The sequence below is a fragment of the Cheilinus undulatus genome, linkage group 16 (genome assembly GCF_018320785.1).
Source record: "Cheilinus undulatus linkage group 16, ASM1832078v1, whole genome shotgun sequence".
Classification (NCBI taxonomy): domain Eukaryota; kingdom Metazoa; phylum Chordata; class Actinopteri; order Labriformes; family Labridae; genus Cheilinus; species Cheilinus undulatus.
The window spans coordinates 5,415,782-5,559,960 of record NC_054880.1 but is presented as its reverse complement, the minus strand read 5'-3'; the positions used below and the strand labels follow the sequence as shown (position 1 = coordinate 5,559,960).

The window sequence follows — 144,179 nt, the reverse complement described above, 5'->3', positions numbered from 1 at the left end:
CTGAGTCAGATTATGATAAACGAGAGACGCTGCACAATATCGACAACAAAATCACATTTGGATGTTTCTGCTGAGCGCTCAGAGTGTGACGTGAATTTTTAAACACCTGGTCGGCCCTTTGTCACTCTCCTCTCCTCCACAATGACATGATCTGCTCCAGGCTTGTTAAAGATGCAGAATACGGCTCAGTTAAACACTGACATGTCTCCTATATCAGTCCTAATGGGAGGAAATGACAACAAATGACTGTCACTGCTAACTAGAGTGCTTGAATGAAACTGCTGGTTTATAATTACCAAGCATTCATTGATAAACTCCTAATGATTTTTTCTTAGCCGGACCTCAGGCACTTTGAAAACGAGCTCGACCGCTGAAGGCAAATTCACTCTAAACACATTTTTCTGTCAGCGCCGTGGAGTGTTATCCCGGGATAACAGTTGGAGCAAATGGGTGGGGTTGCTTAAAAAAGGGATCAGTATGAGTGAGGTGGTGAGGATAATGAGGCATGGCGAGAGATGCCGGGGATGCAGGACGGATCAGCACAGGTAAGCATGGAAATAAGGGTCGTTTTATTCTGCAGATATGTCGTCGTGTTTTTGTTGGCACCACCTGCACAAAGGCTGTTTTCACTTTTTCCAGCTTCTTACGTCTTTATGATGATGTTTCTTCAAATACAGGAGAATAAAACTACAGTTGAACAGCAACTGTCCTCAGGTCAAAATGACCCGCCACTGAGTTGAAAAGCCAAGAAAAATCACCTTAATGATACTTTTCCAACTTGAAAGTGGATGACTTTTCTAGATTTGGCTCTAAAGACAATCTGTCAGCAAGTCTCTGAGTTTTTAGTCTCAGACTGAGATTCTGCAAAGACTGGGGGTCACTGACTACAAGACTAGAATACGATTTCTTTTGAGATTATTTCCCATCATGCATCAGGTGGAAATTCACAACAATTTTTGAGCTGAGAACAAGATGTAGAAGGAGACGGAGATCACATTTGAGTTAATATCTCTTATAATCTGATGTCTTTAAATCATTTATATCGAGTAGGAACAGAGGTAAAGTTAAACATCACCGTCTCACAATTAAAACATTTAGCAACAATGGCTCGTAGATTTCCATGAAAATGGCTGAGGATCAAAATTAACAGTAGAATTTCTCTGAAAACTGGTACTAAATGTGATGTATTTTCCCCTGAGAAATAAAAATACTAATAGATAAAAAAAGCTTGTGTCTTTAGTGGAAATATAGTATCCATTTTTGTGTGTAATGTAACTGATTTTTGCATAAAGATGATGGTCTCATGTCTTGTAATCCTCAGAGTTACTCTGTTTTAAATCTTTAACATTTTTATACAGATTTGGACAAAACCAACAAACAAAAAAGTATTAAATAAAGTTTTTATATGTGTTCTTGTTCTCCTCTCGTTCGTCTGTCATGTTTGAGAGCAGCAACCGCTATGCATGATGGTAAATATTGCTGGGCTAGTGAGCATCGGTTGTTCTCTACTTTTCACAATGCATTGTGGGATAGAATGAGCGCACTATATAGTGAATAACAATGCTCACTCAGAATTCAGACATCACTACAAAATGGCGTATTCACTCTATATTGCACTCTAAAGTGAATAGGGAGTGATATCGGACACAGCCAACGACACTGTCATAGAAAGGAGAGGTGTCTCCTGAGTAATTGCAGCATGGGAAGAGGAAAAACTCGGGTATTCACACAATCTTCCCATGATTTGCTTGTGTTTTCTTGGTGTTCTAAACTGGATTAATAAAACTCCTCATCTGATCCTCTGAGAGATACTCGTGCGTTTCTCTTCATTAGATTTTTGGTTCCAGTTAAAAGCTACTTTGATTTTAATTCCCTCATCTGTGAGAAATATTAGATAACTCACAAACTCCATTTTTCTGCAGCAGGATCCCACAGCGACGCTACAAACGACTCCATTATTGTGTTTGCTTCCAGTTCCCACCGTCCCACCGAGCTGCGGTTCAAACCAGGAGGAATAAATGTCCTCTGACTGACTCAGTCGCTGAGACGCTGTCAGACTCGTAATTCAACACGTCTCAAATTAAAATTATTCCTCCTAGACCAGGGGAAATTTGAAAGAGTCTTTCTGCCAAGGTTTTATTCCTTTGATGAAAGAGCAGATGAATCCTGACCAGAAAACAAAAGGACGTGTTTGGCTGAAGCAACTATCGGAAACTTTCCTCTTTAAAATATTCCTTCAAAGCCACCAGATTATATGACATGCACACATACTGGTTACCATTATTTATCTGTGTTTCCCATCATTCTTATGCTATATTTAGGTGCTTAACCAAGTAAGAGAGCTGGGCTTGGCATCGATATAACCTCACCGATTAAAGCTGCGCCCTGTTACAGAGTTGTCTCTGCTGAAGACCAACATATTAAGGCCCATTTATACTCCCTTTACGTACGAAAATGTATACGTCCTTTACAAACGATGTTACCATCACTGCTCCCATACTTTTATGCGTCTTTTACGTTGTCATGGATGTTGACCAATACGTCCACCGGGGGGCAGCCCAGAGCTAAAAGTTTATGATAACAACAAACTCAAAAACAAACATGGCGACTGTGGAGGAGGTATTGATAATGTACCTCTTCCATAAAAGACAAAATGGAGGCAGCGTTTCTGACCAATTCGCACAACTTTTCCTCAAAAAGTTCCGCCGTTGTTATTTCTTCTTCGTGTCTCACTAGAGCTATGTATTGGGTCGTGACAGCAACACTGCCCCCATGGTTTCTGGTGGTACTGCTCCGTTTGGCCCGTATCCATAAGTTTTATGGAAACGTGCAGAAATACGGACGAAATGAACGCGAAGCACGCACAGAAGGCTTCGTCCGTATCCGTATCAGTATTTAACGGCTACTTCAGGCCCCCCAAAGCTTCCTGTCCAGCACCCGAAAGATCATTAAATTCAGAAAAGGAGGAAAAGAAAATGTTGTTGGCTTTAAATGTTTGCAGCTGTTAAATCCACCCCACAAACAATTTATATTGAAATAGTTAGAGAATGACTTCATATTTGATCAGTTTTTATGGAAATGTACTTTTCAGTCATACTTATTAGATACTTAAAGAAAGGGGTAAGGTTGGTAAAAGTGTTACAAAATAATGGGTGATAAATGGTAAAATGGGTTGTGGAGTGGCACAAAGGGACAAAAACTGGAGATGAAAACAGGACAAAAGAGGTAAAAGATAAAAAAAATGGGTTAAAAGTGTCAAAAATAGAAGAAAAGTGGAACCAAGAGGATAAAACATGCAAAGAAGTGGTTTAAAAGGGGTTAAGAATGGAAAAAATGGGTTAAAGAGGCTAAAAGTATCCAAAATGAGTTAACAGTAGCAAAAATGGCAGAAATAGCCTGGCAAAGTAGTGGAAGGGGTTAAAGAGTGGCAAAATGTGTGAAGAGTGGAAAACATTTATTTAAATGTTGAAAAAATGTAAAGACAAGGGGTTAAAAAGTGGCCAAAAATGGTTAAAAGTGGATAAAATGCAGGAAAAGGGCTAAAGAGGGGATAAAATCGTGCAAAAATTGGTTAAAAAGGAAAAAAGTTTCAAAAAGTATTAAAAATAGGTTTAAAGTGGCAAAAATAATGCAAGAAATGAATCACAAGAGGTGAACAAGTGGAAAATAGAAGGAAAGGGGGCAAAAATGAATAAAAGAGTGGTCAAAAGAGGATAAAACATGCAAAAAAGTGTTTTAAAATTGGCTAAAGAATTGAAAAAGAAATGAGTTAAAGAGGCAAAAAGTATCAAAAATCGGTTAAAAGTGGCAAAAACAACAGAAATAGCCTGGCAAAGTAGCAAAAAAGGGTTAAAGAGTTGCAAAATGGGGGAAAAGTGGCAAACATTTATATAAAAGTTGCTGCAATTACTGAAAAAAAATGTAATGAAAAGGTGTTAAAAATGGCAAAAAATGGATAAAAGAGTGGGTAAAACATGCAGGAAAAGGGGTTTAAGAGAGGTTAAAAGGAAAAAAGTGGCAAAAAGTATCAAAAAGGGGTTAAAAGTGTCAAAAATGGGGGCTAGATAGGGATAGATCTCACCGCTAATGACTAAAAATGTCCTGTTTTTTGAAAGAAAATACAAATACTGCTACAATAATACTTCAATCAGGCAAAATGTTTCTTTAATTGTTGTGTATTTGAAAGTACGGCCCCCAGGGTCTCTGTGGAGAATAAATCTGGCCCTTATCCAGATGTACCTGATGACCCCTGTGGCTCTTTTTTGTCTCTAGGATCTGGACTTATTTTATTCACAGCTTGACTGAGCACAATGACGAGACAGCCTGCCAGTGGTTGCCACAGTCCAAACACAATGTATTGTGGGATACAAGACAGACAATATTGCAAACAGAATTAGCCGCTAGCAGCAGAAGCGATCAAAGGTGGATTAAAAAAACTCATGTAAGGGTATTCAATATCAGACTTGCTGGCATGGATTTAATCTACAAATGTCCCAGCAGGTCACCTAAATTCCAAACTCACTAGAGAAGCCTTTGTAAGAGCTATGAAAGCATGGATAACATCATTAGAATGGCAAATTGAAGGGATTAAAGAGGAGGAAATGTAAGCAGACATGGTTTCTAGATCAAAAGTCATTCATTCCCTTCTTGTTGTATATGATGTCTGTCTCAGAGGGTGAGCTCAGCATTGTTGTATACAACAAGAAGAGACACAAAGCTACATGTTTTTCCCCTTAAAGACCTCCATTGTGCCATTCTAAGGACGCCATCAAACATTCATAGGTCTTACAGAATGTCTTCTATAATTATGATTTTAAGCATCCTTTTGTCCATTTATAATCCATTTGAAAGTTCCCTGCCACTAGCTTCAGTCTTAGCAATTTCCCATGGTGCATTGTGACTGGCTGTGACAACCAATGGCAGGCTGATCCGTCATCACATTGTGTTTTACCCCACAGCACATGTGCAAACACTCTGAGACTGCATGGGACAGCCTGACTCATAATGAGAGAAAGAGAGTCTGTGATGTGTCCCTCTGTGTCTCTGCAGACAGGAGCTTTAAAAAGAATAAATAAGATAAGCCAATTCCAAAATACAGAAGGACTGTTTTTATAAATATGTGAATATCTTGAAGACTTTTTGTCTTAGAATTACTACTTTTTACTTTTTGGTCCCCAAGAGATGATAGAACAAGCTAGGCTCATGCATCCAAAAAAAACGTTTCTTTTCAGGGAAGGCCTTGACTGTTTCTGCAAGACAGTGCTAAACCACATACCACATCTATCACAACAGCATGGCTTCACAGGAGAAGAGTCCGGGTGTTTATTAGATATTGATAATCAATGCATTCTGTTTTTGTTTGCTTTTTACACACTACACCAACTTTTTTGGAACTGGATTTGTAGTGAAAACACATCAGCATCGGCCCTCATTTTACAACCAGCGCATCTCTAGTAGACTAAGATAAACACTTAACATGAGAAAACAGGCCCCCCTTACTGTTTTTAATCCTTCCACTTAGTGAATCAAAGACATTAACCACTGGGAATCAAGAGTAGTGCATGATGGGTAAAAACGGAGCTCCTGGAATCACTATAGAGGAGACGTTTCGAGGTTTGTTTTCTCTGTTCTCTGACTCTTTGTTATCGCTGTTCATCTCTGTGTTTTCTCAGCGGTCGTCTGTTGTTCTCTTCATCATCGCTCGCCATCGTCCTCCCACCACACGCTGTCGATGCTCACACAGGAGAGAGAGCGAGCAAGCATCAGAGAGAGAGAGAGAGCGCGAGACGGAGGTGAATCGACACTCCACCCTGACTCCTGCTGCTCGCTGGCTGAATAACGAGTAGCCGCTCGGCATGCTGGTCACATCGCCTCCACTATCAATGAGTGAGTGAGTGAGCGAGCGAGCAGGGGAGTGACAGAGGAGAGGGGGGAGAGAGGCAACAAGGTGAATTAAAGAGGGAGGGGGAGGCGAGCTAAGAGAGAGAGAGATGCAGAGGAAGAATGAGGCTAGAGAGAGAGAGAGAGGAGTATTTAAGGGAGTGGAAGGGAGGAGCAAGGTGGAGAATTAATGAAAGATGTGTGTGTGAGAGAGAGAGAGAGAGAGAGAGAGAGGGAGAAGGGTATCAGGAGGGAATAGGTGAGTAATAGAAGGACAAGAAGAGAGAGGCTGAGGGAATGAATGATGGAGAGAGAGAGAGAGACAGAGAGAGAGAGGAGATGAAGGGCAGTGATGTTGATGCAGACAGAGGAAGAGGAGACAGAAGCTGTGAGGACGATGACTAAAGAATTTAAGGAAATCAGAGAAACAAACACTGTAAATACACACACACGTACACCAGCAACAGGCTGTGAGGAAGATTGAATCCGCTGTGAATAAAAATAGACAAGAATATTTATTTTTGGTTAAACTGTAGAATAACAATGCAGCAGCTGGTAATACTCTGGGTGTTTGTACAAAAGTATGGTATCCATATGTACCATTAAATAGCTAGAGAGGAGCATTGTTGTTTGTTGCAGATGTCTCAAATACCACCTTTTTACATAATGATGTAAAATAAAAAAAGAAGTCCAGACCTAAAACTTCAGTCCCTCAAAAGATCTTTTAGAAAGTAGGATAGATAAAGACAAATACTTCAACAAACAAAGGTCTGTTGGTCTGTACTAAGACTCCAACATTTACAACCAATATAGACCAATATTTCGACTGATGTAGGCCCACATTTATGGCTGACATGCATCAACATTAACAGCTGATATAGGCAAACATTTACAGCTGATATAGGCCAATATTTACAGCTGATATAAACAAACATTTACATCTGATGTAGGCCAATGTTTATGGCTGACATACGTCAACATTTAATACTGATATAGGCCAACATTTACATCTGATATAGGTTAACATTTACATTGGATATAGGCCAACATTTACAGCTGATATTGCCCAACATTTACAGCTGATATAGGCCAACATTTACAGCTGATATAGCCCAACATTTACAGCTGATATCGCCCAACATTTACTTCTGATATAGGCTAACATTTACATCGGATATAGGCCAACATTAACAGCTGATATAGACCAATATTTACAGCTGATATAAACAAACATTTACATCTGATGTAGGCCAATGTTTATGGCTGACATACGTCAACATTTACAGCTGATATAGGCCAACATTTACATCTGATATAGGCTAACATTTACATTGGATATAGGCCAACATTTACAGCTGATATCGCCCAACATTTACAGCTGATATAGCCCAACATTTACAGCTGATATAGGCCAACATTTACAGCTGATATAGACCAACATTTACATCGGATATAGGCCAACATTAACAGTGAATACAGGCCAACATTTACAGCTGATATCGCCCAACATTTACTTCTGATAAAGGCTAACATTAACAGCTGATATAGACCAACATTTACAGCTGATATAGGCCAACATTTACAGCTGATATAGACCAACATTTACAGCTGATATAGCCCAACATTTGCAGCTGATATAAACAAACATTTACATCTGATGTAAGCCAATATTTATGGCTGACATGCGTCAACATTAACAGCTGATATAGGCAAACATTTACAGCTGACATAGGCCAATATTTATGGCTGACATACGTCAACATTTACAGGTGATATAGCCCAACATTTACAGCTGATATAGGCCAACATTTACAACTGATATAGCCCAACATTTACAACTGATATAGCCAAACATTTACAGCTGATACAGCCCAACATTTACAACTGATATAGCCCAACATTTACAGCTGCTATAGGCCAACATTTAATACTGATATAGCCCAACATTTACAGCTGATATAGCCCAACATTTACAGCTGATTTAGCCCAACATTTACAACTGATATAGCCCAACATTTACAGCTGATTTAGCCCAACATTTACAACTGATATAGCCCAACATTTACAACTGATATAGCCCAACATTTACAGCTGATTTAGCCCAACATTTACAACTGATATAGCCCAACATTTACAGCTGATATAGGCTAACATTTACAACTGATATAGCCCAACATTTACAGCTGATATAGCCCAACATTTACAGCTGATATAGCCCAACATTTACAGCTGATATAGGCCAACATTTACAGCTGATATAGGCCAACATTTACAGCTGATATAGGCCAGCTGATATCCAACATTTACAGCTGATATAGGCCAACATTTACAACTGATTTGGGCCAACATTTACAGCTGATATAGGCCAACATTTACAACTGATATAGCCCAACATTTACAGCTGATATAGCCCAACATTTACAGCTGATATAGGCCAACATTTACAACTGATATAGCCCAACATTTACAGCTGATTTAGCCCAACATTTACAGCTGATATAGGCCAACATTTACAGCTGATATAGGCCAACATTTACAGCTGATTTAGCCCAACATTTACAACTGATATAGTCCAACATTTACAACTGATATAGCCCAACATTTACAGCTGATATAGCCCAACATTTACAACTGATATAGCCCAACATTTACAGCTGATATAGGCCAACATTTACAGCTGATATAGGCCAACATTTACTTCTGATATAGGCCAACATTTACAGCTGATATAGGCCAACATTTACAGCTGATATAGCCCAACATTTACAACTGATATAGCCCAACATTTACAACTGATATAGCCCAACATTTACAGCTGATATAGGCCAACATTTACAGCTGATATAGGCCAACATTTACAGCTGATATAGCCCAACATTTACAGGTGATATAGCCCAACATTTACAGCTGATATAGCCCAACATTTACAGCTGATATAGGCCAACATTTACAGCTGATATAGGCCAACATTTACAGCTGATATAGGCCAACATTTACAGCTGATATAGGCCAGCTGATATCCAACATTTACAGCTGATATAGCCCAACATTTACAGCTGATTTAGCCCAACATTTACAGCTGATATAGCCCAACATTTACAGCTGATATAGCCCAACATTTACAGCTGATATAGGCCAACATTTACAGGTGATATAGCCCAACATTTACAGCTGATATAGCCCAACATTTACAGCTGATATAGGCCAACATTTACAGCTGATATAGGCCAACATTTACAGCTGATATAGGCCAACATTTACAGCTGATATAGGCCAACATTTACAGCTGATATAGGCCAGCTGATATCCAACATTTACAGCTGATATAGGCCAACATTTACAGCTGATATAGGCCAACATTTACAGCTGATATAGGCCAACATTTACAGCTGATATAGGCCAACATTTACCACTGATATAGCCCAACATCTACAGCTGATATAGGCCAACATTTACAGCTGATATAGCCCAACATTTACAACTGATATAGCCCAACATCTACAGCTGATATAGGCCAACATTTACAGCTGATATAGGCCAACATTTACAACTGATATAGCCCAACATCTACAGCTGATATAGGCCAACATTTACAGCTGATATAGGCCAACATCTACAGCTGATATAGTCCAACATTTACAGCTGATATAGCCCAACATTTACAACTGATATAGCCCAACATCTACAGCTGATATAGGCCAACATTTACAGCTGATATAGCCCAACATCTACAGCTGATATAGGCCAACATTTACAGCTGATATAGCCCAACATCTACAGCTGATATAGGCCAACATTTACAGCTGATATAGCCCAACATCTACAGCTGATATAGGCCAACATTTACAACTGATATAGCCCAACATCTACAGCTGATATAGGCCAACATTTACAGCTGATATAGCCCAACATCTACAGCTGATATAGGCCAACATTTACAGCTGATATAGCCCAACATCTACAGCTGATATAGGCCAACATTTACAGCTGCTATAGGCCAACATTTACAACTGATATAGCCCAACATTTACAGCTGATATAGCCCAACATTTACAGCTGATTTAGCCCAACATTTACAACTGATATAGCCCAACATTTACAGCTGATTTAGCCCAACATTTACAACTGATATAGCCCAACATTTACAGCTGATTTAGCCCAACATTTACAACTGATATAGCCCAACATTTACAACTGATATAGCCCAACATTTACAGCTGATATAGGCTAACATTTACAACTGATATAGCCCAACATTTACAGCTGATATAGCCCAACATTTACAGCTGATATAGCCCAACATTTACAGCTGATATAGGCCAACATTTACAGCTGATATAGGCCAACATTTACAGCTGATATAGGCCAGCTGATATCCAACATTTACAGCTGATATAGGCCAACATTTACAACTGATTTAGGCCAACATTTACAGCTGATATAGGCCAACATTTACAACTGATATAGCCCAACATTTACAGCTGATTTAGCCCAACATTTACAGCTGATATAGGCCAACATTTACAACTGATATAGCCCAACATTTACAGCTGATTTAGCCCAACATTTACAGCTGATATAGGCCAACATTTACAGCTGATATAGGCCAACATTTACAGCTGATTTAGCCCAACATTTACAACTGATATAGTCCAACATTTACAACTGATATAGCCCAACATTTACAGCTGATATAGCCCAACATTTACAACTGATATAGCCCAACATTTACAGCTGATATAGGCCAACATTTACAGCTGATATAGGCCAACATTTACTTCTGATATAGGCCAACATTTACAGCTGATATAGGCCAACATTTACAGCTGATATAGCCCAACATTTACAACTGATATAGCCCAACATTTACAACTGATATAGCCCAACATTTACAGCTGATATAGGCCAACATTTACAGCTGATTTAGCCCAACATTTACAACTGATATAGCCCAACATTTACAACTGATATAGGCCAACATTTACAGCTGATATAGGCCAACATTTACAGCTGATATAGGCCAACATTTACAGCTGATATAGGCCAACATTTACAGCTGATATAGGCCAACATTTACAACTGATATAGCCCAACATTTCATTTACAGCTGATATAGGCCAACATTTACAGCTGATATACCAACATTTACAGCTGATATAGGCCAACATTTACAGCTGATATAGGCCAACATTTACAGCTGATATAGCCCAACATTTACATCTGATATAGTCCAACATTTACAACTGATATAGCCCAACATTTACAGCTGATATAGGCCAACATTTACAGCTGATATAGGCCAACATTTACTTCTGATATAGGCCAACATTTACAGCTGATATAGGCCAACATTTACTTCTGATATAGGCCAACATTTACAGCTGATATAGGCCAACATTTACAGCTGATATAGCCCAACATTTACAGCTGATATAGGCCAACATTTACAGCTGATATAGCCCAACATTTACAGCTGATATAGGCCAACATTTACAGCTGATATAGGCCAACATTTACAGCTGATATAGGCCAACATTTACAGCTGATATAGCCCAACATTTACAGCTGATATAGCCCAACATTTACAGCTGATATAGGCCAACATTTACAGCTGATATAGGCCAACATTTACAGCTGATATAGGCCAACATTTACAGCTGATATAGGCCAGCTGATATCCAACATTTACAGCTGATATAGCCCAACATTTACAGCTGATTTAGCCCAACATTTACAGCTGATATAGCCCAACATTTACAGCTGATATAGGCCAACATTTACAGCTGATATAGGCCAACATTTACAGCTGATATAGGCCAACATTTACAGCTGATATAGGCCAACATTTACAGGTGATATAGCCCAACATTTACAGCTGATATAGGCCAACATTTACAGCTGATATAGGCCAACATTTACAGCTGATATAGGCCAACATTTACAGCTGATATAGGCCAACATTTACAGCTGATATAGGCCAGCTGATATCCAACATTTACAGCTGATATAGGCCAACATTTACAGCTGATATAGGCCAACATTTACAGCTGATATAGGCCAACATTTACAGCTGATATAGGCCAACATTTACAGCTGATATAGGCCAACATTTACAGCTGATATAGGCCAGCTGATATCCAACATTTACAGCTGATATAGCCCAACATTTACAGCTGATTTAGCCCAACATTTACAGCTGATATAGCCCAACATTTACAGCTGATATAGGCCAACATTTACAGGTGATATAGCCCAACATTTACAGCTGATATAGCCCAACATTTACAGCTGATATAGGCCAACATTTACAGCTGATATAGGCCAACATTTACAGCTGATATAGGCCAACATTTACAGCTGATATAGGCCAACATTTACAGCTGATATAGGCCAGCTGATATCCAACATTTACAGCTGATATAGGCCAACATTTACAGCTGATATAGGCCAACATTTACAGCTGATATAGGCCAACATTTACAGCTGATATAGGCCAACATTTACCACTGATATAGCCCAACATCTACAGCTGATATAGGCCAACATTTACAGCTGATATAGGCCAACATTTACAGCTGATATAGCCCAACATTTACAACTGATATAGCCCAACATCTACAGCTGATATAGCCCAACATTTACAGCTGATATAGGCCAACATTTACAACTGATATAGCCCAACATCTACAGCTGATATAGGCCAACATTTACAGCTGATATAGCCCAACATCTACAGCTGATATAGGCCAACATTTACAGCTGATATAGCCCAACATCTACAGCTGATATAGGCCAACATTTACAACTGATATAGCCCAACATTTACAACTGATATAGCCAAACATTTACAGCTGATACAGCCCAACATTTACAACTGATATAGCCCAACATTTACAGCTGCTATAGGCCAACATTTACAACTGATATAGCCCAACATTTACAGCTGATATAGCCCAACATTTACAGCTGATATAGGCTAACATTTACATCGGATATAGGCCAACATTAACAGTGAATACAGGCCAACATTTACAGCTGATATCGCCCAACATTTACTTCTGATAAAGGCTAACATTAACAGCTGATATAGACCAACATTTACAGCTGATATAGGCCAACATTTACAGCTGATATAGCCCAACATTTACAACTGATATAGCCCAACATTTACAACTGATATAGCCCAACATTTACAGCTGATATAGGCCAACATTTACAGCTGATTTAGCCCAACATTTACAACTGATATAGCCCAACATTTACAACTGATATAGGCCAGCTGATATCCAACATTTACAGCTGATATAGGCCAACATTTACAACTGATTTAGGCCAACATTTACAGCTGATATAGGCCAACATTTACAACTGATATAGCCCAACATTTACAGCTGATTTAGCCCAACATTTACAGCTGATATAGGCCAACATTTACAACTGATATAGCCCAACATTTACAGCTGATTTAGCCCAACATTTACAGCTGATATAGGCCAACATTTACAGCTGATATAGGCCAACATTTACAGCTGATTTAGCCCAACATTTACAACTGATATAGTCCAACATTTACAACTGATATAGCCCAACATTTACAGCTGATATAGCCCAACATTTACAACTGATATAGCCCAACATTTACAGCTGATATAGGCCAACATTTACAGCTGATATAGGCCAACATTTACTTCTGATATAGGCCAACATTTACAGCTGATATAGGCCAACATTTACAGCTGATATAGCCCAACATTTACAACTGATATAGCCCAACATTTACAACTGATATAGCCCAACATTTACAGCTGATATAGGCCAACATTTACAGCTGATTTAGCCCAACATTTACAACTGATATAGCCCAACATTTACAACTGATATAGGCCAACATTTACAGCTGATATAGGCCAACATTTACAGCTGATATAGGCCAACATTTACTTCTGATATAGGCCAACATTTACAGCTGATATAGGCCAACATTTACAGCTGATATAGCCCAACATTTACAACTGATATAGCCCAACATTTACAACTGATATAGCCCAACATTTACAGCTGATATAGGCCAACATTTACAGCTGATATAGGCCAACATTTACAGCTGATATAGCCCAACATTTACAGGTGATATAGCCCAACATTTACAGCTGATATAGGCTAACATTTACAACTGATATAGCCCAACATTTACAGCTGATATAGGCCAACATTTACAGCTGATATAGGCCAACATTTACAGCTGATATAGGCCAGCTGATATCCAACATTTACAGCTGATATAGCCCAACATTTACAGCTGATATAGGCCAACATTTACAGCTGATATAGGCCAACATTTACAGCTGATATAGGCCAACATTTACAGCTGATATAGGCCAACATTTACAGCTGATATAGGCCAGCTGATATCCAACATTTACAGCTGATATAGGCCAACATTTACAGCTGATATAGGCCAACATTTACAGCTGATATAGGCCAACATTTACAGCTGATATAGGCCAACATTTACCACTGATATAGCCCAACATTTACAGCTGATATAGGCCAACATTTACAGCTGATATAGGCCAACATTTACAGCTGATATAGGCCAGCTGATATCCAACATTTACAGCTGATATAGCCCAACATTTACAGCTGATTTAGCCCAACATTTACAGCTGATATAGCCCAACATTTACAGCTGATATAGGCCAACATTTACAGCTGATATAGGCCAACATTTACAGCTGATATAGGCCAACATTTACAGCTGATATAGGCCAACATTTACAGGTGATATAGCCCAACATTTACAGCTGATATAGCCCAACATTTACAGCTGATATAGGCCAACATTTACAGCTGATATAGGCCAACATTTACAGCTGATATAGGCCAACATTTACAGCTGATATAGGCCAACATTTACAGCTGATATAGGCCAGCTGATATCCAACATTTACAGCTGATATAGGCCAACATTTACAGCTGATATAGGCCAACATTTACAGCTGATATAGGCCAACATTTACAGCTGATATAGGCCAACATTTACCACTGATATAGCCCAACATCTACAGCTGATATAGGCCAACATTTACAGCTGATATAGGCCAACATTTACAGCTGATATAGCCCAACATTTACAACTGATATAGCCCAACATCTACAGCTGATATAGGCCAACATTTACAGCTGATATAGGCCAACATTTACAACTGATATAGCCCAACATCTACAGCTGATATAGGCCAACATTTACAGCTGATATAGCCCAACATCTACAGCTGATATAGTCCAACATTTACAGCTGATATAGGCCAACATTTACAACTGATATAGCCCAACATTTACAACTGATATAGCCAAACATTTACAGCTGATACAGCCCAACATTTACAACTGATATAGCCCAACATTTACAGCTGCTATAGGCCAACATTTAATACTGATATAGCCCAACATTTACAGCTGATATAGCCCAACATTTACAGCTGATATAGGCCAACATTTACAGCTGATATAGGCTAACATTTACATCGGATATAGGCCAACATTAACAGTGAATACAGGCCAACATTTACAGCTGATATCGCCCAACATTTACTTCTGATAAAGGCTAACATTAACAGCTGATATAGACCAACATTTACAGCTGATATAGGCCAACATTTACAGCTGATATAGCCCAACATTTACAGCTGATATAGGCCAACATTTAAAACTGATATAGCCCAACATTTACAACTGATATAGCCAAACATTTACAGCTGATACAGCCCAACATTTACAAATGATATAGCCCAACATTTACAGCTGCTATAGGCCAACATTTAATACTGATATAGCCCAACATTTACAGCTGATATAGCCCAACATTTACAGCTGATTTAGCCCAACATTTACAACTGATATAGCCCAACATTTACAGCTGATTTAGCCCAACATTTACAACTGATATAGCCCAACATTTACATCGGATATAGCCCAACATTTACAGCTGATATAGGCCAACATTTACAACTGATATAGCCCAACATTTACAGCTGATTTAGCCCAACATTTACAGCTGATATAGGCCAACATTTACAGCTGATTTAGCCCAACATTTACAACTGATATAGTCCAACATTTACAACTGATATAGCCCAACATTTACAGCTGATATAGCCCAACATTTACAACTGATATAGCCCAACATTTACAGCTGATATAGGCCAACATTTACAGCTGATATAGGCCAACATTTACAGCTGATATAGGCCAACATTTACAGCTGATATAGGCCAACATTTACAGCTGATATAGCCCAACATTTACAACTGATATAGCCCAACATTTACAACTGATATAGCCCAACATTTACAGCTGATATAGGCCAACATTTACAGCTGATATAGGCCAACATTTACAGCTGATATAGCCCAACATTTACAGGTGATATAGCCCAACATTTACAGCTGATATAGCCCAACATTTACAGCTGATATAGGCCAACATTTACAGCTGATATAGGCCAACATTTACAGCTGATATAGGCCAACATTTACAGCTGATATAGGCCAACTGATATCCAACATTTACAGCTGATATAGGCCAACATTTACAGCTGATTTAGCCCAACATTTACAGCTGATATAGCCCAACATTTACAGCTGATATAGGCCAACATTTACAGCTGATATAGGCCAACATTTACAGCTGATATAGGCCAACATTTACAGCTGATATAGGCCAACATTTACAGGTGATATAGCCCAACATTTACAGCTGATATAGCCCAACATTTACAGCTGATATAGGCCAACATTTACAGCTGATATAGGCCAACATTTACAGCTGATATAGGCCAACATTTACAGCTGATATAGGCCAACATTTACAGCTGATATAGGCCAGCTGATATCCAACATTTACAGCTGATATAGGCCAACATTTACAGCTGATATAGGCCAACATTTACAGCTGATATAGGCCAACATTTACAGCTGATATAGGCCAACATTTACAGCTGATATAGGCCAACATTTACAGCTGATATAGGCCAACATTTACAGCTGATATAGGCCAACATTTACCACTGATATAGCCCAACATCTACAGCTGATATAGGCCAACATTTACAGCTGATATAGCCCAACATTTACAACTGATATAGCCCAACATCTACAGCTGATATAGGCCAACATTTACAGCTGATATAGGCCAACATTTACAACTGATATAGCCCAACATCTACAGCTGATATAGGCCAACATTTACAGCTGATATAGGCCAACATTTACCACTGATATAGCCCAACATCTACAGCTGATATAGGCCAACATTTACAGCTGATATAGCCCAACATTTACAACTGATATAGCCCAACATCTACAGCTGATATAGGCCAACATTTACAGCTGATATAGGCCAACATTTACAACTGATATAGCCCAACATCTACAGCTGATATAGGCCAACATTTACAGCTGATATAGCCCAACATCTACAGCTGATATAGTCCAACATTTACAGCTGATATAGCCCAACATTTACAACTGATATAGCCCAACATCTACAGCTGATATAGTCCAACATTTACAGCTGATATAGCCCAACATTTACAACTGATATAGCCCAACATCTACAGCTGATATAGGCCAACATTTACAGCTGATATAGCCCAACATATACAGCTGATATAGGCCAACATTTACAGCTGATATAGCCCAACATCTACAGCTGATATAGGCCAACATTTACAGCTGATATAGCCCAACATCTACAGCTGATATAGGCCAACATTTACAACTGATATAGCCCAACATCTACAGCTGATATAGGCCAACATTTACAGCTGATATAGCCCAACATCTACAGCTGATATAGGCCAACATTTACAGCTGATATAGCCCAACATCTACAGCTGATATAGGCCAACATTTACAACTGATATAGCCCAACATCTACAGCTGATATAGGCCAACATTTACAACTGATATAGCCCAACATCTACAGCTGATATAGCCCAACATTTACAGCTGATATAGGCCAACATTTACAGCTGATATAGGCCAACATTTACAACCAATATAGTCCTACATTTACAGAAAATATAGGCCAACATTTACAGCTGATATAGGCTGATATATAAGGCCAATAAAGGCAGATTATTACATTTGTTATAGGCCATCATTTTAAGCCACCATAGGCTGATTTATATAGCAACAACAGCTGTTATTTACAGTTAATTTATCAGTTATAAATATCTGCAGACATCTTCATATCTTCCAATACTGTGCATATGATTTTGAGCATACCTAAACATGTCGGTAACGTATGGTCAGGTGTGCAGCCAGCTTGTGTGTTCCAGCCATAGTTGTGTTTAAGTCCATTTCAGGGTCTGTAAAATTAGTCATGTGTAACGGGTTTTTGAAATTTCTTTTTCACAAACAGAAGGACATCTCCTTGTCTTTACAGCTCTAATCACAGTTCAGTACTGATCAAATCATCCAGACTTTAGGATCAAGTGTCCTTAGATCCAGACCCAGGTGCCTTATGTGAACCCCCCCACACACAAAACTGCTTTGTTATCCTTGTGTGATCATCTTACACCAAAAGGCCAAGATCACTGGAGCAGCCATCTCTAACAAAACTTTTATGCTTTTATTCTGACTTTTGAAACTTGTCTGACTTTGAAGTTGAAAATTGAAAATGTTTTTGTAGAAAGGCCAGCATTAGAATTTAAAGTTGGCTTTGAATGTTCATTGTTATTGAGAGAGGTTGTTTTGATAGAAGACAATCATCAGAGCAGCAGGTGGTACGATTACACATGAATTCAAGAAAACTGACAGAAAGTTCAAGGACTTAAACAAAGTTTTTAAAGGGGAGACAAAGGGATCTGGGCAGTAAAGACAGAACCGTGGGTTAAATTAAAACATGAATTATAAAGTGTGACGCACATTGACGTCAGTATTTAACACACCAGATGCTAATTATAGGACTATAGTGTTTAAATGTCACTCACTCTGAGTTTGATCAGTATTCAGATGCCATGTGCTCGCAGCTCGTGCATTTAGGAGGAGGCAGTGAGTGAATCTAATCTGCACTCGATGGGAGGCGGACGATTAGCAGAACTGTTAGACGAACTGTTGATTCTCATCGCTGTGAAATGAGCTGTGACAGAGAGAGGAAACATGAGTGACTGTGGAAAACAATACAGCTCATCTGAAGTCATCTGCTACAACACTGAGAGAATAATAGAATCCAATCTTAATGCTTGTTTTCTTTCTTTATACAGAAATTAAAGAAAGAAATGTTGAAATAAACATTTTATTTTTGTATGAACACTGTAGGAGGAATGTTGACTTTAAATGAAGACAGATGTGTTTTGAGTTACAGCAGCATTTATGACTTTCACCCAAACACTGTTGGAAAAAATACTGAACAAAGCCCGAATGATGTCAGATATTTGGTCCCTGATAGGGTCCTCAGATGCCATCTGAGTATTATAAGCAGCCATATTGGAAGGCTGTCTCACACTAACACACTACCTTTAGATCAACAAAGGACTAAACACAGCGGCAGTTTGAAGAATGGTGTCAATTTCAAGTGTTTCAGTTTCAACAATTCTTTCAGTTTCAATCATTATATCAGTTTTAAACATTTCAGTTTCAAGTGTTTCAGTTTCAACTATTCTTTCAGTTTAAGTGTTTCAGTTTCATTTATCATTATGAATTATTTCTCAGTTTTCCATCATTCTGATACTTTCTAGTGTTCCAGTTTCAGTTTTAATTGTTCCATTTTTTCAATTCTGCTTTTATTTTCAATTATTCTTTCAATCTCAAGTGCCTCAGTTTCAGTTATCCCTTCAATTTCAATTATTTCTTCAGTTTCAAATTGTTCAGGTTCAAGTGTTTCAGTTTTAGTTGTTTCAGTTCAAAATATTATTTCACTTTTAATTATTTTAGTTTAATTTATTTTTTAGGTGTGAACTATTTTTATTTTACCAAGTTCTCTTTTGTGTTATATACTTATTGAGCTATATTTTATTGTTTTTTTTCCTTATTTTAGTATCCTCTCATTCTGTTTTTATTTCATTTACTGTCACTGTGTTTGTTTTAATATTTTAACCTAACCTCCTCATTCTGAATTTTAAGATACCGTTTCCTCGGCACGCACGTTCCTGTGTTAAAGGAATCCATTATATATGACACAGTTGCCAATGTATGAACTACACATTGGGGAAGAGGGTGGGGGTACAGGGTGGGATGGTGGTGGGATGAGGGTTGTGGGTGAGGAATGGGATGGGGGTGAACCAATGTATTTTGTAAAGCACTTTGTGTTACATTGCATTGTATAAACATTTTTATACAAACAAAGATTGATTGATTGATTGATTCAGTTTTAATTATTGTTGTAGTTTAATTTATTCTTTTAGTTTTAAGTATTCGTTCAGTTTTAATTTTCTCTCAGTTTCCAGTGTTTCTGACTCATTTATTTCTTGTTTCATTTTCAAGATTTCAAATTAACTGTTCTTTGGTACACATTGTTCTTTCAATTTCATTGAATCTATCAGTTTCAGTGTTTCTACTATTTCAACTTTAATTTCAAGATTTTTAGTTTACACTTTCAATAAAACTTTTTTTCAGTTTCTTTATCTTGCTTCATTTTATATTCTTTTCATTTTTTTCAGTCTATTTTTGTTTTTTTCCTTTCTCTGCTGTTTCAGCTTCAATTATTCTTTCAGTTATTTATTTTCTGTCATTGATTCTTTCAGTTTCAAGAATTGTTTCAGTTTCTAATGTAATTTCAGTTTCTAGTGTTTTAAATGTTCTTTCAGTTTAAGCGTTTTTTTCAGTTTCAAGGGTTTCAGTTTTGATTATTCTTTAGTTTCTACGGTGGCTGAGAGGTCTCACACAAATGCAAATTCAAAACGGTTTGCAAAAAAAAATAAAAAAACACGACGCCATTTGAAAAAACACAAAAACAAAAGTCCACAACACAAATACAACATCTTGCTGCAGTGCATGAATACAAACACTTTGCGCCGCGCATGGATACATAAACTCGGCACAGCGCGGAGGCAAACAGATTCCACAACTGCAAAAAAATACAACAACTTGCGCTGAGTGTTTGTATTCATGCGCTGCAGCATTTTTATATTTGTGTTGTGAACTTTTGTTTTTGTGTTTTTCTCAAATGTCGTCGTGTTTTTTATTTTTGCAAAGCGTTTTGAATTTGCATTCGTGTGACACCTCTCGGCCGCCGTAAGTTTCAATCCTTTGTTCAGTTTCAAGTTTAAAGAGTTGTCAGAATAAAAAAAATCCTCTTCAATACTAATACTGACTTTAGAGTCACAACGCTGCTACAAAATCTGTTTCTTTACACTACATTACATTATTTGTAGATATCTTAGGCTGACATTTTTAACTATTAAAGCTTTCTCTGTTAAAGTTGGCACTATGCAGACATTTGTTCTTTAATAGCTGTCAAATCTTCATTTTTTTTTAACTAAAATGTAAAACTAGAACTAGTAGAAGATGGATATTAGTATGAACGTTACCTGTTAGTATGAATCACTGCGCAGAAAGAGATAAGCATGATTTACTGTGTATATTATAGATCACTGCAGGGAATTAGTGGACAAATGTTTTTATTTAGCGCAGTAACAATTCCTTTTTTTCCTCGAGGGACAGAAGTTGTCAGATTTAAAAGGTCAAAGAAAGGGCTGTTAGATTTGATGCCGTCTCAGACTAAATTAGAACAAACCTAGAAACTGGCCAACAGTTACATCAGTTGATGTTTTTAGTTCAAGTATTTCTGCCACCGTCACATAATGTCAGACCGCAGTAGACATCACAGTTTCCCCATAAATCAGCTACAGTATTCGTATATATGCTAGGGTTATTTGGGTTATTTAGTTGTGTTTAAGGAACCTGACTCAGTAACTGTAAAGCTAATTTAGCTACATGAACCAATGGCACAGGGAAACACCAGCACTCAGCCGAATAACATACATGTCTCTTAAAAACGTCCCTAAAAATAAATAACTGACTAATCAACTAAGTGGTTAATATTTCCATCTGTGTTTTCTTCAGCTGCCCAGCCTTAAGGCCGGCTGTGTCCTCACATACGTGTCGGTATATTTATTTATTACACTTAATGAAATGAAAACATAACATTCTTCTTCTCTCAGAGCGCCGTCGGCCCCGTTCTGAAATACAGCCGCTCTCTGGGGGTTAAAAGCTGTGACAAAACATGAAATATGTCTTCAGTATGTCCCTGCGGTTTTATCTGGCTCGTGTAAACATAAATCAGACATTGTGAAAGTGCCCCGGGTTTATACTGCACCCCCGCCTGATAACAGCATCCGTTAAACAGCTGCAGATGTAATGCAGAAGTAATGTCATGAAATTACATTTGAACCACAAAATTCAATTTAAGAGCAGATAAAAGAGCAGCCAGCTTTAATGCAGGTCATTTGGCTCGCTCACCAGCACAACCATTACGCGTAGGTTTGGTCTGTGCTGGGCTCATTACTGCATGTTACTGGGGAGCGGGGAATACTGGGAGGCACACTGGGTGCATTGTTAATGAGGCACTGAATGAAGATGGGACGTAAAAGAGAATCTAAAATGAGTAGGCCCGTTTTCACAGCAAAAAAGGATGTTAAATAAGGTTTACCATCATGGGGTGTCCACAGCTGCCTGTCCTTTATCAACATGTGATAACCGCAGCATTATTAATGAGCTGCCCTCTGGATTATCTGTACTTCATACAGCTGAAGGAGTCCAAGAATGCACTGTTTTCCCACATTTTGCTACCTTGAAGGTGCGCAATCCCAGCTTAAAGGCACAGAGCACGAGAGGAGTGTTCAAGTGGCTCAGTTATCCATGGGTGCATTCTGTGAGTGACATGATTCAAACCAATCAGAGCATTTCAGTTTTTATTCTTTAACAGACAGAACGTCATCCCACTCTTTAACCTCCTGAGTTTTACTTGGTATGCATTTTTAGTTTCTCCTACTTATTTGGGATCAGAAGGACCTGATAAGTTTAAAAACTCAGTTTTGTCTCTGAACAGGAAATAATTTTGACAAAAAATGTCCAATATCACAAATTATCTTGTATCTAAAGTTTCGGTGAGATAGTCATTTTATAAAGTTTTCCATTAAAAGTACCCGAACATTTCTTCAAATATTTATCGAATGGTCGAGTGAAACTTTATCATGAATCTGAAACTTTGATTAAAATGTATCCCCAATTACCTTAAAATTTTCACAAAATCTCACAGCAAATTCCCCAAGACATACAAATGTGTTTCCAACATCCCATGGAAATGATGGATGATTCCCCCAAAAATCCTTACAAATCCCTGAAATTTCCATAAAATTCTAGAAATCTTAAAGGACACAATTCCTCCCAATTTCCAGTCAAATTCCAAAAATTGAAAAACAAATTGCCCAGGTGTCCTTTAGAATACATAGAATTCAAGTGAATTCTCCCCAAAGAACTGAAATAAATTAACCAAAATTACAAATCTATTTCCCAAATTGACAAAAATGCTGTAAATTTTCCACCAAAAAAATTTTTAAAATCCCAATTTTCCACGCAAATACTCAATAATCTTACAATGAAACTCTCTAAAATATGCAAATCTATCCCAAAATCTCAATGAAAAAAATAAACACACACACACACACACACCCCCACCCACACACACACACACACCTACACATATGTGTGTGTATATATATATACATATATATATATAAGGGCTGTCTAAATTAATGCTTTAATGCAGATTAATCCATCATCATGATTAATCTGATTAAAATTTTAAGGCATTTAACACATCTACACCGCAGATTGACTCAAAATCCCTGAAACGTCTCTGGCAACACATTTCGGGCAGTTGGTCCAAGTAGGGTTTAACGTTGAGCACGCCGCCACACATGCGCGGATGGATCATTGATCCGGTAGTGACCGACCAACTCGATATGGAAGATGCTAAACAGCACGTTGGTCCTCTCCATGGAAAATTTGGTTACAAAAAAAAACAAAAAAAACAAGGCAGAACAGTCGATCAACATAAAGTATTATGCACAGTCTGCAGGAAGGAGTTTTCTTTTCACCGAAGCACTTCCAGCTTAAAATACCACATTAACACGAAGAATACGCTCATCAGGGATCCTGCTAGCACTTTGGCTAACGTGTCACCGAGCTTGCAAAATGAAACATAATTAATATAGATTAAAAATGAATGATATTTAATCAGTATTAATAGAAATTAATCCACAGCAACCCTGTGATTAATCTGATTAAAAATTTTAATCATTTGACAGCTATATATATATATATATATATATATATATATATATATATATATATGTATAAAAGAATAGAACAGAATATCCTTGTAAATTCCCCCAAGGTCCAAAGTTAGTTTCTCCTAAATTCACCAAATAACATGTAAATACACTCCCCAAGATTCCATGGAAATGATGGAAAAATTCCCACACATTCAAAGAAATTTCCTGAAATTTTCATTAAAGAATCGGAAATTTCAAAGAACAGCCCCTTTCCCCGACTCCCCATTAAATCCTCTAATTCAAAAAAATGTCAAAGTATTTACATGAGAATACAAAAAAAAATTCTCCCTGAAAAAAATTTGTATAAAATTCCGCCAAATTACTAATTCCATTTCCCAAATTTACACAAAAATTGCCTGAAAATATCCAAGCATACAAAAAAAGGTCCAGATTCCCATGAAAACATGGGACAATCGTCAAACCTATCACCAAAATCTCCATGAAAACTCTTGAAAATGTAAAAGATGTTTTCCAAAAATTATTCATGTAAACTTAGAACAATTTTAATGAAGTTTTTGGACATTTCTGGGTTAATTCTTCCCTGTATCTTAAAGGAACCAAAAATTACCAAAATAAAACTCAGTGCAGACACGAAACGCCACACAAATTCTCATGAAAACCGCCCAAAAATTAACAGCAAAAAAAAAAATCCAACAATGAACCTTTCGGAAATATCCCAAAATGTCCATGAAAATACCTGAAAATTTAAAGACACATTGCCAAAAATATCCAGGAAAAATTCCTGAGAATTGCATTGCAAATTCTCCCAGTTGTTCTGCTGGTGAATCACTTAAACTTCAATGGATATTCCAGACAATTATGTGATCAATTCTAATAATAGAAATGTTTACTATGTTGATGGAAAGTGTGAATGTAATTTCCTCAAAGGTGCATGCAGGGACTTGGAGGGTTAAACTAACACAGGACTCTTTATGAAATATCCCGATGGAGGATTTAAGTTTAAAGCATTCCCACAACATCAGAAACAATCAAAAGATGCAAAGGGAACTTTCACAAGAGAAACAAAAAATTGGCTTCATAAATGATAAAAATCTGAACAGGATGAATCAGGATTTATGTTGATCAATCTTCTGTGAGCTCAACAGGAATTAAATGTAAACATTTACTGATTTTCTCAGCTTTATTCTGAGATACATTTATAAAAGTCCTGGACAGTTTGTACTGCTATCTGTGGCATATATTGGCAGTGAGACTCATAAGAGTAACTTGTGTGTGATGGCTTGTTAATGTTTGTCTCTGTTGTGTGAAAGTGTGTGACTGTGTGAGGTTCAGCATGAAGGCCTGTGTTTCTTAGAATAAAGGCTAAAGACAGAGGAGAGCTCACAATCAAACAGAGACTAATCTTCCTCTGTCTAGACTTCAGACACGGTTTTAGGACGTAGTTCCCAGCACTGAAAGCTAACATTACCAAGAATTAAGGGAACTACAATGCATTCTGGGATATGCACATAAAAATATGCAGAAAGTCTTTACTTCTTTGTACGTTTTCCGTTCTTGATTTAACACTGAATCTGATGTTTTGTGGTCTGAAGTTTTCGGGTAGCTGGTTGGCTCTGCTTGGGTCAGAAATGTTGATATAAGGATTATTTTTAAGTATCAGTGGAGGCTTTGAACGGGGAAATTCACTTCAGGAAGCAGAGCCGCCCTAAAGCTGAGAAGTCAATGTTGAGCTCTATCAAACAGACTAGTTAACACAACTGTCCTTCACTTTTAAATTCACCTTTATTTACAGTACCTCTGTCTGTTTGGTTTAATGGTTTGCAAGAGTCTAACAGCAAGAGTTTCTACAGAACATTTGATCCATGCTTGTTAAAGGATCCTCCAGCTCTATATGTCCTTAAGAAAAGTTGAAAGACTTTGTATTTCACTTTGGCTTTGACTCTAACATCTTATCATGTCACTGTCAGTTAAGGCTTTCCTCGTTTTTGTTGATTTTCATCCTTTTAGATGAGCTGAAAGATCGTAAGCTTCTCTAAAAGCTCAAAAAACCCTCTGACTCAAACTCTTCAGATAAGAAAAATATATCAAAAAGTGTTTTAGACAAGAATGCTTTCCCCGAACTCTCTGAACATCGACGTTTTTGGAGATAAAAGTTTGACAGTTTATTCTCTCTCTGCCTCTGCAATGTGACTCTGGCTGTCAGATAAATTCAGGCAGGTAAAAAGGAAAGCATTCTTCTTTCTGAGATGCTTTGCAGGGAATTCATGAGCCTTTAACTCATTACATATTCCTCTTTTTACCTTCAGATCCGTTGTTTGTGTGCATGAATCTGGACTGTGCAGCAGCTGTTGTCTCTGAGCAGACAGCAACAGGATTGAAAAGGTCTGAATTTAGTCGTTTGCTGCATATTCATAACCTGCAGGACAGAGAACAATGCTCCTGGTGGGGGCTTAAAACCCAGACCGGGGTCTGTTTTTGAAGGCCCCAGGCAACGATCAATATGAGGCCCTTCTTCATTTATCTAAAATCAATCAAAGCAAGTGAACAAAATGTTTGGGAGCATCTCTTTTATATAGAAAACCTGGAGAATGACAGGATATGTCCAAATGTGAAATATTGAGTCTCTCATCAGCTCTGAGAGGAGCATCAGAAATCAAACTCAGCAGCGTGTCTGTAGTCAGGGTGGAACTTAGAAGAGTGAGCATCTGTTTTTATTTTTCAGACACTAGTCAGACAACTGCAGCTGTTTTACCCACCATTGCATGTTTAATGTGTCTATAGGGATCTGTTTTTGGACTAGGGTTTGGTCCTGAGTACCATTATCTGAGTAGGGGATGGGTACTGAATTTGGTACTTTTATACAGGCACTGGTTTACCACCGGGCCGGTGCCCGGGGACCTCCGACCTCTAGGGGGCCTCCTAGCCCAGCCTACTGTGTCATCCTGCCTTTGATTTTATCATATTTTATTTTTAAAACTAAAATAATAATACAATTTCTGCTTTGAATTGTGAGAAAATCTGAATAATTTTTTTGTTTATACATTTTTTTGTAAACACAAGTTTTCTGGTTGCTGTGTGGTCACCAAGTCAGGTGACCCTGAGGGCGGAGAGGCATGAAGGAGAGTAAAATGGATAAGAAACGGTGGAGCAGAGAACGCAACAAAGAAAGGCAAAAAAACAAAAACTGAGAAAGAGACGGAAGAAATAAGACATTTGAAAGATATTTCCACTTTTTTTCATACTTGTCGCGTTGTAAGTGTGAATGAGGAGGACCCAGAACCAGAGGAAGACCCGACGGCTAGCTAGGAAGTGGGAGTTGGGAACACATCGGCGGGTAGGCATTAAAGTTTTAAAGTTATCTCAAACTGTAAGATACAGATATATCTTTTTATATTTCTAGCAGCCACTTTAGAAGAAAACATGTTGAAGCCAAATCTCCGACTCTGCTGCCAGGCGTGCCTCTCATAATATCAGACAGAAATAAATGATTTAGTTTTGGAAAAAAAAAAAAAAAAACATCCAAACGGAAAATGAAGTGAAGTGTTAGAGGAGCAGTGGTGAGTTTGAAATGACATTTATTTTACAGTCTGAGATCAAACGTCGGCGTGGTCTCATTAATATCAGACAAACACTTTTAAATACATCAGCTCATAGAGCAAGCTGACAGACACACTGTACCAAGTCTATCTGTGTATGTGATATCATTAGTTATCATTTACCACACCTGTTTGACTGTGAATTGTTTATGATCGGTTCAATGAAGAGACTCCGCCACAGCGCGTGCACTGCATGTCCAGGACTGAGACTTTTTGATCTCTAGCACAAAATGAGTCCAAAATATTTAATCCAGCTGTCAGACAGACTAGGATCAGCTCAGACTGGTGTTTCTCCAGCAATTTCATTGTTTTCTTGGATTTTCTTGGATTATATATGGATGATGGAGGCATCGCTATTGCGCACAGGGAGATTTGGTGAAAATACACACAACATGGGTCCGAAAATAATTTGTTTAACCTTTAAAAGAGTATAAAGATTACTGTAGTCTCTAGTAAAGACTGGTGCAGTCTTCTATAAACAGCTGTGATGTGAGGAATTGACGGTAATATCTGTGCGTCATCGTCCTCTGTCTCATCCTCTCCATCAAATAAATGTAAACGGTTTTGCGTCTGCATATAATCAGGGCTCATTCTTTAGTGAATTTGTTATAAAAAAAAGGGGGGGCGGTAATTTGTGGGCGCAATTCTCGGGCTCAAGTCTGCACAAATAATCTTAGTGGATCTGCTCATAATATTGACATGCATGCCAATCTGACATTAGATAGTGAATGAATTAGTGGATGAAAAGACGACATTAGACTGGCCAGAGAGACTGTTCCAGTCTGACCAGTGATGTTAAAGAGGCCAGGAGGACTGACTGACTGATGACACTAAAAGTTACTGTCACATAGTGTATTTAACGCGGTTTTATGCAATTGTCGATCTCATAGTGAGAGGAAAATATCCCAAACATCCGGCTGACTTCTAATAATCAATCACATTGATCCTCTGAATCAACTGTTATTAAAGGCACTTTAAGGATACCGGCGGTTTTAATGTTTTAAAAGTCATTTTGAAAAACTCTTCATTTTTTTCACCATCTGTAAAAACATTTGTAAGCTTTCTAAAATGTAGCTCCACTGTCCTCCTATCTCTAATAAAGGCACGAAAAAGCCCAAAAATAAATCTTAAAAAAAAAAAAAAAATGAAATATGCATAAAAACAATGCAGAACACAACCTCCCTGATTGGTCTGCTGGGTAGCGTTGGAAAAATACCTTTTATTTTTACAATAGCTGCAGTATAATCTACTGCTGATCAGTATTCATCATCTCCATCTGAGACAGACTTTTCTTAAATTCAGATGTCTTTTTCTCTACACAAACATGCAAGAAATGTGATGATCTGACACAGAAGCATAAACCAGACTTGATGCTTCATGTTTCATGATTTTTTGCACCCGTTTCAGACGGGTCGAGGGTTTTGCTGCGTGCATCTCTGGCTAGCACCATCTCAGCATTCACAGCATGCTCGTGTGCTTCTTATTGGCTGCATCTTCCCGCTGACCCTCCCTCTCTCCCTTCACAAGTTTTACCTCCATAAATCTCCCAACAAGCGACTTTTCATTGTTCCGCTGAGTCAGCAGAAATCCAGGATAAAAGCATTCCCCATAGAAATGCTAAACTGGGCTTTTATTTTGAAGAGCTTGAACCAGTGTTTCTTTCCTGTGAACTACTCTACCAATGCTGAGACAGAAAGCTTCACTAATGCTAACAGTGCCATTTAGCAGATGTTTTTATTTATAGAGGTAATAACCCTCAGGTACATTATCACCTCTGGTTATTCTATTTAGAACTCAGATTTGAAGAAGTGAAATTAAAACCCAGGGACTTTTTAGGATATGACTATCTTGAAGCCTCGTGCAGCACAAGGATTTCTCTCTAGTAACACATCACATGACTCAGACTTTATTTAACCCACAAACTGCTGCTTCTTGTCTTTAATGAAAATCTCCACACTGAGCTGGGGACCCTAAACACTGATGTCTGATTTTTGCACCCTCCTGGATCTCATCGGTGCAGGCGTGTGAAGTGTGTGAAAGCGGGCGTGTGCGTTGGTGGATGTATAATTAGCTCTCTGTGTGTTAATACTTGCACCATAATAAATCAAATTAACCTTTAATCTGTGCTGAGCTGCACAACATGTGGCTGTGTGTTGTGCTGTGACAGGTCGTCATGTTCTGCTGATTATTTTCTGCAGCGGGGGTCACGGTTCTGAAGATAAGTGCATGTAGCATCATTCAGCTTCACTTCTATCAACAGCACCACTGATTTACATTCATCACGTCTGCATTTACCATCACAGCTGGGATTAATGTTGGTTTAACACATTTGGTTTATATCACAGATAATTAAAGGACATGTGTGGGGGGAAGGGGCTGCAGTTCCCCAGGTGGCCACTAGAGGCTGGCTTCAAAAGTGAGTCAATCCCCATAGATCCCCATGTTAGCGCTAGCACCGTTAGCCTGCCAGGAAACCTAAACTAACCACAGGGCTAAGAGAGAAACAGTACGCCCACCATGCAAACCACAGAAATATGTGAAGATTGTATCAGTTGACGAATGCATGTACCATCACAGTTCCAAAAAAGTTGGCACACTGTATAAAATGCTAATCCTTCTCAACTGTTACGTAAGCAAATACAGCACAACATCAAAATGTTTGATATTCAAACTGATAAACTTCATTGTGTTTCTGAAAAAAATGCACATTTTCTTCATTTGATGTTTACTAAACATTCCAAAAAAGTTGGGACAGGAGAAAGTTTACCGTTGTGTTTTAGCATCTTTTCCTATAATTGTTGACTCTAACAGTTGGAGAGAAATTCTTACCATTGTAGCTCAATAAGCATCCAGTTTCTTTCGTCATATTTTGTAATTTATAATGATCTGTACATATTCATTGGCCAGTCTAGGACCCGTCCACTTTGCCTGTGAAGCCATGCTGTTGTGTAGTATGCAGCTGTGGGCAATGTCTCGCTGAAATAAGCTGAAAAAGACATCTGAATGGAAGAATATGTTGCTCCAAAAGCTGTATCATCAAATTTCAAGAGGATTGGGAGACTCCCTTAGAAAAGTTCTGGAAGGATCCCCAGAAAAAGATTCTCTTTCTAACTTTTTTATTTTAAGAAAAAATCAAAATGCCAGACTTCCTGTTGATTTGGCGACATGGAGTCAGAGGCTATTCTCTTATGCTGAATATGTGTTGGCTGTTATTGAAAAATTTAGTAGGGGGAGCCGTTGAGCTATTAAGGCATGCCAACTAAACCAACATGTAACTTTTAGATTTTTCCCTGTGCTTATTCCCACCAATTTTCATGGCAGTTCACAAACATGAATAGTTCCATTCAGACTGAACTATGTATGGCTGATAATGAGCAACTTCCTGTTTCTTAAAAGATATGCAAATTCGAGGGTTCGCCCTTTGAGTTTTGTACAGAAGCCATGTAAGTTCTGATCATTGACGTCTCTTCTAGCCGTTTACTGAATTTCACATAGCTCTACTGGACAAGTTAATCCAAGAAGGGCCACTGGAAATGGCAAAATTTCAGACATTTTTTATAAAATGGAGGACTTCCTGTTGCATTTAGGGGGCGCTATTGAGCCAATTTCCTACACTCATACTGTGGGCCTGTAACATACCAAAATTTCCAGCAGGCCACATGTCCATGCCTATTTTCATGAGTTTTCCTGCATGTTCAGACACTCAAAAGTCCAACCAAACGTATAGAATAATAATCCTAAGGATTTCATTGGGCTCCAGTGTGATTTTGGCATCTATTTTTAATTTTAGACTTAATTTTAGTCTTTAAATGAAATGCACTTTAGTTTTAGTCACATTTTAGTCATTTCTAACCTTTTTAGTTTTAGTTTAGTTTTAGTCGACAAAAACTCAAAACATTTTAGTCTTTACTTTTAGTCCAAGCATTTATTTTCCTGTCTAAATCTGGTATCAAATCATGGTAGTGAGGTCTATGCAGTCTTCTAAACCTGGGGTCCCTGCTTTCTACAGCTGAGAGGCAGAATAGATACAGATGTATTGTTCTTAGATTTACCCACAGTGGAGAAATATCATGGATTTCAAATGTCTGATGAAAACTAAATAACAATTTAGTCTAGTTTTAGTCATCTTGATGAAAACTAAACTTAGGTTTTATCAGTTTTAGTCATCACAGATCTATTTTTGTTGGTTTTAGTCTAGTTTTTGTCATGGAAAGAAAGGCTGTCAACACATAGTTTTAGTCAGAGAAAACTAACTCTGTTTACTCTGTTAGGGTCCTCGCACCATCGGTGCTAGGGTCCTAATAAATGTAATAGAGAAGAGTAGCCCATGCAAATGTATTTTTAAAAACTGCATGATGTATTTTTTTGGTTCTAGTGAAAAAAAAACACATAACTACTAAAAAGTAGACTAAAATGAAGATTTTTTTCAGAATTGAGACAGAACTAATACCAGCAGGAAAAACTGAAACACTGGTGCCTTCAGAGTTGTGCAAGTGACCCATGCCGTGGGTACTTATACACCCCCACAACGTTACAGATGCAGGCTTTTGATTCTGATGTTGATAACAATCTGGATGGGCCGTTTCCTCTTACACCTGGCGTTTGAAATGTGGACTCATCAAATCATGGCCCTTTTCCGCGTTCAGGCCCAGAGAAGAGCCTCTGAATGCTGCTGATGTATGGCTGTGGTTTGGCCCCAATTAACCTACTAACCTGTGGATTTTTGAGCAGTCAGTTAAGACTTTCCCAGTCTTTCCCAGACATTTCTGATAGGTCTGAAAGGCCACTTTTAACAGCTTTTCTCCTTCAGAATGATGAATTCATCCATGAAACCCAAATGCCAGTTACCTGTTTAGTGCATGTATTTCATGGGCAACAGTTTTATAGAAAAATGCCCTCAAATCACAATAAGAGGTCATCTGTGGAGGTTGGCACTCTGCTCGACCAGGAGATGCCACACTGTAACAAGACACGCCTCCATACAACTAAAGAAATTAAAAACTTCTGCATAGGAGCGGCCATTTTTACTTAAAACAGACATTTCAGTGCAAACTTTCCACACAGTCTAGGTTTAAAGAAGAAGAGGCAATCCCACAACGACTGAAACAGACATCAGGAGAAAGGCTTTGTCCTGTGATCACTCTGTCCATGTCACTGTCAGAAGCCTGACGAGCAGCGGCGAGCTCTTCGGTTAATTTTTCCCGCCATGTTACTGTACCATCTGTGTCACAGTGTAGACGGGAGCTGACAGCGATCGGCTGGGGGTTAAATAGTTCCTCCCCTCATCTGTCGCCTCCTCTCAGCCTCAGCTCCTTCGGGGAGCGCCACCAGCCACGATTAATCGAGTCTGTATCAGTCTCTGTCGCTGCTGTCAGAGAAGTCAAACTCAGCGGCCCGAACAACAGTAGGCTTCGTCTCTATGATGTTTAATTCACACGTGCATGATGCTCTGCAGCACTCATGTCTGAGCAGATTCAACGCAGCGTTGTTTTTGCAGAGATCCTCACAGATCTGAGCGTGCTCCGTCTGAGTGAAGTCCAGTTTGTGTAACAGCCTGAAATCAAACAACAGGTCATCAGCAGATCAGACAGACCCTCCTCTGACTCCCCCGCTCTCTGATTAATGCAATGATTCACCGTTTGACAGCCTGATTAGATCGGCAGCTCCTGAGGCAGGTTCAGGGGCCTCTAAGGGCCCTCCAGAGACCTCCTGGAGTTCACACGCTAAATGAGGGAAAGTTTAATTTCACTGTAATTAAATCCACTTCAAATTATCCCGTAAACAGAATGCATAATGACTGCAGTAATCACAGGTGTCACTCTCACTGACGGCTCTCATTACGCTGATGAAGACGTCTGCAGATACTCTCATCTCTGTTTCATTTTTAAATCTTTACTCAATTTAGGGAATCAGAAAGTGAATAAGTGTCACTAAAACATTTATTTCTTCACAAAAAGGATGATCATTAGACCTGTAGCTGCTCACAGCTCCATCATGATAAACATTACAAGCTCCACCAACAAACAGAAGAGTGATTTTCCCGCGTTCTAATTGTTTTGCATATTTGTCACAGTATAATCATCAAGCTAATTCTAATATAGAGATAACCAGAGTGAACATGAAAGTCAGTTTTTAGAGGATGACTTCATTTATTAAAGGAAAAATCCAAACCAAACATCCCTATGTGAAAATGTCATCCCCTCCTAACCCTGATAACTGGTTCTTCCATCCTTGGCAGCAACAACTGAGTCTTACATCACTGTGGAGGAATGTTGTCCCACTTTTCTTTGCAGAGTTGTTCAGATTGGAGGGTTTTCCAGCATGAACAGCCTGTTTGAGATAATGCCATAGCATCTCAGTCAGATTTAAGTCCAGACTTTGTCTAGACCACTCCAGAACCTTCATTTAGTTTTATTTAGTCCATTAAGAGGCAGACTTGCTGGTGTGTTTGGGATCATTGTTCTGCCCCATAACCAAACTGTACTTGAGTTTGAGGTCCTGAACTGATGGCCGGACATTCTCTGGGACTTTCTGCTAGAGAGCAGAATTCATGTATCCAGGTCCAGGTCCTGAAGCAGCAAAGCAGCTCCAGACCATCACACTACCACCACCATGTTTGACTGATGGTCTGGTGTTATTTAGGGCACATTCACACCAGAGCTAACCTTGCAAAGCAGATGGATACGCCCGTCTCCGTGTTTCTCTCTGGCGAATCCATCTTGCAAAGCTCCCATCTGAACCGTTTGGGCCCGGTAAGAAAGTGACAGGGCCAATCAGTAATGAGGCGCAGTACTTTCCGGCACAGCGGAGTCGTGAGGTGAACAAGCAGCAACAAGAGGCCGGTGCAATTATGGCGGAAGAGATTAGCGTGGTTGCTGCTAAAGCGCCAGTTTATCAGAACTTGACAACTTTTCTTTGTTAAAAGAAGAACAAAGAAAAGCAGTGAGTTGTTTTCTTTTCAAAAATGACAAAAGTGGTGAACTGACATGACTACAGTCGCCACAGTTCATGTTATGCAGCTCTATATGGAGTTTACTCCTCGGTAGCTGCTACGACGTCACATGTTTGGTTTCTCTGATTGGCCCGTGAAGATGTGACAGACAAAAAGTTCATCCAATCACCCTCAGAGTATTTTTTTCAAAGGTTCTGCCCTTTCCCAAATGCTGTCTATAAGTGGTTTTTCAGATGGATGTGTGAACGCATCCATCTGGCGTGTCAGGTTACACCAGAGCTGTTTGGTCAGCTTTAAACGAACTCTGGTCCGTTTTCCTGGATAGTCCAGTTCGTTTGGAGTGGTTTGAAAGCTCACACGAACTCTGGTGCAGACCAAACAACCAGACTCTGGTCCACTTGAAAACAGGGGGTCTCGGTCCGCTTCCAAACAATCCCTGGTGCAGTTCGTTTGATGTGTGAAAGCAAAGCAGACCAACTTGTGAACCAAAGACAGGAAGTGGAATAAAGCCTAATGATATACGGATTTATATGTGATTGAATACACTCAAATACATGTCGGTACTACGCTTGGCATCTGTGTAGCCATAGCAACACGTCGTAGCCGGTGCTGATTTATTTGTCTCATGTAAAGAACAACATGCTGGACAGCTTATCGCCTCGCTGGCTGCTCATAATGCCCCAATCCAAAAGCAGAAACCCGAAGACAGCATAAATTCTGTAATTTTTCATTGTTTATGTGGAAAAAAAAGACCAGTGAAAGGAGATGGATTTTCAGTTTCGTCTTCTTCTACGTATTCTTTTCTTCTTGGTCACAGTTTGTTTGGGACGGCGGCGCCCCTAACGGGCAGAAGTTGTTGGTGTTCAGACAGTTTGGTCCGTTTGACCAAGAGCAGTGTGAATGCGAACCAAACCAAAGGAAAGTGCAACAGTGTTGCCATTTCTGTTCCAAAACAGACAGAGTCCCCCGGACTACCAGGTGTCACTGGTAATGCCTAAAATAATATAAATCATTTCTTTAATTTTTGTGTATTTGAAAGTCTGGCCCCCCAGAGTTTCTGTTGAGACTAAATCCGGCCCTTGTGCAGATGTACTTGATGACCCCTGTCCTAGACCAAAGTCAGCAGGGTAACCCACTCAGCTATCCAGCATCTTAGCTGGATAGCTGAGTGGAAGATCTGTAGAGGAGGGCGGAACTTTCCTCCAAGTGGGGGAGGGCCAACCAAACCTTGGGGCGGGTGCTTACTCCCCATGTGAGGTCAGAAAGGTCAAATCTGAGAATGGCTTGTTTCAGCACACATTTTCTGAAAGGTGGAGAAAGAGAGAGGAGGTGGGAATGGATTTTTCTGGTACTTGAGGGGATTGTGGACAGGCCAGGGGCACATATTTGTGTTAGAAAAGCCTGTAAAAGTGATTTCTGCATATTATGTCCCCTTTAACTGAGTCAGTGCGGCCCGCAGGTCTTTAGATGTTGTTCTGGGTTCTTTTGGGACCTCCTGGATGAGTCGTTGATGCGTTCTTGGAGTCATTTTGGAAGGCCGGCCACTCCTGGGAAAGTTTACCACTGTTCCAAGTTTTCCCCATTTGTGGCTAATGGCTCTCTCTCATGTCTTAATTATCTCTCTAGACTGATAGATGTTGATAGCTTTGTTTCTCATCTGTTCTTGTATTTCTTTCAATGGTGCCATGATGTGTTGGAGATCTTTTAGCCTTCTTTGTCAGTTATGTTCTTTTTAAGGGATTTCTGGATTCAACAGGTCTGGCAGTAATCAGGCCAGGTGTGGATCGTGGAATTTAAACACCACAGCAGCCACTATGAATGCGTTTGTCAGACTAATAAGTAAAATCACAGAGCGGGGACAACGACTGTTAGCGTGTTTGGTGCATAAAAATTCTCATAAAAAGATGTTTATTTTCTGATAACTGTGGCACACAGGTCCACCTAGAGCTTTATGGAATATGTTTTCCTTTCCATCCAGTCTCACTGAGTCCTAAAGATGCATACTTTCACACTGAACAAAGAGCAACTTTACTGGCCAACACAAGAAGTCTTGAAAGATGAAGGCTATTTCTCGACTCCCTCAGTAAACCTTTCCTGATGAGTTCATGGTCTCAGTCTCGACTTTCAGTCCCTCTTATATAGCTCTATGCTCACTTAGTAAATTATGGTCTGCCTTATGGTATTTGCATAAGCCAAAAAAGCAACAGTAATTAACAAATGTGATTTAATTGGAAAGCAGAATTAGTCAGACTGACATTAGACGGCTCAGACCGTCTATCACTGTACAACTCTAATAACAGTAGAGCTTCATACCTCCAACAAAACTCACATTCATTTGCTCTGACATTGGATAATTTCCCTGTAAAAGAGTAATCACTCCAGAGCGGTTTGGTAGGAGGCCAGCTGAAGTGAGCTAATTAAACAACCAGCATGCACAATATGATTTTCAAATGAGGCACGGCCATTAGCTTCACCTGTTCTTTACCTGCTACAACATGTCAACACGTGCTATAAAATGGTCTGTTTAGACGCTCCCACTTCCAGCACAGAGTCCGATCCATGGTACCAGAGCGCTAACATTAATGATGTCCATTTCAGAGTCCAGCGAGCCAGCAGGCACATTAGCTCTGCCCCCTGGTCTGCAGGGTCTGAGAGGAATGAGCCATTATTCATGTTATTGATTCCACCTGTTTGTAAAAATGTCCAGTATGACACGGGGTGGATGGAAACCAGCTGAACTCCTGCACAGTCAGAGCTGCTTGACAGCTGCTGCTTTGCTTCAGTGTCAGGGTTAGAGAGGAGAACCTGAACGCTGATATGTTCTGATGTGTTTCATGATTGATGATGATATGAGTGAAGGAAATCGGAACATTAACTCCAGTTTTATTGCTTTCCTCACTGACCAGCAATGATGAGCTATGGAGAGGCTCTAGCAGCAGTAATATCTGAAGCCCTTACTCGTATCTGCAGCCTCCTGAGCATGTGTGACAGCGTTTTCAGTTGTTGTCATTAGAACTAGGGTTTTAACAGTTCACAGACGTCATGGTTTGGCTGGGATCAGGTGGAAACAAAAACTTGGCCTACAAGACAGTTAACACTTGGCTTCAAGAGCCATTTGAGTCCTCCTATTAAGCAGATAACTGACTTCACATGGGTTTGTCCAGTTCTTTCTACAGTCTATGCTTTTTACGCCCATTTTTGCCACTTGAACCCATTTTTTTTTACCATGGTTTTGGTGACCTCCATGAGCTCAGAAAGCTCTCTCATTTATCCCCCTTTAATGGATGGCCTTGTCTGCACGACTACTCCAAACTGTGCATGGCTGTGTTCAACCACCTTCAGGTACCGTGGGGGTCCCCGGACTCTGGCACCTTTATTTTGGGGGTCACAGGCTGAAAAGGTTGAGAACCACTGGCCTGGGGTACCGTCCAGGTGGATATAGGGTTGCCACAAGCCACTGGTCATGCTGTGGATGTCCCAGGGTCTTGAAACCACCGGGCGTATTTGTGCAGTGAATCCTTAGTGTTGATGCAAAATGTACACACAGGACTGTTTGTTTTTTTAGCATTAATGTGGTTCAATCTGTCCTCAGAGTTCCAGTATGTTTTGTCTTTATAGTCTCTAGAAAGTCCACATGATAACTATTTAAGCTTCCAACGCTGGTCGTGTCGTTCCAGGAACATGGCTTCAGAGTTTTAATTTTGGACGGTTACTGAGACCCAGCCTCCGCCCTGCTGCTATTGGTGGCCTGACAACCAGTCTAATGTGACGCATTATCCTGAGTTTAGGCTCATCCCTCAGATGTGAAACTCTCTCCCCGTGTGTTTCCTCGCTCTGCAGCAGAAAGAGGACGGCGTCTCTGAATCCTGACGTCACCTCTGATTCAGAGTGTGGGTAATGAGCGGCTGGCACGCTGGGGTCAGGATGACACCATTTAGCCTTGGCACGGGTCCCCCGCTATAAAAAGTAATGCCCACACCTATTAAAAAAGACACTGAGTCAACAGTTTGGATGACAGTGTTTTATTCTAAATGGCTCTAAATCTTGGCCACAAATCAAACGCTGTGATGTGTTTCTGTTTCTAAAACTCTAGTTCATATTTCATAAAGAGTCAAACTCCTCTCTTTATTTATAATTTATATAATTCTTCATATCTCAGGTCTCTCTCCAGACACTTTAATTTAGCCATGCTGACTCAGACGTTCTGGATAAAATGACATTTAACGACCTGAAAACAGCCTCTGCTGTCAGACATCAGACAACCTGCCAACAGTGGACAACAATCCCCTCAGTCCCAGACGGCTTGTTAACCGTCTGAAGCGCTCTTTCTCTCGTCTGTGAGGATGTTTTAGCGCCTCGTCTTCCAAACTTCTCACATGGTCTGTTCAGAAGTTCCTGTGAACTTGTCTGAGCACAAAGTTAGAGTCAGTTTTCTAACTTTTCAGCGGAGAGTTCGGCCTTCAGACTCTTTAAAAGACGACCAAGATACCTAGAAATCAAGAGCATGGATTTTGAGCGCCCCCTTCTGATCGGCTACAGTATAGGTTATTTGCTCAGCCTCCTCCATGTTAACAGATGGGACATGGGGAAAACTAAAAAACCTCAAAACAAACCCAGTACTGAAAAAGTTGGGGCGCTGTATGGGTGAATGTGAATAAAATCAAGTTCACGAGGGTCAAATCTGGCCATGTCCCTACTTTTTTGAGATGTGTTGCTGCCTTCAAATTTAAAATGAGCTAGTGTTTTCATGAATGTCTCAGTTTCAACATCTGGTATGTTGTTGATGTTCTATTGTGAAAAAAATACAGATTTATGAGATTTGAAAATCATTGCATTGCATTCTGTTCTCATTTACAGTGTCCCAGCTTTTTTGGAATTGGTCAAATACATTCATCTATGGCAGTGGTTCTGATCCTTGGGGTTGGGACCCCCTTTGGGGTCGCAAGGCACTGAGAGTGGGTCACCAGATGCCTTAACAAAACTAAAAATATGTTTAAATTACACTGTTGCCACGTTTCACCAGTTTGACCAAATCTGAATCCTTTTTATGACTTTGTTACACCAACTCTGGCCACTTTGTGCCTATTGTTGCCTCTACCATCCACTTTTTACACTCGTTTTTCACCCATTTTTGCCAGTTTGTATCGATTTTTTATCCCAGTCCCTCTAATTTCCACCCATTTTTTGCACTTAACTCGTTCCAGCCCTTTCATAAAATGAAAAGTGGCTTGTGCCAGCGTTTTTGGCCATTTTGAGTCATCTTTTAAGACCCACAGAATATTTTGTTCTATGACTCTGAAAACACGGAATAGCTAAAATAAAAGAAGAAACTCTCTATTTCACCATGCAAAAAAACGTTTGTTTGCACCTTGTTCCGTTCTTGAGTAATCTGAAGTTGAATAGAGGCTAGTTTCACCAAAACGACCACTTTTGTTCTAGAAAGCTGAGAAAAATGCATTTTTGTGAAAGAGAGTCCTTCAAGCAGAACTGTGATTTTAATGTTATAGTTTTGCCTTCAATGACATAAAAGACATCTGAAAATGTATTACAAATGTTTTTGTAAAATAAATAAAATCATTACAAAATACAGCACAATACAACTGGACGGCCGCTATAGGACCCCCGACACACCCACGTCCTCTCCTGCTTACGTGTCCCCTGGCAATGCCTGTAAATTATAGTTGTTTTATGATATATAATATGTTCTATATCAATCAATCAATCAAACTTTATTCAGAAAGAGCTTTTCATACATAACATGTAACTCAAAGTTCTTTACATTGACAAAATAAAAACATTCCCTCACATCCACACACCCGCAACCACCCTATCCCATTATCCACCAGCCCACAGACAACAGTGACATGTGCACCGACTCACACAGTTTCACAAACAAGCACAGGTGAATGTACTCATATGAATATATATTTAATATATAATCTATAATATAGACTTTTTTTTGTTGTTCTTACCTCTTTTTCTGCCAACAGACGGTGTTGTAGAACTGCATGGGGCTTGCTCTTCTCTCAAGTCTGCTTCTGAAATCACAGGAGCGTGAGTGATGGTTTCATTGGATAAATCTGGCTGAATAATCAGTTCACATTCACTGCTTAAAGGACGCCATAGGAACGTGACGTTCTTTCTCCAGAACAAATGTGAGAAATCTATGAAGATTTCAGTTAATCTCATCCTTTCTTGTTTTTTAGGAGTTTGTTTGGGATTTGTTGGACAGAATCCGTATAACTCACACCAGGACACAGCAAACAGAATCAGCAGATACTCTGGTTTCTATTCTTCCCCCATCGTCAGCCTTTTTCTCTCCTCCTCCTCCGTTCATACTGCTCTTAACTTTGAGTCACCAGTCCCATATTCTGAGAGGATTCTGAGCTGTGACAGCTCTTTGTGCAGTTTGAACTCCATGCATAAAAACACAGACAGAGAAAGTGAAGCCAAACGACCCTGATGATTGTCCTCTGTTTATCCAGCTGCCAATAGAATCCAGTGAATTGGTGGTGAGACAGATTTCAGCCTGAGGCTTGAACACTTCCTCTCCTGCAGAAAAAGAGAGCTGCACTCATTCAGCTTGTTATTCCACACAGTTAAACCTGAACATCAGCGCTGAATTCAGTGAGGAAATATGGCTCCAATAGCAGAGCCGACACTTTATCTGGTAAAAACCATTAGGACAATGAGAGAAGCTTTGTTTTTCACTCTTTGAGCATCTTTACAGCAGGCTGGGGAGCTTCAGTGGAAATGTACTAGATATTTACTTATTTATTCAAAGATCTGTGCTGCAGCTGAAACTAGATTTAGGTGCACAAACTGAGAGTAAAACCAGATTTATCTACATTGTTCTTAACTGAGAGTTACTGATTACTGATAGGATTCAACAAACTGCAAACTTCCATACACCAGTAACCTCCCCCACTACTGATGTATGCTCAGCAGAACTGAAGGAAGTGAAGCAGGATGTTTGGTTGGTTGCACTGCAAAGACGAGGAAACTGCATGGCTGCTACAGATTGCATTGCATGCCATTTCTGCCTTTGTCACAAACGACAACTGAAAAAAAAGATCAACTTACTGTTTTATGGATTTGAGCATCTCCACCGCCCGTCTGTACCGGGCTATTGTTGTGAACAGGATCTCTCTAGAGGGGCCTGGCTGCTGATGTCCACCATCAGGCTCCAACTCCACTGTCAGGCCCTGTCTCCACCATCAGGCCCCAGCTCCACCATCAGGCTCCAGCTCCACCGTCAGGCCCCAGCTCCACCGTCAGGCTCCAGCTCCACCGTCAGGCCCCAGCTCCACCGTCAGGCCCCAGCTCCACCGTCAGGCCCCAGCTCCACTGTCAGGCCCCAGCTCCACTGTCAGGCCCCAGCTCCACTGTCAGGCTCCATCTCCACCATCAGGCCCCAGCTCCACTGTCAGGCCCCAGCTCCACCGTCAGGCCCCAGCTCCAGGCCTCCATTTACCGAAAGATATGGCAAGGCAAGTCTTGGTGTGCTTTGGAAATTTGTACAACTTACACAAAGAAGTGTAACCAGGCCCCGCCCACAGAGTTGGCCGGAACCCTAAAAAAAAACAAAAAAAAAAAACACAGAATGGGCCCTCCTCACTTGTGATTTTGGATGATATCAGTGCATATGTGTTGGACCAGGGGCATTGGTGCTAGCATCCTGGCTAACAGTAACATCATTTTAGAGCTGAAAATCATTGAAAGCTATTTTATTATTTTTTATGCTACTTCAAACCAATGTAACCACTTTTTTCTACCCATTTTGCCGCCTCTTTTGACACCTTTGACCCAATTTTGCTGCTTTTTGCTACGTTTTTGCAACATTTTTGAAACATTTTTGCAACGTTTGTGCCAATTGTTGCGTAAAATAGCGTCTTCTCCCCACCATTTTAAAACCAATTTTCTTTAATGTTTTATTTATTACCAAATTTTGCAACTTTATCCCAATTTTCTGCCTTTTGCCCAGTTTTGTTACTTTATTAGTCATCATTTTAACCCATTTGCTTCCTTATTGTCACTTTGAACCCACTTTTGTCCATTTTTTTAAATGGAAACTTATTTTTGACACCTTTACATCTCAAATCAGTCCCTAACACAGTATTTTTCAATGAACATTAGATGTAACCAGGCAGACAACAAAGCTTTGGCCCACTTCTGCTTGTAATGGTTTAAGTTACAGAAAGGGGGTCTGACAGTGGAGGTCTGCAGACAGACTGTCCTGGATTTATCAAGAACACTTTGATGGATTTCCATCAAACTTTGCAGAAACGTTCCCCATGCATCAAAGATAAAGTGGTCAGACTTCAGAGGTCAGAACTGCACATATCCTTTGTTTGTGAATATAAAATCTCAGGAATGCTTTGGAGGATATTCTACAAAATTCACTCTGAGTGTACTGATCAGATTTGGGAGGATAGGGGTCGAAGGTCAAGGTCATGGGTCAGACCAGGTGATACTTTTAGTTCAAGATATTTCATTTTTGGGCACAGATGATCCGTAATGGTCATATCTTGGAAATGGAAGCTAGTCATAAAGGCAGGCAAGTTTGACTCATGGCTCCTTCCCTACACTATCCTCTGACCTGTCGTCTCTAAATAAAGGCAAAAAGGCCCAAAAATAAACCTCAAAATGACTGTTGGATGTGTAGTGTCAGATATATTTGGTTTCATTTAAAGAGAAATCAGACGTGTGATAGAGTGCAGCGTCTCTGTCTCTGCAGACATAAACACAGAGGCGCTTTGATGAAATGCAGCCTCTGACAGGACTGTACATTAAGCCATTTAATCCTGACTTATTTAGATACATGGCTGAAGATAATTCAATTTATAGAAGCAAATGTAGTCACACACACACACACACACACACACACTCGGAGCTCTGTGTGCGGGATGAATGAGACGACACAGTTAATGTCTCCGCTGTATGTGCCCATAAAATTGGATGAGTCTTTACGGCTGTGTCATCCTATCACATAATAGTCCTTCAAGCTCCATTTTTCTCCTCTGAGCTGAACTGCAGCTCTTTCAATTCAGCCGATTCGGTCGTTTTAATTCCCTCTGCGGGATGATAGGACGGAGAGAGAGAGCGACCTCCACCCCTCGACTCTCGCTGCTCTTTGTGTTTCTCCTCAGTGGCTTCATTTATCAGCAAACAGGAGAGAGACTCTGGAGCCAACCTCATTAAGAAGGGAGCATTTATAGATGTTTTATCACTTCTACCGTGTTTATGAGATGCATACTTTTATTTCTGGACTTTGACTTCAGCTGGTAAAACAATGCAATATTTTCTCTCCACTAGTTAGAACCCAAGAACAGAGTGGTGCAAAATGCTTCAGTTAAAGTTTGTTATCATTTGTATCATCTGATGGACTTCTGAGGCCCTTAACATATTGGAAAATTAAAGAACTTTGCGGGTGCATTTGATATTTTTCTGGTCTAAAGCATGCCCATAAAGAATTGCCTCAATAGCACCTTCTGACAGTTTTCAAAGTTGAAGCCCCCTCCTTCAACTTTGTCATAGATTTATGAAATTTGGTGGGTAGATGCGGCTTACAGAGATCTACAAAAAAGCCTCTTGGCCCAACTCTCTATCTCCAACAGGAAATCTGCAGTTTTGAAGAAAATAGAAAAAATTGGGGCATTGGGCCCTGCTCCAGGGGTCATATTTGATCAGAGTCCTCCTGGGGGATTTCATCCGATTGACTTGTTCTCTGGCACAGAGCTAAAACAGACATGGCTGACATAAAGTTCTTCATTACTTTGTCAAAATGGTTGCTCAGCTCTTAAATTTGCACATTAAAAAAAAAAAAAAGAGGAAGTTGTTTAGAACTAAGCTGTGCATATTCCAGTCAGACTTAAACTTCCTGCGTTTATGGCGAGTCCATGCCTGCACATGTTTATTTGGTTATAACTGAATATGTGCAGACATGGACAGTTCAGTACACGTTAATGCAGCCCACAACTCCAACATGTACGAATCTTCAGGAAGGTTTTTATCGCCTCGGCTTCATGGCTTTAATTTATCATGATTTCTAAACATTTAGCCTCAAAGCAATGCTCATGCATCGTCTGTGAAACAGTTTCAGCCCCTCAGATTTATTGATTTTATAAATCAGTCATGCTCAATATCATTTGGCAAAAAAAAAAAAACACATCATTAATGTAATAAGTGAGTGCATAAATATCCCCCCCCCTCTGATCAATATTTAGTAGAGTCTCCTTTTTCTGCAGTCACAGCTCTGAGTCTGTGTGGATAGGTCTCATTCAGGCACAAAAATCTGGACTCTGGAATTGTACTCCCTTCTTCTTTGCTAAACTAAGGATGAATTCCATTTCTACCCCTTAGCCCTTAACTTAGCCCTACCCCCTTGGTTTTGCGCGTTCACATCAGGTGAAGTGGGGTCCCAATTCTCTTTTGAATTGAGGGCGAGGGCTACATCGCCCTTGAAACAAAGATCTTCCAGGACCACACTTGAAACCAAGGGGTATGATGAATTTCCTCTCCATGCACTGCGTTCAAATGGCACAGCAGACAACAAAGGAGGTGCATAAGTGAAAAAAATATTTTCGGCATAGTTATTATAGAAAACACAACAGTTGTGTTTTCACAAATATTCAATCTTTAGCCACTGAGGATTGAAGTTTATTGTACTTTTGGTATCTACACGAGTAAATGAGGGTTATTAATTGTATAAATAATTGGAGAAGACCAATGCAGTATGAGCGGGATGGTCGCAGCTTAATAGTCACCTCCAGTGATGCTGCTGTTTATCGGCAATGTGTGATGATGAACTGCAATCAAGTGGCGTCTCATTTCTTAAGGGAAGGTTTTCACCCCTTTCCTTACCCCCTCCCTGTTTTAAGGGGCAAGAGGAAGAGGAAGGGCTAAGGGGTAGAAATGGGATTGGCCCTAAAGCTCTGTCAGGTTGTACAAAGATCAGACATAAACAGCCACAAATCCTCTCTTTAATTGAGGTCTGGGCTTTGACTCTGCTGTCTTTAAACCATTTCTGTGTAGCTTTCTCTGTATGTATCTGAATGTGCTGATTTGTGTCTAATGTCGATGTTTATTCCATCGTTTTGTTTCTGTAAAGGTTCCCTCCGCTCCTGAGAAAGCAGAGATTTGTAGAGGAGCAGAGCCGAGCTGTTTGTGTTTGATTTCATGATTCAGCCGTTGAATAAATGTAACAGCCTCCTCTACTCAGAGTCAAACCTTAGAGGACCCTGTTAGACAACAACATTGTTAGTGTGTGTGTGCAGAGACGCTCAAAGCCTGCAGCTCCATGCGGGTAAACAGCGAGCAGCTGTCACTCAACATGATCCTCATTCACAGCCACAGGTAGCTGCAGGGATCAGAGCTGAGCCGGACTTTACAGCCGTGTTTATGGAGCAGAGATTCATCGAGTGGAGCCAGTCTTTTAAGTAGACTCTACAGGTGAGAAGCAGGGTTTTGTTTGTATGTTAAACTCTTCACCAATGAGCTTTGAGTGTGCTTTGGAGCTGCTGGACCAGGACACCAATGAGGTGTGCAGGATAAGATGAGCAGGAGACCTATGAAGATCTGGACTAGATGCTGAATGGAGGTGGCTGGGGTGGAGGAGGAATGAGGATTGCTGAATGGAATGAGAGGCTAACTGTGAAAGAGAGGACAGATTTAAATTATGACAGGTGTGAGGCTGAGCTCACACATGGGGCGACGGGTTCACTGAGCAAGTCAGCGTGGCGTTCCTGGTATCTGAGGATGCGGAGCAACGTCAGAGTCTCTTGCTTCTTGGTCCTGCGGTCTTTCTGTACTCGTGTGAGGCCTGGACTTTGACTGATGGCTAACAGCACCAACTGGACTCCTTTGGGACAACTTCTCTTCAGCGTGTTTTCGATATCTTTGGAAAAGTCTGTATGTCTGATGCTGCTGTGCTCAGAAGAGTGGGGATGGGAAGAGTTAGATGCTTTATAAGGGTTTTTCAAGGGCACCTGGTATCCTGATCCAGCTCACCATATGCTGGGTGCCCAGGACCCGGTCCAGAAACTGGGGTTGCATCATGGAGGATGGGAGGACACATGGAGAGAAGAGGCGAGGCTTGCAGCAGGCCTGAAGGATGTCCTTTAGGAACCCAGAACAGTACAGGACCAGGGTCGACATGGTGAAGTACCGAACCGGCATCTGCTCCCATACCTGACCTGACCTTTGACACCTAAAGCCCATATAGGCCACAGTTTTGAGACTATTTTAACAACGCAACAAAATGGGTGAAAAATGGGCAAAAAGTTAAAAAAAATGTTTGACAATAGAAATTATGGGCGAAAGGTGCCAAAACAGTGGCAAAATAGTGGAATAAAGGTGTGAAAAATTGGCAAAAATGGGGTAACAGTGGCAAAAAGTATTAGAAAATATAAAAGAAAAATGGCTAAACAGTGGTATGAAGGAGAAAAAGTGGCAGTAAGGGGTTAGAAGTGGCTAAACAGTTGAAGAAAGGGCACAAAACAGCAACATTAGATGAAAAGTGGTAAATTGGGACAACTGTGCCAGAAAGAAGTGGCAAAACAGTGACAAGTGGCAGCTAGGGCAGTTTTAGTTTTAGTCTTTTGCCAAAAATATCTTTTAGTTTTAGTCATAATTTAATCAGCTAAATTGTTCTAGTTTCAGTCTAGTTTTAGTTGACAAAACTTCCCAACATTTTGGTTGTTGAAATTTACAGTGAAAATAGTCGACTGATTTGATCTCTCCCCAATTTACCCCGCCACCACGCAGCAAAAGCCGTTGTGATTGGATCTCCCCCGTATCTCATCCCACCTCTCCACACAGCCAGAGTAGCTGTGATTGGATAACTTTCCCCTTCTCTCTACATGACGAAATTAGATCTGACTGGAAAAAGTCTGTCAAACGTTTTCATTTCATTTTTATTTTTTGATTAAAATGTCAACCAATTTCATTTGAGTTTTTGTCCATGTGCATTTGTTTTCATTTATTTATTTATCTTTATTTATCTTTACTTAAACTCGAAGATCATTAATGGCGAACCCTCATTTACAATGACGTTGAGCATTTATTAGTTACTGTCTCGTTTTCGTCAGGGGAAAAAAGCTATTAACGAAAACTACAACGAAAATAATTAATCAACAAAGTTAACGATGATTTGGGGAATAAAACGGGTTAACAGAAGCAAAAGAAGAGGAAAAGAATGGAATAAAAGTGGCAAAACAGTGGAATAAAGACAAAAAATGGCTAAAATGGGCAAAAATAGGAAAACAGTGGCAAAAATGTTGAAAAATAGTTGGATAAAGGGCAAAACAACCCAGCAAAATTGGGGGAAAGTGGCAAAAATCCAGGAAATGTGGGAAAAATGATTTAAAATGTCACAATAGGGGCCTAAAGGTTTTAAAACATCTAAAAAACTATGAAAAGTGGTACATTTGGAGAACAGTAGCAAATGATATGGAAAAAAATGAAAAAAGCTGCAAAACAGCAGCAAAAAAGTGGTATAAGGGCAAAAAAAAATGGAAAAAAACGGCGTAACTGTGGAAAATTTAGTTGTATAAAGGACAAAAAGACAGCAATACCAGGTGAAAAGTGGCAGAAATATGAAAAAAAGGTGGCAAACAGTGGCATGTTAATGGCCTAAACGGCAAGAAACTGTAAAAATCACTGCAAAGTGGCAAAACAGTGGCAAGTGGCAGCAGAGAGGAAAAGAAAACAGCAGAAATGGGTTAATTTTTTTTTTTAAAGTGGGTTAACAGAAGCAAAAGAAGTGGAAAAGAATGGAATCAAAGTGGCAAAACAGTGAAATAAAAATGGCAAAAATTGTCAAAAACAAGAAAACATGGGAGAAATAGTTGAATAAAGGGCCAAACAACCCGGCAAAATTGGGTGAATAATGACAAAACAGTGGCAAGAAAGTGGCAAAAATTGAATAAAAGTAGCAAAACAGCTGTAAATATGGGCTAACAGTGACAAAAAGATGGGCAGAGAAGTTTGTGGAAACGGGTTAAAGAGCTGCATAGATAAATAATTCCAGGACTCAGTAATTCTTTGACTTTCCAGGCCTAAACTGAAGGTTTCTGTTAGCCAGGATGCTAGCATCTGTGCTAGCGTTAACACTGACATTAATGACACTAGAGGAGAGCTCATTCACTGCGACCCAGTCTGGGCTGATACCAGAGGCTCACTGGTATCTCCAGTTTTTCTGTCTGCATCTCGGCTCATCTCAGTGAGACTGTAAAGAACCAGAGCATGGACGTGTCTGAGCGTTTATCTCTGAGTTCTTCTGGACCTCAGGTCTTTTTGTGTCATGTGCACAAAGCTGATTAATCTTTCATGAATCTCTCCTTCACTCTTTCTCACATATAAAAACATCCTCCACAGTCTGAGCATGGATGCTTTAGATTCTTATAGATTTATTTAATTGACTCGTCAGTGGAAGAGAGAACTGCTCATTTAAAGAGAGTTTAAACAGCCAAGGGAAACTTTTCTCCACATGACACTGGATCAAGGACAGTCTGTTGTGTTTCCTCGCCTCCAGTCTGCGGCTCGTCTCGTCTCAGACGTGACACTCTCCTCCGCAGGAACTCGCTCAGTCTTGGCTCGTTCAAGTCCTCGCCCTGCTGCGACCTCACAGAGAGCGAGGTTTGATGATCCGCTCCGACAGGAAGAGAAAGGGGAGGGTTTCATTTTTTACAGTGCAGGCATCTGACAAAGACCCAGCACTGGCAGAGATTAACACGAGGATAATTTGCCATTAACAGCTTGATCTCGTGCACCAGCTGGTCTGGAGGAGCACCAAATCGCCGCCGTCTCGTCCTAAATCTCTGGCTGCTCCACGCACAGCAAACTGTTGAGAGGACGGCGGCCAAACCGTGTCGGAGCAGGCGGTGTGCTGCTCAGATTGTTCCTCTGGAAACACAAAAGCAGACAGACGCACAGACGCACTGATGACTGTTTGAGGCTCAGCGGACGAGGAAAACAAGCAGGAAGTCAAATCTGTTCTGGGAGGAAACAACCAGAATCACAGATCAGCCATCATCTGTCAGCACGAGACAGCCCAATATAAAATTAAAATATCTCATTACAGCGCAGAAAAAGTATTCACCCCTTTTAAAGTGACTGATTGTGGTGTAAAGACGGTCCAGAGACTGGTTCATCAGTATTCACAGATACCATTACACCATGGAGACAAAAGAACACTCCAAGCAACTCAGAGAAAAGGTGATCGAAAGTAACATTTCCAAGTCTCTGAACATCCCCCAGAGTTCAGTTAAATCCATCATGAAGAAATGAAGGAATATGTCTCATGTGTAAATCTGATCAGACCATCCTCACAACCTGCAAGAAGGAGACTAGTGAGAGAGGACACCAAGACACCTATGACTACTCTGAAGGAGTTCCAAGCTTCAGCAGCTGAGATGGAGAGACTCTGCAGACAACAACTGTTGGCCGGGTTCTTCACCAGTCAGAGCTTTATAGAAGAGTGGCAAAGAGAAAGACACTGTTGAAGAAAACTCAGATTCAATCTGGACTAGAGTTCACCTAAAGGACTGTGGGAGACTCCATGGTCAAGAGGAAGAAAGTTGAGACCAAGATATAAACACTGCCATCACCACAAACACACCATCCCCACTGTGGAGCACGGTGGTGGCAGCATCATGCTGTGGGGATGCTTCTCAGCAGCTGGCCCTGGAAGGCTTGTAACCCACAATTTCCACACAGAATGTGTGCGCTGGTTTTGCTGCACTGCTGCGCACACCTGATCAGAGGGCAGAAGTCATGACAGAACTGCAAGTTCATGCAGGAATTGTCTGTCAACAGTGGACTGTTTCACCTTTTAGGGTCATCTGTCACCCATTCCTGCATGAGTCCATGATATTTATGCTTACGCCAGGGGTCAAACTCTCAAATAAAGCAAATTAATTTCAAAAATAGTCTAGTCAATATATATTTTTATTATCTTTTAAATGTAATCTTTAGGCTCTGACTTTGAGCCAGCAGTCAGCCACAAAGGGGGCGATGGAGGTGTTTTAGTTGAATATTTCTCTGGCTGTCATGTTGTCTGTCACTGGGTTTGATGCTAATATGCTGTGTGATGGGAAGTGAAAAACCCATGAAGGAAAACTGCACTCCCAAAACGCCTGATTCTACAGAAAATGGCAGTTTTTATCAGGAAAGGATGGACTGATAAATATGTGTTTAACATGCATTATATTTGCTAATAATGGCCGGCAGGTGGACTTCTGAAAAATGGGTAAAACAAAGCCAAGCCATTCCTGATTAAAGTGTTTCAATCTCCATTGTTTTGGAGTTGTTTTAATAGCTGTAGGGGGTGTTAATTAAAAAAAAAAAAAACATGTTTTTTCCTCTGCACCTGATGTGGCCCCCAGGCTGCCAGTTTATTTTACCTGGCTTATGCCATTGGGTGAGTACATTAGGAAGTTAAAAGGTTCATGTTTGCTTAAAGGATCTGTGGTTTCATGCAACTGTTTTGGCTAAATGTCCTCAAAAGTTAACTTTTCATTGTCAATGGCACTGTTGTAGCTCTGTGACCCACTGACCTCCTGTTAACCCTTTGCTCTTGCTGCATGATGAGACGTAATGATTTATGATCATGAGTCCGTGCATTGGGTTTTATTTTGAAAGAGCCGGATGTTCAATACCTGTGACCTCCTGTTTGGAGCATTTTGCCCCACAGGAATTGACAGAGTTTAGCAGTGGCCAGTGCTGAAAATAGACCTGCAGCGCAGGGGCGTAGTTAGGGATTTGGGGCCCCCAAATCCCAAGTCTCTCATCTAAAAGTGTTAACCATTTAAGGGGGTAAATGCTTATTATAGGCACGGCATATTAGCATATTAGTCTGTGAGGAGTTACCCGTGGTTGTGGTGCTCCAGCTGTTACTGACATGTTGTTAGAAGACCAGCTTAACAGAAGAGGAGTGACCACAGTTTGTGGTGAACTCCGGAGCAGATTGAGCGATCCTCTCAGCTGATTCCCGAGCGTCGACCAGCTCTCTAACTGGTCGCCGTCCAGCTGTGATCAAATAACTGGATGTTAGCGTCTCTCATCAATCCACGGCTAATGGGCTGTGGAGAGTGCAGCAGAGACTCTTATCACACAGGAGATGGAACTTGAGGATTTCTGGGCTCCAACCCAACCATGGAAGGCCATTTGGCTTCAATTTGCATCACTGTGTGCCCCCATTCAACTGATGGACAGTGAAAGCATCATTTTTCAGCACAACAGGCTCTGGAATAGCTGAAAAAGTCGCTGAGAGCGACAGAATTATTCCCCCGCGAGTCTGAATTTACCAGGATCTGTGTCTGTCATAAAACTTTTCACTTCCAACTTTAGAGGAGTTCGGCTCGCAGCCCGGAGTGACTAACGTTCACTCCTAATGCATTCCCGGCCTGATTTCAACCACAGATTAGTCACCTCTGAGCCCAGCCACAAATTCAATTTTGGAAATGAAGTCGGAGCTTCATAGCGGAGAAACTGAGTTAGAATAAGGACACCAGAGGGAGAGGAGATAAAAGAGCAGCAGGTAACACACAGGTTAGAGGAGCTGGAGACAAGGAGGAAATTTAATCCACCACAGAAGAAGAGATAACTTTCACTACGGCGTGTTCCTACATTTAAGGCAGAAATAATTCAACAAAGGAGACACAGTCTGAGCTTTATTCTAAATTAACTCAGAGATTTATGCAGGTTTTTATGGAGGAAAATTCACTCCAGATGTAAAAGTGATTTGATTTTGGTCACAGAGTCACAGAGGGAATAATGGCTGCAGAGATCTGGTAAAGCTTTCCCTCAGAGATAAGCAGCACCAAACATGGCTGACACAGCAACAGAGCGGCAGCTTCCTGTGAGAGTTCACACTTTCTTTAGCAGATCATTCATGTTTTCAATATGTTGTGTCCTGTCATAGCAGGAAAAGAAATCCTGTCACGACTACAAAAATTAAGAATTTCTCCAGCTTTGAAAACAGAAATATGAGCTCTGGTCTCGCCCAGCTGGTGGACTGGGCACCTGCGAAAGATCCTGCACTGATCATGGTTTTATGGTCCTGATTAGGGCTGAGCGATGTTAAAAATATCTATTTGCAGTTATTTGTCCTCATATTGCAAACTAAATATGAACTGTTGTATTGAAGGGGATGATCATGTTTTTATGCCAATCTTATTTTGATGAAGACAACACAAACACAGACAAGGAAAGTCGACTTTTTTGCCAGTTAATCTAAAAAAATGACCCTTGAGCCTTATTCGCACAGGATTAGTATTACCTGATGACTCCTGGTAATTGGTAGTAATCTGTCTGTGTTTTAATCCAGTGCGAATCGACCACATGTGTAATTTGTGGAGTAAAAATTCCAGGGAAAATGACCGACCACATTTCAGCCTACAGAGGTCCACAGGTAAATCTAATCCTGTGCGAATCAGCATCTCAGTGATTTAGGGTGGAAAGAGGCTGCATCGGATAAGTTATGACACATCTACAGTGCTTAACAAATGTGTTAGACCACCTGTCATATCTGTCTCAGACCCCATCCACCATCATGAAGTGCTTTAATGCGGACTCTTTCATTTTCAGTCAGCTCTCCACATTTTACCATTTTGAACAGGAATGAAGAATTTCAAACTGAATTTGCCTTTTTATACCCAAACTGGCTTCTCACTGAGCTTCTCTGAGAAGTCAGAAATGAATCAAGCATAACATTCAACCACTAAAACTCATTTTTCTGTTCAGGAATGCCAGTAAATAACTATAATTTGACATATTCATCAAGAAATAATAATGTGTTTTACTATTTTTTCAGTTTTTTTTGTAAATCAGTAAATTTGAAAATTCATGGATAACAATAATAATTATATTTTAGCATTAAAAATATCTTTTGGGTTAAAGAGCTTCTACATATTGGTGTATTAACCATTGCAGAAACATAATAAAATGATTTTGGTTTTGCCAGTTTTTACCTATGCTGTTAATTTAGGGCAGCTGTGGCATAAACCTTACTTTGGGTGGTGGTCTAATAAATTTGTTAAGCACTGTATATCGAGGGTAAAAAAACACCTTAGCATGTCTGAGATCTGGGTAAGAGTAGAGGACACATGAAGACAGCAGCTCCTGCAGAATACCTTGTGCAACATCACTTTTTTTTAGTGGATCTTTAGAAATATAATAAAATCACTGAGTTTTCATTCCTCAGAATTGTCTGTAAATTCTAGTTGAGGACAGACTTCACTCATCCTGTGCAAATGCACCTAACGCTGATGTCAGGGAAGTTATTGGAGGTCTGCAGGTGCGAATAGTACTTTGAATTCTTGCATGAATTGAAGAGTATAGCATTGCTGCAAAAACAAACTGCCTGTTCATGTTTTTCACATGTTTTCTTCTTATTCTTTGCACTTCTTTGGCCATGATATCCAAAGGCAGGAAAAATGGTACAAAAAGAAGAATCAATAAAAGAAAGCCGAGCTATGTGGGATAATGTTAGTACTCATCTTAACGCGTGTCATTTAAATAGGGGTTAAATGTTACTATACTAATCCTCAGTGGTCGTGGTTCGGACGCTTGGTTCCCACAGTCACATGTCTGAATGGAGAGAAAGGTAAACATGCTCCTCCAGCTTTGATTTTCTAGTTACTGCATTCTGTTTATACTTTTACTTTACACCACGTCCCAGCTTTTTTGGGACTTGGGGTTATAAGTAAGACATTAAGCCCTCTTCAGCTTGACCTCTTTGTTTATAGATCAAGAGTTGAGAGAGATTTTAATATGGCGGCCACCATTATTCAGCTTCAGAAGGCATCTTTAAAACCAGTGACATCACTGGGGCTACGTCCATGTTTTATACACTGTGGTCATCAACCATCATGGAAGGCTTTTTCAGCAGGAAACACCCTTTATTTATAGTCAGCTCCTCTCAGCACCAGAGATACTCTATAAATGTTCAGTGAGGGAGGATGATGATTTGATGCTTTAAAAACGGGGTTGTTGGCTCAGTCCTCATCTACAGTTTTTATATTCTATTTTAGAGGATTTCTGTGGTTGCAGTCTATATCAGACCTTTATTCCTGACTGCCCTCTTTGTTAAGCAGCATCTCCATGGCAGCATTAATTAATGCTGTCTAACCTCTATGTAGAGAGAGAGAACACACCGTGCTCGGCTTAAATCCCTCACAGTGACAGAGGTCAACAGCTCTACATGATAAAACACGACCCCCGCTCCTCCTATCTCCTCCTCCTCCTCTTATCTGCTAATGAAGCCTCCAAGACGAGCGTGGAGACTTCATTAACACACTTACGCCAAAATAACAAAGCGCTGCCGATGTTTGTGGGCAGCAGCAGCAGCAGAGCCCGGGGCAGGCCACGCCGGCGGGGAACATATGGTGGACCGTCCAGCGGCGTATGGATCCATACTGAAAAATGAAGAATAAACACAGGCGGGCTGCCAGCAGCTGCACTAGAAAGATGAGCAGACAGGCGAGAGGACACTGCATCACAAAGAGCTCGTAAACAGTGAACACCATGTTCCCTCGTCCTTTATATTCTGGGACATGAATAGATATTGTCACCTCAGTGTGATCAGTAAGGCCAGCAGACATCTCAGTCAGGATTTTCATTCCTGAGTCACTTATTTAGAGCCAAGAATGACTCTGGTTTAAGAACAGCTTTGGACTGGATTAAACCAGTCCTCTAAAAGGTTTTAGAGATGTCTGCTTCCATAGAAACTTTTTTTTTTTCTCCAGCATTTCCTCAAGTGTCTTCATAAGAAGCTGGTAGATCCCTGCAGACTTGCTGACACCATATAAAAAAATGGCAGTCACATGATGCTGATGGTGCACAAATGTTCGCCAGAGAATCAGGAAGTAGGGAGCAGGCATTAGGGAAAAGTTAGTACTTTACAGCTCTAAATGCTCTAACAGCTCTCAGTTTCTTCATTTTTGACCAAATGCGAAAGAAACTTCAAAATAAACCATTTTTCAGATTTTTCTGTTTTTGTGATCAAAACAAAAAAACAAAAACGAGCTGGTTTACCTTTTTTTCATTTTGGTGACAAAAACAGGAAAACAAGTAACGACATTTTAAAAAAGGGGTCCAACTGTTTTCTCATTCCGTTATTTTGTTTTCTTCATTTTACAAAATACGTGAGGAAAAGGAAATAACATGACCCACTGCTGTGAGCATTTCAAAATAAAAGCCTCCGTGTCAAAACAAGAAATGCAAGTGCATTTCTGCCCTTTCTGTCTAAACAGGACTTTGGCATAGAAACGAGATGGAGAATGAGATATGTAAACTTAGTCTGTTACACCTCAACCAGGATAATATTATTATTCCTCTGCCCTCAACTAGAGAGGACAAAGTGACCTCAGATAGCCGAGACTAGCATATTTAGCTAACTTTATCAGTGTTGTATTAGTGTAGTCATAGGTCAGGGGTCATCAAGTACATTTGAACAAGGGCCAGATGTAGTCCTGACAGAGTCTCTGGGTGCCGGACTTCCATCCATCCCACTAATCCCATTGAGGGTCATGGGGGGGCTGGAGCCTATCCCAGCATTGACTGGTCGCCAGTCAATCACAGGGCTGACATATAGAGACCAACAATCAGACACGCTCACACTCATACTCACACCTACGGGCAATTTAGAGGCACCAGTTAACCTAACGAGCATGTTTTTTGGTGGTGGGAGGAAGCCGGAGTAACCATGCACGGGGAGAACATGGAAACTCCGCACAGAAAGGCCCTGACCGGGATGCAAACCAGGGACCTTGCTGTGAGGCAACAGCGCTAACCCCTGCGCCACCATGCAGCCCACGGCTGGACTTCCAAATAAAGAAAAATGAAATCAACATTTTGTTCTGATTAACATAATATTTTAATAGTATTTGTATTTTCTTTAAAAAGAAAACACAGGACATATTTAGACATTACCAGTGAGATCCACCCCTATCTACAACGCCGTAGACCAGAAGGAGACACAGAGTTGGCTGGGCTCATGAAAATCCCAGAGACCAGACCCCCAACAATTATGACCTCATGTTTCACACCTGTCACAGCTTCACTGACACATTCTGCCATTTCTGCATTATTTTGTGCCACCTTAAACCCATTTTTGATACTTTTTGCCCTTTTTTGCCTCTCTAAGCATTTATAAACCACTTTTCTTGCCTGTCTGGTCCCTCCTTTACCCATGTTGCCACTTTTTTTGTCTATTTTTGCCATGTTCATTCCTTTTTCTTAATTTTTGCCACATTTAACCCATTTTTTTATATAATTTTTTGCCCTCTTTTCCTCTAATACTAATGTTTTGCCTCATTTTAATCTCTTTTCACCACTTTTCCTGCAAGTTTTTGTCCCTTTGTGCCACTCCACAGCCCATTTTTGCCACTCTCTAACTCCTTTTCACCACTTTAACCCGCCATTTTTGCCAGTTTTAACACGTTTAAAACAAAATAGTTACTAATAACAGCTGACAGGTGAATTTCTGCAACAGAGCTTAATGATCTTCTGGGGGCCTGACAGGAAGCTTTGAGGGCCTGATTTGGCGCCTGGGCCACCAGTTGATTATCAGTGTCATAGACGGTTAGGTTTTGTTAAAGGACTTTGGAAACCACCTTCAGAAAACATTTCTACATTTAGTTTGTGGGGTTGCTGAAAATCTTATTTCTCCAACGTTTCCCACTAGAATGTGGGAGTTATTCTGATACCCAAGCTGTCAACTCTTCAGTTTGGTAAATGTCAAATTTAGTTTCAAGAATTGCTACTGAATCATTTATGTCACAGCTCTGGCTGCTTCTTGTCTGTCTCTGATTGTTTGTGTGCCACACCCTCCAACTGCCTGCAATCAAGCACCTTGCTGGATCACCTGGATGACTCACCTGGATCCCATCAGCTCATCTGCCTCAGTATAAGAAGCCTGGTTTCAGCTCCACTCGTCGCCATTATTACATCCACTCTGTGGTATTTATTCTGTTTATTCTAACAGCCTTTTTCTCTATGCCCAGATTCTACAAATCCAGCCATCTAAACGACTCCTCCTGCAACACAGCTACGGAAAGTCAACAGGACCAGAATTCACCCATCTCCTCTGATACCCAAACCAACCAGCCAGCCTACAACTGCAAACATTAAAGCTCCTTCAAACTGCTCACCTCGTCTGTCTGCTTCTGGGTCCTACAACAAACTTCCACACCTAACAGTTCAGACAGTGAACAGCAAACACTGATGTTAAAGACATTTTAATGTCTTTATTCTTAGTATCACAACCGGAGCAACAGGTGCTGAGTTTTACAGAAAACATAACTTTCAGCTTTCAGGGTGTTTTGAGTTTGATCTTCTAAGAGCTGCAGAAGGACTTTTGGCTATTTGGAGATCTAGATTTCACACATGGATTCCAGCATGTAGATCTACTTGAAAATAATACTGTTCTGTCTCTATGATAGCTCTCAGCCACATGAGGAAAGGCCTCACATTAGTCTCTACCTGGGACCTCCAGATGACTAAAACAGCCCCTGATCTGATGACAGTCTAACCCCTGACAGCGGCACTCTGACCTCCGCGTGGAGCTGCAGTGAGATTTAAAAGACGATGACAAACGAGTGGCTGATTCTGTAAACCACAGAGGAGGATGAACGACGTTTACAGCAGCGTGGGGTCAGGACCTGCAGTGAAAACCAGACTGATCTGCAGTCTCAAACACACATGCTAGTAAAGCAGAGTAATGGGCATCAAACACACACCTGCTCACAGGAGGAGGGCTTTGACAGGAAGTAGTATTAAACCAGAACATCATCAAACACGGTCGCTCCTGTGTCAGAGCTGATACAGTCACAGACACGTCATTTGACCAAAAGAGTTCGGACTCAAGTTTATACAGATCCAGGATGAACCAAAGACACCCCCCACACACATCCACACACACACATACACAAAGTTTTGTTCAATTTTTTTTCACTTTTTGCCCATTTTGACACTGTTTTGTCCCTTTAATGCCACCTTTTCACCCATTGATGTCCATTTTTGCCACTGGTTTTTGCACCTTTGAATCAAATTTTTTGCCACTTTTGGACATTTTGGGACAATTTTTGTCCCATTTTTTTGACAACTGTTGCTGTTTTTCACTCTTTTCATGCCACATTGTTGCTGTTTTTCACTCTTAAATGCCACATTTTTGCTGTTTTTCACTCTTTCATGCCACATTGTTGCTGTTTTTCACTCTTAAATGCCACATTTTTGCTGTTTTTCACTCTTTCATGTAACATTGTTGCTGTTTTTCACTCTTTCATGCAACATTTTTGCTGTTTTTCACTCTTAAATGCCACATTGTTGCTGTTTTTCACTCTTAAATGCCACATTTTTGCTGTTTTTCACTCTTTCATGTAACATTGTTGCTGTTTTTCACTCTCTCATGCCACATTGTTTTTCCTGTTTTTCACTCTTAAATGCCACATTTTTGCTGTTTTTCACTCTTTCATGCAACATTTTTGCTGTTTATCACTCTTTCATGCAACATTTTTGCTGTTTTTCACTCTTTTATGCAACATTTTTGCTGTTTTTCACTCTTTCATGTAACATTGTTGCTGTTTTTCACTCTTTCATGCCACATTGTTTTTCCTGTTTTTCACTCTTTCATGCAACATTTTTGCTGTTTTTCACTCTTTCATGCAACATTTTTGCTGTTTATCACTCTTTCATGCAACATTTTTGCTGTTTTTCACTCTTTTATGCAACATTTTTGCTGTTTTTCACTCTTTCATGCAACATTTTTGCTGTTTTTCACTCTTTCATGCAACATTTTTGCTGTTTTTCACTCTTTTATGCAACATTTTTGCCACATTTTTGCAGCTTTATGTCCGTTTTTTAACACTTGCCCATTTTGACACTGTTTTGCCCTTTAATGCCACCTTTACAGCTCATGTTCATTTTTGCCTCCTTGAATTAAATTTTTGCCACCTTTTTGCCCATTTTGGGACCATTTTTGTCACATTTTTCACCAACTTTCGCTGTTTCTCACTCTTTCATGCCATATTTGACACTGTTTTGCAGCTTTAACTCCATTTATGACACCTTTTGCCCATTTTAACACTGTTTTGCAGCTTTAACTCCATTTATGACACCTTTTGCCCATTTTAACACTGTTTTGTCCCTTTAATGCCACCTTTTCACCCATTGATGTCCATTTTTGCCACTGGTTTTTGCACCTTTGAATCAAATTTTTTGCCACTTTTGGACATTTTGGGACAATTTTTGTCCCATTTTTTTGACAACTGTTGCTGTTTTTCACTCTTAAATGCCACATTTTTGCTGTTTTTCACTCTTTCATGCCACATTGTTGCTGTTTTTCACTCTTAAATGCCACATTTTTGCTGTTTTTCACTCTTTCATGTAACATTGTTGCTGTTTTTCACTCTTTCATGCAACATTTTTGCTGTTTTTCACTCTTAAATGCCACATTGTTGCTGTTTTTCACTCTTAAATGCCACATTTTTGCTGTTTTTCACTCTTTCATGTAACATTGTTGCTGTTTTTCACTCTCTCATGCCACATTGTTTTTCCTGTTTTTCACTCTTAAATGCCACATTTTTGCTGTTTTTCACTCTTTCATGCAACATTTTTGCTGTTTATCACTCTTTCATGCAACATTTTTGCTGTTTTTCACTCTTTTATGCAACATTTTTGCTGTTTTTCACTCTTTCATGCCACATTGTTTTTCCTGTTTTTCACTCTTTCATGCAACATTTTTGCTGTTTTTCACTCTTTCATGCAACATTTTTGCTGTTTATCACTCTTTCATGCAACATTTTTGCTGTTTTTCACTCTTTCATGCAACATTTTTGCTGTTTTTCACTCTTTTATGCAACATTTTTGCTGTTTTTCACTCTTTCATGCAACATTTTTGCTGTTTTTCACTCTTTCATGCAACATTTTTGCTGTTTTTCACTCTTTTATGCAACATTTTTGCCACATTTTTGCAGCTTTATGTCCGTTTTTTAACACTTGCCCATTTTGACACTGTTTTGCCCTTTAATGCCACCTTTACAGCTCATGTTCATTTTTGCCTCCTTGAATTAAATTTTTGCCACCTTTTTGCCCATTTTGGGACCATTTTTGTCACATTTTTCACCAACTTTCGCTGTTTCTCACTCTTTCATGCCATATTTGACACTGTTTTGCAGCTTTAACTCCATTTATGACACCTTTTGCCCATTTTAACACTGTTTTGCAGCTTTAACTCCATTTATGACACCTTTTGCCCATTTTAACACTGTTTTGCAGCTTTTATTCCATTTATGACACCCTTTGCCCATTTTGCTACTGTTTTGCCACTTTTAAACCACTTTGTTGATCTCTTCATGTGAATGTCTTGGATATAAACATGTACGCAGTTATAATGATGGGGATTCTCCTCGTTAGCTTTCATTGAAGCTTCTCTGATGCATTCGCTCCTGAATGCATCAGCTTGTTAACACATTCACACATCTGTTGTTGTGCTCGGGCAGTTTGATGGACAGCCGTGTGTTAAAAGGACCTCAGCGTCCTCGGCGTGCTAATGGAGCAGGTGGGAGCCTAATGCATGAGAAACAAAGAAGAGCCGCCAGCCGGGAGGGAAAAACACACAAAAAGCTACAAAAAAAAAAAAAAACATCAGGAGGGAGAGGAACGTCTGGAATCAACAAATCACGTCTCATATTTCAGTCTAAGCCACATTTGTTTTAACCCTTACCCCCTCGGGCAATTTTTGTACATTTTAAAAACTTTTTTTTAAATGTGTGATCATTTTGTCTTCAGTTTTCTTTCTAGTTACTTTTGAAATCCAACAAGTTTTACTCTTTAATGTCATTTATACTCTGCTGATGCATTTTACAGCCTCTGGACACCTTCATGCAAAAATGTACACGTGCAGAGCGACTGCCATTTAATCATCACACATCTGTAGTTTTTTCTACTTTTTTCATGAATCTCTTAAACAACTTCAGACTTACTGAAAACTACCAAACATAAAATAATTTTCAGAATTTTAACCCTTTGAATGCCAGTTTGATTATCTGAAATATTTCATTTTTTATTGCCAAAAAAAACACCAAAAAATAACTATTTTCCCTGTAAAATAGTAAAAAGATGGGGCTTTGGGGGTGATAAGAGTCTTGGATGGGTCAAAGATTAGCAACAAAACTGATTTAATTGTATTAATATTTTTTAGGGAATGCCAGATAAACCCTCTGGACACCTTTGAGGCAAAAATTCCTTATTGACCTCCATTAAAACCACATTTTTAATCTCACTGTCTCATTTCCCCCTTGTAGGCCCATGCATGAAATTCTTGTATTTTTGCCAGTTATATTATGGACCCATATGGCTACAGAGGGCCCAAAGAGTGTTAATGTGTGTGTGTGTGTGTGTGTGTGTGTGTGGGGGGGGGGGGGGGTGGTACTCTTCCAGTACTCTTATCACCACCAAAGCCCCATGTTTCTACTATTTTATTTTATGTAAAATAATAATAATAATTATTATTATTATTATTATGTTGTTGTTGTTGTTGTAAAAAATGAAATATATCTTTCCATTTCTGCATGCTGTAGGGCCTTTTTTTTTTTTTTTTTTTTTTTTTGAGTATTTGAGTTGGCTATACAGCAATGCAACCCTTAGAAGCCAAATTTTAATGATATGTATGTGATGTGCCAAAAAGAGAAAAAAAAAAAGAAAAATGAAAAGCTTTTTCTTTTTTTTTAAATATTCTTAAATACAAACATGTCATTGCTGTATCCCTCAAAACTGTGATTGTAAAAATGTTGCACAAGATCATTTCAACCCACATAAAAACTATTTTGAGTGTGTTCAAAACTTCACTTTTGAAATTAACTCATCTTTATAAACTGTGGCAAAAATGAAAATAATATGAAATTGTGCAAAATTTGTGTGCATGTGTGTTTGCAGAAGATCATGCTGAAACAATAAAAAGTGCGACTCGTGACCTGCAAGAAAACTACACATTTATAGCCCACATTATATTATATTGTTTTTGATGTGTGCGCTTTGTACTACATTTCTGCTAAAGAAGGAAGGATATTTCTAGAAGGAAACAGAACTGTGGAACAAACTGAATGTGTGAAACGTTGGTGTTATTCCTCTAGAATGGCCGTCTGAGGCGGCAGACCCACGCCTAAGCAGCGTCACCGAGGAACGCTCCCATTGATTACTATGGTGTTCAAAAAGTCTACCTATGGTTAAAAATAGATATGCAAATTAGAGTGCCAGCGATCCCATCGTTTTTAAAGGGTTAAGAGATATACAAAAGAAAAAAGTAGACAAAAATATAGATGTATGGTGATTTAATGGCGGTCGTTCTGCACGTGTCCAGAGGGTAGGACATCCTTCTTAAACTGAAGATCTGTTTTCTATCTTCTTAAAGAGGGAAAATAGAAAATCACTCAAGGCCAGATGTAATCATGAATTTGTAATTTGGATGGATGGTTTTTATTTTTAAAGATACATTGGAGAGGAAGAGCTCAGTCCAAATGGGAATGTGAAAAAGCACAGTTATGTGCTGTAAAGATCATGCCATGTCAGCAGTTTGTTTTTACTGTGGGGGTGAAGCGGCTCAAACTGAAGCAGTAATGCACGCCAGTTTTTTTGTTCATCCCTACAGCCGCTGTTTCACACTCCAGCAGAGATGGCAATCATGCAAAACAGCATGCATCATGCATAATGGCATAAGCAACACATCTGTATAAAAATGTCTTCAGCAGGTCATGAACAGGGCGGCGAGGAAGGGGGGAAAACACGCCCTCCTTATGTCCTACTGTCCCTTACATTATTCAGTCTATGCTGAATGATTTCATTCTTAGCCATGCTGTCAAACAGCTGCAGCAGTGAGTCTTTCACATCACTGAGGAGGAATGTTGTCCCGCTCTTCTCTGCACAACTGTTCAGATTGGAGGAGTTTCCAGCAGGATTGCCATAGCATCTCAGTCCAGACTCTGACTAGACCACTCCAAACCTTCACTCTGTTTTTTAGTCCATGCAGAGGTGGACTTGCTGGTGTGTTTGGGATCATCGCCCCGCTCCATAAACTCACTGTTAAACCGCCACCCTCGTATCTCTAGAAGAATATGCCCTGCTGTGTTTTAAATGCAGCTTGTGTCTTCTTTCATTTTTCCTCTCTCTCAGCCGTTTCTGTCATTTGATGCCGCTCTGCCTGCGGTGTTCTCTCGCCTCCTTGTTATCATAAAAACATTAGTTCTGTCCGTAAATCTGCCCCGCTGTATTTCCATGTGGAACCAATGCAACAAGATTAAACCGGTCACACAAGTTTTGTGAGCTCCGTGTAAAGAGCGTCACCTCTGCTCGTCCCGATTTTAATGGAAAGATGATCTTCAAAGAGAAAGTGCTGTGGCCGTGGAGGATGAAGGCCGCAGGACTAGCCACCTGCTCCTCAAACCGATTCAAACACGTGTATTTAAATATGTGGGAACAAAAGAAGCTTTTCTTTTCCTCCAAACATCAAAGCGGAGAGAGGGAATGAAACGTGGACACACTAGTCAGACTCTCAGTCCACGTCTGAGCGCTGGTCCCAGGTCAGCCCGGCGTGCTAATTACTTCATTACCTTCAGCTGCAGGGAGCCGAGTTTATCTTTCATGTAATGTGGACGAGATTGAGAATGAAATTGCTCTATTGTTCTCTTTTAATGCTGCTTCCTCTCTACCGCTGCATGAGCAGGGAGACTTTTAGAGGAAAATAACTTCTATTTCTGCTAAATGGGCTGACTTTAGAGAAATTAAAGAGTCTGTTCAAGGAAACGTACACAAACGTTAAACCTGCACTGATTAGTCCCTGTTGTCTCCGTTCTGTACTCACTTTAGAGCGTCCACAAAGCTCTGAGATACAAGTTAAGGATTTTAAAAGCTGAAGGATTCTAATAAAAACACACAGGGCTGCATGTTCATCATGACCAGACCCACAAAATGCCTCATGGACATCACTGAAATCCCCACAGGAAGTCCAATGTTTGACTTCATTTTTACTCATTTACTCATTTTCTAATTGGCCTACTGCACACTCCTGCCAAACGCAGTATGCAGTATGTGTTGGGCACTGCGCACTGTGTTCAACAGTGGTATGCAGTATGACTGCCAGTCGTTATTGTGTAGTATGCTTGGCCCGGTTTAGCTGGTTGCCAGTTTACTGAACTACGTCATACCCAGGTCAGTTGTAACCTGATGGGAAAGCTTCAATAGGAAACGTTTGAGAAAAGGCAGAGGCTTTGAAAAAAACTTGGAGTGTGATTGGATGAACGTTCTGTCTGTCACGTCTCTACGGGCCAATCAGAGCAACAAAACACATGGCATAGCAGCTACCGAGCAGCTACTGAGGAATAACGCGAAACATGGCGACTATAGACAGGTAAGTACTCGACTTTTGACGTTTTTGAAAAGAAAACAACTCACTGCTGTTCTTTGTGCTTCTTTTAAAGAAAAAATGTTGTCAAGTTCTGATAAAACTGGCGCTTTAGCAGCATTCACGCTAATCTCTTCCTCCATAACTGCACCAGCTCTTGCCGCTGCTTGTTCACTTTACGACTCTGCCCCTCGTCACTGATTGGTCCTGTCACTTTCTAACCGGGCCCAAACGGTTCAGATGGGAGCTTTGCAAGATGGATTCACCAGTGAAAAACAAGGTAACGGGCGTATCCATCTGCTTTGCAAGGTTAGGTCAATTGTCCATTTATGTACAGAAAAATCTGGGAAGTGTTTTTATTTGAGTTTTTGGGGATTTTTATAGCGTTGCATGTATAGTGCAGTGAAAGGACACACTTGACAGCACCTCCCCGGCTGTTACGAGCCGTAGGACAAACAACAGTGACCTTATTAAAACTTATATGGCTATAGTACATGTTAAAAAGGTAAAGATAAAAAGTAATGGCACTTCCATTTGTAACCGTCAGCTGCTCCGAAGAAACTTTCGCCACTTTCCACCATTACAAACTCTGACCCGCTGCATCATGGGTAACAGTAGGCTAAGCAGACTGGTCTGATGCATACTGGGAAATTTTCCCGAATCAGTGTGTCATCCGGGTTCTATTGGCATACTGCAACTTTTGCATTTGTTCGCATACTGCGTACTACATTTTGGGAAAATCAGTACACACTGCTAGTATAGTATGTACGACAGAGATAGGGCCACACGAAGAGAAAAAAAAATTAAAGATTTTTTTTTGACACAACAAGAATTAAGTCATAATATTACGAGAAAAAAAAACATAATATTACAAGAATAAAGTTGTAATATTGCGAGGAAAAAATTCTTAATATCACGAGAATAAAGTCGTCAAATTATGAGAAAAAAGTCGTAATATTATGAGAATAAAGTTGGAATATTTAGAGAAAAAAGTTGTAATGTTACAAGAATAAAATATTACAACAAAGAAAGTCTACTGGGGCGCCGCCTCCGTTAAAATGAGCAGTGTTGAGCATGTTGTGAAGCTATACTTTCGTATCGGTTTCACAGACAAGGAAATACTTCATCTTTGGCACATCAGCATCAAATTATTATCAGAATCAGGACAATACTTCATCACAGAGCCGTGGCAGACTGTCTTTCTTGTAATATTTTATTCTTGTAATATCACGACCTTACTCTCATAATATTACGACTTTATTCTCATAATATTACAGTTTTATTCTCGTAATACTGTGACTTTATTCTCGTAATATAATTTTATTTATTTATTTATTTATTTTCTCTTTGTGTGGCCCTAATACTCTGTCATAAGTAGGCGAATTCAAAAACAGCCAGAGTTTCTTCTCTGCTCTTTTCTGGATGTTTTACTGAAAAACCCTGAAAGTGAAATCCAAAGTTTTTGTCTTATCACTCTAAAAAAGTTAAGATATGGTTCCTGTAAATGTGAAAAACTCTGAGATCTACATGTGACAGAATCCTGGATTTAGACCATTTCAATCAGGAGAGAATGAATATGAGTTTTACAATAATTTTTTTTACAAATTGAATGAAAGAATCGTGCAAAGGCTTGGTGCAGGATCAGATGAGGAGACTTCTGAGAAGCTGCTCAGGAACCAATTAGGTCGTTTCCACCAAGCGGTCCGGCTCAGTTCGGTGTGACACGGCACGCATTTCTTTGTGTTTCCGAAGAGCAACAGTTGGAAAGGGTCCCAAAAACAGACCCGTACCGTCCCACTTTTCGGCACCCTTCCATAGGGGTACCAATCTTGCCTATCCTGCCAAAAAGGTGGAGCTACACACACAACAATAGGCAATACAGCCCGCCCACATAAGTGAGGGCACGGGTGTCTGTGGAAACACAAACTATTTTGGGGTTTAGCGTACCAAACAGTACTGAATCAAACTGGACCCCCTGATGGAAACACGGCTAATGAGGGGGCATGCAGGAGGAGACTGAGCTCTGCAGAATGAACAGGAGAACTCTGAGGATCTGGACTAGATGCTGGTTCACTGAATGGAGGTGGCTGGGGTGGAGGAGGGTTACACCAGGGTGATGTCACCAGCCCACAGTAGGGAATGACCCGCCCCTCTAACGCTACAATCTAAAATCACAGAGCAGTTCATCTCAGTCCAGTCTGTTGTTAGCTGATGTCACTGCCTTTATTGAAAGTTAACAGTCAGTTAAATGCTGTTTTCTTGTTCATTGTGAGGTAAATTTACCAAAACTATCAGCCACAGTGGTCTATGGATCATTTAACAAAGCTACATTTCACTGCATTCATGTGGAAAGCATGATCTTTAAGCTTTCCTTCAGTTTTTGTTTGATGTCAAAGAGCCAAGTAAAACAGGAAATATGATCATTTAAATGTGATATAAAAATTAATGTTACACATAGGGAATGGTGGACCATGCTGTAACGGACTGGCACTGGTATTTTTTTATAATTTCAGCTTGTAGTAATTTATTTTTCAAAATGACAATATATTGTTTTAAATGAAAAATGTCTAAAAATCCATTTTTGTGGGGTGTTTTATTGTTGGAGGCCCCATATCTGATACATTAAATCAATTTTTAAAATAGTTTTTATTCTATAAAGTTGAGGTGGGGCTGAAAAGATTATACCAAACATGAGCATAGGAAACATTTTCTGATTGGTTTATTTTGTCAAAAGAAAATGAACAAAATGGCAAAATAGCCAGTGGACCCATAAGGCAGTGGTTCCCAACCTAGGGTCGTGGCACCCCTGAGGGGCACCAAAGATTTCAGGAGGGACACAGGAACCTCTGACCTTGCCAAAATATATATTTAAAAAAAAATTATGATTAGAAACATAATGTACAAAGGCATATTAAAGCTGCTGAAGAACTACAAATTTGACCCAAAATAAGGACAGGTGGGAGTCACACATTTAGGGATAGGTAGAATAACCAAATACTGTGATTCCCTCCCACACACACAAACAAAGGCAGTCAAACAAATTTGCTCTTTTTTTTTTTTTATTTAAACACAAAGAGAGAGCCAACTGGTGGTGCTGACTCTCTGACACACAACCAGACTGAAGTGAGCAGCAGCCTCCATCCTGTAAAGCCTCCCTAACCCTAACCCTGCTGATCACCAGCAGGTCTCAGCTGGGAGCAGACACCTCAGGAGCACCAAGGTTCCCTAAACCAGCAGCATTTGGCAGCTACTTTTAACCCTTAGGCATCACTTTAATTTATTACCATTTAAAGCCATGAAGGACAAAAATGGCCACTTCCACAAAAACTGCTATAAAAACTTAACAGAATAATATTTTTCCTGCTTTTTTTTTTTGTTTGTTTTTGCATAAATCTCTTAAACAACTTCAGCTGTGCACAAAACTACTAAACATTCAATCATTTTCAGGACTTTAACCCTTTAAATGCCAGTTTGATTATTTAAAGTCAATGTTTTTTTTCATGAAAAAAAGTGAAAAATGTGAAATCTTCCTCAAACCAAATGTTGGAATCCTGGGGCATTATTTATAAATACAGCTTAGATGTATCAATGGTTAGCCAAAATATTAACTTTGATGCATTTTTAATTTTTGTGTAGCACCAGATTTAAAATTTACTACCCTTTCGATTCATTAAGGACAAAAACATCCACTTCCAAAGACAGCAATAAACAAAGTATACATTCATATTTTTTCTGCTTTTTTTGGTCAAATCTTTTGATTAACTTCAGTTCTAATCAAAACAATTGATTATTGAATAATTTTCAGGATTTTAACCCTTTAAATGCCAGTTTGATTACAGGATGGTCATATTTTTTCTAAAAACAACACACAAAACAGTAAGTATTTTCCAGATAACTAATGTTGGAGGGGTTTTTTTTTTTTTTTAACCCGGGTATGTCAAACATTAGCCAAAATATTGACTTTAATGCATTATTAGTTTTTGTGTAGCATCTGATTTTAAATGTGCTACCCTTTCGAGTCCCTTGTGGACAAAAACGTCCCATTGACTCCCATTCAAACCACTTTTTTTGATCTCATAGCTGTTGTATGATATAATCATGCATTCTGTAATGTTATGGTTTCATTTTTGAGAAAAATAGTCAAATTTGTCATTTTTACTGTTCATCACTAAAATCAGCCTTTTCCCCATTATCAGCCTATGCATAAAAAGACGGTCATTTCATTAGTGTTTACATCTATCTTATACTAAATATTCCTCCTTTAAAATGACTGGATTTATTCAGATTTCTCACTAAAAACCAAAATTCCAATTTTCTCTGTGTGGCATTTGAACACATCATTAAAAGGTCTTAACTTTGTCCCCCCTTTAGTGCTGTAAAATCTGAGCTGTCTTTAAACACATCATAATTTTACCGTATGCTAACCTCGTTTAGCTCCATCTCGCCGATGTTCATGCAGATTTCAACGTTGGATTTTAACGGGACTCACTACAAGGTTTAAGAGTTTTTATCACTGTCCCAGACTGAGGAGGATTACTGTGCAGCAGCAACAGATGATATGACCAGTCTGAGCAGCTGATGGAGAGTTTTAGCCGTTCAAAGGTCGGCTGGCTGCAAAGAAGAGCCACAGTTTTAAGCATCCTATCAACCTATCAGCTCCTCTCTCTGTCACCCAGGCTCGCCCGCTCCTCCTGCTCTCTCTCCTCTGGTTGTTAGACACATGTGAACACGCCTGCAGGTGAACACTGATCAGTTACGGGGGTTTTCTCTCACACAACAACAAACATTACAGAATAAAAGAGTCTTTATGAAAACAACGTTCGAGTCCTGATGCAGTCAAAGCTCGAGCCACCTGTCCTCAAAATCAGGACTCGATCGCTACAACACTGATTGACAGTCATGCATGTTTGGTATTCCTGAATCACGTTTGATCACGTGAGATTCTGTGAAGTCTCGTGTGCAGAATCCTCACTGTGAGCATCTGTCCTGGAAATATATTTTTTATTTCAACTACTTTGTTCTTTTATAAGACACTAAAAGATCATGAGGATGAGAGATATTTCCATTGCACATGAGTTGAAGCGATGCTTAAATCCTCCATAACATGCTCCACTTCTCTGTGTTTGACTTTATTAGGCACACAGGTCACAAGAGGAGGAATTTAATTCATCTTTCTGATGTTTTATTTCCCTCTGAATCATCATCACATAAATTCAACCTTTGACAGCAGTGTGCTTCAGCTTCCTGCTTTTCTCCTGGTTTAATTCAGCGCTTTATATATAAAGGCTAAAAAGTCCAGCTTTGAACTCTCAGTTTTACATTTTCACTCATGATTTGCTTTTCATTTGGAGATGTAGGAGGCTTCCATTGTGACTTTATCACATGATCAAACACAGGAGGTCAAAGAGGCAGACGAGGAGCTCGGAATTCAAAAAGTTACTGAAAGTCAGATAAAGGAAAAGTTCTTAAATTCATATCAGGAATAATTGACTTCCTTCAGAATTTCTGTGTGTGTGTTTGAAAATGTGGAGAATCTACTAACCCACACAAAGTGAATTAAACCGACCCGTCCTTTGTTCATGGTCCTCCTAAGGCCAGAATCCTACTTTCCCATCTACACGATGGCTTCCTCCTTTCTCTGCATCAGGCCATCTGCACGCCCTCTAACATTAATAATGAGAGATGCAGAATACTCAGAGAGGACAGCAGCATGAACAACAGCAGCATAAATATGTGACAAACTGATGAACCAGGTCAACAGTTATCCACATGAAAGCCGAGGCATGGAGAAATGCAGCAGAGCAGAAAATGTCAAAATATACTTTAAGAATGTGTCCCTTTATCTTATCAGGGGTGCAGACTCATGAAAACCTTCCAGCCTATTATGGACTCTAGCATGCTACACTGTGAGACATCAGTCTCATGTGGCATCAGGTTTGAGGGACAGGACAGGTGTCATCTGCTCTGCAGAGAGGGGGATTGGCTGCAGTCTGCCATCTCTCCGTGACCTCCTGCATGCATGCCGCCAGCCCCTCTCACCCCAGACAGGGACGTTATGAGACCATCAGCACCAAAACCTCCCGTCACAAGAAAAGCTTCTTCCTCTCTGCTGTCAGTCTCATGAGCAGTAGTCCGGCCCTCTCCCTACAGACTCTCACTGAATCCCTGAACCAGCAGAGAGAATAACCTGCAATTTCCACATACTGCTGCTGTGCCAGTGAATCGTGCCACTCTGCAGCGCGTTGTTCGAGTTACGCTGCAGGTCTATTTTCAGTGTCAGCCGCTGCCAAACCACATCAATCCCTGTCGATCAGAAAGCTCCAAACAGGAAGTCACAAGTGTAGAATAGCCTGTTCTTTCAAAATAAAACACAATGCACTGACTCCAGATCACAAATCACTATATCAACATTACATCTCATCCTGCAGCGAGAGCAAAGGGTCATCGAGAGGTCAGTAGGTCACAGAGCTACAGCAGCGCCATTGATGAGGAAAAGTTAACTTTTGAGGACATTTAGCCAAAGAATTGTACATAAAGCAACGGATCCTTTAAGCAAACATTAACCTTTTAACTTCCTAGTGTACTCATCCAGTGGTGGAAGTAATAATATCATAGACTCATGTAGGAAAGGATGATAAATGAACCCCAAAACGGTAAAATATTCCACTGTTGACATAATATTCTAGTGTGAACTCACAGTTCTCCTCTGATCAGGGCTGTGGCGCAGCACTTTAGACACGCCCCCAGTGGGCGAGATTGCTCTCCTTTGGTTGGAGCAAACCTGCAGCGCTGCGGTGCATGGCACAGTCGTCGTATGTGGAAATTGCAAGTAATGCATGTTTATATTGACTTTATCTCTGCTGTTTATAAGTAGCACTGTGTTTAAGACTCATTTTAAAAAAATGAAAAAAATCTATTGAAGTCCAACCCCTTAACCCTTTACCTACTGAATCTAAAAATGTTGATTTGGACGTATTTTGTTATTATGGCTGTAAAATAGTCAGGAAATGCCCTAAGTCTGAGAGCTTTGGTCCCTTTTCTCAGGAGTACTTGAACTTGACTTTTCAACATCTGGTTAATGATTATTGCACATTATATGGAATTGTCAGCAGTTTAAAAGAAGAAAACACAAAAACAGATTTGTTTTTTATGGCTTTTATGAGAAGAAATTTTGTTATTGCTCATGAAGTTTTGGTTTGACCATTGAAATGTGAACCTATACATGTTTAGAACATGTTGATCCGGGACAGCCCAAAATCTGAACTCTGGGGATGTTCAGACCCTTAGAAATGTTTTTGTATCCATCCCCTGACTTATACCTTCCAATAACCTTTTCTCTGTGTGTTCTTTTGTCAGCATGGTGTAATGGTAGCCATGAATACTGATTACCCTTATCTTACATGACTTACTTTGATTTAATTGTATTGATTAGTAGAAATCTGTTTTCCCTTTGACATTAAAGAGCTGATTTAGATGTGTTTTTGTCAACAGAGCCACATCATATCGACCATGATTGATTAATAAAATCAATAAAAGTGCTGAATACTTTTATAGTCGCTGTTTTTGGATCTTTATGCTCATGAAGAAGCCAGTCTCACAAATCAACACCTTTTTAATGTGTTATCAGCTCTGTCACTGATTGATGTGTTTTTCGGAGTGTCTGGATGCTCCCGCTGCTTTTTATTCAGCTCACAGAGCAAAATACAGATTAAGATCTGAACTCCAGCTTTAAGAAATCCTCCTAATAACCCCCGTAACACATACAGTCTGTTAGATTTACACCGTGGGCAGAGAAAGCTCCTCGCTGGAGCTAATAAATAAAATCCAATCAACCTTTAAAAGGAAGCCTCGGGCTCCGAGCTGCTTTAAATAATGCTCCAGTGTTGAGGATGATTGATGGCCATGTTAGGCTAAAGGATTTATTAAATCTATAACAGAGTTAATGTTGCGTCCATAATGAGCTTTCGCTGCTTTTAAAAAAATAACATTACAGGAGAGGAGGAGGAGGAGGAGGAGGGGCGTCTTCACGCAGCATCTTCATCTCTGCCATCTGACCTTCTGCAGCCGCTCAGCCTCGCTAACGTCTTTTCATTTAACCTTTATTAGCCGCAGAGCTTCTCTGCACAGGAGAATTACAATCTGAACGGAGAGGCCATGAGCACATCCAGGAAATATTTGATTCCCTCTCTCTTTAAGCGGTGTGCTGCTGCAGCATCTCCCCCTCCTACACGGCTTCTCTCTGCAGCAGCAGAAGCACGCTCCGTGCCTCAAAGTTGGAGCATGTTTAAGTCTCTTATCAGCAGCAGAAACATGTCGCCATGACAAACACGCTGCACAAACTCCACATGTGTGATTGCATGTTTTTAAATCATCTGCCTTTCTGCAGCCAGAGCCGTCCTGATTCTTCGGGATTGGTTTAGAAAAGTGATGAAATAGTCTGATAAGTGTTGCTGTCTCTCCCTACTTTACTGGGGAAGTTTTAAACTTGTCTTAAATTTTAGTGAACCATTAAAGCCTCTATCTTAGTCTCGATTTTCTCTGTTTCTTTATTTTAGTAAGTAAGCTTGTTTATTTCTGAAACTTTAGCTGATCAAAAAAAAAGAACAAAACACAAACTGGGATTTCATTGAAAGGCAAAAGGCGAGGAGTTGATCCTGCCCTCCCAGAAAGAGATTCTAAAAGGCCCCTGGTATAAGAGAAGGTTCAGTACAGAGCTATGATAAGAAATGAGCTTGAGCTTGAATGTAAGTCAGTAAATAATTTCAACATCAGAACCTCGTGAAGGCGCAACACTCTTTTCAGCTCCAAATGGAAGAAACTGTTAGCCAGGGCACTAACGCAACTCTTGACAGACGAATATGTGGGGGTCCAACAAGAAGGTGCATGATGCCCAATGACCTTGCATTTCTGAAGTGTACTGGTCCGTCCCCAGCACCACTCAGCTGCACGTACGATCGTGGTGCCAATATGGAAAGTATTGGCACCCCTGGAATTTTTCCAGAAAATGTTGCAATTCCAAATGTGTTTATTTCTTTTATGTGCACTGGAACAACACACACACACACACAAAAAGAAAAAAGACAAAATTGACATAATTTTACACAAAACTCAAAAAATGTGCCACACAAAACTATTGGCACCCTCAACTTAATATTTGGTTGCACAGCCTTGGGGGAAAAAAAACTGAAACCAATCTCTTCCTATAACCATCAACAAGCTTCTTACACCTCTCAACTGGAATTTTGGACCACTCTTCTTTTGCCAACTGCTCCAGGTCTCTCAGATTTGAAGGGTGCTTCTTGCAACAGCAGTTTTGAGATCTCTCCATAGGTGTCATCTGGACTCATTGCTGGCCACTTCAGAACTCTCCAGCTTTGTCTCCAACCATTTCTTGGTGCTTTTTTAAGGTATGTTCAGGGTCATTGTCCTGCTGGAACACCCATGACCTCTGACCCAGACCCAGCTTTCTGACACTAGGCCCTACATTGCAGCCCAAAATCTTTTGATAGTCTCCAGATTTCATGATTCCTTGCACACAGTCAAGGCACCCAGTGCCAGAGGCAGCAAAACAACCCCAAAACATCCTTGAAGCTCCACCATGTTTGACTGTAGGTACTGTGTTCTTTTCTTTGTAGGCCTCATTCTGTTTTCTGTAAACAGTAAAATGACGTTCTTTTCCAAAAAGCTCTACCTTAGTCTCATCCGTCCACAAAATGTTCTCCCAGAAGGACTGAGGCTTACTCAGGTACATTTTTGCAAACTCCAGTCTGGCTTTTTTATGTCTCTTTGTCAGCAGTGGGGTTCTCCTCGGTCTCCTGCCATAGCGCTTCATCTCATTCAGATGACCACGTATGGTCCCAGCTGACACTTTTGCACCCTGAGTCTGCAGGACAGCCTGAATTTGTGTGGAAGTTGACTGAGGATGTTTATCCACCATTCCAACTATCCTGCATTGCATTCTTTTGTCAGTTTTTCTCTTCCGTCCACATCCAGGGAGATTAGCCACAGCTCCATGGGTTATAAACTTTTTGATTATATTACACACAGTAGACAAAGGAATTTCCAGATCTCTGGAGATGGTCTTGTAACCTTGAGATTGTTCGTATTTTTCCACAATTTTGCTTCTTAAGTCCTCAGACAATTCTGGGCTCTTCTTTCTCTTCTCCATGCTTGGTGTGACACACACAGACACACAACACAAAGGCTGAGTCACCTTTTAGACATTCTAACTGGCTTCAGGTGTGATTTCTAGATTGCCAGCACCTGTTGCTGCCACAGGTGAGTTTAAATGAGCATCACATGCTGGAAATAACATGATTCACCCACAGTTTTAAAGGGTGACAATCATTTTGTCTGGCCCATTTTTGAGTTTTGTGTAAAATTATGTCAATTTTGGCTTTTTTCTTCAGCTTTTTGTGTTATTCCAGTGCAGATAAAGGAAATAAACATGTTTACCAAAAACATTTGTAATTGCAACAATTTCTGGTAGAAATGGTGTATTTTCTGGAAAAATTCCAGGGGTGCCAATACTTTTGTCCATGACTGTAAAAGACAACAACATGAGTATTGTATTTGGGAGATTGGGAAGATGAACACTGAAACCATCCGATCATTCTGAGATCCAGAGAATGACACGTTTCTGATAAAACAGCCATGTAGCATCTGTTTAACATTAAAACATCTGGAGGATGGGCGCTGTCTGCTCACTCATAGAGGTCATTTTTCACTCTGACTGATCCGTCCATCCTCCTCTCAGTAATAACAGTTTTTATCTACTAATTTTCCATCCAGTCTTTTGTTTTTATCTGCCGTATTTTGCTTTAAATCCATCTGATCATTCAGTCATCCAACCATTTATCTGCTCGTTCATACATCCAGCTTTTATGCTCTAATGATGCTTTTAGTCTCTGATGAAGCAGATGGTCGCTAAATGTTTGGCGTACTCTTTTCTTTCCTCTTAACGCACACACAAACACACAAACAACACACACTGATGTAGAGCACAGACCGTAGTCTGCGTGTGTCGGAGAGGTCGCACAAACACATGCAGCAACATTTGTCTATTTTTCTAAACTCCATCTGTGACGATCCTAAGTGTCTCCTTCTTCTGCTGCAGCTTCTGGACATCTTTAAAAAAAAGAAGACATATTTTATGTCCACATGATAACAAAGATGGCTGCTGCTTGGTAATATACACGCATGCTGCAAAATCACACATAGACACAGAAGTAAAGCCTATGCAGGGACTGAGGTAAATCCCGTACCGTGGACTTGTCACCAGTGTTTACCTCGGTGACAAGTCCAGACATCCAGTAAGTATTTCTTTTTTTTTTTAACCAACACCCATAAACGATGGTTTTAGTCCTACTGATCACTTTTCTCTCAATTGTTGATTTTTAAAGAAAGTTAATTTTACATATTTAGGCTTATCTGTTTTTTTTGTTGTTGTTGTTGTTTTTTAACTCCTACATTAACAACATCAGACAGGTTCCCTTATAAAAACAGGAAAGATTCGAAGTAGAGTGCATTCGTCAGTTAAAACATCAGGAACTAAAAGCCTGCTGTTAATGAGCCTTCAGATTAAACACATCCATGATGACATGCTGTCATGTTTAATGAAGATAAAGGTTTGGGGGGCGGCTGTGTTATTTTTACTGCACAGGTCAGAACTGAAAGAGAATTTTCATAAAGATTCAAATACGCACTGTTGTAAGTCGTATCAAATGTAGGCACCTTTAAGACTAAACAATAGAGATGTCAGTGATTGAGCTTCTGTTAATGTTGTTGATCCGACTGAGTGTCAAACGGAGCAGGCGGGAAAGAAGCAGTGGTGGATTAGGAGACTGCCAGACTGATTTAGTCAGTCAGATTTGCCTTTTGGCTCTCTGGCAAACTTTGCCGTTTTCACATGTCTGCTAAATCTGTCGGCATTTAGCCTCCCATGCTAGCGGCCACTGCTGCCTCGTGTTCTGTTAATAGTCATTAGGTCTGTGATGTTCTAACTTGAGGACTTTTTCCTCCCTTCAGGATCTCTGCAGAGCACAAACTCTTCCGTGCTATCTTCCTCTGAAACTCTAATAGGTTGGTCAGTGATGCCATGCTTTTTAACACGCTCATATGTCGCAATGCAGCTTCCTCTTCTCTGAGGTTTACAGTAGAGATCAGGTTTATGGCTCTTTGATGGGAGCCTGATCTTGTTGAGTCGTTTCTTTCAGAGAGCAGTTCAAAAAGCTGGCTCATTTTATGTTGTTTTATTTTTAAGAAGCTAACCTGAGGGTAACTCTATCCAAACTTAGACAACACACCCCACAAATATATATTTTATTGGTGGTAAAATCACTGAAAGCACCTTTAAGAAAGAAGAAAAGAAAGCTTAACCATTTTAACCCTCTGAGCCCTCAGCTACTGTATTTTTAAACACTGTGTCTCTCCTGGACTTTTTGTCCTAAAAAGGATATGAAACATCAACCCTGTGGTGCACAGTCAAGCTCTAAACATCCTTTTCTTCAGGACAACCTGGGCTTTAAAAATATGTGTGCTGCTGATGTATTAAATACAGTAAACATTAATGACTAAGGTTTTTTTCTCACAAACTTGTTCTCCCAACTCTTTGGGGCTAAAGATAAAAAAAAAAAAATCATTCTGTGACAAGGAGCCTTCAGAATATTCACATAAAAAAGTCCTTGCACTTTTGGGAATTTAACTCATTATTTAAAGTGCAGAGACTCTGAAGAACTCATCACAGCCTCCCTGTGTCTTTTCCTCTCTATGAGTCATTCAGGCTCTCTTCTGCGGCTTCTAGGTCTGTGCACAGGCACTGTTCAGCAAAGTATGATGACGGAACAGCCTCCCATTGGCTGTCACAGCCCAGTTGCAATGCATTGTGGGAAACAAAAAGACAATAGTGCAGCAGGCTAACTGGCTAACTGCAAGAACAATAAAAATGGATGAAAAAGACATCCAATATCAGAGTTACTGGTGTGGATTTAATCTTTAAAGATCCGTGACAAGTTCCAGGCTCACTAGAAAATGTTCTGTAAGGGCTGCTAAGGTGGATAGCATCATAAGAACGGCAGAATGGAGGGCTTTAGGAGGAAAAAACAAGTACTTGGCTATGGTTCAAAGATTATTTAACTTTGAAGAACACGTCTGTTCTTGCTGTATACGAATACCCTGTCCTAGAAGGTTAACAAAACATGATTGGCTGGTGGAGTGGAGGTCAGTATGCAGAGGCTGCAGGTGCAGAGGTTTCATGTGCAGAGGCTGCATGTGTAGAGGTCTATGTGTAGAGGTTGAATGTGCAGAGATCTCATGTGCAGAGGCTGCATGTGCAGAGGCTGCATGTGCAGAGCTTTCTATTTACTGAGGTTTCATGTGCAGAGGCTTCATGTTCAGGGGTTACATGTGCAGAGGCATCATGTGCAGAATCTTCATGTGCAGAGGCATCATGTGCATGTGACCTGTCTGGTCTGAGCGCATGCAGGTGGAGCAGAGAAACCGTGAGAGGAGATAACAGACAGAGAGATCAGATCTGAGTCCTCTCTGGTCCTCTGTGTTCGAAAGCCTCGCTGCTGCCTCTGTTTCTGACGCTCTGCAGCTCATTAGGAATAACCTTGGAGAGGAGACGCACTGAGCGTGTGCAGTGTTTCTGCCTCTTCCAAGCAGCAAATCAAACGTCCTTGTCAATTTGAATAAATTACGATCTTAACTGCTTCCCGCCTCTCTGCCCACGGTTTCTGTGAAAGCAGAGCTCTCCTCTCCGCTGCGATGGCTTTGATGATTTTCGCCTTTCTCTTAACACGGCAGCAGCAACAGGAGCAAAAACAGAAAAAAAAAAAAAGAAAACCTTTAAAGAGTTTTAAACAGGGAGAGATGGGGCCTGGAGCTGTTGGCAGAAAACCAACCAGCAAAGCAAAGAAGGAAGAAGGCTGCAAGATGAAGACCCTGTCCTTTAAGAGCTTCAAAAGCTGCAGGTTTGGCTGATTTTTAGTCAAAGAAGAAGAAAAAAGGAGAGAGGGAGATTAGACAAAGTGACTCTACAGGTGGAGTTAAAGAGGCTTTTATCAAAGGTGTGAGAAGATCAAGGACAGAAGGAAGAAAAAAGCTTTGGAGAGATGTGTGAACATGCAGGTTTGTGCTGCAGTCAACAAGTGAAGGAAGATCAACAAACAGAAGATGTGAACAGCTTTTGGAGGAGGAGATGTCTGTTTGTGTGAATCACAGCAGCTGATGGAGGAGGCGGTGCAGTCTGACACTGAACTGTCTTTAATGTACAAACCAGGATTTACCATTTTGTTCTTAATCCTCTAAAAGCTTCTGGAAGAGCGGCCAACTTGGCTGCTCTCTCCCTCTCTGTTAGAAGTGTGACGCTACGATGCAAAGACAGGGTGCCAAAGAGTATACTGTACGTAAACAGAGCAGAGAAGAGCTTTAAACTTACTGGAAGATGTCTGCAGATCATCTTTGTTTTCACAATCTAAAAGCTCAGACTGCTTAAGCATTGCAACAAACTGGATGACTATACACCACGTACCTAATTATTATGCAAATGATATTTTTCTCTGATTTTCCTAAATATGAATGCAAATGACAGTCAGAGTATTTTTCAAGTCATCAGCTGTTAGAGCATAATTCAAATGTTTCTGAATAAACTTCAAAATGATAATTAATTTTTTTAATGATAACCTCAAAATGCACTTCTCTACATTAATAAGCAAAACAGAGTTTAAAACATTTTATAGGTTGTAAAGAAGTGAAAATGGTCATGTGTTGAGTTTGCAGCATTAGGAGGTCATATTTACTGAAATCAAAGCTATTTCAATCAAAAACATCTTAACAGGCCAAGTTCCATGTTAACATAGGAGCCCTTCTCTGATATCACCTTCACTATTCTTCATCCATTGAACTTGTGAGTTTTTGGAGAGTTTCTGCTTGAATTTCTTTGCAGGATGTCAGAATATCCTCCCAGAGCTGCTGTTTTGATGTGAACTGCCTCCCACCCTCATAGATCTTTAGCTTGAGGATGCTCCAAAGGTTCTCAGTAGGGTTAAAGGTCAGGGAAGGGTGGGGGCCACACCATGAGTTTCTCTCCTTTTATGTCCATAGCAGCCAATGACACAGAGGGATTCTTTGTAGCATGAGATGGTTAATTGTCATGCATGAAGATCATTTTGCTACAGAAGGCACGGTTCTTCTTTTTGTACCATGGGAGAAAGTGGTCAGTCAGAAACTCTATATGCTTTGCCGAGGTCATTTTCACACCTTCAGGGACCCTAAAGGGGTCTACCAGCTCTCTCCTCATGAATCCAGCCCAAAACATGACTCCGCCCCCTCCTTGCTGATGTCACAGCCTTGTTGGGACATGGTGGCCATCCACCAACCATCCACTACTCCTCCATCTGGACCATCCAGGGTTGCACGGCACTCATCAGTCAGCAAGACTGTTTGAAAATAAGTCTTCATTTATTTCTTGACCCACTGCAACTGTTTCTGCTTGTGAGCACTGGTTAGACGGGCTGAATAGTAGGTTTATACACAACTGCAAGCCTCTGGAGGATCCTACACCTTGAGGTTGGTGGGACTCCAGAGGCACCAGCAGCTTCAAATACCTGTTTGCTGCTTTGTAATGACATTTTAGCATCTGCTCTCTTAATCTGATGAATTTGTCTGTCAGAAACCTTCCTTATTATGCCTTTATCTGCACAGCCACAAATTTTGTCACAGTACAATGATCATACTTAACCCTTTACCTACTGAGTTTAAAATGGCAATTTGGACATATTTTGTTATTATGGCTGTAAGTCTGAAAGCTTTGGTCCCTTTTTTCCCAGGAGTGCTTGAACTTGACTTTTCTACATCTGGAATTTTTCTGATCAGACAAAATTTGATGGAGTTACGGTAATAATTCTACGGACATATTAAACACAGCACCGGCGCTCTTGCAGTAGTTAAAGGGTTACGTTTTCCTGAAATATCTAATGTTTTCATACCTTGTCCAAGGTATTGCACTCTTTGAGGCTTTCAGCAGCAGAGATCCTTTTTCTTTCCCATATTCTTTCCCATCGCAAGAGGATCAGAGAGGCCAAGAATCTGAGGTGCTTTTAGTCCAGTGTTTCCAGTCTCCACAGTCAGTGATGGTTTAGGGTCCATGTCTGCTGCTGTTGGTCCACTGGTCCTTATCAAGTCCAGAGTCAACGCTGTAAGCCATCTACCAGGGGATTTCAGAGCCTGTCATGCTTCCATCTAGGAAGTGAAGCCAGAACTACCAGAAACTGGTTTACTGACCGTGGTGTGTTTGATTCTGGCCTGAACCCTGTAGAGAATGTCTGGAAGATGAGAGACATCAGACTCAACAATCCAGACCAGCTGAAGGCTATCAGAGGGCTTCATAACAAACCCAGCAGTGCCACGGACTGATCGCCACCATGACACATCACATAGAAGCAGGAATTCATGATAAAAGAAGTACTGTGTGCATAAATGAGCGTAAATTTTCTCTTTCCAGTTTTTTTGTTATTTGACTGACTGTTCAGGTGAGCCAGTGTGAAGGTTTCATCTTTTGAAGACGGTATATTCTAGAAAATCATTGCATGAGATTTTCAATCATTTGAAAAAAGCACAGTAAAAGTCAAATACAAGCAGAAAACTCAACCCAGTTTTCTACTAACACAGATAATCTATAGAGACATGATGAAAAGACTTTTAAAAAGCAGTCTGTCTCCAGTACAAGGTGAATCAAACACCCACATGTGTGATTCAGCCTCCACAGTTTGCAGAGCAGTGAACTCTGGGTAATGCTGCCCTCTGGTGTCCGTGGCGTCCATCTACAGCTCATCTCCATCCCTCTCTCCTCTAAAGCTGAAACACCCTCCCAGCCTCAGTGAAGACAGGTGTGAGTACAGAGGGAGGAATGTGGACGCTCAGCGCCATGACATCACACGTCTCCTGGATACGAGGACTGCTGCTAAATATACACAAGCGTCAGGTGTTTAATGTGTCTCGTTACGGTAAGTATGTACGATGTTAGATTAATCCTCAGAGATTAAATGATCTCGTGTCTGATCCTGGTGAAAGGTTGATGTAAAGTTGCTGCAGCAGGGGGCAGCAGAGAGTAAAGTTCATGGTTCTAGATGCAGGTGAAGCAGCTGGGTTTGTCAAAGTCAGTCACAGAAGGGGTCGGATTCTGAATTAAGGTCTAACCTGAGGGCCTAACAGGGTCCACATTTAACCAGACTGTCAACCTCATTTTCTGCAGTAATAAATTATGGGGAAAAAATACTGATGATAACTAAAAGACTCAAAATCTGAGATAAAAAGTCAAACTTATGAGTTCAAAAGGTCAAAACACAAAATTAGATGTTAAAATAATGCTTTAAAAAGGCAAATGTATCAAAAAGAAAGTCACAATTATGTTTCAAGGCAAAAATATGACTTAATATGTAAAATGGTGCTCATAAAAGGTCAAAATATGAGATTGAAAGTGTAAATTATAAATTGAAAAAGCCTAAATTATTAGATAAATTCATATTTATAAGCTGAAAAGGTCAAAATATAAGACAAAGAGTCAAAATAATATACGTAAAAGGTCAAAATATGAAATAAAAGTCCAAATAATAGATTGAAGTCATAATTGTGCAATGTAAAATTGAAAATATGAAATGAAAACCCTAACTTATTAGTTTTCTCACATTTCTTTTTATCTAATTATTTTTACTATTTATTTTTTCCACATTTTCATGACTTGAGGATTTTTGATATCATCAAGATTAAGTTTATATATATATTTTTTAATTTTACCTCATATTTTGGGCCAGTTATAATAAGAATAAAACAAGATCTTGTGGGCCGGGTGTAAGTGTACCAGGGGCCAGATTTGGCCCCCGGGCCTTGAGTTTGACACCCCTGTTTTATAACCTTCAGTTTCTCCTCATCTTCTCTGTGTTCGGTTCGTCTGCTCCGTCCTTTCACAGCCCCACAGTCACGCTGGGCGGCGGTTACTTCAGGACAGAGTCACTCAGTGGCAGAAAACAGGACTCCACCCTGAGATTCCCACACTGACCTCTGAAATATGAGAGTTATGTTCCATCGCTGAAAACCACTGAGATGTGCATAAAGAAAGGAATTATCATGAGCGCCTAGGTGTTACAGTCGAGGCTAACCAACAATTAAAGGACGCTATGTAACAGCCTCGGCCTCACCCTGAACTTCCTGTGGATCCTTCAAGTCTCAAAGATGCCACTTTAAATTTTAACATCTATTCTAAATGTAGTCGTAGCTCTGAAGAGGTAAAATGACACTGTGCACTTTGAGATTAAAGTACGGTGGCCTGGAAGTACAAAATGATAAATTCTGAAACAATTTTACAAAGCTTAAAACTAATTTTCATTAACTAAATCATGTTTAGATTTTATAACACACATTTACATTAAGCAAAACAGTCCAGTACAAAATTTAAAAAGTGTGAAGCACTTTTTAAATTTCATGAAACAAATTTAAAATTTAAGAAACACTTTAACAAAGGATGAAACAAATCTAGATTAAAAAAAAAAACAAAAAAAAAAACATAATAAACACTTTTAAATGAGCTCAGACAAACTTACTAGTTTTAGAGCACTTTTACAATCTCTGACACAAACTTAAAACCAACAGTACCTCACAGAGAGGCAAGGTACCCAAAACCAGAAATAACACAAATTTCAGGGTTTTATAAAGCGTCTCAGCCGTCGTCATTTTGAATCAGAATTTGTAAATTTGTTGCCAATTGTGTAAAAGTGTTTCAGACATTATATTGAACAAATATTTGTAAATTAATTGCAAGTTTTTCAAAAGTGTTTCATACTTTTTAATGTTGTACAAATCTTTGCAATTTTGTTGCAAGTTTTATAAAAGTGTCTCAGACTTTATCATTTTGAATCAGAATTTGTAAATTTGTTGCAAGTTTTGTAAAAGTTTTTGAGGCTTTATAATTTTCAATTATAATTTGTCAATTTGTTGCAAATTTTTTAAAGCGTTTCAGATTTTTTAATGTTCTACAAATCTTTAAAAAATTGTTGCAAACTTTTTCATTTTGAATAAGAATTTATAAACTCGTTGCCAAATTTGTAAAAGTGTTTCAAACTTTTTAATGTTGTACAAATCTTTGTAATTTTGTTGCAAGTTTTATTCAGTGTTTCAGACTTTTTCATTTTGAATAAGAATTTATAAACTTGTTGCCAAATTTGTGAAAGTGTTTCAGACTTTGTCATTTCTAATCAGAATTGGTAAATCTATTGCAAAATTGTAAAAGTGTTTCAGACTGTCATCTAGTATCATATTTTGTTATTTAGTTGCAAGTTTTTTAAAGTGTCTCAGACTTTATCATTTTGAATCAGAACTTGTAAAGTTGTTGCAAATTTAAAGTTTTTCAGACTTTATCATTTTCAATTAGAATTTGTAAATTTGTTGCAATTTTTTTAAAAGTGGTTCAGACTTTGTAATGTTCAACAAATCTTTGTAAATTTGTTGCAAGTTTTATTAAAGTTTTTCAGACGTTGTCATTTTGAATCACGTTTTGTTAATCAAAGTTTTGTAAAAGTGTTTCAGACTTTTTAAATTTGTAATGGACTATTTGTTAATTTGTTTTGTAAAATGTTTTTTTGTCATTGTTGTTTGTTTGTTTGTTTGTTTGTTTGTTTTAAATTGTTATAGTGTTTTTCTATGACTCGTGCACGGGAAGTAAAGAGGAGCATTTCCTGGTTTGGAGTTCACCTTTCTGTTTTTTCTGTTTGCCACACAGAGTGGCCTTTTAGTGAAATGATAATCTGTGTTTATGAGATCTGAAAATCTGTTTTCATTTATTTTACACCGTGGCCCTACTGTTTTGGTATTGGGGTCTACATATTATATCTTTTATTTTGTGGAATCACTCATGTTTGCTGTAAATCCACACATTTTCTACGACACACCTCACGTTTGGGTTGGCGGGGGGCTGGAGCAATCAACAGCTGCCATTGGTTGAGAGACTGGTTCCATCCTGGACTGGTTCCCAGTCAGTCACAGGGCAGCCCAGTGTTACTGTGAAGTAAGTGATACAGCTTACTTGGTATTATTATTATTATATTATTATAATAATAATAATTGTTATTATTATTATTATTATTATATTACTTAAGCTTATTTGGTAGAGCAGGCACATGTACACAGCAGCCTTCTCAGTCTTTGACGTACCTGTCCCAGGTTCTCCCGGGTGCAGGCCTTCCTGATCTCTCTCCCCATAGTTCCCTCTCTTCGGGTCTCCTATCAGACAAAGGCAACAATCTCCAAAAGTCCTAAAATCACTTTGACCATTCCTGAAATAACTGAGATTCTTTGGGTGTTGTAATGATTCATCATGGGAGGCTGAAAGCGCTCATCATCATTATTTTCATTCTAGTGAAACCTCAAATAAAAATTTGCATATAATACAGAGGAGCTGATCTACACCCAACCTTTGAAACTACTGCAGAGATGCACCCAGTAATTATCCAAAACTCTGAGTGTCACAACAGTCAAGGTGTGCACCCTAGAAGCTCCTCAGCCACAGGCGACACCTGAGCAGGTGTGGTCTCCTCTGATGGCAGAGGGACTTTGCCTCCCTTCTTCTTCCAACAGTTCCAGTGAAGCTTGTCCTGTTTAGGAGCGTTCTAACACCTGATTGGATGGCTTGGTTGAAAGGGACAGAGGCCAGTTTCTATTCTAAGAAGGTACCATTCCTTTAGTGACGCACTGATGGCTGTTTACCTTTCACAACCATGAGCCAACAGGCAGACAGTTTCAAAAACAACCCTGATTTCTGGTTCTGTGTGTTTATACTAAACTTCATCCAAAACAAATACTGAGCTTCATCCGTATGTGCACTGACTGAGAACATGTTTGTTGGGCGACTGCAGGATGGCGCAGGTAGGGCCTTTCTGTGTGGAGTCTGCATGTTCTCCCTGTGCATGGTACAAGCCAGCCAATCATGGATGGACTTGGATCATGGTTGGACCTTGGTCCAATGAAAAGAGCTGATGTCAGTCCAGACTGAACTGAACTACAGTGTTAAAGTATTGTTTTGAAAGGTTCAGACCTTCAAGCACAGGAGATTACAGCATGAGAACCAGAAAAAGGAAATCCACCACAGAGAGAAGAGGAGGTCAGATGTCTCATTGACATTTGATCTGACTAAACACATTAATACTTCAGGTTTCTCTGGCTGTATTTCCTGTAAAACCTCCACTCTCTTTCTCTTTGTAATGAAAAACTCGCTGACTCTGCAGACGCCCCCGTCCCTCCTGAAGTGCTCGCTCTATAATGAAATAACACAGAAGCTTTGTGGATTTTCTGTCCGTGCAAACTTCAACATCCTCATCCGGCTACCTTTCAGTTATGTGTATTCTCTTAATACTCCACGTTTGTCTGTCTCCAGGCCTTTGCACTGACTGAGAAAACCCCCCTCTCCCTGAACTCCTCACCCTACACTCTGCAGAAGACGCCTTTGGCTGCACGGCGTCCCATTACGTTGATTATCCAGCGGAGGCCAGGACCGCTGCCAGAGGCTTCTCTATTATCTGTTTTTGTGTCAATAAACATTTGCATACAGTGAATGAGACTAAAAAGCAAACCTCTTTAAGCCTGTGTTGGTTGGGGGGGATTAACTGAGTAGGTAGGCTCTCTTTTAAGACACACTTTAACTTGGCAAGCCTCCAGAATGAGATCAGCCTCTGCTGCAGGCCGTCTGTTTCTCTGGAAGGCCGGCCGTCTGAAGCAGCAGCGTGGTAAAAGGCGATCAGAGCTTTTAGGAGATTTCTTAGAGCGAAAATGAAAAAACAGCAAGAACTAGAGCATCAAAAAATGTCCATTAAGATGTGTTGTAAAGAAAACCGAAGCCAGACTCTTAGTTTTATATCATACTATTCAAGGGTACAACATCCAGGCCAGCCATATTTATGTCATGCAAATCTGACTTCTTGTCACAGCCTTGTTGACTCCACCAGGCTCAGACAGGAGGCCAGAAATGACAATGACAACCCTCTCATTAAAGGTCAGTTTCTGTTGGACCCTCCCACAGTTGTCAGGGATGCAGGGAGACTGTGTCTTCACCAGACGAGGCCCACGTGTCCCAGGAACAGGTGGCTAAAGAACAAGTATCAGCTCAATTTTGTTTTGGTTTGGTTTTGGTGAAATGGTGAAGAAGCAGCATAAATGGGTGAAAATGGGGAGAAATGTGGGAAAAGGGTCAGAAAGTAGCAAAAAGGGGTGAGAAATGTAGAAAAACAAGTTAGACGTTGCATAAAAATGGTCCAAAAGTGGCAACAACATGGCAAAAAAAAAAAACCATAAGAAGAGTGACTGAAATGGGCAAAAAGCACTCAAGAGTGGGAAAAAAGGGCAAAGAAACAGGGAACAAATGGTATTTAATGGCGAAAGGTCACTTAAACAGGCAAAAAAAATGGTGACAAAGGCAAAAAATGGGATAAAAGCTGCAAAAAAAAAGTGTCTAAAATGGGCAAAACAGGAAAAAAGAGGTATTAAATTGCAAAAGGTAGCTGAAATGGGTGAAATGTGGCTAAAACAATTGTGAAAAGGGCAAAAAAGTTTCTCTTTTCTAATGTTTTCTGGGTGAATCATATTTTGGGATTTTTTAGGATTTTTTTTTATCAATGATTTCCAAATTTTTACCTGATTTTAGAGCTTTTATTTAGGGTCCCCCATGAAAAATTTTGTTGTTTGTTTAATGAGATATTTTATGGGGTAAATAAAAGAAGACTACTTCAATTTGTCATGTTTTGTTGTCCATTAGTATACGATATTTTGATGAGAAGTATTCTTTATTGGGTTAAGTAGACCTGAAGTTAGTGATGGTGTTACTAGCGTTATAGGAGGACACTTTGTCAAAGTGGTTGACTTACATGGAACCAAAGAGCATTTTGACAAAGTTTCCTCTTTGTTGCCCTCTGATGGACACCTTTGACACTTCCGGGGCACCAAAGATGGCTTTGGTCAAATTTGCCCACTTAGAGGGCATCCAGAGCCACTTTGCTGTCCTCTAAACCAGGGGTTCTGAACCTTCTCAGCCCATGACCCCCAAAATAAAGGTGCCAGAGACTGGGGACCCCCGCTGTACCTGAAGGTGGTGGAACAGCCATGCACAATTAAGAATAGTCATGTGCAAACGAGGCCGCCCATAAGAGGGGGATACATGGGAGAGCTTTCTGGAGCCCAGCCAAACTGGGGGCCCATGGAGGTCAGCAGAAGCTGTGGTATCCATATTTCATATCTAACCTGAATAACAACCACACTTATCAAAGAGCCAGAAGTATCCGTTTTTAAAATCATTTGTGTAGTGGAAAGACTTCTTAAAATGTAGAACTCTTTTGTTAAAAAAAAGAAGAATTTAAATGGTTTAAAAATTGATACAATGGCTTAATATTGCAAAAAATGGTGAAAAAGATGGTGAAGTTGGACTTTAAAAGTAGCAGAATTGGGTTAAAGTGGCAAAAATGGGCATAAATAGTGGTATAAGGGAGTTAAAATGTGGCTGAAATGGGTTTAAATTGGCAAAAATGGGTGGAAATTTTGTGAAATGGGACGAAGCATTGATATCAACTGGCAGGAAAGGGTTAACTGAAAAAGAAAAAATAGGCAGACACTGGCAGAAATTGGTTCAACTACCAAAACTGGATATATTAAATGGTGCAATGTGGTTAAAATGAGAGAAATTGGCTGTAAAAAGTGGCGAGAATTGGTTAAGAATGGCAAAAACAGGCAGAAAAAAAGTGGTGGAAAGAGATTAAAACTGAGAAAAATAGGTGTTAAATAGTAAAAATGGGTTAAAATTGGTGAGAAAAATGGCGAAAAGAGGTCAAAACAATGTGACGAAGTTGGTGTAAAGTGGCAACAGTGTAATTTAAAAGTTTTTTGGGGGGTATCTGGTGACCCCCTCTCAGTGTCCCCATGACCCCCCTCTTTCATGACTGACACATTCTTGAGACCTATCCTGTCTCAGCTTAAAATGAGGACAGCCTGGTGGCTGTCTTTAGGTGGTTTTGTTTTACAACTTTTATTTATGTAACACTATTTGTTTGTCCTTGCTTAACCATTGTTTTTCTAATGTCTAAATATAAACCTGCAACACAATAGACCCATCAATTAAACAGCCTGCATACGTAAAAACCCGTCCCTATCCTGGCATGATAAACACATACTGATCAGTCCATTCATTATGGCTGTGGCTTTGAGCTCTATGCATCCAGACTGGGTGGTAGACTTGATTTAAGAAAAAGCTGCAATATCCCTTTATCTGCCATCATGGGGGCAATGGCTGTGTTCACGTGTTCTAAAGGGGGTCTTCATTCAGACCCTGGTAGTCCTAAAGGGGGTCATCATTTAGACCCTGGTAGCTCTAAAGGGGGTCTTCATTCAGACCCTGGTAGTTCTAAAGGGGGTCTTCATTCAGACCCTGGTAGTCCTAAAGGGGGTCATCATTCAGACCCTGGTAGTTCTAAAGGGGGTCATTATTTAGACCCTGATAGTTCTAAAGGGGGTCATTATTTAGACCCTGGTAGTTCTAAAGGGGGTCATCATTTAGACCCTGGTAGTTCTAAAGGGGGTCTTCATTCAGACCCTGGTAGTTCTAAAGGGGGTCTTCATTCAGACCCTGGTAGTTCTAAAGGGGGTCTTCATTTAGCCCCTGGTAGCTCTAAAGGGGGTCATCATTTAGTTCCTGATAGTTCTAAAGGGGGTCTTCATTCAGACCCTGGTAGTCCTAAAGGGGGTCATCATTTAGACCCTGGTAGCTCTATAGGGGGTCTTCATTCAGACCCTGGTAGTTCTAAAGGGGGTCTTCATTCAGACCCTGGTAGTCCTAAAGGGGGTCATCATTTAGACCCTGGTAGTTCTAAAGGGGGTCTTCATTTAGACCCTGGTAGTTCTAAGGGAGGTCATCATTCAGACCCTGCTAGTTCTAAAGGGGGTCTTCAGACTCTGGTAGTTCTAAAGGGGGTCATCATTCAGACCCTGCTAGTTCTAAAGGGGGTCTTCAGACTCTGGTAGTTCTAAAGGGGGTCTTCATTCAGACCCTGGTAGTCCTAAAGGGGGTCATCATTTAGACCCTGGTAGCTCTAAAGGGGGTCTTCATTCAGACCCTGGTAGTTCTAAAGGGGGTCTTCATTCAGACCCTGGTAGTTCTAAAGGGGGTCATCAGTCAGACCCTGGTAGCTCTAAAGGGGGTCTTCATTCAGACCCTGGTAGCTCTAAAGGGGGTCTTCATTCAGACCCTGGTAGTTCTAAAGGGGGTCATTATTTAGACCCTGGTAGTTCTAAAGGGGGTCTTCATTCAGACCCTGGTAGTTCTAAAGGGGGTCATCAGTCAGACCCTGGTAGCTCTAAAGGGGGTCTTCATTCAGACCCTGGTAGCTCTAAAGGGGGTCTTCATTCAGACCCTGGTAGTTCTAAAGGGGGTCATTATTTAGACCCTGATAGTTCTAAAGGGGGTCATTATTTAGACCCTGATAGTTCTAAAGGGGGTCATCATTTAGACCAGTGTTACTCAACCCTGCTCAACCAAAGGCCTAATTATTGAAAAATACTGTTGCAAGAGCCACAATCTGAGTGGTGAAAAGTGGTGAAAACAGCTTGAAGTAGCAATAAAAATGAGTTGAAGGTGGCAAAAAATGGTATAAAAGCAACAAAAATGGGTGAAAAGGGGCAAAAATGGGGAGAAAAAGTGGAAAAAGGGTCAGAATGGGCAAAAAGCAGTCAAGAGTGGCAAAAACAGGCAAAAAATAGGAAACAGTTGGTATTTAATGGCAAAAGGCAGCTTAAATAGGCAAAAACTGGTGAAAAAGGGCAGAAAGTGGGATAAAAGTGGCAAAAAGAAATTGCAAAAATGGGCAAAAAAAGAGTTAAAACGTGGGATTTAATTGCAAAGACTAGGCAAAATGGGCAAAAATGGGGAGGAAAAGGGCAAAAGGGGGACCCTGGTATTTCTAAAGGGGGTCTTCATTTAGACCCTGGTAGTTCTAAAGGGGGTCTTCAGACTCTGGTAGTTCTAAAGGGGGTCATCATTCAGACCCTGCTAGTTCTAAAGGGGGTCTTCAGACTCTGGTAGTTCTAAAGGGGGTCATCATTCAGACCCTGCTAGTTCTAAAGGGGGTCTTCAGACTCTGGTAGTTCTAAAGGGGATCTTCATTTAGACCCTGCTAGTTCTAAAGGGGGTCATCATTTAGACCCTGGTAGTTTTAAAGGGGGTCATCATTCAGACCCTGCTAGTTCTAAAGGGGGTCTTCAGACTCTAGTAGTTCTAAAGGGGGTCATCATTTAGACCCTGGTAGTTCTAAAGGGGGTCATCATTTAGACCTGCTAGTTCTAAAGGGGGTCTTCAGACTCTGGTAGTTTTAAAGGGGGTCATCATTTAGACCCTGTTAGTTCTAAAGGGGGTCATCATTTGGACCCTGCTAGTTCTAAAGGGGGTCATCATTTAGACCCTGGTAGCTCTAAAGGGGGTCATCATTTAGACCCTGGTAGTTCTAAAGGGGGTCATCATTTAGACCCTGGTAGCTCTTAAGGGGGTCATCATTTAGACCCTGGTAGCTCTTAAGGGGGTCATCATTTAGACCCTGGTAGCTCTAAAGGGGGTCATCATTTAGACCCTGCTAATTCTAAAGGGGGTCATCATTTAGACCCTGGTAGTTCTAAAGGGGGTCATCATTTAGACCCTGGTAGCTCTAAAGGGGGTCATCATTTAGACCCTGCTAATTCTAAAGGGGGTCATCATTTAGACCCTGGTAGTTCTAAAGGGGGTCATCATTTAGACCCTGGTAGCTCTAAAGGGGGTCATCATTTAGACCCTGCTAATTCTAAAGGGGGTCATCATTTAGACCCTGGTAGCTCTAAAGGGGGTCATCATTTAGACCCTGGTAGCTCTAAAGGGGGTCATCATTTAGACCCTGGTACTTCTAAAGGGGGTCATCATTTAGACCCTGGTAGCTCTAAAGGGGGTCATCATTTAGACCCTGGTAGTTCTAAAGGGGGTCATCGTTTAGATCCTGGTAGTTCTAAAGGGGGTCATCATTTAGATCCTGGTAGTTCTAAAGGGGGTCATCATTTAGACCCTGGTAGTTCTAAAGGTTTTGGGGTTTTTTGTTTCTGTGTGTCAGGTTAAATAATTTTGGGATCCAAAATAAAAAGATGATATTTTGAGTGCTGTGTTAGAATTTGTCCTCGCTCTGGTCACCAACACTCAGGAACCTGGAAAAACCTCAGACTTTAATAGTGGAATTATAATTTCGTCCCCATATCTAAATTTTTCTGAGTTGATTTAAATAAAACTTCAGGAAAATGAACATTTCTCAGCTTTTCTATGGACGTCTGTCAGACAGATGTCTGAGTGCATTGTGGACATGTGATTGGCTCGTGGCGTTGGAGTGCAAGGCCCTGTAGGTAACTCGCCTGGATTCCATTTCTTTGTGTTCACATCCTCATCACCTGTAAACTTACCTAAACACAGCCGGACCTACTGTGAGGAATTTCTGACGTACAGTTTTAGATTTTAACCCCATGAATCCGTCAGCAGTTCTCTGATAGATGGTCGGCGATAAATAAATAATGAATGTTGACTCATTACTGTCTACTGGTCACACCTAACAAAAATAATAACAGGCACGGAGGACATCAATCTATTATCTGAAGCCAGTTCATCCAGTTCAGGGTTTGTTCAAAGTGGTGCCCATCCCAGCATGCACTGAGCTCAACATGCATGTTTTTCTTCCCACACATTGTAATAATCAAGTCTCACAATGGAGCATCTGTTTATATCCCTAAGGGAAAGGCTCTAATGCACTTTTAATAATACAGGTTTAACTTGTGAGGTTATGCAAACTCTCTTTCAGGTTCTCCCAAACATCTACGGCACAAATTTGCACCTGTTTTAAACATGCTGCACAACAGTCTTCACCTGCTGTGATTACAGCCATCAGCACTAATGCAGTAAAGCTGTATAAAGTGCTTTAATTTGCTTTCAGTCACATGCTTTCTTATGCACATCCAGCACACTTGAGATAATCCGTCTGCGTCTCCCTGCAGTCACAGTGATGTCAAATTAGTCCATCCCTCCTTAAAGTCTTATTTCACTTAAAACTCTCTGTGTCATCAGACATAGCTTTCAACAGTTTCTATTTCCGTTAAATCAATTCCAAGTTCTTTTTGTTGTGGTTAGTTTTGTTTCATAACTTTCAATCCACCAAAAGCTCTTTATTTTCTTTCAAAATAAAAGCAGCTCTGAATCCAAACAGGAAATTAAACATAAAAACGGCTTCAAATGAAACTTTTAAACTGTGACAAAGGGGGATTAGTCATGATTAACTACAGAAATTCTGTGATTAGATGCCAGATTGTCTTGGTTGCTGTGGCGGGCGCCCATTTGCAGGGGTTGTGGTCTATGGGCGTACTGGTCCCAGGATTGATTCCCAGTCTTGGTACAGTACCTATTAAAGGAATTCACCCCCTTTCTGCGTTCATCTAACCCTCTACCTTTACAAGCCTTCCAGGGCCAGCTGCTGAGAAGCATCCCCACAGCATGATGCTGCCACCACCATGCTCCACAGTGGGGATGGTGTGTTTGTGGTGATGTCAGTGTTTGCATCTTGGTCTCAACTTTCTTCCTCTTGACCATGGAGTCTCCCACATGTCCTTTGGTGAACTCTAGTCCAGGTTAAATCTGAGTTTTCTTCAACAGTGTCTTTCTCTTTGCCACTCTCCCATAAAGCTCTGACTGGTGAAGAAACCCGGCCAGCAGTTGTTGTCTGCAGAGTCTCTCCATCTCAGCTGCTGAAGCTTGGAACTCCTTCAGAGTAGTCATAGGTGTCTTGGTGGACTCTCTCAGTAGTCTCCTTCTTGCACGCTCACTCAGTCTGTGAGGACGGTCTGATCTAGGCAGATTTACACATGTGACATATTCCTTCATTTCTTCATGATGGATTTAACTGAACTCTGGGAGATGTTTTTGTCTCCATCCCCTGACCTAGACTTTTCTATAACCTTTCCTCTGAGTTGCTTGGAGTGGTCTTTGTAATGGTAGTCATGGATACTGATGAACCAGTGACTGGACCTTCCAGCCACAGGTGTCTTTACACTGCAGTCACTGACACACATTCACTGGTGATCCTCATTTCACTGCTTGGTTGGATGTCTGTTGAATTAAAACATCCAAGCAGGTAGGTATTTTTCAGCTTCTGTATTTGAGCAATCCCTTTAAAGGGGATTTGTTGAAGAAAAACTCATGAACAGAGTCTGGGCAGTGACAGCAGAGACTGGCAGCACACATGCCCGTAAAGAGAGCGGTGGCAGTGAAAGCTGGAGCTGACGTGCGCCGCTGCTGTCACACAGCCAAGACGCTCCCAGTCTGAAACGGGCATTCTTGACAATGTTTTTTAATCCCAGCTCTTTGTGGTCAACGCGGCACTTGTTGTGTAATTTCTGATGTCAACAGTTAAAAAAAGAAACAGACAAAAACGACCGAACAGCGTGTGCCAAGCCTCTCAGAGAGCATGGCAGCACCTGAGTCAGACTGGACCTGAACTTCTCACTGATGCTGTTTCCTCCTGCCTACATCTCTGCTTGTGTTTTATGTCCTCGCAGATGTTTGTAGAATTATACCAAACTAGAATGATTCATCTGTGAGGGCTACAATGAGGAGAGCACCTCGTTATTCTAATCACCTCGTTTTCAATCAGGACAACGTACATGTATGCAAAGTCTAAAGATAGCCCTTCAAATCACTGCCCAGACCTAGCAGGAAAGATGACATAAAGACCTAAAGCCTCCAGCCTTTTACTGGCAAGGAAACGCTGAACAAAGGACAAGGATTATAAAATAATGAGAGGCTCACTGCTGCTCATTACGTCTAAACTACATTAACCAGCAGGGCAGTCCAGAAAGTTCTGCAGCTTTTGACTGAGTCGCCCCACCCAGAGCTAGGCCACCATAAGAGGGGAAAAGGGGACAGCTTTCAGGGGCCCAGCCAAACTGGGGGCCTGTGGAGGTCAGTCCAGTCGTGGTCCATTGTAAAGGGAAGCTGTGATAACCATATCTGATTTTTATCCTGAATAATAACAACACTTCTCAAAAATACTAAAAATAAGCCATGACATTTACAAACATGCCAGAAAATAAAGTAGAAAAACTGAGACCCCTACAATGAAAAATAGTTATATCAGTGTGAAAAGGGGCAAAAATAGGTAAAAGACTGCTAAAAGGGGTCAAAACTGGCAATAAAAAGGGGCAAAAATGGGCATGAAACAGCAAATATGGGTCAGGAGTAGGAAAAGTGGTGAAAATCTGATACACACTAGCAAAAAACAGTGGTAAAAGAGAGAGAAATGCAGCAAAAATGGGCTGAAAGTGCCAAAAACAAGAAGCAAAAGTGGTTAAAAATGGATGTAAAAAATGGCCAAAAAAAAAAGTGGTTAAAAGTATAGATCCTGTCAAACATGGATCAGTAGTGATCAAAACAGAAAAAAAGCACCAAAGCAATGGCATAACAGGGCAAAAAGTGTCAAAAAAAAAAGTGAAAAGGAACAAAAATGGGTTGAAACTGGCAAAAATGTGCAAAAATGGTTAAAAATTGATTAAATATGGAAAAAGTGGTACAAAAAAAAAAAACAGAGGAAATGGCAGAATATCTGGGATAAAAGTGTTAAAAATAAGAGGCATACATGGGCAAAATGTTAAAAATAAAGTGTTAAATCCTGTAAACAGTGCCAAACATGGGTCAAAAGTGGTTTAATAAATAAATAAATAAATCAATAAAAAGTGGAAAAAGCAGGAAAGCAGCTAGGTCATCTAGCAGGAAAGATGACCTAAAAGCGTCATACCTCCAGCCTCGGCTCTTACTGGCAAGGAAACGTTGAACAAAGGACAAGGATTATAGAAAAATGAGTGACTAACTGCCAAAGTCCAAAGAGTTCCCAACTTAAACAACTCCTGAATTTGAGCGTAAGACTGCAGAAATCACACATGAGGTATTAAATCCAGCCAGTCTTAGAGCCCTAATGCAGGAACAGGCCTCATGATTTTACAGTGCCTCTGTAGGAAGCTCAGTTGGTCTGATACAGGACAGCCTGGTTGAGGTTCCTACAGGGGCACCTTAAAATCATGAGGCCTTTTCCTGCATTAGGGCTGTCAGACTCACTGGATTTAATACCTCACGTGTGATTTCTGCAGTCTTACGCTAGAATTCAGGAGTTGTTTAACTGCGTTGGACATTCTAAACATTGGTTCAAACACACCTGCAGCGGCAGACACCTTATTAGAGTGTCTCTGTATTGTTGAGCATCAGTTAACCATCCATTATTTTATAATTGTTTTCCTTTGTTCAGCGTTTCCTTGCCAGTAAGAGCCGAGGCTGGAAGCTTTAGGTCATCTTTCCTGCTAAGTCTGGTCATTGATTTTTGTAACTTCTACTTGAGGAATTATTATTGTTAAGTAAGAGTACTTTTACTTCTGCTTGAGTAATTATTATTGTTAAGTAACAGTACTTTTCCTTGAGTACTGTAACTGTGCTCTCTACCCACCACTGCCAGTAATAGTACTGAGCATGATTGCTGCCTGGTTGAGACTTCCCTGTGGTTCAGAGCTACAGTCAGAGCCGTATCTCTCCAGGTGAGTATGTAGCAGCTCTTTCAAGGTTTTGAAGTTCATCAGAAATGCTTCGTCTCTTGGCTCTTCTCCAAACATATGTCTCTCATGTCTTGGCTGACAGCCTGAACTTACTGCTCGTCTCAGTGAAGCGACGCATCCGTTAAGCTCATGTCACTCATCTAGTAAAATATTGAAACACAACACACAGAAGAAAACATAACGGACTATAAGGACAGAGGCAAAACCACGTTGATCCTCTTCCATGTCAAAATAATTTCCTTTAAACTCCACCAAAGTTGTTTCCATGTGTTCATAAGCAACACAGTCCAGGAGAGGTGTGAGGGGACTCTACACATACATATTTGTTTGGTGCCATGCTCATGAGTTTTGTTGGAATCACTGGACAGGCCTTATCCTGAGACCCTTTCTCCCTCATCATCATCCAAGACTGAATATGAGAGCGTGTCCACAGTCAACACAGAAGCCTCTCCACTACTACTCTAAGGGTAAGTGACGTGAAAAAGAAGCACAGACTGTCTGAAGAATATCACAGAAATGACCAAAATGGGAATTCAGACTGGGTCATCATCATCAGAGCAACTCTGAGAGTCTTTACGGACATGACAGATTCACATATTATTAAAAAGGGGTCCACAGGAAATTCTAATCTCTTCAGGATAAAGCCCTGTAAAAGAATAAACTTGGTTTATGTCCAGTCTTGCAAAGAAGAACAGATGATTCAATGAAAAAAGACATAAGATGATCAGTCAACAAAATCTAACCAGACTGTTTTTGTTGGTCTCAGACTTAAATTATACTGTCTAAGGTTCAGTCTCTACTGTCTCACATTCAGTCTCTACTGTCTCACATTCAGTCTCTGCTGTCTCACATTCAGTCTCTACTGTCTCACATTCAGTCTCTACTGTCTCACATTCAGTCTCTACTGTCTCACATTCAGTCTCTACTGTCTCATATTCAGTCTCTGTTGTCTCACATTGAGTCTCTACTGTCTCACATTCAGTCTCTACTGTCTCATATGCAGTCTCTACTGTCTCACATTCAGTCTCTACTGTCTCACATTCAGTCTCTACTGTCTCATATTCAGTCTCTGTTGTCTCACATTGAGTCTCTACTGTCTCACATTCAGTCTCTACTGTCTCACATTCAGTCTCTACTGTCTCACATTCAGTCTCTGTTGTCTCACATTCAGTCTCTACTGTCTCACATTCAGTCTCTACTGTCTCACATTCAGTTTCTACTGTCTCACATTCAGTCTCTACTGTCTCACATTCAGTTTCTACTGTCTCACATTCAGTCTCTGTTGTCTCACATTGAGTCTCTACTGTCTCACATTCAGTCTCTACTGTCTCACATTCAGTTTCTACTGTCTCACATTCAGTTTCTACTGTCTCACATTCAGTCTCTGTTGTCTCACATTCAGTCTCTACTGTCTCACATTCAGTCTCTACTGTCTCACATTGAGTCTCTACTGTCTCACATTCAGTCTCTACTGTCTCACATTCAGTTTCTACTGTCTCACATTCAGTCTCTGTTGTCTCACATTCAGTCTCTACTGTCTCACATTGAGTCTCTACTGTCTCACATTCAGTTTCTACTGTCTCACATTCAGTCTCTACTGTCTCACATTCAGTTTCTACTGTCTCACATTCAGTCTCTACTGTCTCACATTCAGTTTCTACTGTCTCACATTCAGTCTCTACTGTCTCACATTCAGTTTCTACTGCCTCACATTCAGTCTCTACTGTCTCACATTCAGTTTCTACTGTCTCACATTCAGTCTCTGTTGTCTCACATTGAGTCTCTACTGTCTCACATTCAGTCTCTACTGTCTCACATTCAGTTTCTACTGTCTCACATTCAGTCTCTGTTGTCTCACATTGAGTCTCTACTGTCTCACATTCAGTCTCTGCTGTCTCACATTGAGTCTCTACTGTCTCACATTCAGTTTCTTCTGTGTCACATTCAGTCTCTACTGCCTCAGATGCAGTCTCTTCTGTCTCAGATTCAGTCTCTACTGTCTCACATTCAGTCTCTACTGTCTCACATTCAGTCTCTACTGTCTCACATTCAGTCTCTACTGTCTCACATTCAGTCTCTACTGTCTCACATTCATTTTCTACTGTCTCACATTCAGTCTCTACTGTCTCACATTCATTTTCTTTGTCTCACATTCAGTCTCTACTGTCTCACATTCATTTTCTATTGTCTCAGATTCAGTTTCTACTGTCTCACATTCATTTTCTACTGTCTCACATTCATTTTCTACTGTCTCACATTCAGTCTCTACTGTCTCACATTCATTTTCTACTGTCTCACATTCAGTCTTTACTGTCTCACATTCATTTTCTACTGTCTCACATTCATTTTCTTTGTCTCACATTCAGTCTCTACTGTCTCACATTCATTTTCTATTGTCTCAGATTCAGTTTCTACTGTCTCACATTCATTTTCTACTGTCTCACATTCATTTTCTACTGTCTCACATTCAGTCTTTACTGTCTCACATTCATTTTCTATTGTCTCACATTCAGTCTTTACTGTCTCACATTCATTTTCTACTGTCTCAGATTCAGTTTCTTCTCTCTCATTTGCTGTCAGGGCTCCAACCCTTTGGAATAATTTACCTGAAAGTCTCAGATTTGAAGATTTACTATCTCCTTTAAAATCAGTTCTAAAACCACACCTTTTTCGACTAGCCTTCACTTAACAATTTCTCTGCTTTTTAAAAGTTGTTATATTTGTTTTTACTTATGTGTTTATGGTTTGGATTTCTATTGTTTTTTTTTTTGGGGGGGGGGCATGTTTTGTTGAATATATGTATTTTTATTTCCTTTGTTGGATTTTTTTGTGAAGTACTTTGTAACTGAAGTTTTGAAAAGTGTTACATAAATGAACTTTTTATCACTATTATATCAGAAAAATAGCTGGTCTGTAAATCTACTCAAGTAAACTGAAATATTACTTCACTTAAAGCTTATTCAAGGTAGTAAAACATTGTTCACTTTGATATTGGAGCAATGTTAAAGACAAATATGATCTTTCAAAACAAAATAACTGCAAATTTGAATGTATTCAGAAGTCATTCTGTCCTACTTGACTGTCTGGCGGCTGCATGGGTCAAATAGCCTGCTACTTTCAAATAACTGGTGGAAAGCTTGAACCACCATTTTTTAAAATTTTTATTATGTCTTAGATTCTGTGTAACATGGCAAAAGTAAAACAATTTTCTCAAAAATTGCCTAAATAAATTCAGTAGTTTTAAAAACACTCAGCAAAGTACTAGTATGCCTAGACAAGGGGTGTCCAAACTGTGACAGCCAGCTTATGTATTCTATGCACTCTATTGGCCAATTGCTCTCATGCTACCTTATTTAACCTGCTCCAGTCTGGCTATGCTCTGCTGTCTTCTCTTAAACTGCTTTTGCAACCCTCCTCCACCCCAGCTCCTCTTTATTCTGCTCCTGACTTCATCCTGACTGAACTAGCCAGTTAGACATCCTCAGTCACCTAACCTGGTATTACAAACGTTAATATAGCTCATCTTACGGATATCAAAGTGGCCCCGACATCCTTATATATTTCTGTATTTGGACACCCCTGGCCAACAAAAAAAAACAGCTAAAAAGAGTAGTAAGATAAGATGTGATACAGGCTCTTGGTGGCTGTGGCTCAGAGTAGTGTGAGGGTGTCCCTTCTTTTTATGGGTAAAAGTTGGCAACCCTAGTTTCTACCATCTCTGGCTTGGTTTCTAATGTCTCTCACTTAACCCCTTAAAGCCTGTTGTATCATATTTGATACATACTTTTATAATATCTCTATCTAATCAATATGATCAATAAATTATTGAAAAAAATTCTGAATACAATCTGGTAAATGATCTCAAGGGGATTATCAGTTACCAAAAACACCTAATGTGTCAAATGAGATACAAAAGATATATATGTGAAATTTTTATGGAAATTTGGATTTTTTTGGATTTCAGGAGAAAGTAAAAATAATCATTGTTATTTTTTATTGCAAAATTGTTATATTACCAAATACTATCTATAACCAAAGACACACCTTCAGATAGGCTTCTCAGAGCTTACTCAACATCAGGGCCATCACTAGGATTGAAAGTCTAATAACAGCCTGAGTGAGTTTATGAGTTGGTATCTAAAGGTCTATATGTGGAGTGAGTTCATGGAAAAGATGCCGAAAAACATAGCCATTAATGCATTTAGTAAAAAAAAAAAAAAAAAAAAAAAAAAAAGTGGTATATAATACCTAAAAATGTATAGCTTCATAACTCCTCTTTCTTCTTTCAGGCTGTTCATGCTTTCCAAATCAAACTAGTTTATTTCTGCCTGCCACTGATATTTCTCTGTCTGAAGACAGTCTATACCAGTGGAAATCAACCTTATTCCACCAGAGAGCCATATTGTCTTAAAATACTTTAGTGAGAACCAGATTCCAAAACTAAGGATGTAAGAAGATCCATAGATCAACTGATCCATGGTGGCAATAAAATGAAATGGTGAATTGTTGGATTATTGTGTAGTTAAATAAGATGCAATAGGCCACATGAAAATGTCTATAGTGTTAGAGGAAAGGATATGTTACTAGTAATAAACATATATTCTTTTTTATTTATTCAAGTTCCACCTGGTCTAATGACATGTTCAAAAATTAGTTTGAGCTCTGAGATGCTTTTCAAAGAGCTGATGAATGATGGCTGGTTATTTGGGTATTTATCTCTCATACTGGGACATTTACTGTAGTTTTGTGGCTTTATTAACATTAAAGAGATGTTTTCTATTATTTTTTCCACTCATTATTGATACTTTTAGCCAAAGGAGGAGGGGTCTCATATTGGTCTTTGCCCTGGGCCTCAAAATGACTAAAACCAGCCCTGCCTCACACCTGCAGCTCTCTTACACACATTGTTCCACCCCGCCTCATTCTGTAGCTTCAGTTTCCTGTTTCTGCTCTTTAGAGCAGGTGGTTTGCTCTTTTTTTATCAGCAATACATTGAAAATCAAGTAAAACAGCCACATTTGGACAAGTTTCACTGGATATCACGTTATCTCAACGTGTGATCGGTGTGTGTGAGGGTCGCTGATGACCCACGACACGTATCGCAACGTTCATCATAAAATACCAGTGTGGGAGAGCATGGGCGGGAAGAGACTGAAGAAACCTGTTACAACGAGGGCAGAAGAAGCTTCAGTTTTAACACCAGACAGCACACCTCAATAAATACTACTGAAGAGACGCAGCACCAGCAGACTTCCTCTGCACTCTCCTGTGTGCATTTCTCCGTACACACCCAACGATCATAATACACAGATTAAATATTAATCTCTGCTCAACATGTTTTATTATGCCAGTCAATTTAGTGGCCCAATGAAAGACAATGAAAACCAGGACATTTTCATCATTTTATAAAAAAAAACGCCCAGACAGCCAGGACAGGACCTGAAAACAGGACATGTCCAGGGAAAACAGGACGTTTGGTCACCATAATCTAGACTTGTGTTGTACTATCTACTGTCAAAAAGAGCAGAAGCCCAATGTGAACACTGGGGTATTATCACCACTTCCTCCATCCACTGGAGCAAGTGAGCAAGGTCTATATTGGGGCTAATGGTAAAGGTAGAAGAGGAGTGATTACCTATTGTGACAGCACTAGATTTGTTCTAAAAGATAAGAGCAAATCCTGCCAAATGAAGAGGCCTTAGACAGTCAATTGAAAAACAATCAAAGTTGCACCCAGGAAGGCCTACATAGTGCTGAGACCAGCTCAGAAAACCAAATGTGAGTATCTAATAGAGGTTGTTGGTACACATTAACGTTAAAAGCAGTGTAATAGTGTTGCATTGTGTTGCAGGAAACACTGTGACCCTGGCTCTTGAGAAATGACCAAAGCACACACAAAGTTAAATCTTATCATTTTAATTTGTTCAACAGTGCTGAACACATAATGCAGACAACAGAGCAATCCCCACCATATAAAAGAGAGAGTTTCATCAAATGACTACAAATTTGACTAATGCAATCATTCAAAATGATATTGATCTTACTTCAAAAGAAACTCACTGCCAGTGGATCATAATGGCTCTGTGACAATGCTATCAGCTTAGTATTTCACATTTAAGAGCATTGCTAATATAAACATAACATGGAATCTGTTAGATGTTCATTGCTTTGAAAACACCAACATTTTACAGACAGTTCAAAATATGAGTATACATACTTAAAAAAATAGTACATTTCAAAGAAAATCTGTTGTGTCAACGGTAAGCAAGTCTAACCGAGTGAAGAAAGTTTGGTTTCAATTAGTCATTTGGTCTCCGTTAGTTTTTAATGACAAAATATTGCCGTAAGAGCTGCAGTGAGTAAGAGGAAACTTGTTTGGCTGATAACTGTAGACGAGGAAGCAGTGGTAGTTGTTGTTGGTGAAGCTGTGGTAGTGGTGGTGGTTGTTGTTGGGGCAGCTGTGGTGGTTGTTGGTACCGCTGTGGTGATTGTTGTTGGTGCCGCTGTGGTGGTTGCTATTGGGGCTGCTGTGGTGGTGGTTGTTAGTGCAGCTGTGGTTGTTGTTGGGACAGGCGTTGTGATTGTTGTAGGTGCAGCTGTGGTGGTTGTTGGTGCCGCTGTGGTTGTTGTTGTTGGTGCAGCTGTGGTGGTTGTTGTTGGGGCAGTTGCAGGAGGTGTTGTAGTGAAATCTATTGTACTTGCTCCTTGGACAGAAGTGAGGGACTGGGCAGAAGTCAACACTGGGGCAGATGGTGCTACCTGCGAATTTCTTGTTGGGCCAGCAGTGGTGGATGTTGTTGGTGCCACTGTGTTGGATGCAGTTGGTGCAGCAGTGGTGATTGTTGTTAGTGCAGCGGTGGTGGTTGTTGTTGGGGCAGCAGTGGTGGTTGTTGATGGTGTAGCAGTGGTGGTCACTGCTGGTTCTGCTGTGGTGGTTGTTGTTGGTGCAGCTGTGGTGGTTGTTGTTGGGGCCACTGTGGTAGTTGCTGTTGGTGCAGCAGTGGTGGTTGTTGTTGGTGTCGCTGTTGTGGTGGTTGCTGGGGCCACTGTGGTGGTTGGTGTTGGTGCAGCAGTGGTGGATGTTGTTGGTACAGCTGTAGTTGTTGTTGCTGATGCCGCTGTGGTGGTGGTTGTTGTTGGGGCCACTGTGGTAGTTGTTGTTGGTGCTGCTGTGGTGGTGGTGGTTGTTGCAGCTGTAAAGGTTGTTGTAGGTGCACCTGTGGTGCTTGTTGTTGGTGCTGCTGTTGTGGTTGTGGTTAGGAGTTCTGTGGTGGTCATCGTCGTTGCAGCTGTAGTAGTTGTTGTTGGTGCAGCTGTGGGGGTTGTTGTTGGTGCTGCTGTTGTGGTTGTGGTTGGCGCAACTGTGGTGGTTGTTGTTGGTGCTGCTGTTGTGGATATTATTGGTGCAGCTGTGGTGGTTGTTGGTGCTGTTGTCGTGGTGGTTGTTGGGGCTGCTGTGGTGGTTGTTGTAGGTGCAGCTGTGGTGGTTGTTGGTGGTGCTGCTGTGGTGGTTGTTGGTGGTGCTGTTGTGGCTGTTGTAGGTGCAGCTGTGGTGGTTGTTGTTGGTGCTGTTGTCGTGGAGGTTGGTGGGGATGCTGTGGTGGTCGTTGTTGGGGCAGCTGTGGTGGTTGTTGTTGTCGGTGGAGCTGTGGTGGTTGTTGTTGGGGCTGCTGTGGTGGTTGTTGTTGGTGCTGCTGTGGTGGTTGATGTTGGTGCAGCTGTTGTGGTCGTTGTTGGTGCAGCTGGAGTGGTTGTTGTTGGTGCTGCTGTGGTGGTTGTTGGTGGTGCTGTTGTCGTGGAGGTTGGTGGGGCAGCTGTGGTGGTTGTTGTTGGGGCAGCTGTGGTGGTTGTTGTCGTTGGTGGAGCTGTGGTGGTTGTTGTTGGGGCTACTGTGGTTGTTGTTGTTGGTGCAGCTGTAGTTGTTGTTGTTGGGGCAGCTGTGGTGGTTGTTGTAGGTGCAGCTGTGGTGGTTGTTGTAGGTGCAGCTGTAGTGATTGTTGTTGGTGCTGTTGTTGTGGTGGTTGTTGGGGCTGCTGTGGTGGTGGTTGTTGGGGCAGCTGTGGTGGTTGTTGTAGGTGCAGCTGTAGTGGTTGTTGTTGGTGCAGCTGTTGTGGTTGTTGTTGGTGCAGCTGTGGTGGTTGTTGGTGGTGCTGTTGTGGTTGTTGTAGGTGCAGCTGTGGTGGTTGTTGTTAGTGCTGTTGTCGTGGTGGTTGGTGGGGCTGCTGTGGTGGTCGTTGTTGGGGCAGCTGTGGTGGTTGTTGATGTCGGTGCAGCTGTGGTGGTTGTTGTTGGGGCTGCTGTGGTTGTTGTTGTTGGTGCAGCTGTTGTGGTTGTTGTTGGGGCAGCTGTGGTGGTTGTTGTAGGTGCAGCTGTGGTGGTTGTTGTTGGTGCAGCTGTGGTGGTTGTTGTTGGTGCTGTTGTTGTGGTGGTTGTTGGGGCTGCCGTGGTGGTTGGTGGGGCAGCTGTGCTGGTTGTTGTAGGTGTAGCTGTGGTGGCTGTTGTTGGTGCAGCTGTGGTGGTTGTTGTTGGTGCAGCTGTGGTGGTTGTTGTTGGTGCAGCTGTGGTGGTTATTGTAGGTGCAGCTGTGGTGGTTGTTGTAGGTGCAGCTGTGGTGGTTGTTGTTGGGGCAGCTGTGGTGGTTGTTGTAGGTGCAGCTGTGGTGGCTGTTGTTGGTGCTGCTGTGGTGGTTGTTGGTGGTGCTGTTGTGGTTGTTGTAGGTGCAGCTGTGGTGGTTGTTGTAGGTGCAGCTGTGGTGGTTGTTGTAGGTGCAGCTGTGGTGGTTGTTGTTGGTGCTGCTGTGGTGGTTGATGTTGGTGCAGCCGTAGGGATTGTTGTTGGTGCTGTTGTCGTGGTGGTTGTTGGGGCTGCTGTGGTGGTGGTTGTTGGGGCAGCTGTGGTGGTTGTTGTAGGTGCAGCTGTGGTGGTTGTTGTTGGTGCAGCTGTGGTGGTTGTTCTTGGTGCAGCTGTTGTGGTAGTTGTTGGTGCAGCTGGAGTGGTTGTTGTTGGTGCTGCTGTGGTGGTTGTTGGTGGTGCTGTTGTCGTGGAGGTTGATGGGGCTGCTGTGGTGGTCGTTGTTGGTGCAGCTGTGGTGGTTGTTGTTGGTGCTGTTGTTGTGGTGGTTGTTGGGGCTGCCGTGGTGGTTGTTGTTGGGGCAGCTGTGGTGGTTGTTGTTGGTGCTGCTGTTGTGGATATTATTGGTGCAGCTATGGTGGTTGTTGGTGCTGTTGTCATGGTGGTTGTTGGGGCTGCTGTGGTGGTTGTTGTAGGTGCAGCTGTGGTGGTTGTTGGTGGTGCTGCTGTGGTGGTTGTTGGTGGTGCTGTTGTGGTTGTTGTAGGTGCAGCTGTGGTGGTTGTTGTTGGTGCTGTTGGTGCTGTTGTCGTGGAGGTTGGTGGGGCTGCTGTGGTGGTCGTTGTTGGGGCAGCTGTGGTGGTTGTTGTTGTCGGTGGAGCTGTGGTGGTTGTTGTTGGGGCTGCTGTGGTTGTTGTTGTTGGTGCAGCTGTAGTGGTGGTTGTTGTCGGTGCAGCTGTTGTGGTTGTTGTTGGTGCACCTGGAGTGGTTGTTGTTGGTGCTGCTGTGGTGGTTGTTGGTGGTGCTGTTGTCGTGGAGGTTGGTGGGGCAGCTGTGGTGGTCGTTGTTGGGGCAGCTGTGGTGGTTGTTGTCGTTGGTGGAGCTGTGGTGGTTGTTGTTGGGGCTACTGTGGTTGTTGTTGTTGGTGCAGCTGTAGTGGTTGTTGTTGGGGCAGCTGTGGTGGTTGTTGTAGGTGCGGCTGTGGTGGTTGTTGTTGGTGCAGCTGTAGTGATTGTTGTTGGTGCTGTTGTTGTGGTGGTTGTTGGGGCTGCTGTGGTGGTGGTTGTTGGGGCAGCTGTGGTGGTTGTTGTAGGTGCAGCTGTAGTGGTTGTTGTTGGTGCAGCTGTGGTGGTTGTTGTTGGTGCAGCTGTTGTGGTTGTTGTTGGTGCAGCTGTGGTGGTTGTTGGTGGTGCTGTTGTGGTTGTTGTAGGTGCAGCTGTGGTGGTTGTTGTAGGTGACGCTGTGGTGGTTGTTGTAGGTGCAGCTGTGGTGGTTGTTGTAGGTGCAGCTGTTGTGGTTGTTCTTGGTGCAGCTGTTGTGGTAGTTGTTGGTGCAGCTGGAGTGGTTGTTGTTGGTGCTGCTGTGGTGGTTGTTGGTGGTGCTGTTGTCGTGGAGGTTGATGGGGCTGCTGTGGTGGTCGTTGTTGGTGCAGCTGTGGTGGTTGTTGTTGGTGCTGTTGTTGTGGTGGTTGTTGGGGCTGCCGTGGTGGTTGTTGTTGGGGCAGCTGTGGTGGTTGTTGGTGGTGCTGCTGTAGTGGATATTATTGGTGCAGCTATGGTGGTTGTTGGTGCTGTTGTCATGGTGGTTGTTGGGGCTGCTGTGGTGGTTGTTGTAGGTGCAGCTGTGGTGGTTGTTGGTGGTGCTGCTGTAGTGGTTGTTGGTGGTGCTGTTGTGGTTGTTGTAGGTGCAGCTGTGGTGGTTGTTGTTGGTGCTGTTGGTGCTGTTGTCGTGGAGGTTGGTGGGGCTGCTGTGGTGGTCGTTGTTGGGGCAGCTGTGGTGGTTGTTGTAGGTGCAGCTGTAGTGGTTGTTGTTGGTGCAGCTGTGGTGGTTGTTGTTGGTGCAGCTGTTGTGGTTGTTGTTGGTGCAGCTGTGGTGGTTGTTGGTGGTGCTGTTGTGGTTGTTGTAGGTGCAGCTGTGGTGGTTGTTGTAGGTGACGCTGTGGTGGTTGTTGTAGGTGCAGCTGTGGTGGTTGTTGTAGGTGCAGCTGTGGTGGTTGTTGTTGGTGCTGCTGTGGTGGTTGATGTTGGTGCAGCTGTAGGGATTGTTGTTGGTGCTGTTGTCGTGGTGGTTGGTGGGGCTGCTGTGGTGGTTGTTGTTGGGGCAGCTGTGGTGGTTGTTGATGTCGGTGCAGCTGTGGTGGTTGTTGTTGGGGCTGCTGTGGTTGTTGTTGTTGGTGCAGCTGTTGTGGTTGTTGTTGGGGCAGCTGTGGTGGTTGTTGATGTCGGTGCAGCTGTGGTGGTTGTTGTTGGGGCTGCTGTGGTTGTTGTTGTTGGTGCAGCTGTTGTGGTTGTTGTTGGGGCAGCTGTGGTGGTTGTTGTAGGTGCAGCTGTGGTGGTTGTTGTTGGTGCAGCTGTGGTGGTTGTTGTTGGTGCTGTTGTTGTGGTGGTTGTTGGGGCTGCCGTGGTGGTTGTTGTTGGGGCAGCTGTGGTGGTTGTTGTAGGTGCAGCTGTGGTGGCTGTTGTTGGTGCTGCTGTGGTGGTTGTTGGTGGTGCTGTTGTGGTTGTTGTAGGTGCAGCTGTGGTGGTTGTTGTAGGTGCAGCTGTGGTGGTTGTTGTAGGTGCAGCTGTGGTGGTTGTTGTTGGTGCTGTTGTCGTGGTGGTTGGTGGGGCTGCTGTAATGGTCGTTGTTGGGGCAGCTGTGGTGGTTGTTGATGTCGGTGCAGCTGTTGTGGTTGTTGTTGGGGCAGCTGTGGTGGTTGTTGTAGGTGCAGCTGTGGTGGTTGTTGTTGGTGCAGCTGTGGTGGTTGTTGTTGGTGCTGTTGTTGTGGTGGTTGTTGGGGCTGCCGTGGTGGTTGTTGTTGGGGCAGCTGTGGTGGTTGTTGTAGGTGCAGCTGTGGTGGCTGTTGTTGGTGCTGCTGTGGTGGTTGTTGGTGGTGCTGTTGTGGTTGTTGTAGGTGCAGCTGTGGTGGTTGTTGTAGGTGCAGCTGTGGTGGTTGTTGTAGGTGCAGCTGTGGTGGTTGTTGTTGGTGCTGCTGTGGTGGTTGATGTTGGTGCAACTGTAGGGATTGTTGTTGGTGCTGTTGTCGTGGTGGTTGGTGGGGCTGCTGTGGTGGTCGTTGTTGGGGCAGCTGTGGTGGTTGTTGATGTCGGTGCAGCTGTGGTGGTTGTTGTTGTTGCTGCTGTGGTTGTTGTTGTTGGTGCAGCTGTTGTGGTTGTTGTTGGGGCAGCTGTGGTGGTTGTTGTAGGTGCAGCTGTGGTGGCTGTTGTTGGTGCTGCTGTGGTGGTTGTTGGTGGTGCTGTTGTGGTTGTTGTAGGTGCAGCTGTGGTGGTTGTTGTAGGTGCAGCTGTGGTGGTTGTTGTTGGTGCAGCTGTAGTGGTTGTTGTTGGTGCTGCTGTGGTTGTTGTAGGTGCAGCTGTGTTTGTTGTTGTTGGTGCTGTTGTCGTGGTGGTTGGTGGGGCTGCTGTGGTGGTTGTTGTTGGGGCAGCTGTGGTGGTTGTTGTTGTCGGTGGAGCTGTGGTGGTTGTTGTTGGGGCTGCTGTGGTTGTTGTTGTTGGTGCAGCTATAGTGCTTGTTGTTGGGGCAGCTGTGGTGGTCCTTGTAGGTGCAGCTGTGGTGGTTGTTGGTGGTGCTGTTGTGGTTGTTGTAGGTGCAGCTGTTGTGGTTGTTGTAGGTGCAGCTGTGGTGGTTGTTGTTGGTGCAGCTGTTGTGGTTGTTGGTGGTGCTGTTGTCGAGGAGGTTGGTGGGGCTGCTGTGGTGGTCGTTGTTGGGGCAGCTGTGGTGGTTGTTGTTGTCGGTGGAGCTCTGGTGGTTGTTGTTGGGGCTGCTGTGGTTGTTGTTGTTGGTGCAGCTGTTGTGGTTGTTGTAGGTGCAGCTGTGGTGGTTGTTGTTGGTGCAGCTGTTGTGGTTGTTGTTGGTGCAGCTGGAGTGGTTGTTGTTGGTGCTGCTGTGGATGTTGTTGGTGGTGCTGTTGTCGTGGAGGTTGGTGGGGCTGCTGTGGTGGTTGTTGTTGGGGCTGCTGTGGTGGTTGTTGTTGGTGGAGCTGTGGTGGTTGTTGTTGGGGCTGCTGTGGTTGTTGTTGTTGGTGCAGCTGTAGTGGTTGTTGTTGGGGCAGCTGTGGTGGTTGTTGTTGGTGCAGCTGTGGTGGTTGTTGTTGGTGCAGCTGTGGTGGTTGTTGTTGGTGCAGCTGTAGTGGTTGTTGTTGGTGCAGCTGTAGTGGTTGTTGTTGGTGGTGATGTTGTGGTTGTTGTAGGTGCAGCTGTGGTGGTTGTTGTTGGTGCTGTTGTCGTGGTGGTTGGTGGTGCAGCTGTGGTGGTCGTTGTTGGGGCAGCTGTGGTGGTTGTTGTTGGTGCAGCTGTGGTGGTTGTTGTTGGTGCTGTTGTCGTGGTGGTTGGTGGTGCAGCTGTGGTGGTCGTTGTTGGGGCAGCTGCAGCTGTGGTGGTTGTTGTTGTCGGTGGAACTGTGGTGGTTGTTGTTGGGGCTGCTGTGGTTGTTGTTGTTGGTGCAGCTGTGGTGGTTGTTGTTGGTGCTGCTGTGGTGGTTGTTGTAGGTTCAGCTGTGGTGGTTGTTGTTGGTACTGCTGTGGTGGTTGTTGGTGGTGCTCTTGTGGTGGTTGTTGGTGGTGCTGTTGTGGTTGTTGTAGGTGCAGCTGTGGTGGTTGTTGTAGGTGCAGCTGTGGTGGTTGTTGTAGGTGCAGTTGTGGTGGTTGTTGTTGGTGCTGCTGTGGTGGTTGTTGTTGGTGCAGCTGTAGGGATTGTTGTTGGTGCTGTTGTTCTGGTTGTTGTTGGGGCTGCTGTGGTTGTTGTTGTTGGTGCAGCTGTAGTGGTTGTTGTTGGGGAAGCTGTGGTGGTTGTTGTAGGTGCAGCTGTGGTGGTTGTTGTTGGTGCAGCTATGGTGGTTGTTGTTGGTGCTGTTGTTGTGGTGGTTGTTGGGGCTGCTGTGGTGGTCGTTGTTGGGGCAGCTGCAGCTGTGGTGGTTGTTGTTGTCGGTGGAGCTGTGGTGGTTGTTGTTGGGGCTGCTGTGGTTGTTGTTGTTGGTGCAGCTGTAGTGGTTGTTGTTGGGGCAGCTGTGGTGGTTGTTGTAGGTGCAGCTGTGGTGGTTGTTGTTGGTACTGCTGTGGTGGTTGTTGGTGGTGCTCTTGTGGTGGTTGTTGGTGGTGCTGTTGTGGTTGTTGTAGGTGCAGCCGTGGTGGTTGTTGTAGGTGCAGCTGTGGTGGTTGTTGTAGGTGCAGTTGTGGTGGTTGTTGTTGGTGCTGCTGTGGTGGTTGTTGTTGGTGCAGCTGTAGGGATTGTTGTTGGTGCTGTTGTTGTGGTTGTTGTTGGGGCTGCTGTGGTTGTTGTTGTTGGTGCAGCTGTAGTGGTTGTTGTTGGGGCAGCTGTGGTGGTTGTTGTAGGTGCAGCTGTGGTGGTTGTTGTTGGTGCAGCTATGGTGGTTGTTGTTGGTGCTGTTGTTGTGGTGGTTGTTGGGGCTGCTGTGGTGGTCGTTGTTGGGGCAGCTGCAGCTGTGGTGGTTGTTGTTGTCGGTGGAGCTGTGGTGGTTGTTGTTTGGGCAGCTGTGGTGGTTGTTATTGGTGCTGCTGTGGTGGTTGTTGTTGGTGCAGCTGTAGGGATTGTTGTTGGTGCTGTTGTTGTGGTGGTTGTTGGGGCTGATGTGGTGGTGGTTGTTGGGGCAGCTGTGGTGGTTGTTGTAGGTGCAGCTGTGGTGGTTGTTGTTGGTGCAGCTGTTGTGGTTGTTGTTGGTGCAGCTGTAGTGGTTGTTGTTGGTGCTGCTGTGGTGGTTGTTGTTGGTGCAGCTGTGGTGGTTGTTGTTGGTGCTGCTGTGGTGGTTGTTGTTGTCGGTGGAGCTGTGGTGGTTGTTGTTGGGGCTGCTGTGGTTGTTGTTGTTGGTGCAGCTGTAGTGGTTGTTGTTGGGGCAGCTGTGGTGGTTGTTGTAGGTGCAGCTGTGGTGGTTGTTGTTGGTGCTGCTGTGGTGGTTGTTGGTGGTGCTGTTGTGGTTGTTGTAAGTGCAGCTGTGGTGGTTGTTGTTGGTGCTGTTGTCGTGGTGATTGGTGGGGCTGCTGTGGTGGTCGTTGTTGGGGCTGCTGTGGTGGTTATTGTTGTCGGTGGAGCTGTAGTGGTTGTTGTTGGGGCAGCTGTGGTGGTTGTTGTAGGTGCAGCTGTGGTGGTTGTTGTTGGTGCAGCTGTTGTGGTTGTTGTAGGTGCCGCTGTGGTGGTTGTTGTAGGTGCAGCTGTTGTGGTTGTTGTTGGTGCAGCTGTGGTGGTTGTTGGTGGTGCTGTTGTGGTTGTTGTAGGTGCAGCTGTGGTGGTTGTTGTTGGTGCTGTTGTCGTGGTTGTTGTTGGGGCTGCTGTGGTGGTCGTTGTTGGGGCAGCTGCGGTGGTTGTTGTTGGTGGTGCTGTGGTGGTTGTTGTCGGTGGAGCTGTGGTGGTTGTTGTTGGGGCTGCTGTGGTGGTAGTTGTTGGGGCAGCTGTGGTGGTTGTTGTTGGTGGAGCTGTGGTGGTTGTTGTTGGGGCTGCTGTGGTTGTTGTTGTTGGTGCAGCTGTAGTGGTTGTTGTTGGGGCAGCTGTGGTGGTTGTTGTTGGTGCAGCTGTGGTGGTTGTTGTTGGTGCAGCTGTGGTGGTTGTTGTTGGTGCAGCTGTTGTGGTTGTTGTTGGTGCAGCTGTGGTGGTTGTTGTAGGTGCAGCTGTGGTGGTTGTTGTTGGTGCAGCTGTGGTGGTTGTTGTTGGTGCTGTTGTCGTGGTGGTTGGTGGGGCTGCTGTGGTGGTCGTTGTTGGGGCAGCTGTGGTGGTTATTGTTGTTGGTGGAGCTGTGGTGGTTGTTGTTGGGGCTGCTGTGGTGGTCGTTGTTGGGGCAGCTGCGGTGGTTGTTGTTGGTGGAGCTGTGGTGGTTGTTGTCGGTGGAGCTGTGGTGGTTGTTGTTGGGGCTGCTGTGGTGGTAGTTGTTGGGGCAGCTGTGGTGGTTGTTGTTGGTGGAGCTGTGGTGGTTGTAGTTGGAGTAGCTGTGGTTGTTGTTGGTGCAGCTGTGGTGGTTGTTGTTGGAGAAGCTGTGGTGGTTGTAGTTGGAGAAGCTGTGGTGGTTGTAGTTGGAGCAACTGTGGTGGTTGTAGTAGGAGCAGCTGTAGGGGTTGTAGTAGGAGCAGCTGTGGTGGTTGTTGTTGGTGCAGCAATGGTGGTTGTTGTTGGAGCAGTTGTGGTGGTTGTTGTTGGTGCAGCTGTGGTGGTTGTTGTTGGAGCAGTTGTGGTGGTTGTTGTTGGTGCAGCTGTTGTTGTTGTAGTTGGAGCAGCTGTGGTGGTCGTAATTGGAGGAGCTGTCGTGGTTGTTGTTGGTGCAGTCGTGGTGGTTGTAGTTGGAGTAGCTGTGGTTGTTGTAGTTGGAGAAGCTGTGGTTGTTGTAGTTGGAGCAGCTGTGGTGGTTGTTGTTGGTGCAGCTGTGGTGGTTGTTGTTGGTGCAGCTGTTGTGGTTGTTGTTGGTGCAGCTGTAGTGGTTGTTGTTGGTGCAGCTGTAGTGGTTGTTGTTGGTGGTGCTGTTGTGGTTGTTGTAGGTGCAGCTGTGGTGGTTGTTGTTGGTGCTGTTGTCGTGGTGGTTGGTGGGGCTGCTGTGGTGGTCGTTGTTGTCGGTGGAGCTGTGGTGGGTGTTGTTGGGGCTGCTGTGGTGGTTGTTGTTGGGGGAGATGTGGTGGTTGTTGTTGGTGCAGCTGTGGTGGTCGTTGTTGGTGCAGCTGTGGTGGTTGTTGTTGGTGCAGTTGTTGTGGTTGTTGTTGGTGCAACTGTAGTGGTTGTTGTTGGTGCAGCTGTAGTGGTTGTTGTTGGTGGTGCTGTTGTGGTTGTTGTAGGTGCAGCTGTGGTGGTTGTTGTTGGTGCTGTTGTCGTGGTGGTTGGTGGGGCTGCTGTGGTGGTCGTTGTTGTCGGTGGAGCTGTGGTGGGTGTTGTTGGGGCTGCTGTGGTGGTCGTTGTTGGGGCAGCTGTGGTGGTTGTTGTTGTCGGTGGAGCTGTGGTGGTTGTTGTTGGGGCTGCTGTGGTGGTTGTTGTTGGTGCAGCTGTGGTGGTTGTTGTTGGTGGAGCTGTGGTGGTTGTTGTTGGGGCTGCTGTGGTGGTCGTTGTCGGGGCAGCTGTGGTGGTTGTTGTTGGGGCTGCTGTGGTTGTTGTTGTTGGTGCAGCTGTGGTGGTTGTTGTTGGGGCAGCTGTGGTGGTTGTTGTTGGTGCAGCTGTGGTGGTTGTTGTAGGTGCAGCTGTGGTGGTTGTTGTTGGTGCAGCTGTGGTGGTTGTTGTAGGTGCAGCTGTTGTGGTTGTTGTTGGTGGTGCTGTTGTGGTTGTTGTAGGTGCAGTTGTGGTGGTTGTTGTTGGTGCTGTTGTCGTTGTGGTTGGTGGGGCTGCTGTGGTGGTCGTTGTTGGGGCAGCTGTGGTGGTTGTTTTTGTCGGTGGAGCTGTGGTGGTTGTTGTTTGGGCTGCTGTGGTGGTCGTTGTTGGGGCAGCTGTGGTGGTTGTTGTTGGTGGAGCTGTAGTGGTTGTTGTTGGGGCAGCTGTGGTGGTTGTTGTTGGTGGAGCTGTGGTGGTTGTTGTTGGTGCAGCTGTGGTGGTTGTTGTTGGTGCAGCTGTTGTGGTTGTTGTTGGTGCAGCTGTAGTGGTTGTTGTTGGTGCAGCTGTAGTGGTTGTTGTTGGTGGTGCTGTTGTGGTTGTTGTAGGTGCAGCTGTGGTGGTTGTTGTTGGTGCTGTTGTCGTGGTGGTTGGTGGGGCTGCTGTGGTGGTCGTTGTTGTCAGTGGAGCTGTGGTGGGTGTTGTTGGGGCTGCTGTGGTGGTTGTTGTTGGTGCAGCTGTGGTGGTTGTTGTTGGTGGAGCTGTGGTGGTTGTTGTTGGGGCTGCTGTGGTGGTCGTTGTTGGGGCAGCTGTGGTGGTTGTTGTTGTCGGTGGAGCTGTGGTGGTTGTTGTTGGGGCTGCTGTGGTTGTTGTTGTTGGTGCAGCTGTAGTTGTTGTTGTTGGGGCAGCTGTGGTGGTTGTTGTTGGGGCAGCTGTGGTGGTTGTTGTTGTCGGTGGAGCTGTGGTGGTTGTTGTTGTTCGTGGAGCTGTGGTGGTTGTTGTTGGGGCTGCCGTGGTTGTTGTTGTTGGTGCAGCTGTAGTGGTTGTTGTTGGGGCTGCTGTCGTGGTCGTTGTTGGGGCAGCTGTGGTGGTTGTTGTTGTCGGTGGAGCTGTGGTGGTTGTTGTTGGGGCTGCTGTGGTGGTTGTTGTAGGTGCAGCTGTGGTGGTTGCTGTTGGTGCAGCTGTTGTGGTGGTTGTAGGTGCCGCTGTGGTGGTTGTTCTAGGTGCAGCTGTGGTGGTTGTTGGTGGTGCTGTTGTGGTTGTTGTAGGTGCAGCTGTGGTGGTTGTTGTTGGTGCTGTTGTCGTGGTGGTTGTTGGGGCTGCTGTGGTTGTTGTTGTTGGTGCAGCTGTGGTGGTTGTTGTTGGGGCAGCTGTGGTGGTTGTTGTTGGTGCAGCTTTGGTGGTTGTTGTTGGTGCAGCTGTGGTGGTTGTTGTAGGTGCAGCTGTTGTGGTTGTTGTAGGTGCAGCTGTGGTGGTTGTTGTAGGTGCAGCTGTGGTGGTTGTTGTTGGTGCAGCTGTGGTGGTTGTTGTTGGTGCAGCTGTTGTAGTTGTTGTTGGTGCAGCTGTAGTGGTTGTTGTTGGTGCAGCTGTAGTGGTTGTTGTTGGTGTTGCTGTTGTGGTTGTTGTAGGTGCAGCTGTGGTGGTTGTTGTTGGTGCTGTTGTCGTGGTGGTTGGTTGGGCTGCTGTGGTGGTCGTTGTTGGGGCAGCTGTGGTGGTTGTTGTTGTCGGTGGAGCTGTGGTGGGTGTTGTTGGGGCTGGTGTGGTGGTCGTTGTTGGGGCAGCTGTGGTGGTTGTTGTTGTCGGTGGAGCTGTGGTGGTTGTTGTTGGGGCTGCTGTGGTGGTTGTTGTTGGTACAGCTGTGGTGGTTGTTGTCGGTGGAGCTGTGGTGGGTGTTGTTGGGGTTGCTGTGGTGGTCGTTGTTGGGGCAGCTGTGGTGGTTGTTGTTGTCGGTGGAGCTGTGGTGGTTGTTGTTGGGGCAGCTGTGGTGGTTGTTGTTGTCGGTGGAGCTGTGGTGGTTGTTGTTGGGGCTGCTGTGGTTGTTGTTCTTGGTGCAGCTGTAGTGGTTGTTGTTGGGGCAGCTGTGGTGGTTGTTGTTGTCGGTGGAGCTGTGGTGGTTGTTGTTGGGGCTGCTGTGGTTGTTGTTGTTGGTGCAGCTGCGGTGGTTGTTGTAGGTGCAGCTGTTGTGGTTGTTGTAGGTGCCGCTGTGGTGGTTGTTGTAGGTGCAGCTGTGGTGGTTGTTGTTGGTGCAGCTGTGGTGGTTGTTGTTGGTGCAGCTGTTGTGGTTGTTGTTGGTGCAGCTGTAGTGGTCGTTGTTGGGGCAGCTGTGGTGGTTGTTGTTGTCGGTGGAGCTGTGGTGGTTGTTGTTGGGGCTGCTCTGGTGGTCGTTGTTGGGGCAGCTGTGGTGGTTGTTGTTGTCGGTGGAGCTGGGGTGGTTGTTGTTGGGGCTGCTGTGGTTGTTGTTGTTGGTGCAGCTGTGGTGGTTGTTGTTGGTGCAGCTGTGGTGGTTGTTGTAGGTGCAGCTGTTGTGGTTGTTGTTGGTGCAGCTGTGGTGGTTGTTGTAGGTGCAGCTGTGGTGGTTGTTGTTGGTGCAGCTGTGGTGGTTGTTGTTGGGGCAGCTGTGGTGGTTGTTGTTGTCGGTGGAGCTGTGGTGGTTGTTGTTGTAGGTGGAGCTGTGGTGGTTGTTGTTGGGGCTGCCATGGTTGTTGTTGTTGGTGCAGCTGTAGTGGTTGTTGTTGGGGCTGCTGTGGTGGTTGTTGTTGGGGCAGCTGTGGTGGTTGTTGTTGTCGGTGGAGCTGTGGTGGTTGTTGTTGGGGCTGCTGTGGTGGTTGTTGTAGGTGCAGCTGTGGTGGTTGTTGTTGGTGCAGCTGTGGTGGTTGTTGGTGGTGCTGTTGTGGTATTTGTAGGTGCAGCTGTGGTGGTTGTTGTTGGTGGTGCTGTGGTGGTTGTTGGCGCTGCTGTGGTTGTTGTTGTTGGTGCAGCTGTGGTGGTTGTTGTTGGGGCAGCTGTGGTGGTTGTTGTTGGTGCAGCTGTGGTGGTTGTTGTTGTCGGTGGAGCTGTGGTGGTTGTTGTTGGGGCTGCTGTGGTGGTTGTTGTTGGTGCAGCTGTGGTGGTTGTTGTTGGTGGAGCTGTGGTGGTTGTTGGGGCTGATGTGGTGGTCGTTGTTGGGGCATCTGTGGTGGTTGTTGTTGTCGGTGGAGCTGTGGTGGTTGTTGCTGGGGCTGCTGTGGTTGTTGTTCTTGGTGCAGCTGTAGTGGTTGTTGTTGGGGCAGCTGTGGTGGTTGTTGTTGGTGCAGCTGTGGTGGTTGTTGTTGGTGCAGCTGTGGTGGTTGTTGTTGGTGCAGCTGTTGTGGTTGTTGTTGGTGCAGCTGTGGTGGTTGTTGTTGGTGCAGCTGTAGTGGTTGTTGTTGGTGCAGCTGTAGTGGTTGTTGTTGGTGCTGTTGTCGTGGTGGTTGGTGGGGCTGCTGTGGTGGTCATTGTTGGGGCAGCTGTTGTGGTTGTTGTTGTCGGTGGAGCTGTGGTGGGTGTTGTTGGTGCAGCTGTGGTGGTTGTTGTTGGTGGAGCTGTGGTGGTTGTTGTTGTCGGTGGAGCTGTGGTGGTTGTTGTTGGTGGAGCTGTGGTGGTTGTTGTTGGGGCTGCTGTGGTGGTCGTTGTTGGGGCAGCTGTGGTTGTTGTAGTTGGAGAAGCTGTGGTTGTTGTAGTTGGAGCAGCTGTGGTTGTTGTTGTTGGTGCAGCTGTGGTGGTTGTTGTAGGAGTTGTGGTTGTTGTTGTTGATGCAGCTGTGGTGGTTGTTGTTGGAACAGCTGTGGTGGTTGTTGTTGGAGAAGTTGTGGTGGTTGTTGTTGGTGCAGCTGTGGTGGTTGTAGTTGGAGCTGCTGTGGTGGTGGTTGTTGTAGGAGCAGCTGTTGTGGTTGTTGTTGGTGCAGCTGTGGTGGTTGTTGTAGGTGCAGCTGTGGTGGTTGTTGTTGGTGCAGCTGTGGTGGTTGTTGTTGGTGCTGCTGTTGTGGTTGTTGTTGGTGCAGCTGGAGTGGTTGTTGTTGGTGCAGCTGTAGTGGTTGTTGTTGGTGGTGCTGTTGTGGTTGTTGTAGGTGCAGCTGTGGTGGTTGTTGTTGGTGCTGTTGTCGTGGTGGTTGGTGGGGCTGCTGTGGTGGTCGTTGTTGGGGCAGCTGTGGTGGTTGTTGTTGTCGGTGGAGCTGTGGTGGTTGTTGTTGGGGCTGCTGTGGTGGTCGTTGTTGGGGCAGCTGTGGTGGTTGTTGTTGTCGGTGGAGCTGTGGTGGTTGTTGTTGGGGCTGCTGTGGTTGTTGTTGTTGGTGCAGCTGTAGTGGTTGTTGTTGGAGCAGCTGTGGTGGTTGTTGTAGGTGCAGCTGTGGTGGTTGTTGTTGGTGCAGCTGTGGTGGTTGTTGTTGGTGCAGTTGTGGTGGTTGTTGTTGGGGCTGCTGTGGTGGTCGTTGTTGGGGCAGCTGTGGTGGTTGTTGTTGGTGCAGTTGTGGTGGTTGTTGTTGGTGCAGCTGTAGTGGTTGTTGTTGGTGCAGCTGTAGTGGTTGTTGTTGGTGCAGCTGTGGTTGTTGTTGTTGGTGCAGCTGTAGTGGTTGTTGTTGGTGCTGCTGTGGTGGTTGTTGTTGGTGCTGTTGTGGTTGTTGTAGGTGCAGCTGTTGTGGTTGTTGTTGGTGCAGCTGTAGTGGTTGTTGTTGGTGCTGCTGTGGTGGTTGTTGGTGGTGCTGTTGTCGTGGTGGTTGGTGGGGCTGCTGTGGTGGTCGTTGTTGGGGCAGCTGTGGTGGTTGTTGTTGTCGGTGGAGCTGTGGTGGTTGTTGTTGGGGCTGCTGTGGTGGTTGTTGTAGGTGCAGCTGTTGTGGTTGTTGTTGGTGCAGCTGTGGTGGTTGTTGTAGGTGCAGCTGTGGTGGTTGTTGTTGGTGCAGCTGTAGTGGTTGTTGTTGGTGGGGCTGTTGTGGTTGTTGTTGGTGCAGCTGTGGTGGTTGTTGGTGCAGCTGTAGTGGTTGTTGTTGGTGGTGCTGTTGTGGTTGTTGTGGTGGTTGTTGTTGGTGCTGTTGTGGTGGTGGTTGGTGGGGCTGCTGTGGTGGTCGTTGTTGGGGCAGCTGTGGTGGTTGTTGTTGGTGCAGCTGGAGTGGTTGTTGTTGGTGCAGCTGTAGTGGTTGTTGTTGGTAGTGTTGTTGTGGTTGTTGTAGGTGCAGCTGTGGTGGTTGTTGTTGGTGCTGTTGTCGTGGTGGTTGGTGGGGCTGCTGTGGTGGTCCTTGTTGGGGCAGCTGTGGTGGTTGTTGTTGTCGGTGGAGCTGTGGTGGTTGTTGTTGGGGCTGCTGTGGTTGTTGTTGTTGGTGCAGCTGTCGTGGTTGTTGTTGGAGCAGCTGTGGTGGTTGTTGTAGGTGCAGCTGTGGTGGTTGTTGTTGGTGCAGCTGTGGTGGTTGTTGTTGGTGCTGTTGTTGTGGTGGTTGTTGGGGCTGCTGTGGTGGTCGTTGTTGGGGCAGCTGTGGTGGTTGTTGTTGGTGCAGCTGTGGTGGGTGTTGTTGGTGCAGCTGTAGTGGTTGTTGTTGGTGGTGCTGTTGTGGTTGTTGTGGTGGTTGTTGTTGGTGCTGTTGTGGTGGTGGTTGGTGGGGCTGCTGTGGTGGTTGTTGTTGGTGCAGCTGTGGTGGTTGTTGGTGCAGCTGTAGTGGTTGTTGTTGGTGCAGCTGTAGTGGTTGTTGTTGGTGGTGTTGTTGTGGTTGTTGTAGGTGCAGCTGTGGTGGTTGTTGTTGGTGCTGTTGTCGTGGTGGTTGGTGGGGCTGCTGTGGTGGTCGTTGTTGGGGCAGCTGTGGTGGTTGTTGTTGTCGGTGGAGCTGTGGTGGTTGTTGTTGGGGCTGCTGTGGTGGTCGTTGTTGGGGCAGCTGTTGTGGTTGTTGTTATTGGTGGAGCTGTGGTGGTTGTTGTTGGGGCTGCTGTGGTTGTTGTTCTTGGTGCAGCTTTAGTGGTTGTTGTTGGAGCAGCTGTGGTGGTTGTTGTAGGTGCAGCTGTGGTGGTTGTTGTTGGTGCAGCTGTGGTGGTTGTTGTTGGTGCTGTTGTTGTGGTGGTTGTTGGGGCTGCTGTGGTGGTCATTGTTGGGGCAGCTGTGGTGGTTGTTGTTGGTGCAGTTGTGGTGGTTGTTGTTGGTGCAGCTGTGGTGGTTGTTGTTGGTGCAGCTATGGTGGTTGTTGGTGGTGCTGTTGTGGTTGTTGTAGGTGCAGCTGTGGTGGTTGTTGTTGGTGCTGTTGTCGTGGTGGTTGGTGGGGCTGTTGTGGTTGTTGTAGGTGCAGCTGTGGTGGTTGTTGTTGGTGCAGATGTGGTGGTTGTTGTTGGTGCTGCTGTGGTGGTTGTTGGTGCAGCTGTTGTGGTTGTTGTTGGTGCAGATGTGGTGGTTGTTGTTGGTGCTGCTGTGGTGGTTGTTGGTGGTGCTGTTGTGGTTGTTGTAGGTGCAGCTGTGCTGGTTCTTGTTGGTGCTGTTGTCGTGGTGGTTGTTGGGGCTGCTGTGGTGGTCGTTGTTGGGGCAGCTGTGGTGGTTGTTGTTGTCGGTGGAGCTGTGGTGGTTGTTGTTTGGGCTGCTGTGTTTGTTGTTGTTGGTGCAGCTGTCGTGGTTGTTGTTGGGGCAGCTGTGGTGGTTGTTGTAGGTGCAGCTGTGGTTGTTGTTGTTGGTGCTGCTGTGATGGTTGTTGGTGGTGCTGTTGTGGTTGTTGTAGGTGCAGCTGTGGTGGTTGTTGTTGGTGCAGCTGTTGTGGTTGTTGTAGGTGCAGCTGTGGTGGTTGTTGTTGGTGCTGCTGTGGTTGTTGTTGGTGCAGCTGTAGTGGTTGTTGTTGGGGCAGCTGTGGTGGTTGTTGTAGGTGCAGCTGTGGTGGTTGATGTTGGTGCTGCTGTGGTGGTTGTTGGTGGTGCTGTTGTGGTTGTTGTAGGTGCAGCTGTGGTGGTTGTTGTTGGTGCTGTTGTCGTGGTGGTTGGTGGGGCTGTTGTGGTTGTTGTAGGTGCAGCTGTGGTGGTTGTTGTAGGTGCAGCTGTGGTGGTTGTTGTTGGTGCTGCTGTGGTGGTTGTTGTTGGTGCAGCTGTAGTGATTGTTGTTGGTGCTATTGTTGTGGTGGTTGTTGGGGCTGCTGTGGTGGTTGTTGTTGGTGCAGCTGTGGTGGTTGTTGTTGGTGCAGCTGTGGTGGTTGTTGTTGGTGCAGCTGTTGTGGTTGTTGTTGGTGCAGCTGTAGTGGTTTGTATTGGTGCTGCTGTGGTGGGTGTTGGTGGTGCTGTTTTGGTTGTTGTTGGTGGAGCTGTGGTGGTCGTTGTTGGTGCAGCTGTGGTGGTTGTTGTTGGTACACCAGTAATTGTTGTTTGGGCTGTTGTGGTGGTCGTAGTTTGTACGTTGCTTACAGCTTTAAAAAATAGGTGATCAGTGTCAAAATTTAAAAAAAAAAATTTTAGCCTTCTTTATCACAATTACAGCAGTTTTCGAGTAAATTTTACTTACCAACTAAGAGCAGAAAGCTGACACAGATTTCCTTCCTCATTGTTTTCCTGGTCCTTTGCTTTTTTAGAGAAGAATGACAGTGAATATTTCAATTTTAGAGATTTAATAAAACTTTTTTCATACATTTTCACATAATTTATTAGGTTGGTTTTTTTTTATATATATTTTCTTTTTTTCCTTTGGTCATTGTCAATTTTTTAAAATTAAACTTTTTCTTTCCTTACTGTGTTCTACACTAACTTTGCATCTCTTAAAATAAAACAGGACAATTTAAAACAGTCTAAAAAATATTATTCCTCTATGAAATGGATTATTGTTAACCCACAATAACAATTATGCTGTATTGTTGGAGGTTTTTAGACAGTTTAGTTTTTTCAGTGTTGACCTATGTCATGACCATCCATTAACTGTTGTCTAAAAGCAACACATCCTTGCCTAATATGCGAGCTGTTGTTTGATCACAGACATGAGAAATTAAGACAATAAAACTCAAAGGCTAGCTAGGCCTTCAAGCAGGATTGATGGGACCCTCGTATCCCATCTCATGTCAGAGTCATGGCAAAAGTACAACAGTGGCTGCCTGTGAGGGTTCTGATTTAGTTTAGTCTTCTATTGTTGTTGCTGGGGGTGGCTGGTTTCTGTTGCTGCAGCAGACAAGGCAATCAGCTCATCTCCTCAAGACATAAAGTCTGTTGAGTCCACGCCACTATCAATCCCAATAATTCCTTCCTGTTATGTAGTTTTCTCTGAACTGTTGCTAGTCTTTTTCTACATGGTATCTTTGAAACTCTCTGATGTTTCTGTTTTAGGCTCACATGCCTCAGTATTTGTGACATCATGCCAGCGTTTTCCATCAAGTTTTTTGTCTCTGAGTTCCTCCAAGCCAGCCTGCTCCCTGCTTCTTCTGCCTCCCTTTTTTTTGTAGAAAATAAACTTTTTACTTTTTGCAGTCGAGTCAGTCTTCTTTTTGGGATCCTAGTCGACCAAAATATACAGTGCATTCAGAGAGTATTTAGACCCCGTACCCTTTTTTCATTTTTGTTATGCGTCAGCCTGGTGCTATGGTAAAAAAAAAAAAAAAAAAAAAAAAAAAAAAAACTACCTGCAAAGCTCAGAGGCAGGATTGTTGACAGGCACAGAAATATCTCTGCTGCTCTGAAGGTTCACAAGAGCACCATGGCTCCCATCATTCTCACATGGAAGAAGTTTGGCACAACCACAACTCTTCCAAGAGCTGGTCATCCAGTAAAACTGAACAAACAGGCATTAGTATGGGAGGTTATCAAGAACCCAATGGTCTCTTTGACTGAGCTCCAGAGATCCTGTGTGGAGATGGGACAAAGTTCCAGAAGGACAACCATCACTGCAACCCTCAACCAATCTGGGCTTCATGGCAGAATAGCTAGACGGAAGCCTCTTAGTTCAAAATACATAAAAGCCCACTTGGAGTTTATATGTGAAAGCTAAGTAGGCATCTCAGCCAAGATCCAGAGAAATGGGAGGAATCTGAGCTAAATATCAAGTGTTTTTGCAAAAGGTCTGAAAGTTCCTAAAAGACCTTAAAAACTACTTCCTGTTTCATGGTGAATGAAAAACTGCCATGGAAAGAGCATTCTATTTAGATCTGAGCCTTTCTTAGATGAGTATGGTTAACATGTTTGGAGGTGCCCCAACAAATCTGAGTGTGATTCAACCAACAAGAGTAAATATATAAGTGATTACTAAGCAGCAGTTACAGTCGCTAGAAAAAGTATGTGAACCCTTTGAGATTTCTTAGATTTCTGCATAAATTGGTCATCAAATGTGTTCCGATCTTCATCTAATTCACAACAATAGACAAACACAGTCTGCTTAAACTAATACCGTGCAAAAAATGATATGTTTTCATGTTTTTATTGATCAACCCATTTAAACACTCACAGTGCAGGGTGGAAAAAGTATGTGAACCCCTAGGCTAATGACTTCTCCAAGAGCTAATTGGAGCCAGGAGTCAGCCAACCTGGAGTCCAATCAATGTGATGAGATTGGATGTGTTGGTTAAAGCTGCCCTGCCCTATAAAAAACACACACCAGTGTTGAATTTGCTGTTCTTAAGAAGCATTGCCTGATGTCAACCATGCCTGGCACAAAAGAGCTCTCAGAAGACCTACGATCAAGAATCGTTGACTTGCATGAAGTTGGAAAGGGTTACAAAAGTATCTCTAAAAGTCTTGATGTTCATGTGTCCACAGTATGACAGACTGTCTACAAATGGAGAAAGTTCAGCACTGTTGCTACTCCCCCTAGGCGTGGTCATCCTGTAAAGATGACTGCAAGAGCACAGCGCAGAATGCTCAGTGAGGTGAAGAAGACTCCTAGAGTGTCAGCTAATGACTTAAAGAAATCTCTGGCATATGCCAACATTTGTGTTGACAAATCTACAATAAGTAAAACATTAAACAAGAATGGAGTTCATGGGAGGACACCACAGAGGAAGCCACTGCTGTCCAAAAAAAAACATTGCTGCACGTTTGAAGTTTACCAAAGGGCACCTGGATGTTCCACAGCACTACTGGCAAAATATTCTGTCCATAGATGAAACCAAAATTGAGTTGTTTGGAAGGAACACACAACGCTATGTGTGGAGAAAAAAGGCACAGCACACCAACATCAAAACCTCATCCCAACTGTGAAATATGGTGGAGGGGCCATCATGATTTGGGGCTGCTTTGCTGCCTCAGGGCCTGGACGGATTGCTGTCATTGATGGAAAAATTAATGCCGAATTTTATCAAGACATTTTGCAGGAAAACTTAAGACCATCTGTCCACCAACTGAAGCTCAACAGAGGATGGGTGATGCAACAGGACAACGACCCAAAGCATAGAAGTAAATCAACAACAGAACGGCTTCAACAGAAGAAAATACGCCTTCTGGAGTGGTCCAGTCAGAGTCCTGACCTCAACTCGATTGAGATGCTGTGGCATGACCTCAAGAGAGCGATGCACACCAGACATCACAAGAATATTGCTGAACTGAAACAGTTTTGTAAAGAGGAACGGTCCAAAATTCCTCCTGACCATTGTGCAGGTCTGATCTGCAACTACAGGAAACGTTTGGTTGAGGTTATTGCTGCCAAAGGAGGGTCAACCAGTCATTAGCCTAGGGGTTCACATACTTCTTCCACCCTGCACTGTGAATGTTTACATGTTTTGTTCGATAAAAACATGAAAACATATCATTTTTGTGCAGTATTAGTTTAAGCAGACTGTGTTTGTCTATTGCTGTGAATTAGATGAAGATTGGAACACATTTGATGACCAATTTATGCAGAAATCTAAGAAATCTCAAAGGGTTCACACACTTTTTCTAGCGACTGAAACTGCTGCTAAGTAATCACTTATATATTTACTCTTGTTGGTTCAATCACAAAATGTAAAGGGCACCACTGAACAACTTAGTTATGCCCACTGACAAAATGAATCCTATTTCCCCTCCAAGGAATATGTTTGCAAAGTTTCATAGATGAACAAGTAAAAGACCTGAAAAACTACTTCTTGTTTCATGGTGAAACTGCCATGGCATTCTATGTAGATTTGAGCCTTTCTTAGGGGAGTTTGGATGTCATCTTTGGATACACCACATTAAATTTGAGTTTGGTTTGATTAACCCCGATGAGCTTAGGTGATAAGCAGCAGCAGTTACTTTGTCTTGCCACAAGGTGGCGCAATGAATTTTCATAAATGTCCAAATTCGTATGTGTTCAAGTCGGAAATCTTACTAAGCACATGTAATCTAGTTCAGATATAAAGCCCAGCTGAGTTATAACTCCTTTAAATTAATTGTTATGATTACGTTATGAAATCTTGATTAAGCTGAGAACTTCTATACTTAATTTTGACTGATGTTTACATGGCACTATCTGCCTTTAAAGCTATTTCTGTATATTAGGATGACTATATTTCAGACAGGAACACTCTTGTTGTGTATTCATTGCAAAATAGCTTTACAGTTTTTCTTGGTGGCGATGGCATAAAAAATGCTCCTAGGTTTGTCAAGCAAGATGCTTTGATTTTCCAGGGCATGTATTCCAGGGAGGTTGGCAGTGAATACGAGTGTGCAACAAAGCTTTAGACTAGTAAAGTGGAGTGGATATAAAGGTGCTTAATCAGCAGGTAAAGGTGCTCTTACTGTCACCACCACTTCCAGTGAAAACTCACAGATTCTTGCACAGTGTTGAATCAACTGTTTGGATCTACTTGAAACAGTACCTTGTACCATAAACCGTTTCCTATCATGTTACCTTATGAATGTGTTCAGCCCTGTACCCTCTACATACGTGGAACGCTCCGTCAGATTGGACCATGCACAGCTGAGCTATTAAAAACTTTCTTTCTGTTAAAAAATGCAGCCTTGAGGGTTTGCCATGATTTCGCCCTTTGAGTTTTGTCTGCAAGCTGAAAACATTTTCATCATTAAGGTCTCTACTACGAATTGCCTGAATTTGGACCAAGGGCCAATAGGACAGGGGAAAATGCACCAATTTTGTCTAATTCATTCAAAATGGCAGCAGTCTTGCTGGAGTTGGGGTTTTGCTCCAAGAGGCTTTTTTGCAGATGATGTCAAGCCGAATCGACCCACCAATATTCAAAACTGTAGGACAAAGTTCAAGGAGAGGGCTTGTCTTTGAAATCTATTGGGGAGTGCTATTGAGGCTATCTGGAGTGTGCAGAATTGAAACATACAAAATAATGCAAGCTACTGCAAAATGTTCTGACTTTGTGAGCATCCTGAAGCCCTCAAAAGTTAAACAGATAAATAATAATATATTAACTAAATAACCAAGATGGGTACAAAAACTGGCAGGATTGACCATCAATGAAAGCTACTTTTTCACAGTAAATGTAATTTTCTGCTGTTTGTCATTCACTTTAGATTTTTTTTTTTCTAATAAATAGATAAAATCTTATGAAAAGTATGTCTCAGTTAACTAGATTTCATTTGAAGAAATGACAGAATCTCCATCTAATCAAAATAGACAAATAGCAATGGTTGAAATACTCACAGGTCGGTGGCTCCTCTTCACTGAAGTCTTGATGCTCTCTGATTCCTCCTCTGTGTCCTTTACACGATTCTTTGTTCTAACGATCTGACAGCAGCTTATATATGTATCCACCTAAAGTAGGTACAAGGCTTTGAGCACTGACGTAAATCAACATGAGGAATGTTTTTTTATTCTCTAGGTGAGGTGTGGCAACAAATCACTCAGTTAAAAAAAATCTTAATCGAACAAAGAAACTGGTTGTGCAAGAATTCTTTTATATTTGTGATTATGCTTTCACATCATGATTAGTCAAAGAATGTCCAAAGCTAACTCTGATTAATTTTATTTTCCTTGCCACAGTTTTAAAAGCCAATACTTGCAGAATTAGAATATTTCAGGCAGAACACTCATTCTTTTCACCATTTATAGCTAAATGATATAGTGGGGGACGTTTTGGGCTGGAATTTTGATATTTTTCTAAACTATAAAATGTAGGAATGGAAATTTTAAGAGTTGTGTTGTTAAAAATTTGAATTTCTCTGACACATTTGTGGTGTGTGAAATTTTCATGGAATTTTTCATTCATTCATGTACGTGTAAGTTAAGTAAACATTTGTCATGCAATGTGACACGAACATTTCTGTGCATAAAATCAAAATACAGTTGATTTTTTTGTATTTGACTTTTTTCCCAATTATTTCCTATTACTTTCTTTAAATACAGCATTTCACTTTTTTAAGTCATTTCACTCTTATTTGATTTTATTTCTTCATCTTTAAAAAAGGCAGACACAAACCACACAGTTTTAACAGCACTGGTAATTACCAAAATCATTTTAATGTTTCTGTAACGGTTAATACATCAGTATGTAGAATAGGGGTCTTAAAAAATATCAATACACTAGAATATGGCAATATTTTGAGGTGCAATTCTGTATCGATATTTTAACAATGAACTTACTTTATTGGCCACTAGTGTATACAGGTGTATATATATATATATATATATATATATATATATATATATATATATATATATATAAATAAATGCTGGGCATAGATTAATTTTTCTAATCTAGATTAATCTCACTGCAATCCTGTAGTTAATCTAGATTAATCTAGATTAAAATGCTAGATTTGAATTTTGCCGAAGACATCAAAAAATGCTTGACCTTTCTAAATATTAAGAAAAATGAATCACAGACTGCTTGAGAACACCTCGCTAGCTCACCACTGAACCCTCACTTTAAACACCAGAGTTTGCTCATTTATCATGTGGATTTCAACCATGGAAACATAACAGAGATGGGTGAAGGATGATTCAGCTCAGCGCCTGTTCTCTCTTGCTCGCTCACCACCACCCGACCCTCCTCTCTCTCTCTCTCTCTCTCTGAACCTCACTTTAACACCGTAGTGTCTATGATATCAGTCATGGAACTCTAACAGATAAAGGCATACGTTTGTAGCCTGCTCACAGGTCATAACAGAGACAGAATTAAAAAGTTGTTCTCCATCTCTTCAACTTGTCTCAGCACAGTGATGCATGAGCGTGTGCTGTATGAAGCTCTCTGTCAGGATGGATCCAGCGGGATTTTAGGGTGCTTTCACATTAGGCCCAGTTGATCCGAACTGTGGATCAACTGGCGCGATTCCTCCCCCTCCCCCCCGCAGGCATGCTTTCACACTAGCAATATCGAACCGTGCCCGGGCGCACTTGCGTATTTACTCGGTCTGAAACAGCAGGTGGCGGTATGCACATAGCTGGTTTACAACCCCGCAAAGGAGGAGAAAGCAGAAGAAGATTGTTTCTGTTTTGACCCGGCAAAAAGTCCATCATGCATCCATGGATGATTAAAATCACTTTTAAGATGCCAGCAATTTCGCTCTTCGTATCTGCACATGTACATGCAGCTCAGAGGATTAAATGGGCCCGCGCTGCAAAGATACAGCGGTTTTTGAGGTGACAGGAGACTTTTATTGCGTTTGCATCTCCTCTCACTGACTCCAACTAGTGTTCATCTGTAAGGTGAGTCACAGCACACCGTTTATTGACTGGATTCTGATGATTTCTGCCCTTTATTGAGGAAAGATGTGAACAAACTGCCGTGCTGTTTAAAGAAGTTTAGTTTTTACGATGATGTCATAAAGCTGATACGGCGCTCTGTCCCAGCGCAACCTCTGGTTTGTGCTTATGTGCAAACAACATGTAATATCGACTACTGGTTGTAATCACACACCCAAGCATCCACTCTTTCATTAAAAACAGATGTTGTCCAGTTCAGCGGAGCATAAGCCTGCTCACAACAGACCCAAACCCCTGCTCTCCTCCCCAATGACTGGAGGCTACTACATGTGCTCAGCGGTGTGAATGTAAGCTCCTTTAGTGAATAGATTACTGTGCGATCATTTTCTTATCGTGCGATAAGAGTCTCATGTTAATGTAGCACGTTAACGCCATTAACCAGCAAATATATATATATTATAGGTAGAGAGAACTCAGTAACAAAAGAGACTGTGGAAAAGTCCATAAAAACAATGACTGTGTATACATGGACGTAACAGTAACTGTAACAGTACTACAGTTCTGAGAAACCCAGTTTTGCTGCTCAAAACAAAATGGGATACTGGGCCATGTATATGTCATATCCCAAAGTAGATTTGTGCCCACTATTTGCTCCTTTGTTGCGCCATATCTACTAAAGAATTTGCTCCAGTCATATTACTAAACTTACCACAATGACAGAGGAGGCAGAAAAAAGAAAAAGAAAAGAAGCCTGAGAACTCGGATTGAGTTTGCAGTGAAGTGCATGCATGTTGGCACAGTCGATATTTTTTTTATTTTGTTTGATTCAGAAACTGAAACAAAGGAAAACAGTGACCAAACACAATATTCTCTAACATCGCAAAGCAGATGGATAAACCCGTTTCCGCGTTTCTTACTGGCGAATCCATCATGCAAAGGTCCCATCTGAACCAGTTGGGCCCGGTTAGAAAGTGACAAGACCAATCAGCGATGAGGGGCAGTACTTTCAGGTGTGGCGGAGTTGTGACGTTAGCGAGCAGCAACAAGAGGCCAGTGCAGTCACGGTGGAAGAGATTAGCGTGGATGCTGCTAAAGCGCCAGTTTTTTCAGAACTTGACGCCATTTCTTTGTTAAAAGAAGAACAAAGAACAGCAGTGAGTTGTTTTCTTTTCAAAAACGATAGAAGTCATGTACGGACATGTCTACAGTCGCCATGGTTCGCGGCGTTATGCAGCTCTCTATGGAGTTTACTCCTCAGTAGGGGCAACAACATCATGTGTGTTGTTGCTCTGATTGGCCTGTAAAGATTTTCATCTGGCATGTCAGGTTAATAAAACACATTATCATCAGACTAAACTACAGTGCGTTAAAATTCCTGCTGCATAAATCGATGTTATCAATTTGAATGTTCAGGGTATAATAACTACAGGTATAATCAGCAGCTACACACCTCACACACACCCTTACACGGACATAGTGTATTATTAAAGGAGACATTCAACCAACAAAGCGGAGGAGGAATTTTACGACCATTACACACTTCACAGACAAACAGAATCATATCAGGACACGTGTCTTTTATTTTTCCACCACCTATCCCTCCATCATCCATACGCTCGCTCTCCCTTCTTAACAATAATAAAATAAAATCATACTTTAGAAGCATCTGTCTGTGCTGTTCCTGCTCTGTCAGACAGAATGATTTAGTATCTTGGACTATTTTTGCAGTGAAAACAAAACAACTCAATGTGCCAAACACGCAGTGCACGCGCTCTGCTTAACAGAGAAGTTCTTTCATTCTGCAGGAAACAGTTTAAAGACAAATAGCATCAATGGAGAAGAACTACCTCTGTACACTGTAAAGGCCCGCTGTAAACATTTAACGGGCTAATTTTTATTTGATGAGAGCCACACATGGGTATACCTGTCTAATGACCTTTTAAATGTTTCAGACACGTTTTATTCTGAAGCGGCTCAGACCCAGGTCCTACCGGTTCCACAGGCTTTTGTTGGTAATCATAATAGGACAGCTCACTTAACCCTGGGGCTTTCTTCGTCTGGACTTTGCTTTTGTTGTCCTGGAAGGTCACATTGACCCACCCTGGTTTCAGTGTGTGTATAGCATGATCGCATGGAGTCTTTCTGCGTGACATCATAGGTGACTAGTCTTTGTTTCACTAGCAACAAATACAAAAAATGTTTTTTTGTTTTGTTTTGTTTTGGGGGTTTTTTTGTCTTTTTTATTGGTTAAACTTGTGAATTATGTTAGAATTCTGGAACAATGGCATGGCTGCCTGGCATGGCGAACCCTTTATATACCTACAAGAGAGGCAGACAGAGACAAGGAGATGGGGGTGTGTGGCGGGTTGTTGGAGCGAGAGGAACCAAGAACCTGAGGCTATTTGTCCCAGCTCCGTGACACAAAGTGGGGCTGAGGATGTTGTACTCTGGGATGTTTGCAGTAGTTGGTGAGGGGTTTGAAAGGACTTTGATGTGATTGGCCTTGGAAGTGGAAAATTGGTATGAGAGGGCTGGACTGATGTGTTTTTGATTGTTTTAGATAGAATACAATGGCGTCTTCTGAGAAGTTAGACAGGTCAGGAATGCAAGAGGGCCAAAGTGAAGAGTCAGTGAGGTGAAGCTTCGTAGAAAGGCAGTTAGAGGAGTGCCATATCCGGGGTGCAGGCGTGGATGCAGATTGGGTTTAGGGAAAGACGAGGGTTGTTAGGAGAGGATTCTTGCCGTTTGAGGCTCTTGAGAAGGTTGGTTATTTGTGGATGGCTAGGGCTTGGACCGGGGTCGCAGCGAGGAGTTTCAAGAAAAAGTTGACACCGCTGAGGTAGCTTGTGATGGTTTGTGTTTTAAGAGACTTTACTGAATGAGTGTTGGTACTGACACAGATTATGGTTAGGATTTTGAAGGAAGGAAATTGAATTTTGTGCTTTTTTTTGTGAAAGCTTTGAAAGCATTTCCAGGCAGTCCGGTGTGATGAAAGTGTTGCGGGGCAGAGGCTGCTGATGGTGGTTTTTTGTGCTCTGCTTAGCAGAGGTTTTAGCATGGGATTTATTTGTTGAATATCAGGTCCGAATAGGGAGGAGATGGCGTTGGATGGATGTCTGCCTGTGGGGCCAAGGACTTGAATCTCTAGAATGAAAAACAAGAAGGAGCGCCAGGAATGGCCTGGCATGTGAGCTGTATGTAAGAGTGCGTGGAGGGGTGTCAGGTTAGGCGGCGCATGAATGGCAAGATGGAAAGATTGTTTGAACATCCTTTGTTGATTACCTCAATAACCTCAATAACCTTGTTTTGCACTGGCGAATCCATCTTGCAAAGCTCCCATCTGTACCGTTTGGGCCCGGTTAGAAAGTGACAGGACCAATCAGTGATGAGGGGCAGTACTTTCTGGCGCAGCAGAGTCGTGATGTTAGGAAGCAGCAACAAGAGGCTGGTGCAATTATGACGGAAGAGATTAGCATGGATGCTGCTAAAGCGCCAGTTTTATCGGAACTTGACGATATTTCTTCGTTAAAAGAAGAACAAAGAACAGCAGTGAGTTGTTCTCTTTTCAAAATGACAAAAGTCGAGTACTTACATGTCTTTAGTCGCCATGGTTCGCATTATTCTCAGTAGCTGCGCACGTGCAGCTCGATAGCGGCTACGTCACGTGTTTTGTTGCTCTGATTGGCTCTTAGAGATGTGACAGAACGTTCATCCAATCACACTTCCGAGTTTTTCTCAAATCCTCTGCCTTTTCTCAGACGTTTCCTATTGAAGCTTTCCCAGATGGATGTGTGAAGCAAATCCATCTGGCGTGTCAGGTTACACCACTCTTTCTGCTGTAAATCTAAAATTTCCCCACGTGGGACTAATAAAGGGATATCTTGTCTTATCTTGTGGGCTGTGACTTTGGCCACCAATGGTGATATAATGTTGGTGTACTTACCTGCCCAGAACCCTACATAGGAGCGTAGTAAATATAGGCTTTTCCACAACATAGAAGTAGCTTCTCCTTTTAGAATTTTTGAGATTGTTGGTGAAAATGTCTTTTGAAGTTTGACAAATTGCTTGAAATGTTGAGTTTCCTGTCAAGTTTAGCCCAGAATTTTTAAGGGATTATTATCATTATTATTATTTGAGAATTTTCTTCAAAATTTTGTGGATATTTTTGTATATGTTTGGGCACTTGGCTTTTAGTAAGAAATCAGGATATTTGTTTGGGAGGAACTTTCTAGTGTTTTCATGGAAATTCAGAAAATGTCTTTGTAATTCTTGGGAATTTGATTTGAAGTTTGCATGAAATCTTAAGGTATTTTTTTGGAAATTTGAGAAAGTTTGGGAAATTTTGCTTTTAATTCTGGGGGGGATTTTTTGAACATTTTAAGGAATTTAAATGTAATTTTTAAATTTCTGACTAATCTAGCTTGATTTTAACACCAACTGAACATTTATTTTATTTTTAATGTGGCGAATTCTCATAGTTGAGTTCTAAACTTTCATATTTTGTCATATAAACTGTTCTCGACCAGATATATTCAGATATTAAGTTACGACTCTCTGTACACGTATTTTATCAGCTGAGGATCTGTACTGACAGCTGTTAACATTATTAAGATGTAGTTCTTTTTTGAAAAAGCACTTTCAGTTGAAATAAAGATGTTTAATGGTCATTCCCCACTGATTTCTGTCACTCATCCTTTCTATAACTCTGCGGCTGGAACAGCAGACGATGTCTGCACTCACATGTTGATCAACCAATAGTCAACCAGTTCAACGCACCTAGGATAGCCCCCCTATTTGCGTTACATTTCATGCTGCCAGCGTCTGCAGCATGAAATAAATCATTGTGAGAGCAGAGCACTTATATTTATTCATTGATATTTAATTCTGTCTATTTATATTTGTATCTATTTCACTTTTATTCATTTATTTATATTTAATTTTAGAATTTTATTTTTAATTTTGTATTTAATTTTACTTCTATTTATTTATGTATTTTTTATTTTTGTATTTATTTCCATTTATATCTTTTTTTTTTTTTGTATTAAATTTTTGATTATTTTATTTTATTTTTACTTTCATTTATTTATTTATTTTTAATTTAGGCAGGTTTGGTCCTGCATAGGAGGCATATTATCATTGCCCGCAGGCTCTGATTGCTGTGATTTATTAGTTAAGAATACAATCTTTGTTTTTCATTTATTGTATTTTCTTTTTTTAATAAACAACACAAATTTGGATCAGCTCTCTTTTTTGTAAGTGTTTGAAAGCTTACGTGTAAAATGAGGATGCTGTGACAATGTTCCCATCCCAACTGTGATTAAACATTAACACAAGGAAAGGTTAAAGGACAAACCAGTTTTTTTAAAGCTTTTGGCCATTACAGGGGTATTTTGAATAGAATACTTTAAAAATAAAGTTTGGATTTTTAAAACAAATTTTAAGCAGAATTTGTATGGGTTTTAGTCAGGAAATTTTTAAAGAAATTCAGATTTTTTTGTGGAAATGATGTTCATTATCAAAAAACAATAAGAATGACTCCAACACTGTTTCTTACTGAATGAAGACCACCCTACAACTGACCAACTGACCAGCAGATCACCAAAAAGCCTAAATATCTGCTCTAAAACCTATCCAGTGCAATATTTCTGCAAAAACAGGACCTTCACTACATTTTTGGCCTTTTTTTTTTTTTTTTTTTTTTTTTTTTTACTATTTCTTGTTTACAAACAAGGCTGAGATTCTAAACTTTGTAGGTCCCGCTGACTCCAAATAAGTGGGAAAACTTAAAAAATGCATCCCAAACAAGCGCACCAGGAAGATAATGAAATTGTCATTGTCATTTTCGATGTGCAGTGGATAATTTCCCTTGTTACCAGTGTTACGGCTATCTATCAGCATCTGTGAATGTGCTAGGTGCACAGGAAGTCCAGTTAAATATCTGTCCACTAAAAGGTTAACATTAACATTTAAATCTGATCATTACTCACTGACAGTACAAAACACAAAAACATGAGATTAACTTGTCATACTTTAATAGTTTCAATACTGATTCATAGATAATGCAGAGAACAGAGCAGTCACCACAACAAGAAAGAGAACGTTTTATCAGCTTATTTCCTTGTTTATTTGTGTAAACATTAAAAAGAAGCTGTTTGTGGCTCATAATGGCTCTGTGTGGATGCTAACGGGTTTGTATCACACATTTATTGGTAGAGTTAATCGGGACATGAGGTCTGTTTTAGGATCATCTTGAACCAAAGAAAAACCGCTCACAGTTAAAAATAATTCCAGAACAAAGAGTAATAAAAATCACAAGTATAGGTACTTCATATCAAAAAATAAATACATACAATCAAAAATTTGGTCTCATCAATCAACAGAATGCCTTGACTATCTAGGTGTCAAAGGTTTGGTTTCACTGAGTCCAAAGTTAAGAGTCCCGTTACAGTTACAGTGGTAGTTGTTGTTGGTGCTGCTGTTGTAGTAGTTACAGTGGTAGTTGTTGTTGGTGCTGCTGTTGTAGTAGTTACAGTGGTAGTTGTTGTTGGTGCTGCTGTTGTAGTAGTTACAGTGGTAGTTGTTGTTGGTGCTGCTGTTGTAGTAGTTACAGTGGTAGTTGTTGTTGGTGCTGCTGTTGTAGTAGTTACAGTAGTAGTTGTTGTTGGTGCTGCTGTTGTAATAGTTACAGTGGTAGTTGTTGTTGGTGCTGCTGTTGTTGTAGTTACAGTGGTAGTTGTTGTTGGTGCTGCTGTTGTTGTAGTTACAGTGGTAGTTGTTGTTGGTGCTGCTGTTGTTGTAGTTACAGTGGTAGTTGTTGTTGGTGCTGCTGTTGTTGTAGTTACAGTGGTAGTTGTTGTTGGTGCTGCTGTTGTTGTAGTTACAGTGGTAGTTGTTGTTGGTGCTGCTGTTGTAGTAGTTACAGTAGTAGTTGTTGTTGGTGCTGCTGTTGTTGTAGTTGCTCCTTGGACAGAAGTTAAACCTTGGGCTGAAGTTGGTGCCTGGGAAGATGGAAATACACCCTGGGAAGCTTGGGTTGCAGCCGGTGGTGGTTGTTGGGGAAGTTCTGGTTGGAGTTGGAGCAACCGTGCTTGTTGTTGGGGCAGCTGTGGTTGTTGTTGGTGCAGCTTTGATGGTGGTTGTTGGGTCATTTTTGGTATATAGACGTTCATATAGTCATAATGCTCAAAGGCATGTCTTTGGCTGATGGATTCCTGACCGACATTGTCAGAGTCAGTTAACGCTGCACCTCAACACGGGTGGGGCATGTCTTGTTCTGACATGAAAAATCAGAAAGTAAAAATATGTCTTCACAACTACAATTTAAATAGAACAAGTTCAACATACTCAGAATGTTTGTTGAAACATATAATGACCACATGTTTTAAGTAGTGGAAATGATTACACTGCAGTCCCAGATGAGTTAATAGAACTCAAACATTAGAAGCAACTGATCACATAAAAAAGGTGACTGAAGAAACAGCATTTGTTTAGTAGCAGATACGTAGCATTTAAAGTTATATCAACATAATTTTACTCATACATTTGTTTTGGGTTAACTTAGTGTTTTTAGGTTACAACCCACTGTGGAAACTTCCCTACACTTAAAAATTCTGTTTGATTTTAACTCTTATACCTGTGTAATAATAATAAGGTCACATATTTTACCCATTTAAGACAAGTTTATATAGTTCTCAGAGTTCCCCAAAACATGCCTGTGAAGTTTTCTGCTGAAAAAACACTCCAGTATAGAATTTTTGCATGTCTAAAAGCCCCTCTGTTTCATCCCTGCTCAGAACCAGCCTTTTCTGTGTCTGTGGATTTAAATTGTAATTAGCTGTCTGACTCCGCCCCTGACCACACCCCTCTCAGGAAATGGATGCAGCACTCATGATATTACAGGCACTTTTTTACCCCAAAGTTTAGACTGGGATTAAAACCATCAATCTTCCAGACCGTAGTCAACAGGGTAACTCACTCAGTTATCCAGCATCTCAGCTGGTAGTTGAGAAGATCACCAGAGGAGGGCGGTACTTTCCTCCGAGTGGGGGGGGGGCAATCACCACAGCATGAAACACAAACCTCCTCACTGATTTATAAATTTCTTAGAAAATATGATCTTAAAGGCAATAGAAAAGCTCAATGTTTGTGGGTCATACTAGCTCTGTGTCGATGCTAAAAGCTTTATACCATGGTGTGGGAAGAGTTAATCAGAATATGACATTAGAACTGTTAGAAAAGCATGTTGGCTTATTGAAAACACCAGTAACAGATATAAGGTCATTCCTAACTAAGAGTTAAAATCACAAGTATAGGGCGCGCAGATGGCCTAGCTGTCTAACAGGCGACCCACGTACGTAGGCGGCCTGGGTTCGAATACGGCCTGTGACCCTTTGCTGCACATTTCTCCCCACTCTCGTCCCATTTCTGACTCGATCCACTGTCCTCTTCTGTCAAACAAAGGCACTGAAAAGCCCATAAAATAAATCTTTAAAAAAATAAAATCCCAAGAATAAACACTTTAAGTAACAATAAATAATATCAACATCTCTGGTCTCATCAGTTGGCAAGTTTGACCTTCTGAATGTCAAAAGTATGGTTTCATTAAGTCCAGTTATAGTTGTAGTCCAGTTATTATTGCCAAAGAACTGCTGTAAGAACAGCAATGACTAAAAGGAAACCTGTCTGCCTGACAGCTGCTGAGGAGGAGGTCGTTGAGATACCAGCTTGTGTTGTTGATACTGCTGATACAGTGGTCGTTGCTCCCTGAGCAGAAGTTGCACCCTGGGCAGAAGTTGCTCCCTGAGCAGAAGTTGCACCCTGGGCAGAAGTTGCTCCCTGAGCAGAAGTTGCACCCTGAGCAGAAGTTGCTCCCTGGGCAGAAGTTGCACCCTGAGCAGAAGTTGCTCCCTGAGCAGAAGTTGCACCTTGGGCAGAAGTTGCTCCCTGTGTTGCTCCAGCAACGGTTGTAGTTGTTGCTCCAGCTGCAGTTGTGGGTGTTGCTCCAGCTGCAGTTGTGGTTGTTGCTCCAGTTGCAGTGGTGGGTGTTGCTCCAGCAACGGTTGTTGTTCTTGCTCCAACTGCAGTTGTAGTTGTTGCTCCAGCTGCAGTTGTTGTTGTTGCTTCAACTGCAGCTGTGGTTGTTGTTGGTCCAACTGTGGTGGTTGTTGGTTCAGCTGTGGTTGTTGTTGGGGCAGCTGTGGTTGTTGTTGGTGCAGCTGTGGTTGTTGTTGGAGCAGCTGTGGTTGTTGGGGCAGCAGTGGTGGTTGTTGGGGCAGCTGTGGTGGTTGTTGGGGCAGAAGAGGTTGTTGTTGGGGCAGCAGCTGTGGTTGTTGGGGCAGCTGTGGTTGTTGTTGGGGCAGCTGTGGTTGATGTGGCAGCTGTGGTGGTTGGGGCAGCTGTGGTTGTTGTTGGGGCAGAAGTGGTTGTTGTTGGGGCAGATGTGGTTGTTAGGGCAACTGTGGTTGTTGTTGGGGCAGCTGTGGTTGTTGGGGCAACTGTGGTTGTTGTTGGGGCAGCTGTGGTTGTTGGGGCAGCTGAGGTTGTTGTTGGGGCAGACGTGGTTGTTTGGGCAGCAGTGGTGGTTGTTAGGGCAGCTGTGGTTGTTGTTGGGGCAGCAGTGGTTGATGTGGCAGCTGTGGTGGTTGGGGCAGCTGTGGTTGTTGTTGGGGCAGAAGTGGTTGTTGTTGGGGCAGAAGTGGTTGTTGTTGGGGCAACTGTGGTTGTTGTTGGGGCAGCTGTGGTTGTTGGGGCAGCTGAGGTTGTTGTTGGGGCAGACGTGGTTGTTTGGGCAGCAGTGGTGGTTGTTGGGACAGCTGTGGTTGTTGCTGGGGCCGCTGTTGTTGTTGTTGGGGCGGCAGTGGTGGTTGTTGGGGCAGCAGTGGTGGTTGTTGGGGCAGCAGTGGTGGTTGTTGGGGCAGCAGTGGTTGTTGTTGGTCCAGCTGTGGTGGTTGTTGGTGCAGCTGTGGTTGTTGTTGGGGCAGCTGTGGTTGTTGGGGCAGCTGTGGTTGTTGTTGGGGCAGCTGTGGTAGTTGGGGCAGCAGTGGTGGTTGTTAGGGCAGCAGTGGTGGTTGTTGGGGCAGCTGTGGTTGTTGCTGGGGCAGCTGTGGTTGTTGCTGGGGCAGCTGTGGTGGTTGTTGGGGCAGCTGTGGTTGTTGTTGGGGCAGTAGTAGTTGTTAGGGCAGATGTGGTTGTTGGGGCAGTAGTGGTTATTAGGGCAGCAGTGGTGGTTGTTAGGGCAGCAGTGGTGGTTGTTGGGGCAGCAGTGGTGGTTGTTGGGGCAGCTGTGGTTGTTGTTGGGGCAGCTGTGGTTGTTGCTGGGGCAGCTGTGGTTGTTGCTGGGGAAGCTGTGGTGGTTGTTGGGGCAGCTGTGGTTGTTGTTTGGGCAGAAGTGGTTGTTGGGGCAGCTGAGGTTGTTGTTGGGGCAGCTGTGGTTGTTGTTGGGGCAACAGAAGTGGTTGGTGGGGCAGCTGTGGTTGTTGTTGGGGCAGCTGTGGTTGTTGTTGGGGCAGAAGTGGTTGTTGGGGCAGCTGAGGTTGTTGTTTGGGCAGCCGTGGTTGTTGTTGGGGCAGAAGTGGTTGTTGGGGCAGCTGTGGTTGTTGTTGTTGCGGCAGCTGTGGTTGTTGTTTGGGCACCAGTAGTGGTTGTTGGGGCAGAAGTGGATGTTGGGGCAGATGAGGTTGTTGTTTGGGCAGCTGTGGTGGTTGTTGGGGCAGAAGTGGTTGTTGGGGCAGCTGTGGTTGTTGTTGGGGCAGCTGTGGTTGTTGGGGCAGCTGTGGTTGTTGTTGGGGCAGGTGTGGTTGTTGTTGGGCCAGAATTGGTGGTTGTTGGGGCAGCTGTGGTTGTTGTTGGGGCAGATGAGGTTGTTGTTGGGGCAGGTGTGGTGGTTGTTGGGGCAGCTGTGGTTGTTGTTGGGGCAGCTGTGGTGGTTGTTGGGGCAGCTGTGGTTGTTTGGGCAGCTGTGGTTGTTGTTGGGGCAGGTGTGGATGTTGTTGGGCCAGCAGTGGTGGTTGTTGGGGCAGAAGTTGTTGTTGGGGCAGCTGTGGTTGTTGTTGGGGCAGTAGTGGTTGTTGGGGCAGCTGTTGTTGTTGTTGTGGCAGCTGTGATTGTTGTTGGGGCAGGTGTGGTTGTTGTTGGGCCAGCAGTGGTGGTTGTTGGGGCAGAGGTTGTTGTTGGGGCAGCTGTGGTTGTTGTTGGGGCAGCTGTGGTTGTTGTTGGGCCAGCTGTGGTGGTTGTAGGGGCAGCTGCGGTTGTTGGGGCAGCTGTGGTTGTTGTTGTGGCAGCTGTGGTTGTTGTTGGGGCAGCTGTGGTTGTTGTTGGGCCAGCAGTAGTGGTTGTTGGGGCAGCTGTGGTTGTTGTTAGGGCAGCTGTGGTTGTTGTAGGGGCAGCTGTGGTTGTTGTTGGGGCAGCTGTGGTTGTTGTTGGGGCAGGTGTGGTTGTTGTTGGGGCAGCTGTGGTTGTTGGGGCAGCTGTGGTTGTTGTTGGGGCAGCTGTGGTGGTTGTTTGGCCAGCAGTGGTGGTTGTTGGGGCAGAAGTTGTTGTTGGGGCAGCTGTGGTTATTGTAGGGGCAGCTGTGGTTGTTGAGGCAGCTGTGGTGGTTGTTGGGGCAGCAGTGGTGATTGTTGGGGTAGCAGTGGTGGTTGTTGGGGCTGCAGTGGTTGTTGTTGGGGCAGCTGTGGTTGTTGTTGGGGCAGCAGTGGTGGTTGTTGTGGCAGAAGTGGTTGTTGGTGCAGCTGAGGTTGTTGTTGAGGCAGCACTGGTTGTTGTTGGGGCAGCTGTGGTTGTTGTTGGGGCAGCTGTGGTTGTTGTTGGGGCAGCTGTGGTGGTTGTTGGGGCAGCTGTGGTTGTTGGGGCAGCTGTGGTTGTTGTTGGGGCAGCTGTGGTTGTTGTTGGGGCAGCTGTGGTGGTTGTTGTGGCAGCTGTGGTTGTTGTCGGGGCAGAAGTGGTTGTTGGGGCAACTGTTGTTGTTGTTGTGGCAGCTGGGGTTGTTGTTGGGCCATCAGTGGTGGTTGTTGGGGCAGAAGTTGTTGTTGGGGCAGCTGTGGTTATTGTAGGGGCAGCTGTGGTTGTTGAGGCAGCTGTGGTGGTTGTTGGGGCAGCAGTGGTGATTGTTGGGGTAGCAGTGGTGGTTGTTGGGGCTGCAGTGGTTGTTGTTGGGGCAGCTGTGGTTGTTGTTGGGGCAGCAGTGGTGGTTGTTGTGGCAGAAGTGGTTGTTGGTGCAGCTGAGGTTGTTGTTGAGGCAGCACTGGTTGTTGTTGGGGCAGCTGTGGTTGTTGTTGGGGCAGCTGTGGTTGTTGTTGGGGCAGTTGTGGTTGTTGCTGGGCCAGCAGTGGTGGTTGTTGGGGCAGAAGTTGTTGTTGGGGCAGCTGTGGTTGTTGTTGGGGCAGCTGTGGTGGTTGTTGGGGCAGCTGTGGTTGTTGGGGCAGCTGTTGTTGTTGTTGGGGCAGCAGTGGTGGTTGTTGGGGCAGACGTGGTTGTTTGGGCAGCAGTGGTGGTTGTTGGGGGAGCTGTGGTTGTTGGGGCAGCTGTGGTTGTTGTTGGGGCAGGTGAAGTAGTTGTTAGGCCAGCAGTGGTGGTTGTTGGGGCAGCAGTGGTGGTTGTTGGGGCTGATGTGGTTGTTGGTGCAGCTGAGGTTGTTGTTGGGGCAGCAGTGGTGGTTGTTGGGGCTGATGTGGTTGTTGTTGGGGCAGCAGTGGTGGTTGTTGGGGCAGCTGTGGTTGTTGTTGGGGCAGCTGAGGTTGTTGTTGGGGCAGCACTGGTTGTTGTTGGGGCAGCTGTGGTTGTTGTTGGGGCAGCTGTGGTTGTTGTTTGGGCAGCTGTGGTGGTTGTTGGGGCAGCTGTGGTTGTTGGGGCAGCAGTGGTTGTTGGGGCAGCTGTGGTTGTTGTTGGGGCAGGTGTGGTGGTTGTTGGGCCAGCAGTGGTGGTTGTTGGGGCAGAAGTTGTTGTTGGGGCAGCTGTGGTGGTTGTTGGGGCAGCTGTGGTTGTTGTTGGGGCAGCTATGGTGGTTGTTGGGGCAGCAGTGGTAGTTGTTGGTGCAGAAGTGGTGGTTGTTGTTGGGGCAGCTGTGGTTGTTGTTGGGGCAGCAGTGGTGGTTGTTGGGGCAGAAGTGGTGGTTGTTGCTGGGGCAGCAGTGGTGGTTGTTGGGGCAGCTGAGGTTGTTGTTGGGGCAGCTGTGGTTGTTGTTGGGGCAGCAGTGGTGGTTGTTGGTGCAGAAGTGGTTGTTGTTGGGGCAGAAGTTGTTGTTGGGGCAGCTGTGGTTGTTGTTGGGGCAGCTGTAGTGGTTGTTGGGACAGAAGTGGTTGTTGTTGGGGCAGCTGTGGTTGTTGTTGGGGCAGCTGTGGTTGTTGTTGGGCCAGCAGTGGTGGTTGTTGGGGCAGCAGTGGTAGTTGTTGGGGCTGATGTTGTTGTTGTTGGGGCAGCTGTGGTTGTTGTTGGGGCAGCAGTGGTGGTTGTTGGGGCAGCTGTGGTTGTTGGTGCAGCTGAGGTTGTTGTTGGGGCAGCACTGGTTGTTGTTGGGGCAGCTGTGGTTGTTGTTGGGGCAGCTGTGGTGGTTGTTGGGGCAGCTGTGGTTGTTGGGGCAGCTGTGGTTGTTGTTGGGGCAGGTGTGGTTGTTGTTGGGCCAGCAGTGGTGGTTGTTGGGGCAGAAGTTGTTGTTGGGGCAGCTGTGGTTGTTGTTGGGGCAGCTGTGGTGGTTGTTGGGGCAGCAGTGGTGGTTGTTGGGGCAGCTGTGGTTGTTGGTGCAGCTGTGGTGGTTGTTGGGGCAGCTGTGGTGGTTGTTGGGGCAGCTGTGGTTGTTGTTGGGGCAGCTGTGGTGGTTGTTGGGGCAGCAGTGGTGGTTGTTGGTGCAGAAGTGGTTGTTGTTGGGGCAGCAGTGGTTGTTGTTGGGGTAGCAGTGGTGGTTGTTGGGGCAGCAGTGGTGGTTGTTGGGGCAGCTGTGGTTGTTGTTGGGGCAGCTGTGGTTGTTGTTGGGGCAGCAGTGGTGGTTGTTGGGGCAGCGCTGGTTGTTGTTGGGGCAGGTGTGGTTGTTGTTGGGGCAGCAGTAGTGGTTGTTGGGGCAGAAGTTGTTGTTGGGGCAGCTGTGGTTGTTGTTGGGGCAGCTGTGGTGGTTGTTGGGGCAGCTGTGGTTGTTGTTGGGGCAGCTGTGGTGGTTGTTGGGGCAGCAGTGGTGGTTGTTGGTGCAGAAGTGGTGGTTGTTGGGGCAGAAGTGGTTGTAGTTGGGGCAGCAGTGGTGGTTGTTGGTGCAGAAGTGGTTGTTAGGGCAGCTGTGGTTGTTGTTGGGGCAGCAGTAGTTGTAGTTTGTGCAGAAGTGGTTGTTGTTGGGGCAGAAGTTGTTGTTGGGGCAGCTGTGGTTGTTGTTGGGGCAGCTGTGGTTGTTGTTGGGGCAGCTGTGGTTGTTGTTGGGCCAGCAGTGGTGCTTGTTGGGGCAGAAGTTGTTGTTTGGGCAGCTGTGGTTGTTAGGGCAGCTGTGGTTGTTGTTGGGGCAGCAGTGGTTGTTGTTGGGGCAGCAGTGGTGGTTGTTGGGGCTGATGTGGTTGTTGTTGGGGCAGCTGTGGTTGTTGTTAGGGCAGCAGTGGTGGTTGTTGGGGCAGCTGTGGTTGTTGGTGCAGCTGAGGTTGTTGTTGGGGCAGCACTGGTTGTTGTTGGGGCAGCTGTGGTTGTTGTTGGGGCAGCTGTGGTTGTTGTTTGGGCAGCTGTGGTGGTTGTTGGGGCAGCTGTGGTTGTTGGGGCAGCTGTGGTTGTGAGGGCAGCTGTGGTTGTTGTTGGGGCAGGTGTGGTGGTTGTTGGGCCAGCAGTGGTGGTTGTTGGTGCAGAAGTGGTTGTTGTTGGGGCAGAAGTTGTTGTTGGGGCAGCAGTGGTTGTTGTTGGGGAAGAAGTGGTTGTTGGGGCAGCTGTGATTGTCGTTTGGGCAGCTGTGGTTGTTGTTGGGGCAGCAGTGGTGGTTGTTGGTGCAGAAGTGGTTGTTAGGGCAGCTGTGGTTGTTGTTGGGGCAGCAGTAGTGGTAGTTTGGGCAGAAGTGGTTGTTGTTGGGGCAGAAGTTGTTGTTGGGGCAGCTGTGGTTGCTGTTGGGGCCACTGTGGTTGTTGTTGGGGCAGCAGTAGTGGTTGTTGGGGCAGAAGTTGTTGTTGGGGAAGAAGTGGTTGTTGGGGCAGCTGTGGTTGTCATTTGGGCAGCTGTGGTTGTTGTTGGGGCAGCAGTAGTGGTTGTTGGGGCAGAAGTGGTTGTTGTTGGGGCAGCAGTGGTTGTTGGGGCAGCTGTGGTTGTTGTTGTGGCAGCTGTTGTGGTTGTTGTTTGTCCGTTGCTTGAAGCTACAAAGCATTGGTAAATGTGTTCAGCTTATCCATGTGTCCTTTTTACAAAAAAAACAAACTTTTTTTTAAGTAGTATGTGATCTAAAAGGTTTCTTGTACTTACCAACTAAGAGTAGAAGGATGATTACGCTTCTCATCATCATTGTTTTGGGATGTCTTTTTAGCTGTTTAAGGGAATAGAGATGACAGACTCATCAAAAAATGTGCCTTCTAGTTTTCATTGTTTTCTTTGAAATATAGATTTCTATTGTCTGATGTCTTTTTGTCATTATTGGAAAGATTTTAAGAAAATCATGAAACAAAAGAATGAACAACATTACACAAATAAATAATAATTTTAAAATTGATTAAACTGAATAGAAAATGGAGACAAAAATGGAATTCAGAAATTAATGAATACATTCCAAGTTTTTAATGGAATCAAGCACACCCAGGAATAAAATATATTTTTTTAAAAAATGTAAATAAATAATATATATTCGTTGAAACTGTATATCATGCTTCTCTGAGGTTTTTTGCCAGCTGCAGAGCCATGATGCATCACTGTGAACTGTCCTCACAAGTAGGATGGCCTTCTCTGTCCACTAGGAGGCAGGGGCATTGTTACACTTCTATTTACAAGGCCAGGCTTGGATTACTGCCTCCCTACATTTGCACTTTAATCTCTAAGAGAAGTGTTGACTCTTACTCTTTACGGTCAAATGATCAGCTGTTGCTCTCTGTTCCTTATGCCCGCACAGAAATGGGAAAGAAAGCCTTTGTTTACTC

The 144,179-nt window shown here is 42.4% G+C and overlaps 2 protein-coding genes across 2 annotated transcripts; both read right to left on the bottom strand.

Annotated features, from left to right (window-relative positions):
• Positions 1-46,407: 46,407 nt before the first annotated feature.
• On the bottom strand, positions 46,408-121,102 carry LOC121523498 (mucin-2-like). The gene is made up of 14 exons (XM_041808416.1): positions 121,063-121,102; positions 120,234-120,967; positions 116,768-119,720; positions 115,797-116,383; positions 114,786-115,289; positions 113,385-113,912; positions 111,938-112,295; positions 108,165-109,945; positions 106,352-106,724; positions 105,525-105,982; positions 103,779-104,028; positions 49,504-49,636; positions 46,742-46,940; positions 46,408-46,662 (listed from the first exon to the last, which is right to left on the bottom strand). Exons 1-14 carry the CDS (start codon positions 121,100-121,102, stop codon positions 46,408-46,410), a joined length of 9,153 nt encoding a protein of 3,050 aa, XP_041664350.1.
• Positions 121,103-134,507: 13,405 nt separating this feature from the next.
• LOC121523497 (mucin-5AC-like) lies at positions 134,508-139,452 on the bottom strand (the record flags this gene model as incomplete). Its single annotated transcript, XM_041808415.1, has 3 exons — positions 134,508-135,104; positions 137,185-137,304; positions 138,106-139,452. Coding segments are annotated over 3 exons (2,064 nt in total), but the record flags the coding sequence as incomplete, so codon positions are not given.
• Between the last annotated feature and the right edge of the window lie 4,727 nt (positions 139,453-144,179).

Excerpts from the sequence above, each read along its gene's own strand:
- LOC121523498 (XM_041808416.1), bottom strand. The coding sequence starts at position 121,102 with ATGAGGAAGGAAATCTGTGTCAGCTTTCTGCTCTTAGTTG. Across the intron at positions 104,029-105,524 it reads CTACAACAACCACCACAGCT|CACCACAGGTGCACCTACAA; the intron begins GCACCTACAACA and ends ACCAACAACAAG. Across the intron at positions 46,663-46,741 it reads TCCTGGGCACCCAGCATATG|CACAGCAGCATCAGACATAC; the intron begins GTGAGCTGGATC and ends CACTCTTCTGAG.